The sequence below is a fragment of the Mus caroli genome, unplaced genomic scaffold, assembly GCF_978045245.1.
Source record: "Mus caroli unplaced genomic scaffold, Mus_caroli_1 scaffold_7, whole genome shotgun sequence".
NCBI lineage: Eukaryota > Metazoa > Chordata > Mammalia > Rodentia > Muridae > Mus > Mus caroli.
Window position 1 is genome coordinate 57,698,407 of NW_028227262.1, and position 142,451 is coordinate 57,840,857.

Below are 142,451 nucleotides of genomic sequence, written 5' to 3' on the forward strand. Positions count from 1 at the left end.
CTACTGATCTGACTCCAGCCTCTGTGCTTTGGCTTTCTGTGCATTCACACCAGTTCATATGATAATTGTCCCTTAAAGGATGCTTTCCTTCCCAGAGCACAGTGTTTTCAGTGATCACCCATGTTGTAGCATGTAGCAGAATTTCACTAAACTTTCTTTATAGGGAGGCATGGTGATGCATGCTCATAATCCCAGCACTTGGGAAGCTGAGGCAGGAGGATTGTGAGTTCAGTGTCATCCTGGACAACATAGCAAGACGCTGTACCAAAATAAGAATTTTTTAAAACCTCTTCACTATTATTTTTAACTTATTAAATATCTCACTTACTTAAATGTGTGTGTCAATATGAGCTATGTTTTGTTCTGGATTGTGTGAAAAGATTGGGACCTAAGTCTCCTAAGATATTTGGTCAAGGTGTGAATTACTAGAGTTTATTCATATTCATGTTCGTGATTATTTTATGTGGTCAGGATCCCTCTCCACAGTACTGAGACCAGCAAAGCTCTGAAGCCAGTGTCCTGCAAATGTGCAACACTATCCCTTGGGAGGGAGACATGGCCTGAAGCCAAGCACATTCACATTCTTTACTGAGTCCATCTAGTTTGAAGACTCAAGCTCTGAGGCAGAGAGACTGATACCCTCCAGGTACAGGAATGGATTCACTTTCTCAGTTGAATCAAAGAGTTTAAAGTCAGGCAGAGTTTGAAAGTCAAGCAAGGCTAAAACCTATTCAAAAGAAGATACTTTTATTAGAGTTTAAAAGTGAAATCCCAGGGAAGGCAAGCTATAATGCTTAGCATCTGTCCAGAGGAGGAGGATGGAGGAGGGTAGGAGTAAAGCTAGAGAACTTGAGTTAAGTCAGCATAGAAAGGCAGAGTGAGAAAGAACCCCAAAGACCCCGCCCCCGCCCCGGCAAAGCATACCTGAGCCCTGGGCTGGCATCCCAAAGAAATGTAGGCAGACAAACCCATTCTAATGTCATAGTGGCTGGTGAGACCATCCTCAGGGGCAGGAATTCTGGGAAGGAAAAATGCATTATATCACTAAAAGGATAATTATTCCTTTTCTTTCCTTTTTCTTTCTTTTTTTTTTTTTTCATTCATTTAAGTGAGCCCAAATTCCACATTCCTATTTGAAAGCAGTTTCAGGAAGGTTTTAGAGTAATGTAACAAGGAAGGCTGCAAGCCAAGACACTTTTACATTGGCAGAAAACATTAGGTAGGTGGTTCCAGTAGGATGAGGAGACCTCTGTTATAGGCTTCGGCAGCTAAAGCCTTTTGGAAACTGCGATTTTGTTAATATTTCCCTAAAGGAGATCTTTTTGTTTCTGTTTGTTACAGGAGGTTAGGTCTGGCAGAGGTGGGGAAACAAATGGCTACTTAAAGTACTAAAAATAGCCCAAGAGAAGTACTAAACAGCCTCTGGACCAGCAACATTGTAACCTCTCCACAATCATTGAACTTTTCAATGATTCATGAGCCTTACAGAAGATTTCAGTTTGAAGATGTAGCTTCTTTCTGGGGACTTGTGTTCATAAAACAAAGGAAGGGGAAGCTCTACTGACCTTGAAATTCGAATGTGCTCAGAATCAAGATCTTATCACTGACACTTCTGTGAGTAGGTCCTGGGTGCCAGCCACAGCCTGCAGAAAAAGAAAGTAAGAAAGAAAAAATCTCTTACATCTTGGTGCAACACTTCCTTCAAAATTCTACTAAGTCTTGACCTGCCAAAGAGCAAGAGATAGCCCAGGCTCTTGCCTGGACACACTGCCACAATGAGAAGAGAGCCTGAGTCTGCTGGCACACCCAGACAGATGTGTGTCACACACAATTGGCTTCTGGTTTGGCCTCTTGGCAGAGATTCTGTGAGCCACTGTCTGTCCCGCACACCAGGATTCTGTGTTAAGACACTGTGTGATCTCCAAGCCCACTGAGTTTCCTTAAAAATCCTTTGCTGTCCTCCTCGCCTCTGTTTTATAGATAGAAGGGTAAAGAGGGTCGAATCCCCTTAGGCTATGGGATTCACAACCTGGGCTGTGATTTCTTCCTGTACATAAAAACACCTTTTCTAATCTGCCTATTCCCTTTATCTGTCTACTGCTGTGTCTGTCCCTTCTAATCTTTCTTTTCCTTTTATCTCTACTACTGTTTATCTCCTTTCAAATCTGTCTGTTCACCAAAGGGAGCCTTGGGGGAGGGGGATGGTCCTGGAACCCTCCCGTTGCTCTAACACAGCAGACTCTGTACCCCCGCACCAGTTTTCATTTAATGTGTTGGACAACTTGAATTTATCTTCTAAAACACTTCCTTTTAGCCCTGAGATAAAAGTAGTGGCGGATAAACTAAGAAATTTCTAGTACAGATTCCTGCCTTGGGGCTGGAGAGAAGACTCAGTTGATTAAGAGTTTCTGCTGCCCTTCCAGAAGACCTGAGCTATTCCCCAAACCCACATAAGGCACTTCACAATTGAATCTAGTTCAAGGGGGATCCAACACCCTTTTCTGGTCTCCATGGGTACTGCACACGAACACATACACACACACACACACAAAACTAAAAAAAAAAATCCTGCTTTTTCTCAAAATTAGTGTAGAAATAGCAGGAAAAATGTCCTCCTCTAACTCACTGGAATTTCAGCTCATTAATGTTTCTGATAGATGGGAAATCCCCCAGGCTGTGCAAGTCAGTCATGCCAGATTATGTCTTAAAATACACTGTAACAAAGCAACCTGTGTGACACACACACACACACACACACACACACACACACACACACACACACTGTTGCTTTTAGTTGAAGCTCCCCTGGCTGGCTACTTAAATGTACTCAGGTAAGCTGCTTCTTGGGTCAGGAAAGAGACAGAAACATCTTAGAGGAAGTTGCCTGGACACTGACAGGAAATCTCAGGTAGAGAATGGAAAATTTGAGAACTGGGAGGCTGACAGAACAACTGGCTTCATCCCTCAGTGAACATAACAGAAAAGTATGGAAAAGAAACTGGAGTTTCTCGTTACTATTTATATACAGGGCTTTGCAGTTAAGAACAGCGGGTGTTGTTCTAGAGGATCCCTGGTTTAAGTCCCACCACCTACATGGCAGGTTACAACTATCTGTAATTCTAGTCTCAAGGAATCCAACACTCCTTGTCAGAGTGCGTTATCTCCTCAGGCACCAGGCATGCATGCAGTACACAAACATACATGCAGGAAAAATGTCCATGCACATTTTAAAAATTAAATAAAAATTTAAAAGTCATTATGTGTACGTGTGTGTATGTGTGTGTGTATGTGTGTATGTGTATAGGTGTACGTGTTCCCAAATGTTTAGGTGTATGTAAAGGTGGAGAGGAGGGTCAACATTGGGGGCCCTTTTCAAGCGCTCTCTACCTTATTCATTATTACCTCTGTGTGTATGTATTCCTATTCGTGAATGTGGGCATGCATGTGCCATGGTGCACTTCTGCAGGTCAGTAGACAGCCTTGGGTGGTTCCACCTCCCATCTTGCCACAGCTCACTGGGATTTTAGATATTGACTATTGAACCCATTCTCAGATGTATCTTGGGAATCCGAACACAGATCCTCATGCTTGTATGCTGGTAATATTATTATTATTATTACTATTACTATTATTTTGAGACAGGGTTTCTCATTGAACTTGTTTTGGTTGAACTGACTGGGCTGGGAGCTCCTAGAACCCACCCATCTCTACCTCCCCAAGGCTGGGAGCCAACATGACTAGCTTTTCTGATGGCTTTGGGAGATGAGCCCAAGTCTTCTTGCTTGTACAACTTTCCTGACAGCTGTCTCCCAGGCCCCTGAAATTTATCTTAATTATGTGTTTGCCACAGCTGTGTGTGAAGCCTTCCTGTCAGGCCTTTGCTGCCAGTGGGAACCTTTGCTTTGTGTAGGACATGGAAACATTCTTCCCTTTCCTTCTACCCAAGCCCGGGGAGGGGGGAGGGAAGGTGGGGAGTGGGGATGGATGAGACCAATCCCACACTGGTGCAGTACAGGAGGAGTCCACAGATTCCTGCACGAATCTCTTCCACTGACAGCCTCTCACAGGTACAGGAGCCATGTTTGCTCAGCCAGTGGAACAGCCTGTAGGTAGTCCAAATGCAAAATTAACTGTCATGGAAACAGAATGCACACTGCGAGGTTCTGAGGCAGTTCTAGAGAGCAAGGAGTAGAGGGACCTGGGGTTCATGAGTGTTGTGATGAGGCAGCTTGAGGCAGCTGAGACCCCACATTGCCTAAGACTTTTTTTTTTTTTCTTTTTTTGTTTTTTCGAGACAGGGTTTCTCTGTATAGCCCTGACTGTCCTGGAACTCACTTTGTAGACCAGGCTGGCCTTGAACTCAGAAATCTGCCTGCCTCTGCCTCCCAAGTGCTGGGATTAAAGGCGTGCGCCACCACGCCCGGCTGACTTTTTTTTTTTTTTTAAGGTACATAGCCCAGGCTGGCTTCTAACTCTCAGTCCTCCTCCTCAGACCCAACAGGTACAGGGATTACTGGTTCTCTCCCTCATGCCCTGCTGCCTGTCTGTACTTCTAGGGGGCTTAATGCTTTGACAAGCTGCCTACAATTTATTTTCTCCCTTGCTTCCTTTCCTAATGTGTGTGTTTTGCCTTCATATAGGCATGTGCACCATATGTGTGCAGTGCCTTTAGAGGCCAGAAGAGGGTGTCAGAATCCTAGGGCCTGGACTTACAGGTGGTTGTGAGTTGCCATGTGGGTGGTGGCTGGGAATCAGATATGGGTCCTGGACAGCACAGCCGGCACTCTGTTCTCAGAGGCCATTGCTCCAGCCCCACTACCTACAATTTCTTACTCTGCAGCCACTATCCTCACACAATGCCGTGGGAAGAAGGAAATGCATGAACGTGGAGAGAGGGCTGCCATTCTAAAGAAGCTGTTGCCAGAAACAAATGTGCATTCATCCTGGCAGGGGGTGATGGGGCCAATCAGCTAAACAACCATCAGTGACCGAGTACCAGTGGAACAGCCCGTAGCTAGTCCACATGCAAGATTAACTGTGAGAAGATGGACTCCAGCAGATCATGTCTGGGCAGCAATGATAGACAATGTCCTCCCTAAGTGCTGCCATTATCTTCAGCATGCAGAATTCTAGGCTCTTGGCCAAGTGAGGGATTTCCAGTCCCCTGGTGTTCTCCCAGTAGGTGGGACTGCCCTTGCTAAGTACCCTTGACTATTCTGGCACTTATTATGTAGCCCAGGCTGGCCTCAAACTTACAGCAATCCTTCTGTCTCAACTTCTCAAGTGCTGCTGGTATTATAGACATGTACTACCATACCTGGCACAATCCTAACTTCTAAAAATAAACCATACACACACACACACACACACTATATATATCTATATCTATATATGTATGTATGTATGTATGTATATATACATATATATATGAAAAGGGATTTATGAGATAGCTGAACAAATTTAAGTTCTATGTGTATATTTTAAATTTTTTTACATTTTATTTGTGTGTACATGTATGGGTCTGCATGTGCCACTACTCAGGTAAAGATCAGAAGATAACTTGGGGGAAGTGTGTTCTTGTTGTCACATGGGTCCTGGAGATTGAACTCAGGTTGTCAGGCTTCGCAGCAGCTATCTCCCTGATGAATCATCTCTCTGGCTCTCTATATGTATACTTATTTATTTAACACACAGTCCCTTATGAAGCACTGGTCTAGAACTCACTAGGTAGATCAGGTTGGCCTTGAACGCAGAGATCTGTCTCTGCCTTCCAAGTGCCAGGTTATGCACCACCATGCTCTACGTGTGTATTTTATGACCAATGTCATATGTGTGTATTTTATGACCAATGTATTGCTGTTAATATTTTAGATATGACAGTAGTGTTGTGGTTATATTCTACACAGAAGGAACCCTTGTCTGTTAGGTTCACAGTGAAATCCAGATGGAGTCACCACTGTCTTCATCCTCTGTATTAAAAACAGGGAAGTCGGGGGCTGGCGAGATGGCTCAGCGGTTAAGAGCACTGACTGCTCTTGGGAAAGTCAAGTTCAAATCCCAGCAACCACATGGTGGCTCACAACCACCCGTAATGAGATCTGATGCCCTCTTCTGGTACGTCTGAAGTCAGCTACAGTGTACTTATATATAATAATAAATAAATCTTAAAACAAACAAACAAACAAAAAACAAAACAAAACAGGGAAGTCAATGCAGGGGGAGTGAGATTGACCCAGGGTTGGAACAGGTGACACAGCACAGGACAGTCATAAGGCTTAAGGTCCTCAGGCCTTGTCAGACTATTTTGTCACTTGTTGTGACTCCACTATAAAATGATTTTAAAATTACTGAATTGTTACAAAAGGTGTTGTGTACCCTCCAATATGACAACACCCCGCAGGAAAATTTAGCTGTGTGAAACTTGTTCTCCCAAGTCCTTCAGTGGCCTAGACAAAGGCCCAGCTTGGCACTGTGGCTCCTGACCCTGGTTTGACATCCTCCACATGACGGCTGGAAGTGGGCCTTGGCTCTGAGATCCTCCAGGAATCACTGTCTGGATATCAGGGCATCCCTTTGTTTCCTTTATTTTGAGGCTGCTTCTATTCTGGCAGCTGGTCCTGGTTTCCTATTTAGAGAAGCAGCAAAGCCCACTTCTTAAACAAATAGATGTAAACACTTTGATCCAAAGACAAATGAGGAATAACAGTGCAGGTGGTACTCAGATAATTTTTTTTAGGGTGTTAAAGAAGTGACAGAAGTTTGAGAGGAAGTGGATGACAAGTTGCAGGAAATATTTTCTTAGTTTATTTATCAGGTTGACAAAGTGTCCTCACACAATCTGTTTCTCTCCTGTCCCCAGGGATCTATGCTGGGGCCACAGAGACTGCTCAGGATGCCTTCTAGGACCTTCTCAAATGAAGTATTAACACCCAGGAAAAAAAACTAATGGGAGGAGCTGAGATCTCTACCTAGGAGGCAAGGCTCTTTACCCATGGCACCAGACATCATTTCTTACCCTGCTAGTAAATGACCAAAACTCCGAGAAGGGAGTGTACAGTGTGAAAGATAAATTCTTAACTATTTACTGATAACCACTGATTGTTCTTGGGAAGGAGAATGCCCTGGTCGCACAAGGAACACAGTCAGCAAGTGTGTCCACTGGCTTCACTGCTTCCATAACAGGGTCTTTATATGTGGCCCACACTAGAAATCACAATCCTGGGATCACGGGTAGGCATTCGCAAGTCTATATTAAAGTACAACTCTCCCTCTCTTCCCTCTCTCTGTGTTTTCATGTAGAGAAGTCTCATACACCCTACCTGTTTCTCCAACTGTAAGAGCTTATGAAACTAGAGGGCTGTTCTAAGTGAGGCCAACTTACTTCCCCATCACCCTGAAAACAGTCTCTTTGCCTGTGACAGCCACACTCCACCCTACACCCTGGCAATCATCACCCCTCCATTAGACCTACCTGTACTTTATCATCTCAAGAATACTCTGTGAAGGGGCCAGCAAGATGGCTTGGTGGGTACTGGCGCTTGCTGCCAAGCCTGATATCATCAGTACCACTCCCAGGACCCTCACAGTGGCAGGAGAAACTTGCCTTTGCAAGTGGCTCTCCGACCTTCACACACTTACTGTGGCAGAAGAGAGTGCTAGGTTCCCTGGCACTGGAACTCACAGTTGTGAGTTGTCATGTGGGTGCTGGGAACTTAACTGCCAACCTATCTCTCCAGTCCCAGTCACCTTAAATATTTTTCCATCTAGTACAGTTCTCTGAAGATTCGACATCCCATTCTTTTTTATTGCTGAATAATATTTCATATTATGAGCATGCCACAGTGAACTCATCTATCAAAGGACTTCTGGGCTGCAGCCAGTTTAGGCTTAACCCATGAATCATCTTACCCACAGGGTTGTGAGAACATCAATTTTTATTTCTCTGGGATAAATGTATTTTAAAGAACATGTTACCATCATTTTCAGCCTTGATCTTCTCTTACATATCCATTACTGAGGCCACGTAGATGGCTTAGTGGGTAAGAGCCCTTGCCACAGTGGAGAGTGAGAACCAGCTCCCACAGGTTCTCCTCTGACCTCTGCATGCACTGCCCTGCTTGAGTGCCCAATTTGGCTTCCTTCAATGACCCAGTATGGTTGAGATAAGTAAGCCAAATAAACCTTGCCTTCCTAAGCTGCTTTGTCATGGGACAGTTGGATTGAAGGAGGGTCATTTGGAGGGCACCCTCAGGCTCTGAGGACAAACAGAAAGAAACAAATAAATAAATGTATATATATATATGTATATAATACATGTGTGTATATATATATATATATATATATATATATATATATATATATACATATACATACGTACATACATATGTTACTGACATCTGGATAACCAAAGAGCTGCAACCAAAGGGTCCTGTGATCATAATGGTCTAAAGACTACAGTCTCCTTGTGTCCTACCAGGTCTGTTTTATGTATCTTGGTTACCTGCCTGCCATGGGATCCAGGCACTCTCAAACTTACTAATGCATCCTGTGTGGAAGACACTGGCTGCCCACAGCAGGTCCTGGATGAAGAACGGATCTGTCACTGTGAATTCCTTTGAACCTCTTTAGTTTTAGCCACCTGATCCTAGCACCTGGTTAAAAGCAAGAAAGGCTCAGGGGTGAAGCCGGGTGTGTGATCTCCAGCGCTGGAAACTAAAAACAACAAAGCATCACCAAGAATGCCCAGGAAGAGTTTGCACAGACACCCTGGGGGAGAGTTGCTTTTATTTCCTGGAAGAGGATGGTGGAACTTTCCCTCCTCCTGTAGCATGTGGTACTCAGCCCGGAAGACATGTTCTCTTCTGGGTAGCTCCTCTCACCCCCATTCCTGGTCCAGGGACCTTAGAGCCTGAGGGTGCCCTCCAAATGTCCCTCCTTGTATCCAAATGTCCCAAGGCAAAAGCGAGTTAGGAAGGAAAGGGTTTATTCGGCTTACTTATCCCAGCCACACTGGATCATCGAGGGAAGCCAGGCACTCAACCAGGGCAGAACCTGAAGCCAGCGCCACGGAGGAAGACAACTTACTGGCTTGTTCCGTATGGGTTGCTCAGCTTGCTCTCTTAACACTTCAGAACCTCCTTTACAGAGGCGGCACAGCCCACAGTGAGCTGGGCCCTCCCTCATCAATCATCAGTTAAGAAAATGCTCCATAAACAGGTCTACAGGCCAATCTGATGGGGGTATTTTCCCAATTAAGGCTGCTCTCCCCAGAAGACACTAGTTGGTGTCAAACTGACAAACAAAAACTACATAGACTAGGAATGGTGGCCTCTCAGAAACCCAGCGAGAACTTAGTATCCATTCCAGAGAGTTTCTCCTCCAGGAGGCTTCCCCAGCCGGCCCGAAATTCAGCTTCATGTCCTTGTTCATGCATGGCATCAGCCTGTCACTTTTCTTTCAGATCCCGCTGGTCGATCCAGGTCCTAGTGCAGCTGAAGTCAGGTTGCACCGTCTACTTTCAGGGACGTGTTGTTCCCTCACTAACCTTTCGGATATTTCCCTTGGAGCATCCATGGGGCTGTTTAACAGGAAGTTCCCAGTGTTGTCCTGCTGATGGATTGATCCCGGAATATCTCAAGACCTTCTTGGCCCCTGGGGAAGTGTGGCTTTGGAAGTGGGTGGGGGGGGGATCAGTGAGCGCTCCACACTGTCCTAGGGCGCCTGTCTTAGTGCTATGTCCTGGCTCCACCGCCAGAGGCTCCAGACAAGGCGGAATGAACAAGAGCTAGCCGGCTGGAAGGCTGCCACCAGAGACGGGCGCGCGACGGAGGCCTTAGGCCACACGCTACAGGCTCCGGGGCTGAAAAAGCTCGCAGGATTCGGCGCGCTCTAGGGGCTCAGCACCCGGCGCGTGCTCTCCGCTTTCCCGCCAGCCCCGCCCCCACTGCGCTCGCCCTGCCCCACGCGGCCACCTGCTACCCAGCGCGCGCCGGTGGAGGGCGCGGGAGCGCGCGCCCGGGAGCTAGCGAGGCCGGGAGGATGGCGCGGGCCTCACTAGTGCAGCCGGCGCTCTGGGCGCTGCTGTTGCTGCAGGTAGTGGGCCCCGCCGCGGCCGCCAAGCTTAACATTCCCAAGGTGCTGCTGCCCTTCACGCGGGCCACGCGCGTGAACTTCACTCTGGAAGCTTCTGAGGGCTGCTACCGCTGGTGAGGCGCGCGGGCCCGGCGGGAGGCGGCAGGTGCGCGCGGGAGGGGGCTTGGGCCGCAGGTGCGCGGCGTGCTCGCTCCAGCCGGCCCCGCGTGACCCCGCGGCGCGCGCGCGCTCTCTCTCTCTGCGCATGGCGCCCGGGCCACTCGCGTCTGGGCTGCGCGGGAAGAGGAGGCTGTGATCGCGGCAATGGAGGGCAGCGCCGCATGTGCCCTCGGTCCCCTGCTGACAGGGCCCTGAGGTGCTCCAGCTTGAACAGCCACGGCTCTGGAGTCTGTGGGAGACGGGGGAGGTGGGACTCACCCCTGGCGCCTGACTGGTGTGAGAAGAGTGTCTGTAGAGACCTGGGCAAGGAGTCTGTGGGAGACACACCACACCCGTTAAGCCACTTTGGGAGGGTCATTAAATCTTGGATGAAAGGACCATTTTCCAGCTCAGAAGTGGGAGGCAAAGGAATTAGATGCTGGTGGAGTAGGGTCTGCTTTGATGACCTGGCTTCCAGCAGGGTGTTGTGGTCCAGCCTTTGGCTAGGCAGATGAAGGGAGAACTTCTCATTGCTGGGTGCAGGCTGAGTAGGGTGTGATCAGGTCACACCCTTGACCCACACCCTCACTAGTGCGACATAGTCCCTTCCTTCTCTCAGGCTACACTTTGCTGCCAACCTCCTTAAGAATGTGTTTAGGTCATTGGTTCTCAACCTGTGTGTTAAGACCCAGTTTGGGGCCTCCTGTCAGATATTTACATTACGATTCCTAACAGTAGCAACATTACAGTTATGAAGTAACAACAAAATAATTTTATGGTTTTAGTACAGTTCAACAACAGAGGAATTGTAGTAAGGGCTTACAGCATTAGGAAGGTTGAGAACCACTGATCTAGGCTAAGGCTTAACTAGCTAGGTATGTGTGTTAGTGTTCTATATGATACCCAGAGCTCAGACCCACATTCTGCTATATGTACTTCTCAAATTTAATTTGTTTTAAAAGTCTGCCTCATAGGGGGTGACACTGTACCCCTATAGTTACTTCACTAGGGAGGCTGAGGCAGTAGTGCCGCTTTGAGGTCAGTCTGGAGTGTCTTTAGGTTGGCCTCTGGAGTATGAAGAGGCAGAGTCTTTCTATTGCAGTTTGGAGTAAATGCTTTACCCAAGGGGAAGTGTTTATTCTTCTCTGGGGCCTTGTTTTGAGTGAGGAGATCAGCTGTTAATACTCTGGAGGGATACATGCTCACTCCATTGTTGCAGTTGTCTGCTTGATAGATGGGCCAGCGAGAGGAAGCTGACTATTTTAAACAGCTGGCTCCAAGGGAACCCATCTCCTGGCGCGTATTTGTGTGCTGCTTCCTAGGAAGTTCTGTATGTTTCTTCCTAGAATAACAGTTTCTGTCTTTACTTCCTCTCTAACTGCACTTTCCTGGGAGTTGCTGATGGGTCTTGGCAGATTTTTATATTCTCAGTAGGAGGACTGGGAAAGGTATTCAAAAGCTCAGATACCTCAGCGGCATGCCAAGTGCCCTCTGGATTGTTTAGTGTCTGGTGGCTTTCATCCTAAGGTGTGGTTGAAAAGTGTCTTCTTTGAAGGTGTTTGGTTGCAGTTTCCCCCTTACTTCGCCGGAAGATGGCCTGTCAGTCAAGCACAGTTCAGAAATGTTATTCTGAATACAGTCACTCGGTGCTTTAGTTTTGAGAATCCTGGAGGTTTTGAGAGTTGGCAGAGAGCTAAGACTCACACCTGCAGTCATCTCTCCCTGGAGGAGATGGCCTCTTTATCCAGGAGTACTTCAAGTCTCTGAGATGAAAAACAAAGACAATTTAACCCCTGCCAGGCCCTGGGGGTGTTGCTCATCCTTGGAATTCAGTGCTGAGCGCCAGGTTCTCTGAAGTTACTGCATGTCTGAGCCTGTAGCTTCAAGGTTACCTTTTCTAGTTCCTGAATTGTAGCATCCAGTAACTGGGAGGTCATCTGGTCCGTGTTGCTGCGTTTGAGGGAATGCAGAGAGGGAAGAGGTGGCAGCTCACTCACAGTGTGGTGATGGTGCTGAAGCTGAAGGCCTTCCAGCCCATCCAGGAAGCAGAAGCCTCTAGTCCATCATCCATCAGTGGGACCTGGGGCCACAGCCTTGGCAAACTTGCCAGGCTCATTTGTCTTTCCAGTTAAACCCAGACAGCTTTGCTGCAGACCAAGTTGTGATTTAGCGTAAGCTATTTTGCATGGAAAATTATTTTATTGGTTCCTTTAAAAGGTATCCTTGTATATACAAATGATATCCACAAAAAGCTTGAATTGAGAGGAAAAAAGAAATTTCACCCTTGTCTTTCAACTTTGCTCCAAACTCAGGCTCATTGTGGTCTCCTTTCAGTTCTGTGGTTCATTAAGAAGGTGCTCTGTTGGGAAGTGGAGTAGATAAGGCAGGAGAGAGAAGTGAGGATGAGGCCCAGGTAAAGTCTGGAGACCCTCTGGTGTTGGTCTATACTTGAGGCAAACCTTGTGCATCCATGCCTGTGCATGTGTGGTATAACTTCCCAGCTCATTGAATGAATGAGTCAGTCTTACCTGAGGTAGTAGAGAAACCTGCCCGATAGATTTGCCTAGTTTGGTCCTGAATCTTCTTAGCTAAGGGATAAGTGAGTTAGGACAGAAAGATGGGGAGAGTTGTCGGGAAGTGGCAAGTGAAGAAAGCACTTTACCCTGCTTGGCTGAGAGTAAGAATTCACTACAGTTGACATAGACTTAACATTTCTCTCGCTGTGCCCATCTGTCTACCCATCCAATGAACCAGGCTGACAGCCTGACTTTATATGTTACTGTCTGTCTGATTAACTAGGCGTAAGGCCTGAATGTAAATGACTTTGGGTAGGGCCTCATTACCACCCACCCCCATTCTCAAATTTCAAACAAAACTGTATTTTCAGTAAAGACTCCCATCATCCTTTGTTCCCTTGAGCTAGACATTTACCTTATCAATGGCAATTCTGTTGCATGACCTTCAGCAATCTTCTCTGATCTTGATGCCACCATTTGAAGATGGTGGCATCAAGACCCACTAAAATAGGAACATATGAACACACACACACACACACACACACACACACACGAAAGATTGTTTAGTTTTTTCTTTTTGTGTGTGTGTGTGTGTGTTTAAGATTTATTTATTTTATGTGTGTGTGCCTGGTGCCTGAGGAGGCCAGAATAGTGTTGGATCCCCTGGAACTGGGGTTACAGATGGTTATAAGTGATAAGCGGTCGAATTGGTGCTGGAAACCAAACCCTCATCCTCTGCAAGAGCAACAAGAGCAACACGTGTTCTATATCACTGAGCCATTTCTTCAGCCCCTTTATGGTTATTGTAAAGACAAAGAAAGGTGACTGTCTCTTGATGAGTTGGCACACACAGTTATTTGTGTCCACCATGCCTTATTTGTGACACTGTGTTTGTGTGTATATTTTGTTTTTCTCTTTAGGCATTTCTCACTTTACCCTTGTGCTCAAGCCTGTATTATAATATCTGGAGGCTGGAGGGATGGCCCTTTGGTTAAGAGAACTCACTCTTCCAGAGGACCTGGGTTTAACTCCTAGCACTGATGTGGAGGCTCACAGCTATGTAACTCTAGTTCTAGGGGATCTGATGCCTTCTTCTGGCCTTTGAGGGCATGGCACACACATAGGGCACACATATACATATGCAGACAAAACACCCATACCCATATAAAATAAATTAGAAAAGAAAAAAATTTTATTTTTATTTTATTTTATTTTATTTTATTTTATTTTATTTTATTTTATTTTTTGAGACAGGGTTTCTCTGTGTAGCTCTGGCTGTCCTGGAACTCACTCTGTAGACCAGGCTGGCTTCGAACTCAGAAATCCGCCTGCCTCGGCTTCCCAAGTGCTGGGATTAAAGTGCGACACCACTGCACGGCTAGAAAAAAATTTTAAAGATTTTTAAAAATCCATAATAAACCCTGAGCTGGCTAGTTTTTATGGGAACTTGACACAAACTAGAGTCATTTTGGAAGAGGGAACCTCAAGTAAGAAAATACCCCCACCAGATTGTGAGGAAGTCTGTGGTGCATTTTCTTAACTGACGTTTGATGTAGGGAGGACCCAGTTCACTGTTGGCTGTGGAGCCCGTGAACTGGTAGTACTTCAATAAGAAAGCAAGCTAAGCAAGCCATGAGGAGCAAGTCAGTAAGCAGCACCCCTCCATGGCCTCTGCATCAGCTCCTGCCTCCAAGTTCCTGCCCTGACTTCCGTCAGTGATGGGCTGTGACCTTAGAATTATAAGCTGAAAGAAACCTTTTCCTCCCCAAGTTAGCAATAGAAATCCGGAGATAAACCCCAACTCCTCTTCATAGACTGGCTGGTCCCGAAGTTCTTTTATGTGTTGAAGCCGTGAATCTCTATTTTTGCTAATTCAGGTCCCTAAAAGTCTAGGGGAACTCTTCAGGCTGCTGAGAGCAACAGTAGAGAGCTTTACCTCCTGCCTCTGTTCCCCAGACTGCTAGCAATAAGGATTCCCAGAGCAGTCAGAGTGTCACTTTAACAAAGAGTGGACAGGTAATGGTGACATCCCTATGCACTGGACTGTGCTCCAGAAGGAGCAACAGTGAAGGAGTGGGTGATGCCCTGCTTCCTGGAATTCAGGGTTGGACTTTGGGAGCATTTGCACATGGCCTGTGGAAGAAATGGACAACAATCCCAGACATGTATTCTGGGATACTTCTCCCTGGAGGCCAGCTGGGCCTTGAGTACAAACGGAGAGAACAGCTAGGGCTGGGGCTGAGCATGTTGGGAGAGGAGGTGCACTTGGTGAGGTGAGGGTGTTGGGGAAACACAAGAACAAAGTGAAAGTAATTCAACGTTCACTTGAATCCCAATGAAGCCTGGTAACACATTCACCAGAAATATCCCTGTCTCTTATCCCCAATGTAGGTGGTGACTGTCTCACCTCATCGGTGAGAGCTGACCTCATAATTTGGTTAACTGCCCAAAAGGGAAGGGGTGGGGAATGTTCAGGAATTTGGATCCTTGTCCGGCTGAGCATCTTTGATTAAAAAAACAAAAGCAAAACTGGTTGGTTCTCACCAGGGTATCAGAAGGTCCAGAGCTCAGCAGGCAGAGGTCACGTGGGCTTTGGTTAGGGGACAGGTCAAGCATTGAGATTTGTTTTCTGAGAATCATGCCTACTTGGCCTCCAGGGCTGCCTGCTGCAGAGGTTTCTGAGGGGTGGGACTCGAGAGGTGTCTCTGCTTGCTCACTTTACAGGACTGGTGTGAGAAAGGTTCTGGAAACTGTCAGCATGTTGGCTTGAGCCGACCTGGAGCCCTGGGTGGTTTTCTTCTACTTCCTTTGTGGGGTTCCTCTATTCTGCCTGACCCCGAGGTGGCTTCTACCCATAGACTCATGAGAGATGGGCCCTGCAGATAGGTGGAGGGTAAACTGGGTTGACCAGAAGTCCAGCCTTCCCATCCATCTCCTTTGATTCTCTTATCCCTCTCCCTCACCCCTTGTATTTTCCCGTTATTTTCTGACCTGACCTCCCTGAGTCTCTGTTCCTCTTACTCCTGCCCAGGTCCTGGCCTATATTCTGAAAAGGGGACAGCTCTCTTAAAGGCAGTGGCACCCAGAGAGTTGGAGCATTCTGTATGCCAGTGGGTCTCATGCAGCCATGGTGAGGAGAAAGTGTCACCCTTTCGAGCTCAGTCTCCCTATTATTTATTTACTGGTGCTGGAAGAGAACTCAGGACCTGGCACGATCTGGGGAAGCACTGTTCTACGAAAACTTAAACCCGTCATCTCAGAATTCACTCTTGATTGTTGAGACCTGTTTAAAGATTTTCCCGAGTCAGTATGTGGATAACAGTGTTTTACTTATTTACTTTATAATGTATGCCTATGAGTCTTTACCTGTGTGTATTTGCCTAGTGTCTGTAGAGGTCAGAAAAGGGTGTCGAGTCCCCTGGAGCTAGACCTAAGAGCAGTTGTGAGCCACCTTGTGGGTGCTCAGAACTGAACCTGGGTCCTCTGCAAGTGCTCAATGGCTGAGCCGTCTCTTCAGCCCCTCTCCTATTTTAAAACAAGAATTATGTAACCCAGAACGTTGCCTCCTAACCGTTTGCGCAGTTCAGGGCATCAGCGCACCCTGACATCCATCTCAGAACTCTGCCTTCTAAAACTGAAACCCTTAGCCGTTAAACACTAACTCCCCACTTCCTCCTACACTGCCCCTGACAACCCGCCCTCCTGCTTTCTTCTCTTTCTTTCTTTTTAAAAATATTAACCAAAAGTTTTACTTCCTAAGTGACTGTCCCCTTCATAGCCTCCTTCTTTCTAAGTGTTTGGCTGCTTCCGAGAGCTTCTGTGAGAAGCACTGACCCCAGGTTCAGAACTTTTTTTTGCGTCTGGTTTTCTGGCAAGCCCAACAGAGTGTCTGTTTACCCTGGTGTATAAGGTTTCCTTTCCAGTAAAGGTGAATTAATTTAAAGAAAAAAAAAATCGGAAGATAGTTCAGCAGTTAAGAGCACTGACTGCTCTTCCAGAGGACTAGGTGTTAATTTTAAGCACCCATTATGGTTGCTCACAGTCTCCCCCGCTTCCCCCCCCCCCTTTCCATGCTCACACATACAAGCAGTCAAGAAACGCACAGAAAATAAAGAATAGAAAGCTGCAAATGGTGTTGGATGTGACTGTGCTGAATCAGGTGGTGAGATCCCCAAGGTGGGTGTGTTGGGTGTCCAATGCTATTAGAAAGTGACTAAGATAAGGAATGTAATGGGGAAACCAGTCTACAATCGTTTGGACCTGTGGTGAGGCAGGACATCATGGTGGGAGTGGGTGGTGGGCCAAGGTCAGTTTACCTCTTGTAGAAGCAAAATGGGAGGGAGAAAGGGTCTGGGGCCCCAATATATCAGTCAATAGTGTGCTCTAATGCCCTGACTTCCAGAGGACTAGGGGTAACTTCTTCAGGGTTCTTGTATCTTTCAGTGACTAAGTGTTCAGGATAAGGCCTTCTGGAGACATTTAAGGGCCAAACCACAGCTGTGGGAAAGGTCATGAGAAAGCCCTGGAGTCCAGGCAGCTGCTCTTGGTGGTTAGAAACTGCAGGACCAGGAGACCAGTGTCCCTGCTAAAGCCCAGTAGGAACCAAAATGGTAAAGCTAGTTTGTCTTCTAACCCCTTTAAATATTATTCTTCACTTAATCCTAAGGAGCTATTTTTTTTCAATCCCTAAAACCTGCTCTATCTAGAGGGATGGTTATAGCCACTTAAGTTGAGGTGCCTGAGACCTGGAGCCTCCCAGCAGAGTGTCGCTGGGGTGTGAAGTGGAATTGGGCTCTTCAGCTGGTGCCTGGCTTGCTTGGCCCCTCCCTCAACAAGTTTGAAAAAATAAATCAGTCAACTTTAAGAAATATATTTAAAAGTACATTTAGAGGTGGGGCTGGTCAGCTGCTCACTGATGCCATCTTCTGCAGGTTCCGGGAAGTCCTTAGCATAGTTTTTTAATGTTGTACCCACTACAAAGTAGCAGGATTATGTCATTGCTTCCTGGTCTAAGCTGTGTTGAAGCCATTGTTTTCTAGGCATATGGTGACATGTGGCAGTTTCCTGATCTGTCACCTGGGGTTCTAATATGACTATTGGGGACACAGCTGTACACATCACACTTTACTATTTAACACAGAACAGAATTATCGTATAATAATGAACATTACTGTGGTGTGTTTATTACAGTACTGGGTCTGTAGGAAACATGACTGTGAACCATAAAGAGCTCAGCCTGGAGTATTCACCTCCCCAGCCTTGAGATGCTGTGTGTGACAGGAAATGCAAGCCAAAATGTTTGCAATACAATGAAGGGATGTATGTAATTTTGACTCCTGAAGGAGTCTCTTAGGCAAGATTTGTTTCCGGTTTCTATGTTGGAGTTAGAAATGAATGCATGGTCACTAGGATCTGCTCCTTGTTCTTAGGTTTTGGCTGTGGTGTCCCTTGGCTCACTCTTAGGGTAGCAAGATACTATGGCAACCAACCCCCACCCCCACCCCCATTCCAGTCTGTGTGGACATAAGCCACAACACCTGTTCTAATTGGATCTGCCTGAGGGACATATGACAGTCCAAGTCCATCTCTGTGACCTGGTGCACAAGGCTTTTGTTGGCCAGTAGTGTGTTTGTCAGTATCCTCAGTGTTCTCTGGAGTCTCCTAGACTGAGAGAGGATAAAGGCTCTGTCTCTTCCGGCTGCTGTTACAAACCCATAGATGAAAAAAAGTGCCTTGAAATAATGAGAATGTCTTCCCTTCATGCTGGAGGAAGTCACAGATGTCTGAGTGGCTGTGTTGTGAGGCTGTGTCCCACTTGCATACTACCAGTTTCGTGTTGTGTTCTTGGGTGTGTCTGTGGTGGTGGTGGTGAACCAGGCAGCTCTGAGAGGCCTCTTTAAGTGGCACTAAGCCCTTTCTCGAGGCTCTGTGCCCATAGCCTAATCACTCCCCAGTACTGCTGTCTGGGGAGCTAGGATTTCAATGTGGGAGCCGGAGGGACACGACATCATCCTAGGCAGGTCCACCCAGGGGAGTTAGGTGCTGTTACAGAAAGAGGTAGATGGAGGTCGAGGGCATCCCCTTCCTGAGTGACAAGTCAGATGTGAGTGTCTTTTCTATGCCTGTCTACTGGATTGTTGGTGGGGAGAGGATGCCTTTGAAGCTGTTGTCACCAGGAGACTTTGGAAGGAACATGGCAGGAGCCTGTGAGAAGGTGGCCTGGCTGTGTGACAGGCACTGAACCCAGTGTCTGCAGATGTGAGCTCTCACCTGACCAACGTTGGGACTGATTCTGAATACACTTGGAAAGCTGTGCAGCACCCAAGGCTTTCTGCTTTACTCCATAGAGTTGTTCCAGTTTGCTTTATACTTAAAAACTTTGGTGTTAAGAAAATTTCTCACTTGAATGTCCTGTGAATCCTTGGGGAGGCAGACAGATTGTAGTGCTTAGACCCCAAATAGGAAAGGGCAGCAGACATTCCCTAACTCAGTTCAGGAGTGTACAGTATACCAGCTGCCCACAGACCCCAACACAAAACCCCTCACCACAGTGTGTGAGAGAGTTAAATCCAGAGAAATGTCAGGGAGCAAGAGGGTGAAACCCAGGAATGCAAAGTTGGCTTGATACTAAAACAAAACAAAACCTCAGTGTAATGTTAGCAGCAAAAGGAAGGAGGGCACTAATTGTCACTGATGGCAGACCTAGCTTTTGTCAAGAGCACAGAATTCCTCAGCCACACCTCATCCATCCAGCTAGCCTACTGGAAGTTGCAGGCTTCCCCTTCCTGGCCCATGTTCCACCCAGCCCTGAGTCCTCCTTTCTCCCTTCTGCGTTCTCCTGCTTACCTCCTACGGAAGCAGAAGCTACACAAAGGCAGAGGCTCATGTGTGTGCTGAATTCTTCTCAACATCATAGGTGATCCAGCAAAACTCACATGGTTTGGATCTTCAGTATCCCTCAGGGCCCGTGTGCTTCAGGCGTGGGGTCAGCAGAACCTTTAGAAGGTGGGGCTTAGAGAAAAGAAGTTGTCTTTGGAAATGTGTTCTTGAAGGATTGCTGGGTCTCTAGTTACACTGTCTCCTCTTGTGAGCAGCATCTTGGTCTCCACACACTGATGCCAAGAGAAACAACTAACACTAGGCTGGAACTCCTGAAACCATAGGCCCAAGTAAGCCTCCCCTCCTTATATGTTGCTTTTTAAAATAGGGATTTGTCATTGTTTTAAAAGCTGACTACTCCTCATGGACTCAGAGAATGGCTGAGCATTAAAGATTCCAGGAGGACCAGTGGCACAGGGGGAACTGAGAGGAAGGAGGTGTTGCCCTCTGCCTTAGCTGTGAGAGTGGGAGGGATGGGCTACTAACAAGGACATGTGACGTGCAGGGAGGCATTTGCAAAGGGATAAAGATAGGGGAGTTGTGGGAGAGAGGGGCTTATAAGCTGAGATCTGACTTCAGATGGTTGAGGCTTCTGCCTGAACCTGCCTGTGGATCTGAGGGTGTCAGTGTCTGTGTCTGCTCTGTTGGGGAGGCCTGGAGGAGGAGGCAGAACCAGAATCAAGGTTCAGGGAAGCACACTGACCTGCAATTCCTTGCTCTTGTGGTTAAGAGTCCTATAAACATTGTAGTGAGGTAGTCTCTACTGACCTTGTCCTGTTCCCAGCCCCCAACTAGGTTCTTCCTCCCCCTCTAAGAATCAGTGGATAGATAGCTAGAGTGCAAACCAGAGGTACTGTATCATCAGTTCAGGATCGATAGCCTTAGACAGGGTAAAACAACTTAAAACATAGTGCCATAGGGGATTTGAATGAAATGTGTGTGCCTCAGTCAACGTTCCATTGCTCTGAAGAGACACCACCACCATGGTATTTCTTATAAGGAAAGCATTTAATTGGGTCTTGCTTATGGTTTCAGAGGTCTAGTCCATTACCACCACAGTGGATAGCACATAGGCAGATATGGAGCTGGACCTGGAGCTGAGAATTCTACATCCAAATCTACAGGCAGAAGGAAGAGAGAGCTACTGGTCCTGGCTTGCGCTTTTGAGACCTCAAAGCCCACCTCCAGTGACACACTTCCTCCAACAACACCACGTCTAATCCAACAAGACAACACCTCCTAATCCTAAATAGTGTCACTCCCTGATGGCCAAACATTTAAATATATGAGCCTCTGGGGGCCGTCTTATTCCAGCCACTACAGGGTATAAACATGTTAGCTTTGGGATGCCAGCCACTGGCTTTGAGAATTGCTGCAACTCAAAGCTCAAAGGTCTTTGGATGACAGTCAGTATTGGTCCCTAGCAGGGCAAGTCTGCAGGTCTGGTGTCACAGCTCTCACAGACTTTTAGAGTGGTAGAGAGTAGAGTCTTTGTAGAGGTGGGCAGTTTTGATGTCTACTGACTGGATGTAGAGTTCCTGTACCTGCAGTTGCCCTGTCAAAGCCCAGAACTTGGCTTGAGTGAGCCCCCTGCTGGAGGTAGGAATCTCAAGTGCTGGGGCTCCAGTCTCTATCAAGTTATCAAGTTCATCTCCAGCAGATCCTGAAGGTACTCAGCTCTTCCTGGGTTGAAGCTGTATATCTATAGAGGACATGCTGGACCAGGATGGTCTCTGATTGGCCGAATGTAGACACACAAATAGGGTGAGCATAGAGCTAATCACAGAAGAGCTGTCAGACCTGATGGGAGAGGGGAAGATCCTTGTGCCTCCAAAAGATGGTCGGAAAGCTCTGTGTTGGAGCTCCATGTACCCCAACAGCAGTAGGACTGCTGGCCTGTGTTCAGGATCCCCCCTCAGCTGGGTAAGAGCTTTGTGTCTTGTTCTGTCTGATATTCCCTAGTCCTTTCCAGCTAGACTTTGTTCCTATTAAATGAGGATATGGTGGTTCATACGGCAGGTGAGTGGCAGTTCCCTGTAGCACCTTTACCTTTCTGCAGATATCAACAGTGAGACAGGCCATACTGCCTGATCCTCAGCCCCGCTGTTTATTGTGCTGACCTAAGGTTCCCGGGAAACACAGGTGTGTCATTTTCAGACTATGAGACTTGCCATATGTTCCTTGAGGGTGAGTACACTGCTGTCTATTGGTTCTGTACAATTGGGGAGGTGCCCTGAGGATAGCAGTTGATTTAACCTGGGCATGGGGGTGCACTGAGCAGAAAGCCATGTAAACTGGTTTCCATTTCTTCTGTAGAACATGAAACATGACACCACCCACGTGGGCAGACCTGGTGGACTTTTTCTTTGCCTTCTCAAGTTTGACAGGTTTCTCCTGATTGGTTCTTTTCTACAACTCATTTGCATACACAGTCAATTAGAGTCCACTAGGCTTTCTGTAACTAGGAGACAAGCCATGTTTTCCCCAGTTTTGCTTCCAGCTTGGTCTTAGTTGTTTCTGCTATCTTTAGAGGAAGAAGCCTAAATACTTCACAGTCCAGTTCCCAGCCATAGTCAGGCTTCCAGCTGGATTAAGTCTTCTCTAGACAGTCAGTCAGTCAGTCAGACAGTCAGACTGTCAGACAGACAGACAGACAGACAGACAGACAGACAGACAGATGAACTTGTTCCCACTGTTTCAGCCTTAGCCTTTGAGACGTGCCTATAGATGCAAGCCAGGGAACCAACTCTAGCCTTCAGGACCTGCCAGAGATGGGAGAACTGTTGTTCCTGCCTCTCTTGTCAGTGACCCACTCTCTCTGCCAGGAACTTGGCACCCCAAAGCCTTACCCACCCAGTGGGAGCTTTTGAGCTACAGCACTTGCTAACGGGTACCCCAGAACACAGGGCTGCCATATTTCTAACTTGTTAGTTAGCATCCTGGGCCACCAAGGGTCTCAGTTTCTGATTTCCTGTTTGAGGATCTGTGTTCCCATTTCAACTTTTTACTCCTGTGTGACGAATGCTATCTTTGTCTGCCCTCCCTGTTATTTGTGAGGAGGCAAAAACCCAAGATAAGAGAATTGACTCTCAGTAACATCTTACATTATGATTAGAACTTTCAGTAGAGGAAATGCCCCTTCTTGATAGGAAATGAGGAAAGAGAGGCCCAAGTCTCAATACCCTTTTCAAGAGCTCACCCCAGCAACCTAATCCTCTCCCACTAGAGATTGTACATCCTCCCAGTAGCACTGAATGCCTATGACCAAGCCTGTAGCATATGGGCCTTTGGGGAACATCCAACACACAATCTATAGCTATCACATAGACAATGTCACTGCCCGGAAAAACCTGTACTCCTCACATTCACCCCTAATTTCCAGCCCTAATAAGTTTGTCCAGATATTTTAATTATAAGCCATATGCCTAGATTGGGCAGATCTAGTACTATACTAACTTATTCTCCAGCTATAAAACCCCTTGCTATTTGCAGTTTCTCCCAGCCACGTGGTTCTGGTCTATTAGGACTTCCTCCTCCTCTTCCTCCTCTTCTTCCTCCTTCATCCTCCTTCGATCTCTCCTTTTCCCTCTACCTGCTACCCCCTCTTGAGCCTCCAGTTTCACCTTTCCCCACCACTGCCCAATCACAGGCCTTTTACTGACCAATTAAAATGGGGAAAAGGTTCACATGGCATCGTCTGAGTAGTGAGGGTCTGCTCCTTGGGAACAGCCCCTCCTGAGGAACCAGTATTAACATTAGAATACAAACAGCACAGCCAGGTGCGTGGGACAGGGTGGCGCACTCCTTTAATCCCAGCACTCTGGAGGTAGAGGCAGGCGGATTTCTGAATTCGAGGCCAGCCTGGTCTACAAAGTGAGTTCCAGGACAACCAGGGCTATACAGAGAAACCCTGTCACAAAACAAAACAAAACAAAATACAAACAGCATCAGAGCAACCCACCACATCACTCTTTCCCTACACTGTCTCTTCTAGTGGTTCCTCAAGTCATACCTGCGTTACTAGGACATTCACAGCAGAACATGACTACCCATGACCTCCTAGACTGTTTGGGCTTTACCAGAGTTTCCAGGAAGGTCCTCTTCCAATTTACTGATCCAAGCTAGTGTCCTACAGGGCAGTTATTTGTCCTGTTTCCATAGTCTCCTTTGATGGATGTGAATTTTCTAGCCACACACTCTCTCTCTGTCGCTCTTTTTCTGTCTCTCTGTGTGTCTCGTGTGTGTGTGTGTGTGTGTGTGTGTGTGTGTGTGTGAAGCTTAACCTTGAAAAATATCTTCAACTACTACTGAATAAAGTCCATCTCTTGCATAAAGAGTGAGAGACTCTTCCTCAACTTTGTTCTTCCCCCTTGGCTTCTGAAGTGCTGTATCCTCAGAGGGATGCCTCAAGCTAACCACACATGCCTTTCCCTGAGAATTCCATCTCCCCTCACTGGTGGCTGAGGTTGGTTTAGTATTTCAGACTTCCTGCAGCAGCTTAGTTGGTACCTGTGTTGTGTCTCAGTGTACTCAGTTGTGATGGGAGTTGTTGCTTGTGACCACCTGGCTTCTAGCAAGACATTAGCTGGACATGAGGCTGGAAGTCTGGAGATGTCTGTTCAGGTGTGCTATGTGCCACTGTTTTGTGTCGAACAGCATATTATGTAACCGAGGTTGCCCTCAAACTTGCTATATAGCTGAGGAGGACCTTGAATTGCAGATGATCCTGAGTTTTGAGATTACTGGCAAGGGCCACCCACCATGGCTGGCTTTTAGCTGTGACTGACTCTAGCATGTCTGTGCTGTGTTGGAGACTGGGCTAGGTGAGGCTGAGGCACTTTGCTCAATGGCTGTCCTACCCTGGGCACTGGTCACTCTGCATAGATAGCTCTCAGTGTGTGTGACAGGCAGGACAAGTCTCTGCCATCACCCTGCCATCTTGGTGGCATTCATTCAGAGGCCACTTGGAACTTGCAGTAACAGTGAATACCCACTTAGCATCTGGTAGGTGCTGACATTTGTCCTCAGTTCTCCTTGACCTGGGACTGTTGCTGTGCTGTGTTATGGAGCTGAGGCAGTGACACCTGATGGCTTCCCCAGCATGTTTCCAGCTGTCCAGCTTACCTGTTGCTGGGCTTATCTGCCTCTCCCCTTCCTGTGGTTGTGAGACCAGTCTGAGTGCATAGGGACCGGTTATCACTATACTTTGTGGTCTCCAGGTGCTGTAGAAGCCATATGGGGATGAAGGATAACATCTGGGTGAGTGCTCTTGAGTCCAGCCTGGATCAGATCCAGTATTTGTACCTCATGCATAAATCCTCTTCCTGCTGATGAAAAATTGCATCAGTAACTCATAGGTTGAAAATATTGCATAGAAAATTCCAGAAATAAACTATTCAATCAATAGGTTTTTAAATAACTTTGATTACGGTCTTGTTATAACTTGTATTTTATTATATTACCACTCAATCTCTTTCTGGGCCTAATGAGTAAACTAAAATTCACCGTAGGTGTGTGTGGAGGCATAGAGAGAGGCTGCAATAGTTTCAGGGGTCCTCTGGAGTCCTGGGCTTGCTCCCTGAGGTGAGGAGGCCTTGTGTAGTCCCATGGAGAAATCTCGGAAGGTGACTGTTGAATACAGAGGCTGTGTCCAGGTGCTCAGTGTCTGGCTTGATTTGCCTAGCAGGGGCTGCGTACAGTGACTCAAGCCCTCGGGTTGCAGAGCTCTGGTGCTGGAAGGCTTGGTTTGGCTTCTTTCCTTCTTTTGTTTTCTTTTGGGTTGATGTATGAGGTGCCTCACCTCTGTTCTGTGTTTCAGTCCAACAGGATCCCAGGTAGAAGCCTCTTCTCTGGCTCCTGTGTCTTGCAGTATGGTTCCAGGGAATGATCTTTCCTCTCTTTCCACAGGTCATCCACCCGGCCAGAGGTAGCCAGCATAGAGCCATTGGGCTCCAGTGAACAGCAGTGCTCCCAGAAGGCAGTGGTGCAGGCCCGCTTGACCCAGCCAGCCCGCCTGACCAGCATCATCTTTGCAGAAGACATCAGTAAGGGTTTTATGGGGGATCCTTGGTGGGGTTGTGAGACAGGCTCCCTTGAGACATCTACCTGGGGTCTAGGAAGCGTCCTTTCAGGTTTTTCCTCACTGAGACTGACTTTCTAAACTCATAAATTAGCATTTGTTACCTTAGATACTCTTAACTGGTGTCAAATCAAAGTGAAAAAATTTGACCTACTATAGGAAACCATGTCTTTTTGTTCCCTGTATTTGGTTCATTATTTTGTAGATGTGGAGTACAGTTTTCCTCAGGATTCATGGTAGGTTGGTTCCAGGGTCTCCTGGGATGCTGTACTCCTGGGACCAGCCCCTCAAGTAATCTGGTGCAGTGCTTGCTTAGAACTGTTTCCTGTATTCCTCAATCATCTCAGACAACACGCAATGCTTCATGTGTTGCAAAGCGCTGCAGATCAGCAGACCGTGTGATCTAAGGGGTAATGGCAGGATGTGAGTGCCCAGTACAGAGGATGTTTCCTGAGTGTGTGCTTGCTAGAGTGTTGCCTTTGTGAATCCCCAGATGCAGGAGGCCGACTGAACCTGGAGAGCATGTGACCTTCAGTTAGGCTCCCTGCACTGTGATGTGGTGGTTTCCATTTTACTGTGTTTATTATTAGTATTTTCCAGCAGTGCAGAGGTTGAACCCAGGGCCTTATGTGTGTAAGGAAGTCCTGGATCACTGAGCTACATGCTCAGCCTCTGCTAGGAATTATTACTTTAAAAATACTTTATCTTATTTATGTGTACATGTCTGTTCTGTGTGTATGCCATGGAGGCCAGAAGAGGGCGTGTGATCCCAGGAGCTGGACTTAGAAGTAATTGTGAGACAGCTCATACCCAAGTCTTCTCTTCAACCCCATATTTTAAATGCTGAACACTATGCCTTTTCTTTTTTAAGATGGGGGGTCTTTCCGGGCGTGGTGGCGCATGCCTTTAATCCCAGCACTGGGGAGACAGAGACAGGCGGATTTCTGAGTTCGAGGCCAGCCTGGTCTACAAAGTGAGTTCCAGGACAGCCAGGGCTACACAGAGAAACCCTGTCTCAAAAAACCAAAAAAAAAAAAAAAAAAAAAAAAGATGGGGGTCTTACTGTAGTCCTGGCTGTCCTGGAATTCCTTGTGTAGACTAGTACACCAGGCTGGCTTTGAACTTATAGAGATCCCCCTGTCTCTGCTTCCCAAGTGCTAGGATCAAAGGCGTATGTCCAGCCTGCTGAGCACTATTTTTAACAGGAGGCGATCTCACAGATTCCCTCATGTTAAACATTTAGAGTGCTCGGTTTCAGTTCAGTGTTAGGAATGCTAGTTTTATGCACACACAGCTTGGGCTTATTTATTTCCTACCTACCATAGAAGCCCAGTTTTGCTGGGTCACAACATACACATTTTATTGTTTTTAAAATGGTATTTTAATTATATTTATGATGTGTGTTTGTGTGTGGGTGTATGCATGTGAGTGCTGGTACTCGTGGACATGAGAGGCTTCGGATCCCCCTGGAGCTGGAGTTGCAGGTGGTTGGGGGACATCTGATATGGTTGTGTCCTTAGGAAGAATAGGCTGTGCTACAAATGGCTCAGGCCTCTATCCAGCCCATAGTTTTTGTTTTGAGGTAGGTCCAGTCTGCCCCTGAACTACTAGACCCTAGCAGTTCTACCGCCTCAGTCCCCTGAGTAGCTGGGACTATAGGTATATACCCAATACCTTATTGAGCACAGCAATATAAGAATTTTTAAGGCTTTTGATACATGGGCTAATACAGATAGAACAAGTGTTTCTATCTGGTGCCTGAAGAACGGTCAGAATAACTAGTATTATACAATGGTTGTCCTCACTCTAGAGGGTTCTCCAGGAAATTTTGTTATCTGTCTTATTTGTGAGGAAGTAGAAAGTCTGTGTATAGGCTGGAGAGATTAAGCAGTTAAAAGCACTGGTGGCGCCGGGCGTGGTGGCGCACGCCTTTAATCCCAGCACTCGGGAGGCAGAGGCAGGCGGATTTCTGAGTTCGAGGCCAGCCTGGTCTACAAAGTGAGTTCCAGGACAGCCCGGGCTATACAGAGAAACCCTGTCTCGAAAAACCAAAAAAAAAAAAAAAAAAAAAAAGCACTGGTGGCTTGCTCTTCCAGAGGTCCTGAGTTCAATTCCCAGCAACCATATGGTGGCTCACAACCATCTGTAATGGTATCCGATACCCTTTTCTGGTGTGTCTGAAGACAGCTACAGTGTACTCATAAATGAAATAAATAGATCTTAAAAATGTGATATACTGGGTAGTCTTATAGAAGGTTGATGTAAGTAAAACAGGGAGGCCAGGGAATGGCTGCACAAACCTGGAGACTTGGGTTCCATCCCTAGAACTCAAGTAAAGGAGGACAGAGAGAACTGGCTCCACAGAACTGTCCCCTGTTGTCCCCTGTGTCCACATGTGTGCTGTGCTAAGCAGCCTCCCTACCTATCATCCACACAGTCATAAGTAAATAAAAATTTTCAGAGAAGCCGAACAAACACCAAAAGAACAAGTACGAGGGGCAAGCATTAGTGTGAGTCCTGATCTTGGTGCACAAGCAGAGAGAGAGAGGTACAGTCAGCTACTGTGTTTGCCACTTCCCTTCGTAGTTGCAACCTAAGCACTGCTACACTTTCCTGGAGGAATTTTTCCTCACACAGCTTTAAATGTGGGTTAAAAAGAAACGATGAGAAAGCCAGTCTTCCTGTCTGGGTAGCTATGCTAGCTACCAGAATATACTGCTTGCTCCTGGGGTAAATTAGGTTCCTGCTGTGGTGTGTTGGGTTCTCAGTTACTGTAGTCAATGCCACTGGAGGTGGGATGGTGACAGGGCACCATTCTCAGTGCTGTTCTTCTTTGTCCCTGCAGCTACAGGGCAGGTGCTGCGCTGTGATGCCATCGTTGATCTCATCCATGGCATTCAGATCGTCTCTACCACCCGTGAGCTCTATCTTGAGGACTCTCCGCTAGAGCTGAAGATCCAGGCTCTGGACTCAGAAGGTGACTGCACCCACTGCTCTTTGGCAGGCTACCATCTTGGCCATAGCTCGGTTGCTGTGTCTTCTTATGACTGGCTGCTGCTCCAGCCAGAAAGGGAGAGTCACTGTCAGGGGAGCAGTGGAGGGGGTAGAAGTTATCTCTGAGGTGACTGTGTCCCCTGGTGGCATAAAACCTCACCCCACCTCATGTTCACAGGCTTGACAGCCCGGCCGGTGTGTACAGGTCTTAGCTGCCTCTGGGAGTAGGTATAGTGCCCATGCAAAGTTAGATGTCTCCAGGAGCTGACATCTGGGCATTGGAATTGGAAGAGCTGCCCACAGAGGTAATGACCATACTGGGCAGTAGGAACCCTTCTCCCTGCTCTGTTTCTAGGCTGGTTTTGATTTCCTAAACACTCCAGACCTCTAACAGGTATATAGATGAGGGCAACTGTGGGCTGCTGGCTCAGTGCATTGGGAGTCACTTCTTGACTGGCACGGATAGTAACTGGCTTTGGGGTGGTGTTCTAGTGTGTGGCCTTGTCTGGTGGTAGGCAGACTATCTGGGATGGAGGCTGACTTCTTGGAAGCAGCAAGAGGAGCTTGTTGTTCAGCTTGTTATAGTTGTGACCAACACCTGAGATCAACAAGTTAAGAACGAGACATTCTTATTTCGATGTGTATTTTTAGAGGTTCCAGCCCAGGTCTTTAGGCCCATGGCCTGGCAGAGCATCATGGTGGGCACTTTTGTCATAGGAGACTGCTCACCTTCTAGCAGCCAGGAAACCAAGAGGTGGAAGCAGTGGGCTCCAGATGATCCCCTTCAATCCCTTGTCCCTGTTGATGTAACTTCTCCTGACTAAGCCAGCTCAGTCAGTTGACAGGTTCCCTAGGGAGGGAGGGAGGATTAGAAGGGAAAAGAGACAATTGGATAACACTGTAGCATGACCCCAGCCAGTTCTGAGGCTGAAGTAGGGGTTTTTTTTTTTCAGCCTGCTTTTATATCATTCTAGGTACATACAAAGGATACGGTCAGTTCTAAGTCATAAGCAAAGGAGTTAAGGAATACATAAAGCATAGATTACTGTATTCAGGGTATTAACAAGACCCATCAGGATACAGAGAACACACATTCCTCGGTTGTATTCATCTTGAGCCTACTTCTGAGTCCTAGCCCAAAGTCATATTCCTGCCTGAGGCCTACTTCTGTATACTGGCCCAGTGTCAAATACCTTCCAGGTTTCTAGAAGAGGCTCCAAAAGCCCTCCACATTCTCTCTACTAGGCCCCAACTGCTTAAAAGTATACCACTTCCCAGGAGCACAGCACCATGGCTGTTAACTAAGCCTTCAGTGCATAGTCATCTAATACATGCCCCAGAACCTTGGGGTGTAGAAATACATCCTGTGAATAAACAAGGTATGTGCATGGGATAAACGGCCCGAGTCAGAAAATGCAGAATCTGCAATGTGTTCAGTCTTAGGCTTTTTGAAACACTTGGAAGAGTCTATGTAAACACCCCCAGATCTGAAAACTACAAGAGCAGAACCACCTCCAGTCCCAAACGTCTTCAGGTCATGACTGTTTATAAAGCATGGGGGACAGTAGTGCTGGGGAGAAGACCCTGGGGACAGCTGAGTGAGTGCGTAGGGTGAGTAGTGAGGGTTTACCAGCCATGGGCATACACTGGGGTGGGTGGGGCAGGTGAGTAGTTGCCTTGTAGCTGAGCCAGAGTCTGAGCTGTAAACTGGCTCTGGGAGTCCTGCTTTGGGTCAGAAGTAGGCCATCTTGTTCTGTGATGGGCTGCATAGTGAATGTGACCAAGAGTCTCTGGGTGTATGTCTCTGTCATGTCTTTTCATTGGGGACCTTCTTGCTCCAAGAAGCCATGGGTGATGCAGCAATGAGTGGAAGCGTCCTGATAAACTTTATTTATAAAAGCAGGAGGACCACACTTACTCTAGGAATTATAGTTTGCTAACCCCCACTCTGTTTCTGCTTGTAGGTATTTAAAGATTTTTTTCTTCTGAGATTTATATGCTTTAATTCACCTTGGTTTTTGTTTTGTTTTGTTTTGTTTTTTTTAGATTTATTTACTTTATGTGCATATGAGTGTTTGCATGCATGTATGTACACCACATGTGTAGAGTACCCACAGAGTCCAGAAGTAGACTTCTGGTCACCTGAAACTGGAGTTACAGCCTCCATGTAGGGGATGGGGACAAAACTTGCTCCTCTGCAAGAGCAGCAAGTGCTCTTAACCACTCAGCCCTCCTTCCAGACCTAATTTACCTTTTTGAAAGTGGATTTTGGTTTAATTCACAAAATAGTGCCATCATGGTTGCCTCACTGTCTCATTTTAGAACCTTCTCACCAGTGTAGAAGGAAACCCACCTGTGGATGCTTACTGCACGCTGACTATCGCCCAGCCACAGCCAGCTTTCTGTCTGCCTTTCTTGCTCTGGACTTTTCCTGAAAGTGTGGCTGTACGGCACAGCCACAGTCTTCTGACTGTCACCTCTCACTCCCACTAAGCCTGGTGCCTCCAGTTCCTGTGTTTCAATACCATGTGACAGCAGGTTGTTGTTCTTATTATCAGCAGCACTCCACTCTGTGGACAAACATCTGTGTCTCCAGCCTTCAGCTGATGGAATTTTGGGTTTTCACTTTGCAGAATTTCTATGAAAATGTGTTTCAGGTTCTCTCGAGTAAGCACAGATGGAGAGATGGCTTAGTGGTTAGGAGCACTGGCTGCTTTTGCAGAGGACCTAGGTTTGATTCCCAAAACTCACATAGCAGCTTAAAACCACCTGTAATTCCAAGTCCAGAGAATCTAACACCCTTCTCAGGCCTCACCGGGACACTAGGTCCACATTCACACATATAAATGACTCTTTAAGGAGCAGCTGAGTGATGTGCTTTCTGGCGGGCTTTCCCCAGCCAGACATGCCGACCTTTGTTGTCTATTTCAGTCCAAGTCTCTTCAATGAGTGAACTTGACCCTTGTAAGCTTTGAGGACTTCACTGTCTGAGACGGGTTGTTGTGTCTTCGCTAGATTCCTGGCGTTACTTAACACTAGCTCTGCACCTTAACAGATGTCCTGTGGGAACCTGTGGGTGTCAGCCCCCATGCTAGGCCATGGGCAAGTTGGGTAATGCCCTTTGTACAGCCAAGGAAGCTGTGGTAACTTCCCTGGGGTGACACGGCCCATAGGTTGCAGAATATGCTGCTGCTGCTCTGACTGCAGTACTCTGACTGTTCCTGCTGCAGTACTTTTCCTGGCTGTTGGCAGCTCTCTGCACTCTGCCTGCTGTGTTCTCAATGTGATTTGCCTACCTGAAACTCTGTCCTCTGTGCACAAGAGTGATGGTGCCTGTAAGAGCTTGTTTAGCCATAAGAGGGACCAAAGCTGTTCTTGCTAGATCAGCCTGGTTACTATTGTTTTGTTTAATTTATTCCTGGGCAGGTCAGCCATTTGCCTGCCTATCCTTCTGTGTCTTAGTTAGGGTTTCCATTGCTGAGCAGAGACATCATGACCAGTTGGGGCTGGCTTACAGGTCTAGAGGTTCAGTCCATTATCATCATGGCAGGAAGCATGGCAGTATACAGGCAGACATGGCACTGGAGAAGGAGCTGAGTGTTCATCTTAATGAAGCTACATCCAGGAGAGGACTGACTTCCAGGAAGTTAGGAGGAGGGTCTCAAAGCCCACTATCATAGTGACATACTTCCTCCATCAAGGCCACACCTACTCCGAAAGACCACACATCCTAATAGTCTCACTCCCTTCCTTGGGCTAAGCATATTCAAACTGCCACATTCTGCATTCTGACCACATTTATAATGCGATTAAGCAAGTTGTTTGTTGTGACTCAGGCTCTGCCTTTATCTAACTCTCTATGTAGCTGAGGATGACCTTCAACTTCAGCCCTGCTTCCTTATGCCTTTTGCCTCTTGCCTACAGAGTGATAGAATTATAAGCATACCTGGTTTTCTGTGGTTCTGGGGTTTGAACCAAGAACTTCACACATACCAGTCAAGTACTGTATGAGCCAGATCTCTGCTCCCTCATGATGTATCTTGACATGAGGTCTTCACTAGATGTGACAACCTAATCTTGCACATCCATCCTCTTGGTGTCTTAGCATTCTACTATGAGTAATTACCTGAGGCAATCAGCTTTGAAAGAAGAAAGGTTTCCTTTGGCTTAGGGGTCTGAGGTTTCAATACATGCTTGTTTGACCTGATTGCTTTCCAGTATCCCATGGAGTAGCGTGCCTTCACTATCAGTGGTGCTATAGACTAGTGACCAAGTCTTTGTGGGAGCTCAAAATCTAAACTTTCACACTCTGTCTTAGATGTATTCTATTTTAGGAACTGGAAGTAGACTAGGACAGACTCCTTAAATGTCCTCCTCTTGCAGCCCTTTGTTCCCTGCAGATTTCATGTGGTTTCGGTGCCTAAGAACCTAAAGTAGGCATCAAGTCAGATTTTTCCTCAGAGTAAACCATGCATTTATTTTAAAACAATGCTTTTGTATTCATATAGTTTCACTATTTATTAGAGATGAAAGCACATGTGTGTACTGACAAGACGGGTGTGTCTGCTGTACTTTTCAGAGCTGATGAATATTTTGATTTTTGAAGTCTCTGTGCTGAGAACACTGCTTTTCATAAATATATAGTGCAAGATAGGAGAAATGCATTTTGGGATATTTCAGAATTCCCAAGTCAAAATTTACAAACCCATTTCCTAAGTTGTTGGCTGCAGCCGCTTTGGGCAAGGGAGAGATTGAGGCAGGTCTTATAACTTAGGCTGGTCTCAAACTCACTGTGGCTGAGGATGTCTTGTAACCCTGTTCTTCCTGCCTCTGCTGTACAGATGCTGGGGTTCTGGGCAGGTCCCACTGGGCCTACCCTCCTGGAGCAGCTTTCAAAATAAAAATTAATAACAATATAACCTCAAAGATAATTTGGTATGTGCTTGAGGAGTGGCAGGAAAATAAGGAAACTTCTTGTTTTTCTTAATTAAACGATTATGATACTTTTAAGAGCAGAAACCTTTGTGCATAAAGTAAACCCACTGCATTTATAACACATGGTGGTCTGAGGTCTGAGCATGATGGCATGCCCAATGCAAAATGCTCATGTTAGCCAGGTGTGGTTGCCCAATCTTTTAATCCCATCTTTGGGGAAGCAGAGGCAGGGGGATTTCTGTGAGTTCAACACTAGCTTGGTCTATACAGTGAGACCCTGTTTCAGTCAAAACAAACAAACAAAAAACCCCAAAAGCTCATCAAAGTCCACATGTTGCATGTTCAGAACCAAGACTGTAGTCAAGTTGTGTAGCTCAACATGTGGCGTTACACACTTGAGTTTTCACTATTTTCTGCTCGATGCCCCCAGGTAGAAATGTTTCACTGTTGTATCTTTTGTAGATCCTGCATTCAGCCAGAGCTGAGGATGTTGTTGGCAATTTGCTTTCAGGACTCTTTCCCATCCCTCATGCACCATGTGCATCAGTGAACTGTAACTGAGCACGCTCCAGGTGCTCAGAGACGCCCCTTCCCTGTGCTTGTGCTGGCCCAAGTCTCTGCTGTCAGAAGCCCTGCATCCTCCAGGCCTTCCTGTTCGGGTGTTCCTCCTCCCTGGCTTCCCAGGTGGAATTTTCTCTTTTCTGCCTATGTCTCTCAACCCTCACTGGCCTCAGTGTTCAGGACTAGTTTTATTTGTTGAGCTTAGCTCTTGGCTTTATTCTTCTGGCTACTTCTGGACTTTGGTGCTGTGTCCGGCCAGCAGATCACAGCCTGGGTTCTAGCCTGGAAAGGCATTTTGGAAACCTGGAAGAGAAGAGGGGCTAGGTGGCGAGAGAAAGAAATGCAGCTAAGACAGCATTCTGATCAAAGCTCAATTTTACTTTTTCAGATACTCAGTTATAAAGGAAGGGGGAGGGAACCCGATTTCCCGCCAAACAATCTCGGGATCAAGTAACAGGATGAACACGTGTGTGGCTCCAAGCAGCAAAGCAACACAGTCCAGCAGTAGGCGTGGCAGGACAAATGAGCAGGAAGCTCCACCCTTGAGCAAGCAGGTTCCAGGCTGGGGAAAGGGAGACCACACTTTGGAGCCTGTGAACATTGGACACGTATTTGTTCATTTGAGTTGCATGTTTTTCTGTGGCCCTCTTGGTATTAGGTACAGGAGTGGTTTGTCCCTTGGAGTCGGTGTTCCTGGGTCTCCTGGTTTGTATCTCTTGGTTGTGAGGCTTTGAGCAGGGCTCTGTGGGTTGTACACAGTGGGTGCTCATAGCTACTTCTCAAGTGGAAAAGCAAGGCTTCGTTCGGGCCTGGCCTGCTCCCCAGCCCAGCGTGTCACTCTTGGGTATGCTTACGTGGTATTGGTTTCCACACTGCCTTCTTGGAGGGCCCTGGGCCACAGCAGGGGAGCCGTAATATGGCTTCCTGTGGTTTATTTTGTCAGGAGTAATTAATCTCCACCCTGCCCATGGCATAGGTTTATACAGGGCAGTGTGCTCAGAAGGAGCCAGGCTTGGCTTCATGCTCAACTCCTGCTCCCTGGAAGACCAGAGACTCTGTTATGGACTCTGGTGGAACAGTGGTTTGTTTTCTGGTGACATGGAACCTTAGCGATTCAGGGTGCTGCATCCTTGCCACTTTCATGCATCCTGGAATGCCTTCTCTGCCACCCTCCCCTGGCTCCTGGTTTCCTGGGTCCTCCTGTTTCCTTTTCTCATTCTTAACCATTTCCTCCCTCTACCTGTGGGAGTCTAGGAAGGGAGAGTTGGTGCATATGCAGAGTAGGGCCATCCATTGAGGAAGGAGAGATGTGACTTGAGTTCTCTAGAGCTCAGCCCAGGTGGGATGCAGGATGGTACAGTGACCAGCCGAGAAGGCAGTAATTTGCCGTGTCTGGCCTGTTTGTGCCCCCAGGTGCAGGGCAGGGTTTTCATTTTCAGGCTCCTCTGAGCCTCTGTTGTCACCTTGGTTTAGCTCACACCCCGAGGGAGCATGTCCTCAGCTGGTTCCATGCTTGTCTGCATACACAGAGAGCCTAGAAAATTCCAGTTAGTTCCCCATGTACATCCTGAATACGTGAAACTTAGTTCTTCTGACTCTTGAGTCATCACATCTGTCACCTCTTCCTCTTGTGAGTGTCAGCAACCATGGGGCAAGCTGAGCCCAGAAGCCATACATGCAGACACAGACATTCTATGAGACAGACCCCTTGGATAGCATCTGTCTCCCCTGCCCTCCTTGTAAGGCCTTTCTGCTCACTGGGTACAGTGTCTTTCTTAAGATTTATTTTGTATTATGTTCATGTGTTTGTGTAGGTTTGTGCAGGAGAGTGCAGGTGCCCTTAAAGGTCAGGACCTGGAGTTGCAGGTGATTTTGAGCTACCTAGTGTGGGTGCTGCGACCCAAACTCAGCTCCTCAGTTCCTGTGTAAACACAGTATGCATGGCTTTAACCACTGAGCTGTCTCTGCAGCCTGCTAGAGACACTTTGTGAACTGATCCTGTAGATGCATGAGGTGAAGTTTTTGTTCCTATCATGTAGTAGAAAGAAGGGGTCTGCACTGAGCCAAGAGGAATCCTCAGAGTGTTCTCGGATATGTAAATAGCCACAGTCAGACATGGTGATGGAGAGGGGCTGAGAGGTAGGTCTACATCTGGATTGGCAAGCAACACGAGGAGAAGTGAGCTGCTCAGCCTGACATGAGCTTCTGAAACCTCAAACCCCACCCTTTGACACACTTTCTCCAGCAAGGCCGTACCTCCAGCAGCGCTGCTGTCCACGAGACTGGGAGGACATTTTCATTGAGACCAACACACTCCCCTTCCTCTAGTGTCCCCTGAGAAGTAAAGGCAAAGGCCACCTTTCTCTGGACTTTTTGCTAAGTGTGGTTTGATTTGGTCTTTGGTGATTCATTAGTGTAATCTTTATGTGTATTATGTGCCTGCATGGGTATACATGCTACATCACCTGCATGCAGATGCCCATAGAATTCAGGGGATGTCAGATACCCTGGAATCAGAGTTCCAGGCAGTTGTGAGCCACCTGACATGGATGCTGGGAATCAAACCCGGGTTTCCCGAAATAGCAGCCAGCATTCTTAACCTCTGAGGCATCTCTCTATCCTCTGATTTGGGCTTTGAGATCTTGGATGGAGAAGGTGAGATTTCAGTGTGGTCTGATTTTACAGATTCTACTGCTTTATGATTTGGGTCTAAAATGTCTGTCATAGGCTCATGTTGAAGATTGCAGTTGGAGCAGGAGCAGGAGTGTTCAGAGATGTGGTCTGGGGAAGGGCTTTTGAGAGGTAGTGCAAACTCAGGAGATGGACCTGGCTGAAGAGGCCCTTGGGAGCATGCTCTCATGGATCATACCTTGTCTCCATTTCCTCCCTGGGTCTTGATTCCAGTACGGTGAAAATCTTTGCCCTGCTTCCCTTTGTGGTCCCTGCTGCCAAGATGTACTTCCATCCTCCTGTACCTTGAAGGGAGGCATTCTCTGTTCAGGAGATATCAAGGAGGGGGATTAGTTCTCAGTGGCCTCCTAAGGTGTCTATAGCAACAGAGGATTCAAGGTTAAGTGGGGAGGGACAGGCCTATGGTCAAATCTTGGCTCAGCCTTTTATGGTAAGTTGCAAGTATCACTATTCCTTTGAGCCTTAGTTTCCCCTTTCTGAAATGGAGGTCGTGGTGTGCACCTTGCATGGGTGTGGCGCTGAGCACTGTCACTGTGTGTAGTAAAAGCTGCCATCTCCCTGTTCTAGGACCCTAGGGAACAAACTTACGTGTTTTTGCCTCTCTGAACTTTTTTTACAGGGAATACCTTCAGCACCTTGGCAGGACTGGTCTTTGATTGGACAATTGTGAAGGATACCGAGGCCAATGGATTCTCAGACTCCCACAATGCACTCCGGTAAGAGGCTCTGTGACAAGGCCTGGCTGTCTTTGAGTAGAAGCAGGAAATTGGAGGTCCTTAGGCTTCTTCTTGTCAGTAAAAAGGCCAGGGTGCCACCCAGGATGCCTAGTGCTTACAGTGACTGATTGGGGAAGAGAGTTTAGTGCCTCCCAAGCATGTGGACAACTGGCAGTCTCTGTGGCTCATGGTGGTAGATTCTGTGGGAGCTTGTTAGAGAAGTTAGGATGTTTGACTCTAGAAGCCTATCTTGGGGTATACAAAGGTCATGTGGGTGGCCAAACAGGGTGAGCAAGTTAAAGGGTGTGGTGGAGGGGCGGCAAGTCCTGGCTAAGAGGACAGGCCAGTAGTGAACACAGTTCTCAGGATAGGCTAGATCTTCAGCATAGTGTACAGACAGACTTATAGAGAAGGGACTTCATAGCAACTGGACTCATTACACCCCTTCCCGGCTGCCATCTGGCCTGCCCACCTCTGACATTCCCACTTTCCGGCTAGGGAAACTGAGGTCTGGAGAGAGTGGGCTTGTTGGTAAGTGGTAGAGTTGGCATTTGCATTCAGATCTCTATCGATCTGCTTTCTCCAGCATGGGAGCTGCTGAGCCCGTGCTGAGTCAGATGCATGTTTGACAGAATGAAAGTTCCTTCTGGGCTAGCAGGGAGGCTTAGTGGGCAAAGGAGCTTATCACCAAGATGACTTGAGTCCCCAGGCCATTCGCATGGTAGGAAAATTGACTCCTGCAAATTGTCCTTTGACTTCACTTGAGCAGTGACATGAAAACACACACACACACACACACACCCCACACCCGCTGGGGGTTGGGGTAAATAAATGCAAAAGATTTTTTTTTTTTAAATTTCTTTCCTGAGTCATGCTTCTTACATTGAAAGCCGTGGCTGAAGGCTGTCTGTTGGCTGGAGCGGCAGCAGAGGAATTCAATTAAAAACCTACAGAAAACACCAGTGTAATGCAGAAAATGTTTCCCTAGATTACTTGAGGGCCTGTTGCCAGCATGATGTCCTGTCACCTTTGATTATTTTACTGTGCTCTCACTACCATTAGGATATTTTCTTGAGTCTCTACAATAAAGTTATCAAGAACAGGAAATTGGGGCTGAAGAGATGGCTCAGCAGATAAGAGCATGGGCTGCTCTGTCAAAGAATCCAGGTTTGGTTCCCACCATCCGTGCATCTCACAGCTTTCTGTAGCTGCCCTGTAGTTCTCATGGATCCAGCACTTTCTTCTGACCTCCACAGGCACTGCATGCACATGGTGCAGATACACATGCAGGCAAGGCACACACACAAAATAAAAATAAATAAAACGCACATTTTTTAAAATCAGCAAATTTACTCGCATGCATGCTATCTTCAGACCTTACAATAGCAACCCAGGGTCACACATTGCATGCTGCCACTTGTCTTTTTTTGTCTGTCAGCCTGGGAAAGTCCCTTGGTCTTTCTTTGACTTTTGGAGACTTGACACTTATGAGCATGACAGTCCAGTTGGTATGTGTATGAATGCTAGGCATGAGGCCTAGGCATTGTGAATAATTGCTGCACCCTGTCACTGAGCTACTGGATGATAAACCACAGCTTAGGGCGGTGCTGGGGTATCCTGGGGCAACTGCAAGTGTGTCCTGCTGGCTGTTCTTCTTGTGCAGAGCAGGGGGCCTATTGTGAATTGCAGGTTGAAAGAGAGACGAAGCAGGAACCCCATAAGCTAACCTTACTTGTCAGCCACAGGAGGCATCACCATGTGTGATTTACTTGCTGTGCTGATCTGCATTACTGATGCTCTTGGAGCTGGGTCCTTGGGCTTGCCTTTTAATGTGCCTCTTCCCTGTGGACCCAGCTGATGGTCTCAGATTTCAGTGAATGTCATCATATATGGGTGTTGATAGAGTGCCCAGTCCCAAGATCAGGAAGACGTGTTTAAGTATTACCAAGCAGAATGATTCATGACGTCAACGTCCCTTATTCTGGGGTCCAGCCCTCAGTAGTAGACTCTAGAAATGGTAAATGCCACCCTGGGACCTGGAAAATTCTGTGTTTAGGTCTCGTGATGTGTTCCCCTTTCAGCATCCTCACCTTCTTGGAGTCTACGTATATCCCACCTTCCTACATCTCAGAGATGGAGAAGGCGGCCAAGCAGGGCGACACCATCCTAGTGTCTGGGATGAAGACTGGAAGCTCCAAGCTCAAGGCTCGAATTCAGGAGGCTGTCTACAAGGTGGGCCTGGGTTTCACAGTAGGATAAGGATGACAGTGGATTGCACATCTGGATTTAGGGTGTTGTGACTTCTATATCTTTCTGTTTATTTGATTTGTTGAACCATGGTGTAGGGGCAGGGCTAAGGCTCCAGAAGTCGGTGTCTCAGGGGTCACAGCATCTGCTCCTCAGTCTTGGAGGAGTTAGCTCATTTCCAGGAAGTCCTTCCTATCCTGAAGCAGGCACACACCTACCATCTGAGACTCAGCTGTCTCCCATGCTGTATCTCCCTGTGCTCTAGGGAGGCCTTGAGACTGCCTCAGTAGCCAATTACGGATGGTTGCATCTCCCAGCCTATCTCCAGTTAGTAAAAGGCTTTTCCTGTCAGCTTTGCTTGGCAGCACCAGCCCAGAGTCCAGATCTATTAGGCTATCGGGGTGCTGAGGCAAATTATGGAGATTGAAAATGGCCATAAATCCACCAAGAACAGTCTAGGTATATTGGCATTTCTGTCAACGAGGATCATGTCTGCCATTAGTTTTCTCCAACAGTGAAAGCCACAGGCACTGAGGAATCTGACGCCCTGGGCACACTGGACAGGAGGCCCTGCAATCCTGTCTCAGTCTCTTGAGTTGCTTCCTAGGAGGGGAAGAGACTAGGTAGGGAGTAGGGACTGAGGACACACAACACTCCACCTCTCAGGTCACCCTGGACCGTGAGCACTTGTGGAGTGAGAGCTTAAGCATCCGAAGACATTGCGCTGGGTCATCTGGTTTCCTTCTGTGTGGTTGCTGTCACTTTAAATCAAGCTAGAGCATGTGGAAGGTACGGCGAGTGGTCATATGCTTTTGGCAGTGACAGTTTTGAGAGCATCCTGGTGCCATACCTATGAGGTCCTCCTGGATTCTAGGGTGTGGGGTTGCAAACGATGTCCTGTTTCTCCATACCTTACTTATTTATTCCTGAAGGAATATACCTAGAAGCCAAAAACAAACAACCACAACAAAAACAAAATCAGGGTTCTGGGGCTTTAGCTGTCTCTGAGCTGTGGACCTAGCATGGCTAATCCTAGGGTCAGTCCCCAGCACTGCATAGAAATAGAACAAATGGGGCTGTAGAGATGGCTCAGTGGTCAAGAACACTCACTGCTCCTGCAGCGAACCCAAGTCCAATTCCCAGTACCTATATCATTTGGGTCAAAAAATCTGGATACAGGATATCTAGTTTCCTCTCAGGCTCCCATAGGCAGTCATACACATATGAAATATATACACAGAGATACAGACATGTACATGTAATTTAAAAGAAAAATATTAAAAATAACAACGAAACAAACCAATCGCTTAGCACTTAAGAGCACTTGCTGTTCTTCCATAGGACCTAGATTTAGTTCCCCAGCACATGCATGGCAGCTCATAACCATCTGTAACTCCAGTTCCAGAGGAGCTAACATCCTCTTCTGGCCTCATTGGAAATGAGGCATGTCTGTGGTGCACAGACATATGTGCAGGCTAAACACCCATACACATTAAAACACACACAGACACACACAGAGACAGACAGACAGACACACACACACAGACACTACCACTACAACCACCACCACCACTGTAAAAACAAAGAACTTTTTTTTTGTTTTTGTTTTTGTTTTTTCGAGACAGGGTTTCTCTGTGTAGCCCTAGCTGTCCTGGAACTCACTTTGTAGACCAGACTGGCCTTGAACTCAGAAATCCACCTGCCTCTGCCTCCTAAGTGCTGGGATTAAAGGCGTGCACCACCACTGCCTGGCACAACACTGCCTGAGAACCTTCCTTACCTACAATTTCTCTGCCCCCGTCCCCCACCCCACCTCAACCTCTTTCTTCTTTTCTCTGTGCTAAGAATGTTCGCCCTGCGGAAGTCAGGCTGCTGATCTTGGAGAACATCCTTCTGAATCCAGCCTATGATGTTTACCTGCTGGTGGGAACCTCCATTCACTACAAGGTTCAGAAGATCAGGCAGGGCAAGATTACAGGTACAGTTATGACTCAGAAGTCATGTTAGATGCTTTCTTCTTTCTTTAAAAAAAAATCTATTTTTTTTTATATGTATGGGTGTCTTGTCTGAATGTGGGGGTGGGGTGGGGTGGGCTCTGTGCATATGCAGTACCCGAGGAGGCCAGAAGAGGGCAGTGGATCCCACTGGAACTGGAGTTAGCTACTGGGAACTGAACCTGGGTCCTCTGTGAAGGGAGCCAGTGTTTTAACTACTGAGCTATCTTTTCAACTGGTTCCCTTCTTGTTACTGTGGTAAAATACATGGCACTATAAAGTTTTTATGTGTGCAGACCAGGAAGTAGCATTGCATTCCTTTGTAGCACTTTTTAACCACTGTTACATCCCATCTCCAGAGCGTATCCACCTTCCCCAGCAGAGCCAATGTCCTCATCACACACACCCCATCTCTCTCCCTTGCACCCACGGCTCACAAACATTGTCTCATGAAGTTAACTGCTTTGCTGAGCTCAGTTGCATGCAGGCCTGTGTGCTCGTCCTGTGATTGGGCTGCCATTGACTGTGCCCTCAAGATTAGTTACTATCTACAATGTGTCAGACCACATTGTCTGTCTGTCTGTCTGTCTGTCTGTCTTTGGACAGTTGGCATGGCTCCATCTTTTGTTTGTCATGAAGAATGCTGTGAACATGGATGTGCTTACAGCTTAGTCCCTGCCTTCAATTCTCTGCTTCACTTAGAGGAACTTCAGAGGTGTTGGCTCACATTGGATCAGGTTGTTCTGCTGGCCTGCCTCTGACTGCTGAGAGACGTTGAGCTTTGTCTCAGGTGGGCTATTCCTGCCCAGGCTGTGAGGAAGACATGATTGGCAGGAGTGGAGCTATTCTGGAAATTTTTTAAAATAAATACATTTTTCTTTTCTTTTTAAAAATATTTATTTAATGTATGTGAGTATACTGTTGCTGTCTTCAGACACACTAGAAGAGTGTGTCAGATCCCATTACAGATGGTTGTGAGCCACCATGTGGTTGCAAGGAATTGAACTCAGGACCTCTGGAAGAACAGTCAGTGCTCTTAACTGCTGAGCCATCTCTCCATCCCTATTCTGGAAATTCTATGGTTTGGGGTACATGTATTTTAGAAGGTGAGTATTGATGGAGCTGGCTCTCCTAGACATCCTGACTGTCTAGTTCATAGGTGTAGGTGTGTGGTGTCAAAACATAGTGGTCAGAAATCTCAAGACAACTGTGTTGCATTTAGAGTTGGTTCATCTAAAGGTTTCAGCCACATGGATCCACAGGTGACCACCAGAGTGGAAGGGCCACTCCCGGTGACACTGAAGAAGCAGAATAGATGCTATTACCTACAAGCAACTAAGTTGTCCAGTTTCCTACGTTGAGTTCTAGGTTAGGTGACAGTTCATGGATGGTGACCTGAGGGGTGTTGCCTCCATGAGCCACCAGCAGTGTAGCTGGTTGGTCAACCCCAGATGGGGGTTCCTTGATCTATTTGAAGGCCCCTACCTCCTGGTTCTGCACCCGCTTCTCTGACAACAAAGAGGGAGGGAAGCAGGCTTGTGTTTTGTTGGTGTTTGCTGAGTGCTGAGCAGGTGACATCAGCCTTCTCCTTGGCGTTCTGTCAGGGTGAGGGTACTGGACAGGAGGATGTGTAGGAAGCCCATCTCAGGCTTGACCCCACCCTTGTCTCTAGGGAAGAAGATTAGAAGGACAAGGATGGTTCCAAGACTGTGGTGAGGCAGTTAGAAGTGGAGTGCTGTGGTCACCGATGTGGCATCCCAAGGAGGGGGTATCTTGAAAGGCCAGAGAACACAAACAGGCTTGTATAAAATTCTGTGTGATGGGTGGTGGTAGTTCATGCCTTTAATCCCAGCACTGGGAGGCTGAGGCAGGTAGATGTCTGTGAGTCTGAGGCCAGCTTGGTATACAGTGCTAGTTCCAGGATAGCCAGGACTATGTAGGGAGACCCTGTCTCAGGAAAAAAAGTTCTGTGTGAACACAGATGTTGGCCAGAAATGGTGTTACCTTGAAGGGTGAGGGCCTGGAGAGGGTGGTATTTTGAGTGACTGTCCTCTGATATCTGGGGCCATTCACCTGTGCCCCTTACATAGATCACCCCAGCTGGGCTTGCAGTTCACAGCTGTACATATAGAGAGGAGGAGAGCTCAATGGGCTTCTCACCCTGCTGTCCATATGCTCCCTGCCACCTGACTGCCTTAGAACTGCATGGGCCTACAGGGAAAGCCCAGCCCTACTGGGTCAGGCTTTCCAAGTTCAGCTGGCTCGGGGAGGAGTGCCCACAGCCATTGTAGGCAATCCCTCACTGTCTTAGTCAGGGTTTCTATTCCTGTACAAACATCATGACCAAGAAGCAAGTTGGGGAGGAAAGGGTTTATTCAGCTTACTCTTCCACATTGCTGTTCATCACCAAAGGAAGTCAGGACTGGAACTCAAGCAGGTCAAGAAGCAGGAGCTGATGCAGAGGCCATGGAGGGATGTTCTTTACTGGCTTGCTTCCCCCGGCTTGCTCAGCCTGCTCTCTTATAGAACCCAAAGACTACCAGCCCAGAGATGGTCCCACCCACAAGGGGCCTTTCCTCTTCATCACTAATTGAGAAAATGCCCCACAGCTGCATCTCATGGAGGCACATCCCCAGCTGAAGCTCCTTTCTCTGTGATAACTCCAGCTTGTCTCAAGTTGACACACAAAACCAGCCTGTACACTCACCTATCATCTGTAAGGAAGTCCATAGACTCTTGCGAGGAGAGGTGGCTATTGGTAATGTTTCCCCCTGAGAAGGGATTTTAGCAACAGGTGGACATTGCCAACAGTGTCTCACTAGGATCTAGCACCTCTGAAGCTCTGATGACCAAGGTTCTTAGAATGCTTCCTTTTAGGACTCAAGAGCTCTGAGAGGTAAACTTCATGAAGACACTGAGTAGGCAGGGACACAGGAAAACCTGAAGGTCACGGAGCTATAGAGTTCAACTGAGTATGTTTTTACTGCTGTCCCCTCAAAAGAAAGTCAGAAAACCAGAAGGGTAGTGGCTGGACTTTCTCTCAGCAACAAGATGGAGATGGTCTACTACACAGGGTCCATGAGAGATGAAACTGCCCAGCTCAGGAGATGAGGGAGAGCTAGCATGGATAGGAGGTTCAGGGTTGGTATTTTAAGAAACTTATCCTAAATCAGCACCCACCTTGACCCTTCTCTGCTTCCTGACTGCTATGTGTGTGACCATATACCTTATACTTCCACTGTCATGCCTCTTATGTGAGCCCAAAAGTCTTCCCTTCCTCAAGGCCTTTTGCTAAGTAGCTAACATAGCAGTTTATGACCCATAGAATTACAAAGATCCGGAAACCTTGGAGGTTTGGTGACTTTGTTACCTTAGAAGTTAAGGAATGAGAGCCCATGAGAGATAATCAGACAGAGGAAAGTCCCCTGCTCTCATCAGCTTGGTCCATGCCTGGGTGATAGGTGATAGTGTTGCCCAGGCTTATAGAGACTTCCAGATGGGTGCTGGGGCAACAGCCTGCTGGCATTGTTTTACCAGGAGCAAAGCCCACAGCTGGAAACTCCATTTTCTTCGTGTGTGTGTATGTGTGTGTTTAATTCCAGCACTGTCTTTTTGGGTGTTATTCGTCATGTGCAGTCATAGGAACATCCTTTAACTTCCAAAGCTGGATTTAACTATTTTGTTTGAAAATTAATATCCAACTTACATTAACTGACATTTTCTTCCCCAAATTTATGAAGTCTACAAATTGGGAATTTCACGGAAACTTTCACATTAAAGAAATCTGTGGCTGAGCTTGGTAGTGAGTGTCTCTGATCAGGCCCTCAGGGATAGGGCAGGCAGGTCATGAATATAGATGAACCTGGGATAGAATACAGGTTCAAAGACAGCTGGGCTATAGATCAAGGCCTTTTCTCAAATAGAAAAGTGTGAAGATTTGTTGAAAGTGATCAAAGAGACACTGCTTCTGAGTCAGGAATTCTAGACTTACAGGCGTTTCCCTGGGTGAGGGCTTTGGCTTGAGTCTGTTGGCAGTTTGTTGACTGGATGACCCTTGCCTGCATCTGTGTGCTCCACGTGTGTTCCTGTTGCCTGCAGAGGGCAGAAGAGGACATTAGATCCTTTGGAACTGCCATTCTGTATAGTTGTAAGCCTCCCTGTAGATGCTGGGGAGAAATCCAACAAGTCTTCTTAACCATCGAGCCAGCTCTCTTGCCCCAGAACCTTCTAACTGGTGTGTGTGTGTGTGTGTGTGTGTGTGTGTGTGTGTTTAGTGTATGGGTGTTTCTGTGCATGTTTATGTACCACTCTGTGCCTGGTGCCTATAGAGGCCAGAAGAGGGTGTCACAACCCATGGAACTGGGGTTACAGACCATTGTGAGCTACCATATGGGTGCTGAGAATTGAAACTAGGTCCTTTGGAGGAGTGGCCAGTGTTCTTAGCCACTGAGCCATCTCTCCAGCCCTAATCTGTTTGAATCTTCTAATACAAAAACAAAATTTATCAAAAACAACAAAACCAGAAACACCGTCTTAGCCAGAAGAGCACCTCTGAGCTTCATCCCAGCTCAACTCATTCTTTAGATTTTAATGTACTCTTTCCACAAGGGCTGTGATGGTGGTCACTGGTGCTGGTGGTGCTGGTGGTGCTGGTGGTGGTGGTGGTGGTGGTGGTGGGTGCAGACTCCTGTGAGCCCTGTTTCCCTATGCCTGCCTCTGTCTGTGTTCAGCACATTTATGGGATTTCTGATACTAGAAGAGACTGAGGTTCTGTTGAACGTTCTGACATTCTTTTCTCATAGTTCCATGCTGGTGCTGGCTCCTGTCATGTCACTTACAATAGGAAGTTTTCTTGTATTTTAGGATCTGGTGTCTTGCTCTATTGCCCATGTTGGCCTTGATCCTGAGTCCCATTGAATGTCAGCCATCTCTTTGTTTGACGTATTACTATTAGTGACTGCAGTGTGTCAAAAATGTCTCTTCTCATCTTCCCTGCTGGTGTCCACTGGGCCACTCACTTAGGTTCTGGAGCCTTCTGCTGTACACTGTAACTCAAATCCATACACTAGCTTAGAGGTGTTCTCAGGTTTGTTCCTGCAGAGCCCAGGAACACCAGGCTGCTGCAGTTCTCCAGCATCACACCCTGTAGAGGGTCCTCAAAAAACAGTAGTCGTGGTCTGCCACTCCTCAGGGGACATCTATGGCTTTGTCATTGTCCTGGCTAGTGTTTTTGTCAACTTGACAGACGCTTAGAGCCATCTGGGAAGAGAGAACCTCAGTGGAGAAGACAATGTCACCAGACCGGTCTGTAGGCAAGTCTATAGAGCATTTTCTTGATTAATGATTATTTGGGAAGGCCCAGCCCTGTGGCCAGAGCTAGTCCTGAGCAGGTGGTCCTGGGTGGTATAAAAAGGCAGGCTGAGCAAGCCATGAGAAGCAAGCCAGCAGGCAGCATTTCTCCATGCTTTCTGCTCAGTTCCAGCCTCCAGGTTCCTGCCGTGACTTTCTTATAATGGACTATAAGCTATAAGTTAGCAGACTGGAGAAATGGCTTAGTAGTTAAGAGCACTGACTGCTTTTTCAAAGGACCCAGGTTTGATTTCCAGTTACCTATACGGTGGCTCACAACCATCTGTAACTCCATTTCCAGGCAATCTGACTACCTCTTCTGACCTTCATGGACACCAGGCACTGCACTAGTGCACTGATACACATGCAGACACAGTACCCAGACATGTAAATTAAAAGAAAAGTTTAAATCTGTAAGTTGAAATAAACCCTTTCCTCTCCTAGTTGCTTTTGGTCATGGTGTTTATCACAGCAATAGAAACCCTAGCTAAAACAGTCCTCAATTGACCTTTTCTATTCCAAAAGGCAGGAATGGGCACACAGAAAGGAAGTGGATCTGAAACAAGTCCAAACCCAATAGTGCCAACACTTAGTCCTGTAGTTTAGCTCCAGCATCCCATACATGTGGTGATGGTGTGGCTGAGCTCTAGTGGATTTGGGCAGCCTTGTGCCTGTGGCTTTCCCATTTGTATCCCACGTTGCCTGTCTCTAGGGCTGGCTCTACTTGTTAGGGTTAGGACATGCTTGGGGGCAGGGTGCTGGTCTGCTCCTAACTAGCTATAAAACCGTATATCGTAGTCTATGTTCTATGTTAGAGGAAATACTCAGGGCTGCTCCTTGATGTGGCACATTCTAGAGATCCAAGAGCACCAGCTGTGTCTCAGCTCTGCCTTTTGTTTGCAGCTCCCTTGGCTGCTTTTCCTCAGGGCAGGTGGATCCTGATGTGGCATCATGTGCAGCAGGAGGTAAGAGAGGAAGCCGAGAATTCACGAGCCAGGCCTGCTCTTTTATAACAACCCGCAGTTTCAGGAGCTTACTGGAGTTCTAGACCTGCCTTCATTCCTTTCAGGGCCGTGCCCTAGTGACCTAACCACTTTCCCCTAGGCCACATTGCTTTGTTTTTAATTTCTAAATCTTTTCAAAAATTACATTTTTAAAATTCTGTATCTCTTTGTGAGTATGTGCATGGGGGTGCAGGCGCCTGCAGTGGCTTAGGCATCAGTTCCCCTGAGCTGGAGTTGTGAGTTGCCTAAATGTGTGCTGAATATTGAACTCAGGTCCTCTGCACTCTTATTCCCTAAGCCACCTCTCCAGCCCCCAATCATCAGTCTTCCCCCGCTCTCTGTCTCGGTATGTGAGCATGGAGGTATGCCTGCCACTGGTCTGAGAGCAGCCTCAATGTTGGCCCCCACTGTTCATTTCCTTAAAACAAGGGCTCTTGTTTACTGCTGAGTACATCAGGCCAGCTGACATGGAAGCCTCTGGGGATTCTCCTGTCTTGCATCAGGCCATAGGAATGCTGGGATTGCAAACACGTGCTACTGCTCTGTGTTGGTGCTGGGTTTTGAACACTCTTTGGACACCTTTGAACATCCTCATCCTTACCCAGCAAGTGCTTTACACACTGAGGCATCCGTGACATGTTTTCTAGCATATGAAGTTTAGGTTCTTAAAGCAGTGGAAGTCATAGCAGACCATGAGCTAGCTTCTCACCTCACTTGCTCAGCCCTCTCTAAAGTGCGGATGCCAGTCGTCCTTGTTCCTAGGGTTGTTGAGAGATGAGATGAGGGAAATTGGTCATGAGATGCCTAAGCAAGACCAGAGCTTTTTCACCGCAGAGTCTGGTGTCGCTTTTCTTTTCTGGGAAATTGAACTCCCATCCAGCAGGTGTCATTCAAACAAAAGTGCTGTGTTCTCTGCCCAGAGAGTGAAGAGGGTGGGTTTCCCAGAACCTGTGATTTCCTGGGAATTGTTCTGTGACCTGGGCTCTTCTTGGGAAAGGCATTTTTATACAAATTTAGACCCAGGGGGGAGCACAGAGAGTGGTCAGGATTAGAATCATCCTTTGCATCCAAAAACCCATAGAAGACCATCAGGTCCAACTTTTTTGGTAATACAGTGAGAACCCCACTGGGCCCAGACGTAGAGAAGAGCTTGCTCACTTCAGGGGGATGGTCAGGTGTTTGCCACTGCTAGCATTCTTCAAGCTGCTGTCTTGACAGCAGGTCCCAAGAGTCAGGGCTGGAGACGGCTGTCTTGGTGTGCAGCATTTCACACCTTCATCTTACCTGCTTTTCTTGTCTCTTTCTCATACAGAACTCTCAATGCCTTCTGATCAATATGAGCTGCAGCTCCAGAACAGCATCCCAGATCCTCAGGGAGACCCTGCCCGTCCTGTGGCCATCCTGACACAGGACACATCAAGAGTCACTGCCATGCAGATGGGACAGAGCAACCTGGTCCTGGGCCACAGGAATATCCTCCGCTCTGGCACCGTGTCGTGCCGACTGCTTTGAAGCCAAGTTGTTTTTCTCCCTTAAAGCCAGCCAGGACTAAAAATAGCACTGTTTCCCCATCTGTCTGAAAATCAGAAAGAGCCTAAATAGCAACCCGCTGAGTGGAATTGCTCACCTCTGTAGATGACTCACAGAGACTCCCAGAGCCAGGAGTCTGGCGGAGGCATACGTCATTCCAGGCCTCTGGAAGCTTCCCAGGAACCACAGCCCCTCCCCTCAGAGGGGGCCTGGCAGAAGCTGTGTGAGTACTGTGCGAACACTGGCACATAGGTTGTTGAAAACCCAAGATGGATTGTGTGCCCTGGGGTCCCTTGCAGTGACTCGGCTTTGTAGGGCAGATGGTACAGTAAGGTTCTTGACCCACCAGCATCTTCGTTCTAATTGGCCTAAGCTAGGGGTTCCTATCTGTGTGATGCTCAAACCATGTGCATCAGGCAGAAAGCCCTGGCTGCTTTACCTTTTGTACCTTATGTTTAATACCTTAATTAAGAATTCAGGTATCCGTATGCAAGGAGCTTCTAGGCTCCCCAACAGCACCATCTATGTGGTTGAAGCCGGATACCTAGGTAAGTCTGGCCCCCTGGGGTTTCCTACACATTGATTGCCTGTGATTCCATCATTTGAGAGATCAAAGAGTAAAAGCAAGACCTGAGATTCAGCTCAGTGGTATATGTCTTAGCTAATATGAGAATAGTCAATCCCTTGGACCAGTCAGCAAAAGCAAACCCACCTAACTGCAGAGGTACAGTAGCTCTCACTCTGGCCATCAGTCCTCAGCCCTGGCAGCATGCAGACCTGAGTGCTGCTCTGGACCTGTCAAGGTTGGGGACCCTGTGCCTAGCTGATCATCTTTAGGTTGGTGTGAGAGTTGGCACTACCTTGGCAGGGAAGAAGGGGGCATCAGAGAGAGGAGGGAACCACCTGTAGCAGTAAAAGACCCTGAAGCCCAGGTGGATCTGGGAGCTGCAATGATAGCCAGCACAGAGACCTTTAGGGCATGTGTGTCATGGGAGTCACCATGGTAGTATTTTCTTTAGTCTGAGGCAGCTCACCTAAGGAGCTCACAGCCAGAGTTCAGTCTGGAGAGCAGTGGCCAGATGGACAGCAGTACCCTTAATTAAGATCCTCTTGTCAGGGAGCTTGTGAACCTCTGGTGGTGCAGCACCCAGCTAACAGGCACCAACCCCCCCGTATGCCTCAAGGACCCTTTGTGTCTTGGCAGCATGCTTTGCCTGATTGGCCTGGGGTGAGACTTAGCTCCACAGTAGAGGTTGGTACAAACAGGTGGCAACAGTGTGGTAGGAGCAAACACCAGGGCAGAGGAAAGACTTCGGGAGGTTCATTGGGAGGCAGGTGCTGTATCAGACTGATTTTCTGTGGTGGGAAGGGCACCTGGCAGAGTGAGCAGCTTACTTGGAGCTATGGAGATGAGAAAGCAAACAGCATTGTGGGAATAGAAGTAGCTAGTGTTGCATTGTGTGTGTGGGGTGCGGGGTGGAGGAGACACAGGGCTAGCTAGGTGCCCTCAGAGCCCAGACCCAGATACATCTTATCCAGAGCTCTCAGGAGCTTTAGCCTAGGATCCAAAACCTGTTCTAGCTTCAGACTTAGACCTGTCATCCCTGAGAGTTTAGACCTTCTGCGGATACAGGTGAGACACAGTATCACCACAGGTTACTTGTGTTTCAGCCTTAGAGTCTACACTGCCATGGTCTTGAGTGGACTTGTATGGCCTTGGGATAGACTCATATTGGCCAATGGGTAGACCAGCTGAGGACTCAGAGTCTAAATGAGCTATGGCCTCAGACTAGATCCACTGGAGCCTCAGACCTACTGGGAAGTCGGAATTCTGGTTGTCACAGCCTCAGAGCTTAAACCTGCTGAGGGTCAGATTCTGGGTATGTTCAGTGTTGGACCCAGGAATCAGGAAGACCAGCTGTGGTTTCTCTAGGTTGGGAATAATGGTAGCCATCAGGTTCTGGGCCCTTTACATGGGTGGGTGTGTAATTCTTAGCCTCAGGTTCTCTCTCAGCCCTGCTGCCCTTGTATCATGAGTGTTGAACCCTACCTCATGTTCTAGGTTTCACAGTCCACCCTGGTGACAGATGGGTGCTTGAGACTGGACATCTGTATGCAATTACCATCGAAGTATTTGATAGATCCAGCAACAAGGTCTACCCATCTGATGTGAGTGCCCTCTGGAATTCTGATGGGGAGGCCATGTGGGATCAAGAACAGCCAGAGCCATGGGGTTCCCACATAGGCAGACCAAAGCTTCCTGTGATACTCCTAGGGCTGTGGAGATAATGTCATCGGGTCCCTGGAGCACTTCAAGATGTTGATAGGCGATGAGTTGGCATTATCCCCTCATGCAAGGTTGGGCAGCAGGGCCTGTGGATAGTGTTGGTGGGGGTTGAGGGGAGGCTCTGCACATTGGCCTCCTGCTCCTTACATGGAGTCCCTGAGGCTAAGAGTCCATTTAGCTTTGGAGAGGGTTAGGTGTCCAGGTGCACTTGCCACCTCCCAAGAAGCTCTCAAGCAATCAAGGCTACTATGTTTAGCTTTTTGGCTCTAGAAAGGCATGGCAGATGAGTTGGAGAGTGGTGGCCATTCTTCTGTCCCTTGGGAGAATGTCCTAGCACCCTCACATAGATCACACAGTCACTTGCTGTGGTGTTAGAGATTTTAGAAGCAAGCCAGGTTCTTTTTTTCTTTTGTAGAGGTCTTTCTGTCCCCTGTTAAGCAGTGACTAAGCCAGTCACTATGTTTGAAGTCGGATTTCAGAGACTCAGTTTTCTTTTTATATTCTCTGGTTCCTTCTTGCAACTCCAGGACATGGGAGGGTAACCGTAGTCTGTCTGCTGCCCTGAGGGTCACACACTCAGCCAGGACCGTGGTGCTGGGTCTTGGGGGCCTGCCTGTGCTCCATGTGGAGGGGGTCAGAACACTGGGACTTCATTCCTTTTGCCTGCTTTGTTTGAAAGGCTTTCAGGCCACAGAGGCTGTCAGCCTGGCCTCCCTGCCACCTTAGAACTTTTCCAGTCTTTTGATATCACACTCATCTTTTTTTTTTTTTTTTTTTGGTTTTTCGAGACAGGGTTTCTCTGTGTAGTCCTGGCTGTCCTGGAACTCACTCTGTAGACCAGGCTGGCCTCGAACTCAGAAATCCGCCTGCCTCTGCCTCCCAAGTGCTGGGATTAAAGGCGTGAGCCACCACGCCCGGCTCACACTCATCTTTTAGAAGCTCCCATATCTACCTTGCTTGCCTTTCCAGAACATCCGAATTGAAGCTGTGCTTCCTGCTGAGTTTTTTGAAGTTCTGTCGTCTTCCCAGAATGGATCTTATCATCACATCAGGGCTATCCAGAGTGGCCAGACGGCCATCAGTGCAACCCTCACCTCTGTGGTGGACCAGGTGAGCTGATCTCAGCCCTTTTTCATGTCCTAGCTGGGCCCCCATGACCTAACTCTGAGGGCAGAAATGTCAATTGGCAGGTACTTTGCCCCACAACCCACCTGGTGCCACTGCTCTGATACCTGAGGAAACTGTCTTAGGGTTTTTATTGCTGTGAAGAGACACCATGACCACAGCAACTCTTATAAAGGAAAGAATTTAACTGTGCTGGCTCACATTTCAGAGATTTACTCCATTATTGTCATAGTGGGAATCATGGTGACATGTAGGCACACACAGTGATAGAGAAGGAGCTGTGAGTTCTACATCTGTTTCCTCAGGCAGCAGGAAGAGAGAGTGACAGTGGGCCTGGCTTCAGTATTTGAAACCTAATAACCCACCCCTAGTGACACACTTTCTCCAACAAAGCCACACCCACTCCAACAAGGCCACAGCTCCTAATAGTGCCACTCCCTATGAGCCTATGGGGGCCACTTTTATTCAAACCACCACAGAAACTTTCCCACCTGGGGCTTGAGCTCTGTCCAGGTGCCCTCTGGCTGTCCAGAGCCTGTGGGTGTGAGGAAGTCCTCCTGTTGCCACAGACTTCTTTTTCCACCACCCTGCACCTATTTCTATAAAAACGGTGTGTACCTTTCAAGATCACACACAGAATCTGTTTGGGGATAGCATGGCAGCAGGCCCACTGGCACTTAATCGGTTTTGTCTGCTCGAGTCCTCCAGCTTTGGTTTTGTCTTATACTGAAAAGCCTCATCAGCCCTAGTAGGGAGCAGTATTTTACCAGTTGGCACATTGTCAAGGGTGTTCCTCCTGCCTCATACAAGCCCTCCAGACCTGTGAGAGGCAGCATGTAGAGAGGAGACAGGAAGGATCTACGCCCTAGACAGTGGTTCCTCTAGCTAGACAGCAGGTGTCTCCATCACCAGCACTGCTGCTCTGGGTTTTGGATAAGATGTTCCTGGCCTCAGTTTCTTTATCTGTAAAGTAGGAACAGTGACATCCATCCTGTGAGGGATACCCAAGGAATCAAATAAGTAGAATTTACATGATGGGCCATTAAAGATCTAGAATAAGCCTCCCCACTAAGTCTGCTGTCTTCCATATTCTTAGGAACACAAAGCTACCTTTTATGGCCTGGTATGCCCTTCCTCAGCGAAGAAAAGTGTCTTAGTGACAGGAAAATACCTAGTGATAATGTGGTTGCCGTGGTGACAGCAGCAATCTCATCCTTGTAGGACGGAGGGGTCCATGTGCTTCAGGTACCTGTGTGGAACCAGCAAGAAGTAGACATTCATATCCCCATCACACTCTATCCCAGCATCCTGACATTTCCATGGCAACCAAAGACAGGAGCCTATCAGTATACCATAAAGGTAGGTGAGATGCTGCCTGTGGATGTTTTCTTTGGGGTGTTTCCTTGGGATGTTGGCGGTTTGTTGGTTTGTTTGTTTGTGTGAATTCTTTTTTATGTATTTATTGAGACAGGATCTAAACTATGTAGTTCTAACTAGGTTGCTTTAGAACAAACTCTCCTGCTAAGTAAGCCTTTGGCGGATTTTCTTGATTGATGATTGAGCCCCTGGGCAGGTGGTCCTGGGGTGCATAGGAAAACCACTGAGTGGGGCACAGTGATGAACCTTAAATACCAGCACTCAGGAGGCAGAGGCAGGCATATCTCTGAGAATTCATGGCCAGTCTGGACTATATAGGAAGTTCCAAGACAGCCAGGCCTACATAGATTCTGTCTCCAAACAAACAAACAAACACAGAAAGAAAGGGAGAGGGAGAGGGAAGGAGAAAGAAAAGAGAGCAAGGTGAGCACTTGAGTCAGCAGCAGTGTCATGACTTCCGCATCAGCTCCTGCCTCCAGAGCCCTGCTTGCCTGAGTTCCCCCGACTCCTCTCATCTTACGCTGTGCCTGGAAGCATAAGATGAAATAAATCCTTTCTTCCTCACGTTGCTTTTGGTCCTGGTGTTTTTCACATCCACAGAAAGTAAACAAAGACAGCTAAAACACAGAAATAGAAAATAGGTCTGAGTTCTGCTTAGCAGTCGTTCTTCTAAAAGATTATTATTTTTAAAAGTAATATGAATATAATCATAGGCAAACCTGAATTCAAGTGGAAATACCACCTTCCCTACTACATGCTTATCATTAGTGCCTCGTGACGCTTCCAATCCCTGGTCCTCAGGGACTGCACTCAGCTAGGGCTTAAGCTCCCACTAGTCAGCCTGGTCCCGTCACTCGCTCCTGTGGTCTGCCTGAAGACATGATGACAGCTGTCCTGTGTGCGCTGGCATGTGTACACTAAAATATGTCACCTTTCAGGATGTTCTTCACTGAGAGTTTCAGGTTGATCCCTGATCTAGATAGGGCCTGTCATTCACTTCTCCAAAGATGGTTAGGAGCAAGCAGAGCTGTGTGCTGGATGTGCTTGTGTGCCCAGAGCAGAATTCTGCTGTAGGATCCATGACTAGGGAGGTTTCTGCCCAGGTCTGAGCTCGGGTCATAGCTGCGAATTTGTATATCAGTTTCCAGGTCCCCAGAACAGATCTAGAATGGAGATGGACAGAGAAAGTGGGGAAATGTTGGCCTGTGCGACATTTTTCCATGGGCAGGACTTTGGCTGTGTGTGCAGGTATGATTTTGAATGTATGATATGTGTACATGGTATGCTAATGTGTATATTTAAGAGTGAGCCCATGAGTGCGTGTGGTGAATTTATGGTGTCAACATAGGTGAGTGTGAATGAATGTAGGGGTCAGATGTGACTGAGTGTAAGGAGACATGCGAATAGTGAGTGTGAACAAGTGTGTGAATATGTGAGTGAGAAAGAGTGCACACTTGCCCCAGCCCTGTATATCCCCAGGCAGGGAGTGGCAGGGGGCTGACAGATCCCATGGTCATTTCCTTCCTAGGCCCATGGAGGCAGTGGGAACTTCAGCTGGTCTTCGTCAAGCTCCATGGTTGCCACAGTCACCGTCAAGGGGGTCATGACCACAAGTGGTGACACTGGCCTCAGTGTGATCCGGGCTCATGATGTTCAGAATCCTCTCCATTTTGGCGAGATGAAGGTAAGATGGTGGCAGGACATCCTATGGAGAGGCTCAGGACAGGTTCCAGCTGCCCCTCTCACCTGCCCTCAGGCCGTGCTCAGGGGTTTTATTCCTCTGCCCAGTGGTTGTGCTATGTGGAGGGTTGATGGGCCCATCCCAGCTCTGATCTCCAGGAGTCAGGCCCCATAATAAGGATGGACAGAATACTGCACACCAAACAGTGACTGGCAGAGCCTGAAAAATCCACAGCAACAGCCAGGGGACATGAGTAACCACAGAACAACAGTGGGAAGTTTCCCACACAGAAGGCAGGACTCTGAATTAGAAGGGCCGCCAAGGCTGGACTGAGGGCTTCCTGGCTCCTCTTGCTCTGTTAAGGTGCAAGTTCAGGTGTCCTGTTGCTGGTATTTGATCCTGACTGACTAAGAGCCCAGGTGCTGTCAGGTAGGGTTGCTCACTACATCTGTGCTCCCCTTCTTACCCCGACTCTCATGCTGTGTCCAGTCCCAGCCTCCTCTTACATTAAAGGGGTGTGGGTTTTCAGTGGGATCCACACACGTATGTTAAACATAGGTTTATCCTCAGTTACAGGTGAACCTATCAGGCCTGACAGAGGAAGTGCAACTACCCACTGTTGGGATCAGTTATGAGTCCTTTGCCTCAATCCCTTCCTTCCCCTGTAACTGACACCAAAGGCAGTGCTCAGCAGGCCACACGTGCCACAGTTAAAACTGACTGCATGGCTACATGGAATATGATGGGTAGTTCTCTCCTTCTCTAGGTGTATGTGATTGAGCCCAGCAGCATGGAGTTTGCCCCGTGCCAGGTGGAGGCTCGAGTGGGTCACACCCTGGAGCTGCCCCTGACAATCAGTGGCTTCATGCCCGGTGGGGGCAGTGAGGTGGTCACCCTGAGCGACTGCTCCCATTTCGACCTGGTGGTGGAGGTGGAGAACCAGGGTGTGTTCCAGCCATTGCCAGGTAAACCAGTAGCAGAATTGGGGCCCAGATGCTGTGGGTTATCTCTGGACACCAGAGGGGCCACAACATGAAGAATGGCCTTTCCCTGCATTCTTGTCCTTCCTGAATCCTGCCCGATGTGTTGCCTTTGTCACTCCGTCTCTACGTTCTTTTTTCTTCAGTGTCTGCAAAGTGTCTCTTCCATGCCTGAGTGGAGTCTCCTGCACACATTTGTATTTCAGTTCATGAAATGCAACAGGTGCTCACACTATGATACACACATGGGGTTTTGATTAGTTCAATCATAATGCCGGTGACAGGCCCAGGCCACCCCTGAGTACATTTTTTTCTCAGCCTCCTGTCTTGGGGATAGTATTATTGGTAGTGACTGTGACAGTATCAGCTTGCATGTGTTGAGCAGGCAGTTTGCCTAGCTGACCTTATCTAGATCATGCACCTATAACAGGAGGAGCTGCTGGTGGACCAGGCATCCAGTGACGACACTGGGGCAGCTTAGTTGTTTATGGCCACATGTGGCCTGTACAGGGATGAAGCACAGACCTGCAGCTCCAGTTTCTATGAGTTGTGGCCTCCCAGAAGTGTGGCTCCAGGGAGGGTAAGGATTTTCAGCTTACAAAATCCACAAGACACTTGGGAGTAGGCTGTGGGCAAGAACAAAGATAGCATTCAGTGAGTGACTGTGCCCATGCCATGACCCAAGGTGTGCAGCTCAGGCAGGGATTGTCTCATGGTGAGCCTAGAATGCCAGGACCTATCCCATCATAGAGGTCTCAAGCCTAGAGGCTGGGAGCCATTGGAGGTGTTTGAGCAGAGAGGGATCTGAGTCTCTAGTGCCACAGATGCTTTCCAGGTAGCTGTGTGTACTCTGTGGTTGTAATGACATCCAGAGCTACACAGAAGAAGAGGATATCTCTAGAAAGTGCCCAACTAAAGCCACTAGCTGGTAGACTCAGAAAATGTAATGTTTCCACACGTTAGCTATTGTGGGTGGCAGAAGTGGCATTCTAAAGGAGAGGGACCACCAGCAGTCAGAGATGGACTGTCCCATGTACTGATCCCACTGTAGGGTGCTACTCAGTCTTTGAGGGAAACCCAGGGCCTGTAATTCAACATCCACAGTGCTGTTAGGCCTCTTCACTTACTGGTATGATGTTCGATCTCTCTGAGACTTGTTTTCTCCATGGGTCATGGGAAATGGGTGCAAGGGCACCTGCATCCTGAGAGGGCTACATGTGGACAGAACATACGGAGGGTTTTTCAAGGAGTCCAGGTTCTGAAGACAGCAGCCAAAACAAATCCTGTGTAGTCAAAATTTCCCTTAGAAAGTGCTGGGATCTCTCTCAGTGAGCAGGGTGTTGGATGGAAATCTCTGGGACTCAGCAGGCTTGGGCAATGGATGTCTTATATGTGAGAGAGCCACCTTAGGGCGCACATGACCTGTGGAACAGATATGGTTATCAGGATAAGTTAGGTGAGTCAGCTTCTCCAAGCCAGGGTACACAGCAGGACTCTGAGGAAGGGACTGTATCGGGTTCCCTATTGGGCAAAAATAACTATGGACTGGGGCAGATCATTTCTTAGAAAGGTTTAAGATCTAGAATACGTAGAGAACTTCTGTGTATCAAAAATAAAACAGAGAAATGACTCAGTGATGCATAAAGGACTTGAGCAGATATTTCTGAATGTTATATGTCATAGGCACATTGTAGGAAAAGATGCCCACCCTCATCTATCACCACAGAAATTCAGAGCAAAACCACCTGGAAAGGGCTGGAGAGGTGGCTCAGTGGTTAAGAGCCCATGTTGCTCGTCTATAGGACCAAGGTTAATTTCCCAGTACCCACGTTAGGCACCTCACAGCTGCCTGTGACTCCAGTTCTGGGAATCCAACACCCTCTTCTGGCCTCCACGGGCATCACATGCATGCACTCACATTACACACTCATAGTTAAAAATAAATTTCAAAGAAGAGTACACCCATTGGGGCAACTACCATTACAGCAACAGAAAGCATTAGGGTGTGTGGAAACTGGAATCCATGCTCCACTGGAGGATGTTAAAGATAGCCACTGTGGGAAACACTATGCTGGGTTCTCAGAACCCTAAACAGAAGCAGTATGACTCAGAAGGTCCCATTTCTAGGCATAGACCTAAGGTTATTGAAAGTGCGAATGTAAAGACGTCTTTGTCAGCCTATAGCAGCATTTTTCACATGTGCAGGGAGCTCAGTCGAGGACTGGGCAAGAGGCATGTTCATCTCTAGGAAGGAAGGTCTGTTGTGGTGCCTCACTGAGAAGCCTTGAGGACTTTGTGCAGAGTGAACTAAGCCAGTCACATGTGGATACGTGCTATGTGGTTCTACTTAGGTGAGCTGCCTATAGGAAGCAAGCTCTTAGAGACAGGGAATAATGTGGATAAAGGCTGCCCGACCATGAAGACTCTAGGACTTTGGGGAGGCAGGCAGACCAGCACAGCTCCCCACCCCTCTTTATTTAAGGCTGTTCTGATGGAAATGGGGAGGGCCTCTAGGGAAACCTGGGCTGCTGGTAAGCTCGCTCTTGACCTGGATATGGTGTGTTGAGCACATGGGGGAGATGGGAAGCCATTGCCAGTTGTATTTGTACCAGATCTGTGTGTAATATACATGAATCAGGTTTTGCTTTTGTTTAATTGTGTTTTGTGGTGCTGGGGATAGAACCCAGAGCTCTCTTTGTGCTAGGCAACCATTTTACCACTGAGTTACAACTCTAGCCTCAAGTTGTATATGAAGACCAGAATGAAAAGGGGCCCTTAGCTTACCATGTCTTCCTCTTGAAGAACAAGTTCATGTTAACATATGATTTTCTTTGTGCAGGGAGACTGCCGCCAGGACCTGAGCACTGCAGTGGGGTCAAAGTGAAAGCCGATGCCCAGGGGTCTACCACCCTCCTCGTGAGCTACACACACGGCCATGTACACTTGGATGCAAAGATCACTCTTGCTGCCTACCTGCCCCTCAAGGTGAGTTGTCCCTGTCCTTTGTCATCTGCTCTGTCTGTCCCCCACCTTCTCTTTAGTGTTCCTGGAGGTTAGATGATGGTCTGTCTCCACAGATCCTGTGGTTTTTTTTTTTTCTTTCTTTTTTTTTTCCTAAATTGACAATAAGCTAGGGTCATATGGAAGAAGGAACCCAGTTGAGAATATGTCCCCATCAGATTGATTTGTATACAAGTCAATGGAGTGTTTTGAGTAATGATTACTGTGGATAGTCCTGGGTTGTATAAAAAGCAGGGTGAACAAACCAAAGAAAGTTGCTCCCTGGTCTCTGTTTCAGCTCCTGACTCCAGGCTACTGCCTTGAGCTCCTACCCTGACTCCCCTTCCTCATGGACTGTGATTGGGATGTGTAAACCAAATAAATCCATTCCTCCCCACGTTGCTTTTGGTCATGGTGTTTATCACAGCCATAGGAAGCAAACTAGAATAGTCACCAAGTGCTGTTAATGGTACCTGTGGGCAGGCTATGAGTTCCTTAACACCACAACCACCCTAGTCCATAAGAAGCTTCCTGCCAAAAGCTCTGTGAGTTCTCCCTTTGCTTAGTGGAGACTCTGAGGGCTGTGTGATCTCACTGGCTAATTCACAGTTTGCTTCAGTTAGTGTTGAGAATCTGTAGAGCGCTGGGCACTGTTCTCTGCCAAATATAACACGGGCCTAGAGACTTGTGCTGGGTGCCTCTGCACACAGGTGAGGAAGATAAAGCCAGGTGTGGTCGTGTACAGCTGTAAGCCCAGCACTGAGGTGCCTGAGGCAGGAGGATCTTACATTCCCGGCCAGTCTAGGCCTGGGCTCAGTGATGAGACCTGTCTCAAAAAAGAAAACAAAACAACCCAAATAACCTGGAGCACAAAAGGAAATCGAGGAGAGCTTGGGAGCAAGACACTGAGCTGGCCCCGAGCAAGCTGGCCAGGGGCACCCGAACCCTGTGCATGGCCTGTCTGCCACGACACACACATACACGCATACACACAGAGCATTCCACACCAGAGAGCAAGCCTTGAGCATGCTGGGCAAGCACTTGACCACATCTCAAACCTTTTCATTTTTATTTTGAGATAGTTTTGCTATGTAACCCAGGCAGGCCTTAAACTGCTTCCTAAGTAGTGGGAATTACAGACCTATGCCTTCACATTGGCTAGTTTTTGTTTTTTAAAGCACAGTGTGTAAGTATGTGTTGGGGTGGGGGCTGGAGAGACGGTTCAGCGGCTAAAGCAGGAGCTGGAGAAATGCCCAGCCATTAAAGCACTGGATGCTCTTTCCATTCAACTCCCAGCATCCACGTAGTGGCTCACAACTACCTGGAACTCCAGTCGCAGGGAATCAGAGCCCTCTTTGTCCTCTGTGGATGCATGTGGTACATAGCTATATACCCAGATAAACTATTCATAGAATATAATAATAAGAAGGAGGAGAAAGAAGGAGAAGAAGGAGAAGAAGTAAACTACTCATAGAATATAATAATAATCATAAGTAGTAGTAGTAGTGGCAGTGTGGTAGGATTAATGTATATGTTCAGTCTTATGCCCTACATTCAGCACTTGGTAAGTAAGTACTGTGTTGGGACCTGTGCGAAGTGCATCATGCCTTCCCAGAACCTTCTTTGTGAATATTAATGTGTTGCTGGCTCTTACCTCTGAGAAATGAGCATGAAAAGCATGTTTTTGTTCATGAAGTCCTTTCTCTCCCATGTAGTCTGTGTTAGGATAGATCCTAGGTAGGAATTTCTAGGGTTTTATTTTATTTTATTTTGAAACAAGGTCTCTATGTGACCCCAGCTGGCTTAGAATTTGCTATGTAGCCCAAGCTGGGCTTGAACTTGTAGAAACCCACCCCTGCCCCTGCCTCTTGAATGCTGGAATTAAACTGGGCACCAGCATGCCCTGCACTCTAGTGTACCCCCCGCTCCCGTGAGGACTTCATTCTTAGCCCCTAACTCATGGCCACTCTGTGCCTGATACCCATGTGACGACTGAATTTCAAAGAGGACACAGGCTTTGCCTGGCAGTCCCCCAAGCAGGGTGGGAACCTTACTTCTATATGCCTAGCATTGCCTGGCCACCTCCTCCCAGAGCAATGCTAAGCTTTCCCCTTCTTTCTTCAGGCTGTGGATCCCTCTTCTGTTGCTGTGGTGACCCTGGGCTCCTCAAAGGAAATGCTATTTGAAGGAGGCCCCAGGCCATGGGTCCTGGAACCTTCCAAATTCTTTCGGAATGTCACTTCTGAAGACACAGGCAGCATCAGCCTGTCTCTCTTGGGTCCTCCAGCCTCCCGGAATTACCAGCAGCACCGGGTCCTCATGATCTGCCAGGCCTTGGGTGAGCAGGTGAGTAGACAGTCACCCTCAGTGCCACCTTGCCTACTGGGAGAGACAGAAAATCTACTCAGTCCTCGGAGAGCTATGAGAATGTTGTTCCTCTTGTATCCAAGAACATGGGAGTCCAAGGCTCAGTGAGGTGGCCTGCTAACTGAGTAGAATGTGGCTGTTGGAGTCCCCAGTACACATCAGCTTTCTTAAAGCCACCTGTCGGAGTGGCCTCCTCTTTCCCAGGGCTATAGTATCCCCCATCTACTGCTAAAAAGTAGGGGTAGACGTTTGAGATTAGGAGTCACAAAACCCCATGTTTCAGAGTTGGGCAGCTGTCAAAAAGATTGTGACCCTGAACCTGGGTTTAGCACACATACTTCTTCTTTCAGGATTTGGGGGGATGTGGCAATGCCTGATGTGTGAACTTTTGGTTGTTTTGAGATAGGGTTTCCCTATGCAGCTGAGGGTGGCTTGAGTGGAACGTACTTTATTATTATGTAGCATAGGTTGACCTTGAACTCACTTTGCCTCAGCTTTCCAAGTGCTGAGATTACAGGCATAAGTTATTATGCCCAGTTTCAGAATTTGGTTTGGTTTTAGTTTTGTGCTGAAAACCAAACAATATTGGAAGATTAAGAGAACTGAACCAAGCGTGTCATATCCTGAGTTCCCGCAGAGCCTGCATGGCTGGGCATAGTACCCTATTCCTCAGACTAGGCCATGTCTGTGTGTGGGCCTTGCACTCTTCTGGCTTCTGATGGATCTGTTTCTGAGAGTCCCCAGACGGGAACAGAGAGCAGGCAGAACCATGAACTGAAAAGTGAGAGTGAAAAGAATGCAGAGTCCGTTGAAGATGCACATGTACACCTTGACAGAGCCCCCTGACATCAGCAATCCACAGCAGGCTGCTGTGTCAAAGGAGTGCATGGAGAAAGGCCTCCCTAGAGGTGCTAGTAGAAGTATAGGGCAGTATTAAGAACAAGAAAAGCTGAGGCTGAAGAAATGGCTCAGCGGTTAAGGGCACTGACTGCTCCTCTAGAGGACCCAGGTTCAGTTCCCAGCACCCACATGGCTGCTCACAACTGTCTGCAACTCCAGTTCCAGGAGATCCATGGATGTGGTACACACACACACACACAAACACACACACGGTGCACATACATGTAGGCAAAATACCCATATACATAAAATAAAACAAATAAATCTTTTTTTAAAAAGGGAACAAGAAATGCATAATACCAAATATTATTTAAGACTAAGAGTAGCAACGAATTATCTTGGCTTGTCTGAGTCATTGGAGTTCCTGCCTTGGCCTGTAGAAGTTATAGGTCAGGTCTCCTCTAAGGCCTACACTCTGGGCTTCCTCACTTGTGGTATCATGGGCAGAAAGTCAGGAGGTGCCTTCCTCCTCCTGCCTCAAAGCAGACTGTTCTGTCCTCAAGTTGTGTGTCACGGAGGAGGCTGGGGATGCTAGCTCCCTCAGGTGCAGCTGTTAGCTGTATTGCATATAAAACCAGAGGCTGCACTTGACTTCAGTGGCCCCCGTCTAACCACAAGCAGGCCTTTCTGACAGCTCCTGCCCTGTCCTGTGAACTGTTGCATAGTTGGCCTCTCTCCTCTAGCTCGGAGGAGCAAGTGGGCCTGGAGTCAGGTGGTTCCACCTGTGGGTCTGGCCTCTCCACTGGGCTTTGTCCTGTACATCCCCTTTTCTGACCCATTCCTTCACAGTTAAGGTCTCTTAACCTTCATGGTGCAGATTCCTCCATCTGTGTCTCGCCTTGATGGGTGTGAAGTTAACACAGATTCCTCTTTCAAATGTCCAGGACCAGATTCAGCTATGGAGTTTTCCTGATGTCCTGGGGAACCATGAGGCATCTCCTAATCTGCCTCTTCTCTGAGATGTTTGTAGATGGTACCTGGGGTATAGGCATCGTCACTGTCCTACGGACGTTAAGTCTCAGTTCAGAGAGGAGGGACTACGCTCAGGTGTCTGACTGCTCCTCTTGTTCCTTTAGGTCATTGCTTTGTCCGTGGGGAATCGGCCCAGCCTCTCTAACCCCTTCCCTGCTGTGGAGCCCACTGTGGTGAAGTCAATCTGTGCTCCACCATCCAGGCTCACTCTCATGCCTGTCTATGCCCTCCCGCAGCTGGACCTATCCTGTCCATTGCTGCAGCAGAATAAGCAGGTGGTGAGTATGGCCACTCTTGGGGAGGGAGGAAACGTTGCTTGGGGAGGGAGGAGACATTGCCTGGTGGATCGACAAGAGAACCCTAGCTCCCTGCACCCATGCATGGTCTTGACTGTTCTGAGAGCTGGGACTCCATATGCAGGCACCTGAATCTTAACAGCCAGAGCTGTGTGGGGTGTTTCCATTTGCACCTTGCATGAGGGAATCCAGGGCCTGCAAAGGTGGGAGACATTCCAAAGTCCAGTTGCATAGCTGCTCCCAGCTTACAGCGAGACATACTTAGCTTCTGGTTTTCTATGTTATAGGGGCAGGAAGGTGACAGGCACTTGTTAGAAGCCAATTTGGAGTTTTGGTCTTTTCCCAGGCTAGTACTAAACAGTTCATCTTCACTTAATTGTGTGCCCAGTGGAGCCAGTCACAGCCTCAGTCAGCTTCAACACCATAGGGGAAACTGATGCTCTGTGGAGCTCTGCAGTCCATAGCTCATGGGCATTCACTCAGTCCCATGTCTTTGTGTACTGTCAGCTGATGTCAGTGGCTGTCATGTCAGAGCACATGTGGGTCAGGCTGGCTGAGGGGGTGGGGCACAACAGTTCATGGTGTGTTAACTCAAGATGGGTTCATTGGGTTGTGACCTCATCCTAAGTCCAGGAGCTTCTGTAGTAGCCAAGCAAGACACAACCCCTCAGGCCCCACAGCTTCTGATTCCAGACTCGCTGTTGCCCTCTGCTGGGCACCTGAGGAGCTGTAGAGCCCTTGTGGAGTGCCCTGTGGTTTCAGCTGTTCATGTGGGGTGTTGTCTTTGTGTGTGGTCAGAATGGGATTGGGAGCTGTGAGGAGAGAGGACATCAGCATTGTATTGTCACAGGGCAGGGCATTCCAAAGTAAGTGTCAGGAGGGGAAGAAAGTGCCTGGGACCTTCAACCAGCAGCTGTGCAGGTAACACCTACAGGTTGGCTTTCCCAGAAGCTGGGACAGATCCAGTCCTCAGCTCTGGAGTCTCATAGCCCAGGGCCCTGAGTGCATCCAGCTCAGGGATGTGGAAAGTAGCCTCGGCCCTGCATGGAGGAAGGAAGTCATGGTTTCCTCGTCCCTCCAGCACATACTCTGGTGTCCCTCCTGTGCACGTGGTGGCTAAGGCCAGTTCTGTGGGCTTGGAACCTTCACCTCGTAGCCTCATCTCCCCCATCACCGTGACTATCTCTGAGGTGGGCAGAGTTGAAAATGTAGAGCCAGCTTTATCCATCTCCAAACCCAGAAGCTCCTCCTAGGGTCTGTGTTTTCCCAAAGTCATCTCAGAGTAGGGGAGCCAGGCCTCCCACACATCTGAATGAACCTTCTGATGCTGAGTGTATGTGTCCATAGCCTTTCCAGCTGTGGGGCGGGTGCTGTGAGCTGGGTCCCTGATGGGTGAAAGACAGCTTTGCCTTTGATCCTCACCCGTCTGTTCAAAGCTTGGTTAGGAGAGCTGTACAACTGTAATGCCTGGGGCTTGAGGACCAGCCTTCATCTCTCCTGTTGGGGGTCAAGCACAGCTGTTTCCCCTACTGCTCTGGTGTGGATCTGTGAGGCGGTTCTGCCTTCTCTGGCCCTTGTTCACCCTGGAGCTGAGAATAAACACTCCACAGACCCCCACTTATCTCCTTCACTTGCTTCACTTGTGCCAGTAAGGATGGTTTACAGTAAGAGGTACATCAAGGAGTGGGAAGTGTCGTAGGGGGGGTTACAGACTCAGAATCTGCAGGTGGCTTAGCCCCAGTGTCTGCTGCAGAATCAATGACTGCCTCTTTTTTTGTTTTTTGTTTTTGGCCTTGGATTGGGGTGCTCAGAGAAAGACTTCTATATCTCAACTTGGAGACTTGTTGAGATGAAATCCTCAAGCCTTTTTAGCTTTTTGTTAAACCATATTATTGCATAGTTACAGCATATACGGTGTGTGTGTGTGTGTATACATACATAAAATCTGTGAGCTATCAAATCAGTCTGGGCAACCCTTCCTCTCAAATGATATTTCCATTGTGTTGGGAAGCTTTAGACTGCTCCCTTTGGCATTCTTCGTGTAATCGATTATTCTGGTATTTAGTTGCCCCCCTGTGCTGCAGAACCCCAGAGCATACTGCTCCCCATGTTCAGCGCTACATCCGATCCTTCTCCCCCCCCCCCCGCCGCGCCCCCACCAAGCCTCCAGTGACTCCCGCCTGCTCTACTCTGCTTCTGTGAGATCATTTTAGCTACCACACATGTGTGAGGGCCCACATCACCTGTCTGTGTGTGCATCCCTCTCTCTGCCTGGTTTGTCTGCAAGCTTTACCTTTTAGTTCACATCTGTTTTGTGTAATTGTCCTTGGTAGAGGGAACAGCATTGTGCTAAGTTTGGATTCTCAGGAAACATCTGTCTGCTGGGCTCCCAGCCAGAAGCAGGGAGCAAAAGTCAGTGAAGAAGTTTCACCATGATTCCAACATGAGAGATAGTTGGCCTGTGTTCAAGCCCTACCTGCTGTGGGAACCAATGATTGATGGTGACAGAGTGATGGGTTATGTGACTGGATGTAGAGTCCAGAGAGTAACCATGATACATTCTGTGTTTTCTGCTTAAACCTGCTTGTGGCTTACAGTTGGGCTCAGTGGCAACACCAAGTCCCTTCTGTGGCCTGTGGAATCTTGGGACCCTGGTCCCTAGCTGTTCTTACCTCTGACTCTATGCCTTTCATGCTTGAATACGTTGTCATTCCCCCTACCTGGTGTCAGTCCTAGGGACTTGGATAGGCTGAGCCCTGGGGCTTGTAGCTCCCCCTTTCCTGGCCCCATGCCTTCTTTACTGTACCTGCCCCTGCCCCTTATTTCTTTATCCAGATTCTTCTGTGCCTTTGGCTTCAATTAAAGGCGTACCTGCCTCTGCATACCTGACCCCTCCTCCCAGTCCTCTCACTCCCTGGTTCCTAGAGTGACCTATTACTGTAGAATTTGCTTGCCTAGTTCAGTCTCTGCCAGTCACCAGAACAGAGCCTGGCTCCTGCCAAAAGCTCAGCAAGCAATCGTGGGTAAGTGAGAGCCAAACCAGGAGCACACTGCCCCTGAGTCCCTCTGAGAGGCACCCTCGTGTAGACTTAGGGACACTAAGAGAGCAAGAGCATGGGGAGTGGGTGCTAGCCGGGAGAGCATCGACCTTCATGTTGAGCAGTCTGCGCTGCTGAGCTGCAGCAGGACAAAAACCAGATCACATACAGATGTGCCTTCCCTGAGTTTAAGCATGGGTGAGGAGCCCAGCAAGGGGTTTCTGGTCTGTCTGCAGCCAGACTGGGTTAGTCCAGGGCTACCTTGGACTGAAAGGTGATGGCGTGACTCTGGAGCTTGACTCAGAATGGACTGCATGTTGTTGGTGTCAGCAAGAAGTAATGGGCCTTGGACACAGAACTGCCGTGCGATCCATCAGTCCCTATGTTCCCAAGCCATGGCCAGCCATTCAGGCGTGGCCCCTGCGATTTATGGTCCCATTAGGGGACCTTGAAGAAGATATATCCCCAAGGTGCATCTAGGTGCAGTATCAATTTAGTTTTATAGCTCTCCAAATCCAGAGGCCACCTAGGACATGTTTGCAGAGTAAATTATTGGCAAGGTGAAACACCAGTATGGAGTCAACCAGCGGGAATGATTGACTGTAGTCAGACCAGGGCAGGTCCAGGTCTTGCAGGCAGGTCATCCAGTGTTCCTTTTACAATCTTGGGTGCTGCTGTGTACCTGGGGACTGATTAGTCTGGGATTGGGTTGAGCCGGTGCCTAAGGAGCAAACAGTGTCACAGAAGTCCTTGGAGCATCTGGCCTGCTGTGTTCTGCTCTAAGCCTGTGAGAGTGTGAGCAAGTTCTGGAAAGAGTCTGAGCCACAGCATTTCATTTTGTAAAGTGGGAAAGTTCTAGTCAGCCTGCGGGCATGCTTGCATAGAGCTGATGCCTTTCCCAGAAAAGCACTGATTTTCTACCAGAAGCTGGGAGGAAGGGTGAGATGTCTGGGGAAAGAGCTCTGCAGTCCCTGCCCACACTCACAGCTCTCCAGTTTGTGTCCTGCCCAGTTAAAACCCTTGATGTACCCAGTTGGAGAGCCAAGTTGCTGATATGAAAGAGTGGTTCTTAAATTGCAGCATGCTTAGTCATGTCTGGAACCAGGAGAAATACAAGAAATTGGAGAGGGATCCTAGAGGTAGAGGCAGGAAGCTTGGTGCAACATCAACCAGGATGGCCATGTCACATTAACAGCTCCCAACCCCACAGCTGCATATCTCAACTGTGCAATGTAAGCTCAGCTCTTGCCTGCATAGTGCAAAAGTCTCAAGATGTCCATCAGTAAGAGCCATTGTACAGCAAGTTTGTGCTTAGGCCTCAGAGGGTCCCCTGGAATTACCACAAATCACTTGTCACATCTCACTAGACTTAGTGAGTTACCCTAGGGTGACAGGATAGTCCTTCCTTCTGGGCTGTGCCTGAATGGATTATATCAGCTGTAAGCTATGTTAGAGCCCACCCCCATCACAGTGTGAATTGTGAATTTGTCTCTCCAAAACCACAGTACAGGATTCATATTTAAAATAAAGTCCTGGGTCAGTAGTTATGAGTGCTGGGTTCAGTTCTCAGCACCCACATGATGGCTCATAACCATCCTGCCCTCTTCTGTCCTCTACAGGCATGAGGCTTACATATGTGTATGTAGGGAAAACATTCAAACACATAAATCAATCAATCTAAAAAAATTATATGAAAAAAAAAAGTCCCAGCCGATAGGTTTTGCTTCCTACCCTGACCGAAGCAGCCAAAGATGGAGGCCTTTCTGCCTTCCTGAGCAGGAAGAGCTGGAGCCAAGGGTCAGTCCAGATTTAGGGAGATACTCCTGCCTCTCCTTGGCTGCCTCTCCTTGGCATGTACCCTGTGTCCGTTTGTTAGGGAAAAGGGGAGTCCTTATCACCCCTGGAGAAAAAGGAGCCAATCTGGGCAGAACTTTGGGCGCCTGAATGATGGCATTCCTGAATGTTGGTTATAGCTCATCTCTGCCCCTTCACCAGGACTGTCTGAGCCACAGGGAAACTCCCAGCTTCATGGCATGCCTGTGGCAGGCAGTAGTGCCAGAGTCTTGGGTGTGGCCCTAGCATCTGATCATTGTTTCTTTTAGGTTCCAGTATCCAGTCACCGTAATCCCCTGTTAGACCTGGGTGCCTACGACCAACAGGGCCGGCGATTCGATAACTTCAGCTCTCTGAGCATCCAGTGGGAGTCCTCCCGGCCATTGCTGGCCAGCATTGAGCTTGACCAGCCCATGCAGCTGGTATCCCAGGATGATGGGAATGGCCAAAAGAAACTACATGGTGAGCCAGGTCTTTAGCTAGAGGGCCTGGAGCTGGAAGAGATGTGGGAAGGATCCTACACTAAGTTCATGCCTCGGACCTCAGGCGTCATTCAGAACTGAATCATGGAACAGAGAGAGAGTTCGGATCCCCATCCCTCCCTTTTTGAGACAGAGTCTCACTGTAGCACTGGCTGGCCCAGAACTCACTATGTAGACCAGACTAGCCTCAAGACATTGAGATCCACCTGCTTCTGTCTCTTGAGTGCTGAGATTAAAGACATGCCATGACAGTTGGCTGCTGATTTTTTTTTTTTTTTTTTTTTTTGAGATAAGGTCTCCTTTCTATGCAATCAAGCTAGCCTCAAACAGATCTTCTTGTCTCTTGAGTGCTGAGATCTCACACCTGGGTCAGTATACCCAGCTTCACTATTTCTTTAATCCCATTTAGGCATGTGGGGTAGGAACCAGGGGCTCAGGACCCAGAGCAGCCAGATCTCCTGTCTCAGACTCCCTGGCCAAGCCGTGACACTAACAAACTTCCTCAGCTGCCCAATGTTGAGCTTGTCCTTTCAACTTATCTCAGCAACTGTTCTGGACCTGTTAATCCTTACAGGACTAAAAGCCTCAGCAAACTCAGTTACCTGTTTCAAAACTTGAAACTGAATCAGCAGCAGGATGAGGTAGCCCCAAGGTAACCAAGGGGCCTGTGACTGATAATTGTTTCCTGTCTGTGCCCTCAGGTTTGCAGACAGTCTCGGTTCACGAGGCATCAGGAACCACAGCCATCTCTGCCACAGCGACTGGCTACCAGCAGTCCCACCTGAGTGCAGCCAGAGTGAAGCAAGCGGTATCTTCCAGAGGACACAGTGGGTGGGACCATGGGCAAGGCCAGGACGGCTCCTGGTTTTGTGTAACTTCTGTCTGGATTCCGAGGGCCTGGACCTCCCTTACTGGAGATCACTACCTGCTTGATTTTTCCTTGTTTCCCAGCATCTCTTGAGGGCTTCAGGCTAAGGTGCTGCTTGGAAGGGGTTGGGGGAGAGGGATCCAGTGGGTACATTTGAGGAATTAGAAGGGTTCTCCAAGGATGGACCTGTGTGGATGATACCCACCCTGTCAGACTACCCCATAAGCTGCTACTGAAATGGTGTGGAGACAGTAGGTACTTGTGGACAGGGAAAGTGGGGGGCTTGTGTCCTTGAGAGCCAGGATGCTAAGACAAGGAAGCTTCCTCTGGGAGAAATCAGTTACCCTTTGGATGTTCTGATGTTCACTTATCCCTGTCCCAAATGTCCATTCTTTTGTAGAACTTGTTAGCTTTTGAGTGGCCTCACTGGGGCTCCTCTCTGGAGCCTCACACCCCACAGATGACCTTTTAAGAACTTCACTTATGCTTCCAACCTCTCTGGGGGCCAGGGGTTCTCTCTGCCTCCCTGGCATCCCCTGGGTACTAACACCACTTGAAGCTTCCATTCCTGGAATGAGGTTTCTACCTGGAGCATCTAGCTTGACTCTTTTCAGAGGGAACTGGTAGTGTCCATGGTCTTACGGATCTGACAGTGTTGGCCTTTCTCTTTCAGCATGACCCTCTAGTGCCTGTGTCAGCCTCCATCGAGCTTATTCTCGTAGAGGATGTGAGGGTCAGTCCGGAAGAAATGACCGTCTATAACCATCCTGGTGTCCAGGTGTGACCCTTTGCCCACCACCTCTCAAGTGAGGAACTGTGCACTCCTTGCCACCCAGCCTGACCCCTCTCACTCCCACATCTCCCTCCAGGTGGAACTCCACATCACAGAAGGCTCTGGATACTTCTTCCTCAACACAAGTACCCAGGACATCATCAAGGTGGCCTACCAGGACACCCGGGGCGTAGCTCTGGTAAGCCTAGGCATGGGGATCCCAGCTGTCTGCTCAGGCTCACATTATTCCAGGCCTCCCTGGTACTGAGCAGAGCCTTGAGCTTCTGAGTAGCCCTGAAGTTCTGTGGTTCCCGTGCTACCTCTGTGCTTTCTCTTCTGCATCTGCAATTACCCGCACTGTTAATTACCTAATTCTTCCCTTTCAATCAATCTTACGATTCATCTTTTAATTATTCTTTTATTACATAAGTGGCTTTGTGGTAACCCTAAGACGCTTGCATTTCAAAGCTTCTCCTGTGCTCTCTTCACTCCACCACCTCTCCACAGTTCCCACTTCACCCTCTCCTACTCAAGGACCTGATTGGACCTCTGGCATGGAGGAGGAATGGAGCGCCCTGTCTCCTCATGCCCTGAGCTGCTCTTTCTTTCACATCGTCATGTAGTCCAAAGTTACCTTACTTGTACTTTTGGCCCTTTTGTTAACACAGGATTAGAGCTCTCTAGATCCTCTTTTCTTTTCAATGGTTTCGTTTTGTTTTATGTGTGTGAGTACTGCATGCTTGTATGTGTACCAATGTATCAAGTACATTGCAGTGCCCTCAGAGGCCAGAAGAGGGAGACAGATCACCTAGACCTGGAGTTATAGCTGGTTATGAAAGGACATGTGGGTGTTGGGAACCAAACCCAGCTCCTCTGGAATGGCTGCCAGCCAATGCTTTTAGTCACTGAGCTATCTCTCCAACCCCTAAATGTTCTTTCATTAATAGAGCCAAAGAAAGAAAACAAAGAACTGTCCTAAATGTCTACGCATGTGTCTTATGGGGTATTTATGTAGCCGTTAAATGAAAAGTTACTCTTGAAAGGAAGTCCAGAATGATACCTGCACACAGTGGCAACACTTGCCTAATCGGGCATCGCCACTGGGCAGCTCTGAGCTCAAACTCTGCTTCCTCTGTTGAAAGTGTACTTGCCTCATTCCTAGAATCAGGGCTCCCCCTCACTCTGAGGAGGTCCAAGATGACAGGGTAGTGGAGTGGAGGGTGTGTGGCTTCAATCCATGAAGTCTGGTTGGCAGGCTGGCTGTGACTCCCCTTTTGACCTTGCCTTGTTCCTGCGGCTGAGCCCTGAAAGGCTAGCCACAGCAAGGAGGTACTTGTGTTCCAGGGAGGGCTCTGACCCAGGCAGTGACCGAGGCCTAGCACCTCCTTTCAGAAACGCTGGAGTGTGTTGTCCACCCCTACTCCGGCTGTCATGTGCTGGTGTTGGTGGCTTCAACTCCCCACATTTCTGTTGCTCCTGATTTTTCCCTCCACTAGCTCTCTTAGCCTATAGATCACAGAGTTAATGACCCTAAGCTGGACAGAGGAACCAACTGGGTGTGAGGAATGTGACTGGAAGTATTGGACTTGAGGGTTAACTGTGGTGCTGGGTATCAGGAGCTGGTGGGGACAGAGGTAAACCGGAGGGTATGGGATTTAGGGGTTGGGGGACGAGTGGCAGTGTGTGCCTCTGTTGATGCCTTTGATGCTGGCTCTTGTCTGCTCAGCTTCATGTGTCATGTGGAGGTTCTTAGTACGTTACAGATGCGGACAGCCGCCCTCCACCATCATGCTTAGAGTGTTTTCCTGCCTGGGAAGGAAACCAGATAGATAGCTACCTGTTACCTTTGAGCTCTTCCAGACTCATCCCCTGTCCCAGCTTTTACCTAATTTACTACTTATCTCTATAGATTTTCCCATTCTGCACAGTTCCTTGTGAAGCAGATTTGTGTCCCCTGAGGAGTAAAGCCATCCACCGTCTTTGTGGCTTTTTCTGTCCTCTTCAAATTCTTGTGTCTTTTGGATAAATGTCTATTTAGAACCTTTGATGGTTATTCTTTTTTATTAAGTTGTAGAACCAATTATATTCTAGATATAATTCATTCATGAGATGCGATATGCACATATTTTTCATTTAAGGCTTATCTTTTTTACTTTCTTTGTAGCATACTTTCAAGCTTATGTTTTTAATTTTTGGTTAAAATAAAAACTAAGATAAAAAATTATATTTTTGATTTTTTTTAATTCTTGATTTTCTTTTAAAGTAACATTTATTTACACATCTACTGTGTTGGAGGTGAGGGGAACATGCAAGCCACAGCATGTGTGTGGATGTCAGAGGGCAGCATTGGCAGTTGGTTCTCTCTTTCCACCTTGTGGGTTCTGGGGACTGAACTCTGGGTAGGAGCCTTGGCGATGAGCAGCCCTGCTGGTCTGTGCTTCTGCCTTTCCTGACCCCCTGAGGGTCTATGGCCAATGGCACTCCTGATGGTTTGCTCTGTTTGCTTTTAAGTTTTGTCTACACTGAGTTAACTGTGGTGTTTGGTGGGAATCCGGGTCTTCTGTGGCTATTCAGCAGTCCTGGCAGCCTTTGTTCTTTTTCTTCTGCACTGGATGATTCTGGCATCCTTGTCAAAATCCAGCAGAGATATGAGCTCAGTTCTGAGGCCACCAGCTCTGCGTGAGTTCTGTGCGACCCACATGTCTTTGCTTCTGTCCCACCACCGTGTATACATTGCTGCTTCATAGCAAGTTTAACATCGTGTGAGTCTTCTGGCTCTTTCTTCAAGTCTGCTTTGACTGTTTTGCATCCCTTACAATTCGATATACATTCTCAAGTCAGCTTGTCAACTTATATATGAAGCCAGCTAGCATTCTGCCAGGACTTAGGTCGGCCCTTTAACAGTAAACAACCTCTGTCCATGAGTGAGGTATTACCCTGTCACCTCAGCCTCCTTTGATATCTTTTGGTGGTGGGTCTAGTTGGGAGTGTTAAGTTTTATACTAGCTTTGTTAACTTTATTTCTAAGTATTTGTTATTTTTCATGTTAATAATTCTAAGTAGAATTGTGTCTTAAATTTTATTTTTCTCACATCTGGCTTTCTGCATATTAGTCTCATATTCTGTAACCTTGCTGAACTCTTAGGAAGTTTTAGTGGATTCCCTAGGGTGTGTGTGTGTGTGTGTGTGTGTGTGTGTGTGTACGATCATGTCATGTGTGAATATAGGTAATTTGACTCCTTCCCTTTGAATTTGGAAGTTTTGATCTCTTTTTCTTGCCTTATTGTCCTGGCTGCAGTCTCAAGTACAGTGTTGAATAAAAGTATGAGAATAGCCATCACTGTCTTGCTCTAGGTTGTGGGGAGAAAGCTTGCATCCTTCCATCACTAAACATGATGTGGTCATTTTACAGATGCCTGAGATGGGATAGTAGTGTCCACGGGGCTTTTAGGCAAGGCTGAAAGTATTTTTAAATATGTTTGTGAAGATAAAGACAGCTAGCATTCCTCACCCCACCCTCATCCTACCTTGCCTCTGTTAGCTTAGATGCAGATGGGGCCTCTGGGTATTCACAGACTCAGTACCTCCACGGTTTCTTCCGATTCCCAGAGCTTCCAGCAGAAAATGAATGGGTATCTCCATGATGCTGCTTGCTCTACTTCTGCTCAGAACTTTTATCTTACCTGTGAGAGAAGGGTGAGGGTATTGGGCAATAATACTGTTCCCTTGACCAGATCGTAAATCTCTGCTTCCGCCCTGTAAAGGAGTGTGGTCATGCTGTAGGGCTCTGGTCACAAACATGTGAGGTTGTCATGGGTCTTTCCGCTGTCAGACTGGTTGACACTGGACTTAGAGCAGATGCCCACTACATCCCCTTTCTCGCCCATGATTGGTGAGTCAGAGATCAGCTCATATACACAGGTGCCCATAGGCACATAGGCAGTGGTAGTGTAGACCTAAGAGAATTCTGGCTTTTCAGTGACCAACAAGCTGAGGAACCCAAGGATGTGCTTATGAGCAAGCTATGTGTGGTGCTGCCTTATTCCAGTTAATAAATGGCCATCTCTACATCTTGTTTAGATTTAATGAAGAGGCAGTATCAGAAAAGCCAGGTGAGAGGAGACAAGTGGCTCAGGGGAATACTATGGTTGCACCTCACTCCATATTCCTAGCTGTGTTCTAACTGGGCTCTGTGCGAGGTTGACTTACATATGATACTGATAAGGTCAGCACACTCTGTGTCCACCTGCGGGGAGCATCCAGTGCAGCTGATTTAGAGCCTGTGGGAGTCAGTCATAGCAGCTGTGAGAGGGGCGTGTATATACATGCTGCTGGTTGGTCCCAAGGATGCTCCTCTCCCCAGGCTCTCTAATGTGACTATGCACTGGCTCTGCTTATGGCCTGGGGACCTTTCGTTTTTCTGTCCCTCTTTCCTATATGCTTATGTGTTAGGCCTTTGTTTTGAAATCTTTTATTTTGTTTCCCTTTTTAAAAGATTATTTTTAAATTTAGCATTTGAGTGTTTTGCCTGCATGTATGTGTGCAGCAAATGCATTCAGTGCCTGCAAAAGTCAGAGGAGCACATCGGAGCCCCTGGAGGTAGAGTGTCGGATGGTTTAAGCCACCATATGACTGGTGAGACTAGAACCCAGGTCCTCAGGAAGAGCAGCCAGTGCTCCTAGCCACTGATCCATCTCTAACTTTTTAAATTTTTTTCAAAGATTTATTTATTTTATGCATGTGAATATACTATCTTCAGACACACCAGAAGAGGGCATCAGATCCCATACAGATGGTTGTGAGCCACCATGTGGTTGCTGGGAATTGAACTCAGGACCTCTGGAAGAACAGTCAGTGCTCTTAACCACTGCGTCATCTCTCCAGCCCCTGACTTTTTCATTTTTATGATCCTGGGGTCTCCCTAAATTTTCTGGTTGACCTTGAACTCCTTGGCTCCAATGCTCCTCCTACCTCAGCCTCCTGAGCAGCAGGAACTGTGGCTGTGATACTCATACTTTTGCCAAGCGTTTTCATTTGTTCTTCTCTATAAAAGAAGGAATAATTGTACACCCCTCTGTGTGAGTGTGCCTTGTCAAAGCTTGACACTAGGAGGAAAAGCTTTAGTTGAAATTCATCCGCACATCTGGAAACATACCTTATCTTTGTGTCCTAGAGATTAAAAATAACTTCCTGCTATCAAGAAGAAGGGAATTTGAAATCAGGAGATGTGTGTCAGTTGCCGTAGCAACCAACAACAGTTCCTCTTAGATTACCCTTCTTGAGTAAGCTGAGGGTGAACCTATGGCCAGAAGAAAGACCTTTCATCCTGGAGCAAGTGCTCTTCCGAGACTGGTTTTGGCTTGGCTCTGTGTATAGGCAGTGAACCTTTGTTTGTTTGTTAGAAGCTGGAACCTTTGTTTGAAAGACTCAGCCCTACAGTTTCCCCTAGAATCTTCTTCAGACACTGCCATTCTGGGGTTACCTCTGTGTGGGTATCTGTACCCATCTTCACAGGGTCACAGTGGGCTACAGCCATTCTGTCCTATGGCCAGTCTGGCTCCCTGGGAAGCAGCACCTTGGAGGCATGCCTTCTGAGTGTGGCTTCCATCCCAGCAGGTTCTGTGGAAGAAACACTGACCTTGGGTCTCTGCTTTCTCCTCCAACTACTTCAAGGGGAAATCGGGTCCTGTTTCCTTCTTCTCTGGAACCTGCAGGATCTTTCAGGGTGTTGATGGGCTGTGACGGGTGCTCCCAGCTTCCTTCAGAGGGCTGTCTCTGAAGGACACATTTGCACATTTCTTTGGCATTTTGCAGCTGCTAATTAGCAGCATCCTCATTTCTCTTCTTCACAGACAAGAAAGCCCACAGCCGTTCTCACGTAGCTCCTAGACAATGCTTCGTTCTTCTCTATTGATAGGCAGTGGAGACGCCACAGTGGCTCCTGTATGTATGGAGTTGGATTTTCAGTGTCTTTGGAAGAGATGTGAGTGTGTAATTCACACAGCAGGCTATGGTGGAAGTTTTCATGCCCACACAATGAACCCCAGGCTGAGCAGGACTGATTAGTTTTGCTCACACAGCCCCCAGAACCCTCTGCAAGGGACCTGTATTTTATTTTTGGCAGGTTTGCACAAAAGAGTGTTTACCTGATTTAAACTTAAAGCTTCTTCCGTCTCAACCATTCCTCATATTTCATGAGTCCTCTGAGCACAGCCTGTCACTGAGAACTTGGTGTGCCCTGAGTACTTGACACTTCTTTGTGCTGTGTTCATTTGAGAAAGCTTTAGTGCATAATATGATGGTAACAAGGAATAAGGCTCGCAGGCTCTGCTCTGGAGAGCCATATTTATCGCAGGCTCTGCTCTGGAGAGCCATTTCTTTATCTCCTTAGTACTGCAGGATGTGGTCAGCCACGATGCCCTGGGACATATGCAGAAGCATACTGGTGATGAATTGGTAGGAGGCGATGGCTGTAGGGCTTGAACTCAGGTGTCCACATCTTCTGTGAGGCTGGTTGTAGATGGTATGGTGCCTACTCCATACTCTCACCTTTGGGAAGCTTGCAGAGCTGAGCACAGCATGATGTTTTATCCAGGCTGATTCCTGGATACCTGTGGTCTTCATGTGAGCACTGATCATCTCTGTAGACTGCTGGGTGAGAGAGACTGAAGGTACAGGTCCTAGTCCTCTTGTGTGGTCACTTGGCCTACTTCACAGCATCAGAAGAGAGAGAAGCCAATGGTCCAGTGACGGTCAGAAATCTTGCTGAGGTCTTTATTCATCTGAAAATGTCACCTGCCACAATAACTTTGAAGTGTGAACGGGCCCCAGGAAGGCGGGGCTGGTGAGCTCATGGGCCATGCAGCGTCTTAATGAGCAATAATGCATTCATCATCTCCAGATTGATGACAGGACTTCCCCTTGGGCTCAGTACTTGATGACATACTCAGTGGCATTGTCAACACTTAGAAATGAGAACTCTTCCCAGACACCCCCACTGCCTCTTCTCAGTGTTCTTGAATGTCCATCAGGAAGCATGTGGTGACAGACTTGAGAAGTATGAACCACCTACAGTTTAGTGAGGAGTGGTCCAGGGTCCCTGTGTGGCCACCAGCTGTTGGTTGGCTCTCTGTGTCCCTCTGTGCTATTTCTTTGTCTTCGGTGTGACCTCATGTGCCAGTTTCAAAGCTTTGTTACCAGGCAAAGCTGTGAAGTGAGTCCGGGAGCTGAGCAGGCTAGACCCCACCGCCTCCCCACAGTCAGCCTGGCACTGTCCTCTCCGTCTGTCATCCGGAAGGTGACAGAACGTCCATTCTCTGGGAAGCCAAGTGGAAGAGGAATTGATTTCCCCACTGCCATTTTATGCCTTTGTTTAAAATGTGCAAAGTGATTTTTTTTTCTTTTTTGAAGGACATAGGGAAAAACAAAAATGAAAAAGCCCACCCACGTCTGCGTTGCCCACGTGGGTCTGTCGGCAGCGTGTGCACCATGTAATTTCCTCAGGTTGTAAAGGACACACCAGCTCCTGACAGCAGCAGCTCCTGCATGAGCAGCAGCCCAGGGCTCAGGTCATGTTCTCAGAGGTGCTCCTTCCTCCATGCCGGTTTGCATGAGCTTTCTTTAGGGGAAATGTAATAACAGCAAAGCCAGATGACTGGTAGCTTCTCCACCCATACTTAATGTGGCTAGCAGCAACAGCTCAAATCCCACAGCCATCATTTTGGAATGTAAGTATGATTCCCACCCTGGGAATCTTTGTTAATCTACTTTAAGCCATCATATTAAATCAGCCAGGCATACCTCATCTGCTTAGATGTGCCCTGGAGCGCAGTTACACCTGCATGTAGCAGCTTGGCCCAGCTTTCCAATTTTGTCTACACCTGGTTACCTGTGGGCTTAGGCCTTTCTTAGCTTAGCCTTTCCTTACTGGCCTCTCTCCTCTGTTCCTGTTCTGGAAGCTGCTGGCCTTGCTTCTCTGTGAAGGAGGCAGTGCCCCTGAATGGGGCACGAAGCTACTTGGGTCAGATCTCTAGCTTCCCTTCAGGCTGTTTCCACCCATCTTTGAGGCATGGTTTGTTCTTCTGTGTCTTGAAGTTGCAGGACCAGAATCCATAGGGTCTGTGTTCTTTGCAGAGGTCTCCAGAACTTCCCGTTGCTAACCAAGCTGGTTCACGCAAAGCTGCGAATCCATGTCTAATCAAGGTGTAGAGGTTTTGTGCAGGCTGCTAGCCAGACACCAGGCTCTGTGTGAAGTCTTCTGGAAGATACAGGTCAGCATAGAGGGGAAAGGCAAGATGAAAAATTCCACAGTGATGAGAGGATGTCAGCCCAGTGGAGGGAAGATCATACCTATCCAGTGAGGAAAGTGAGGCTTGAAATTAGAGCCAACAATTGAGAGCTGGGGTAAGAGGCAGAAAGTTGGTTGTTTCCCTTTGGTAGAGAACCTATCTGCCACCCCCCCCCCACACACACACACACACAAATTCTTGGTATTGGAACTTGTGATGAGCTTCTTACTGAATGCATTTATACCCTGAGCTCCTCTGTGACAGAATGTAATTGGCAGTCAGTCACTGCCCCCACCCCCTCTCCCTGCCCCTGCCTGCTCAGCTGAAACACATGCCTAGGGGACATGTGACAGGTTCCTGTTTGATGTCAGATGTCTCCTTGAGGAGCCACTGCAGCTGAACCAGTGCTTGGAGCTGCAGTTGCTTCTGAAAAATCTCCACAGCATGGGGCTGCATGATGAGGAAGGATGAAGGGGGCTAGTAGAACTGAGGGAGTGAGAAGACTAGGAAGTCCAAGCTTGTGTTTGTTATTCACCTAGAACTTCTTAGTTGCTTATGACTCCAAGCAGAGCTGGGTTGCAGAGATGGGTAGGTCACCCAGCAGTGGGCAACCTGGGTGGTCTGTTCTCGGGTCCATTGTGCTGTGAGTTCAGAGATGAATTCCCTTTGGCAGCAGCTGCCCCCAGCTCTACCAGCTCCTGACATGCATCTTCATCTGGGGGCGGGCATGCTGCTGTTATTAGAGCTGACCAGGCCATCCTGGGGTTGAAGCTTCCGCTTCCAGGTTACCATGTGTGTGTTCTCATCCATCACACTTCGGTCAAGTCCCCCTCGCCCCTATTTGTATAAAATGCATAAAGTTGAGGTGAATGCTACATGGAGTCCCCCCAGGGGTAATACCCTCTGCAGTTCATGCCCCGGCTGCTGGGGTGCCTGAGGAAAGGTGCCAGAAGGCCTTCTGTGTTCACTTCTTTGAAGCACTGACCCTTTGAACAGAGATGGGACCTGCAGCCTTGTGACCCTGTCGGCCTCTGCTTTGCAGGTGCACCCTCTGCTCCCAGGCTCATCGACTGTCATGGTCCATGACTTGTGCCTGGCCTTCCCAGCCCCCGCAAAGGCCATCATTCACGTCTCTGACATCCAGGAGCTCTATGTTCGAGTGGTGGACAAGGTCAGTAGCCACTCTGCATGCCACCCTCTCTGCTGATGCACATAAAGCAGAGACAGTGTATCCTGGGAGGTGCTTCGCTTTTCTTCCTGAGTCCTGCCCACCTCTGACCACTCCAGGGTGGCTGAACTTACGCTGCCACCTCTGACTCCTGTGCTTCTTACGGACAGTGTGAGCTGACATCCCTACTATATTTCTTCATTCCATTTGTCATCAGTAAAGCTTGACAGTAAATCCTGCAGGGTTGACTGAATTAGCCTTGACTTGGGAATGCATGTCCTCTGCCTCACATAGGTTATCCACCAGCCTGCCACACACCTTGCTGAGCTTGGAGTTTTGACCCGGGTTGGGGAGCGGGGGAAAGATTCTTGGGAATTTCAGAGACAAATGAGTAAAACTCAGTACTGCCAAGTGCTCCTGTGTTGTGAATAAGCAACAGACAGACCTAGGTTTTCCTTTTGTGTGAATGGGAATCTCATTTAGAGCTGAGGTGGCTAAAGCTAGGTTTCCAGAGCTTACTACCCAGTCCCTGTTTTCCTGTGCTGGTGAAAAGGGTAGTGGTTGAGAGTGGCATATTCAGGCAGCTTAGACTTCATAGCTAAAAGCATTATTAGCTCAAAAGCTAAGAGTATTACCCAGCCTCAAATATTCCTGAGTGTTTTCTTATAGAGACAGGCTGGCTGTGTATCTCAAGCTGATCTTTAACCCACTCTCCTACCTCAGCCCCTCCTGATGCTACTACAGCCAGCTTCCCTCTAGCATCCCTCTAGTTTCCTGATGGATGCATTAGGAAATGTGCCTACTGATACATTGTATAGGTTCAGACACTGAGCTCCTCTGTTCCCCTGTGATTCTAAACTGTGTCCTGTTTCCCTAATTCAATTGATTGCCCACTGGTAGTGAGTAGAGTCCATGCCTCATGTTATGGCCAAGCCTTCCACCCCCTGGGCCCTGTAAACTCGTCATTTTTCACTCACTGATTAGCCAAACCCAGACATCATTCTGGGTGCCTTGTACCCAGTTCCTAAGTTCTGATTCAGAGGTTGGTGATGCTGTCTCTGAAAGCCTTGGGTGCTACGTGGTGGAGGAATGATCACTGGGAGACTACCTGAGCCTGTGCCTTAGGTGGAGATCGGGAAGGCCGTCAAAGCCTATGTCCGTGTGTTGGACTTCTACAAGAAGCCTTTCCTGGCCAAGTACTTCACCTTTATGGACCTGAAGCTTCGAGCAGCCTCCCAGATAATCACGCTGGTGTGAGTACTCACAGGAGTCAGGGGGAAGGGTGTCTTGGGGGTGGAGCTGATTTCCGTTGTAGTCTCTCAACAGCTCTTCCTTGGAGGAGATATCTAATGAGTCTTTTTGTCTCAGGACTCTGGATGAAGCTCTAGACAACTACACAGCCACATTCCTCGTGCATGGTGTGGCCATTGGCCAGACTAGCCTGTCTGCAAGCGTGACGGACAAATCTGGGCAGAGAGTCAGCTCTACCCCACAACAAATCGAGGTAGTTCTGCTCCTTTTGCCCTGTGTGGGCTGCATCTTGGTTGAACATGTCTTTCTGGTGACAGGCTAGGATTTCAACTACAAGGAGAAGCCACATTGAAATCTGTGACTTCCTATGTTCTCTGAGCAAAAGGCATAGTCACCAGCTCTCAAGTATGTAGATTGCAGCAGTTAGATGCAGAACCAGAAGGAGCTTGAGATGTTGGCTTCCTTCTGTGGCACAGGGGTCCAGGCAGTTCAGAGAAATGCTTGTGCTTTGTCCCATGGCAAAGGGACAAACAGAAATTCTTTCAGAAGCCATAGACTGCTTTTAACTTGTGTAGTACTAACTAACTCCTACAGTCCTGAGCCTTAGCCTAGGTCCAGAAGGGCCATGAGCACCTACCAGGGCTGTGCAGACAGAAGAGGTCAGAAAGGAGCTTCCTGGGGCAGGTCTTTCAGGAGCTCCAGGGTCCCTACACCATCTCGGTGTGATGCAGTCTATCCTGCATCTAGGTTTTCACGGGCACCCCACTGTAGGAAGAAGTCAGGGCAGCCTGGGTCAGGCCACCTTACCCAAGAATCCCCAGATATCCACTAGCAGCAGCAACAGTACCATCTCCAGCAGGTTTCCGCCACACAGGGGTGGCAGGCTTCATTGATCTGCCTTTAGAATCGGGCAGAGGCGGTTTGTGCCTCCAGATGGAAGTGTGCCTTCCTCCTACTGGTGGTGAGGAATTCGTTTCTGCCTATAAATAGCTCAACCCAACCAAGACTAATTCTCAGCACAGAGCAGTCTCCATGCTCTCCTCGGAGCACTTCTTACATGCTTGACAAGTAGGAACTTGTGGGGGCTGTGGGGCAAGGATGGTACAGAAATGGGGTGTCCACCTTGGGTACTGACTGTTCCTGAGCCCTTCCTCTTACAGGAAAATGGTACAGCTCTTGAAGTAGAGCCCTGTTCCAAGATAGTTTGCTTTCAGTAGTGCTAGAGGCAGCTCTCCAAAGAGGGAGTAGTCAGGACTCTGGAGATGAGAGCCAGTCACAACTTCAAAAGTCACCCTCAATTACCAGAGAGCTTGTCAGGCCTCAAATCACAGAAATCCACCTCTGGCTCCCATAGGTCTCAGGTAGATCAGACCAGAGAATCCCTGACAAGTCCCCAGCTGCTAACTGGGGCCCACATCGAGTCCTGCACTGAGAGATTCATGGGTTTCTCAAGCACTGTGTGGTGCCCCGGCCCCTACTGGTTACCCTCAGCTGAGGGATGTTCATACCCCATGTTCAGTGCATGTCATGTACAGCCAGTGCCAACTTGCAGATGCCAGTGCCTTCTCTCTTCTGTCTCCACATCCAGGTCTTCCCCCCATTCAGATTGATACCCAGGAAGGTGACACTGATCATTGGAGCCATGATGCAGGTGGGAGCCACTGTGGGTCTACACAGGCCTTCACTGTCAGCATCTCACCCTTGAGGGATGGTGAGGACTCTCCAGCATGGCAGGTGCTGATGAGAGCCACTGTTTCTCACTTCTCAGATCACCTCTGAGGGGGGCCCCCAGCCTCAGTCCAACATCCTCTTCTCCATCAACAATGAGAGTGTGGCAGCAGTGAGCAGCTCTGGGCTGGTGCGTGGGCTCATGGTCGGCAATGGCTCTGTGCTGGGAGTCGTGCAGGCAGTGGATGCAGAGACTGGCAAGGTCATCATCGTCTCCCAGGTATCTCACATGCCACTGATGAGTGGCTCTTGGTGTGGTCAGTTTTCTGCTCGGTTTGGTCTCTGCCTTTTTGAGGACATCCAGACCTAAGATGGCTCTTCTACAGACTAAGTCTCTTAGGTTCTTCCAGCTTCTCTCTGGGATAAGATCTCTACTATCCCTAGACCTACAGGTTCTCTGGTACATGCTGCAGAACACTGATCTCAGAACTTGGCATTCCTCGGTTTATGTTTTGCTACCTTCTGCCTTTGCAGATGAATTGTGTGACAAACCTGCTAGTGGCCTGTGGCTGTTGTGATTCTGAGCCTTGGCCCAGGACTCACTGAGGTCAGAGCTCTGAGTCCTTTTGTGCACTGTCTGCAGTGGCTCCTGAGCATGTGGTGACAGGATGGAAAAGGCCAGTCCTGATGAGATGCTCTGTGTGTGACCCTATATGCCTGGATTCACAGCTGGGTGCTAAAAGCATGCTGTACGGTTGCCAATAATTCTAGACCTGGATTTATCGTTCAGTGTTCTGCTCGTCTCTTCCTTAACCACTGGCCCAATGGCTCTGGCTGTCTAGGTTCTTTGGTGGACTTTTTATTTTTTTGACCAGCAGAGAAGCTAGAAGCCCCAGTGGAAGCAGTTGTCTTCCCCTGGAGGCTCTCCCTGACCCACACCAGTGATATTGTTGACAAGAGGTGACAGTTTTCAAAGGCTGACAGCGTCCCTTTCAGGAATGCAGTGGGGGGATCATTTCTGCTCCCAAGAAAGCCTGATGATAAAATCAGAAGAGCATCTGGATTCCCTGCCACCTCCACCTCCTTTGCCACAGTGGCTTACACACAGGCATCCTGGAAGACTCCTGTGATTCCGCTCATAGAAGAGCTCATGTGTGCAATGACAGGTAGTTCATTCAACCCTCAGTCACCCCATCCCTCCAGGAGGCCCCTTGTGGGCAACCTGTGCCACTCTCTACACTGGAAGCAACTAAGCACATGCCTGGAGGCCTGATGAATGGCCATCCCCATGGGCCTGGTAGTCCTGGTTCCCTGAGGCTGACTTTGATCCGACATTGAGTTCATTGATTGGCTCCCTTTTCTTGCCGTTTCAGTATCTGCCTCCAAGAATCCAAGTTAAACCACAAAGTCTTTCTGAATGGCAGAGGCAGCCGTCCCAATTCTGTGTATCGATTTTTGTGGAGATGGCAAGGAAGCACTAAGCATATAAAACCGTCCCAGTGGTGCCCAGGGTTCACACGGGCATCCCAGAGAGTGAAATGAAAGACTCCAGCATGCCCTGCTCTGTTTCCTCTGTACAGAAGACTGGCTTCTGAAGCTGGCTCTTTTAATCTCCTCTGGTCAGGCAGAAGGCACAGCCCTGGCCCTCCCCATGCCCTTCTCTCTACTCTTGCCCTGGATCTCCCAGATGTACCTTCTCTCTGGTCTCACCTTGCTAGGCCCTCTCCTTCACCTGTCTCCCATCATGGTCCTTGGCAGGATGTGGGGGTTGTGTCCCCAGCTATTCTGAGAAGGCTCAGCCTGTAGTTTTCACATCCACACTGGGCATATGATTCTATCAAATGCTGCTGGCTCCATCTGTCCAATCCTGAACACAGCAGCATCTTAAGGCCAACGGGTGATTCAGAAACAGCTGGAACTGAGCAGTGAGAAAGATCAGGGACAAGAAGGACTTACTGGACCCTTCCTATGAAGCAAGCACTTACTTGCCTAAATAATGGCACTAGGCAATGTCTTTTCTATTGCTATGACAAAAATACCTTAACCAAGGCAACCTTTAAAAGAAAACATTTAATTGGGGGCTTGCTTAGTTTCCAAGTATGTGTCCATGTCCATCATGACAGGGAGCATGGCAGCAGGCAGACAGGTATGGGGCTAGAATAGCTGAGAGCTTACAGCTTAGCCATAACCACGAGGCCACGAGGAAGAGACTAGAAATGTCATGGGCCTTTGAAACTTCAAAGTCCACCTGTAGTGACAACAAGGTCATACCTATTAGTGCTTCCCAAACAGTTTCTCCAACTGGGGACCAAACCCTGAAATATGGGAGTTTATGGAAGCCATTCTCATTTAAACCACCACAGCAGAGAAGGAATATGGGCTCTACACATGCAGTGTCTAAAGGGCTATACACCTTATTAGTCCAAGGTTCCCATTAGTTAGCAGCATCTGAAGAAGCCAGTGCAGGAGGAGTTAGTCTTTGGTCGAATTAGTTGATACATGGAATTAAGGATAAAGGAAGGGTAAGGCCTGTTGCTATCAGATGTCCTGGTTCCTCTATTCATCCCTGTATCCTGGTGAGTCAGAGAGGCAGATAGGCTAGGTACTGGAGTTGGGAACATCTGAGGCCTGTCCTGAGAGGTCCACACAGCCTAGAGAAGAGCAAATCGGGTTCTTGCTGCCAGCCTGTGGTGCTGATTGCAGCATCTGGATTAAACAGGATAGAGCTGCAGGGCCAGGACCAGACTGGGACTCCCAGGGTGTAGGGAGAGAAAAGGCCGGTCCCATGGAGTGAGCCATCCCCAAAGCAAGACCTCCTCAGGCAGATACTCATTCAGCAGCTAGGCTGACACCTGGCCATGACACCAGATCATGGGTCTGTGGTACCTGTTCTGTCATGTATGTTCCATACACTTATCCCATTGGGTGATTGCAGTAGTACTCGAGGTGGGGTTGGCTCACATCACAAATTAGCAGAAGGGTCATTCTGTCCAAGGTCACACAGCTGGATGTGGTTCTGGTGCCTTGTAGCTAGGCAGGTGCCTCCTTCCCCTGGAGGGTTCTTAACACTTGAGATGGCCTGAACCTCTGCTCTCTTCTAGGATCTTGTCGAAGTGGAGGTGCTACAGCTCCAGGCAGTGAGGATCCGTGCTCCGATCACACGAATGAGAACCGGGACCCAGGTGAGGTGGGAGCCTGATAGTTCAGGAGGCCTTATACTCTGGGCCCAGGCTCTTAACAGGCCACTGCTGGAGCATCATGTCGTGTGAGGGAACCACCTCTACCCTTCATGCATGGAGCGTGTTGATGTGTGGGGAGGTGCTCAGACACATACAGCACGGGTGTTACACTCACCGCCGGACTCTAAGTTTGTGATTTCTTCACTGATCCCTACGAGTTTCTGAGTTACTGCCTTTCTGTGGCTAGGCTGACACCTGGTCTGACACACTAGGTCATGAGTCTGTGGTACTAGCTCTGCCATGTATGCTCCACACACTTGTCCCATTGGGTGATTGCAGTAGTACTTGAAGCGGAGTTGGCTCGCCTCACAGATGAGTAGAATGGTGCTATTCTGCCCAAGGTCACACAGCTGGATGTGGTTCTGTGGTCTCTTAGGGAATGCGAGTCTCCTGAACAGTGGAGTGACATTCTCTTCCATCCTCTGTGCTTACAGTTATGCCTGGGTGACTTACAACACCTACTATGCTGTAAGTGCTTCTGTGTGGCTGTCAGACCGCATTGCATAGGGAATAAAGATGAGACAAAGTCCAAGAGTGTCTCTGACTGACACAGTCTTTTCTGCACTGTTTTGGTGCATGACTGAGGAACCTGGGGTCATAGAGGTCCAGTGGTAAGTGATGGGCTAGCCTGGCTTGGCGTCCTTTCCTTACTGTTAGCCACATCACCCTCGTCAGCAGCAGGCGCTCAGCAGGTGGTAGTGTTCACCTCACTGTATCCATTCCCAAGAACAGTCTCCCTGCTGAAGCAGGAGAGAAGCCCGAAGGCATGGGGCAGCTGTGTGGTATTGTAAGGTAAATTTGGGCATCTTAGAGCTCTAGGGCCCATTTCAGAAAGGAACCTTACATACACAGCCTTTTCCCACAGTAGCAGGGAGTGAGAATTAATCTGGACTATGTGTGTTGTTTGCATTGTGTCAAACTTCCTGATCCTCTGCCCTGGCCTTGTCGGGTTAAGAAAAAGGAGAGCACAGTTTCCACTGCACAAGGGAGGCAGGAAAGCTTTGGGGCCAGTGGGGATGGAGATGTCAGGGAGTGGGGTACCCAGTGCTGCTGGAACCAGCAATTACAGGGCCTGGCTTCCCACAGATGCCTGTCTTTGTCACCGGAATCACCAGCAACCAGAGCCCTTTCTCCTTTGGCAATGCTGTGCCAGGCCTGACCTTCCACTGGTCTGTCACCAAAAGGGATGTCCTGGACCTTCGAGGGCGGCACCATGAGGTAACCTCCCAGAAATCCCAACCCCTGTCTGAATCAGCATCCTTGCTGGGTGAGGGTCCTACCACATTGCTGCACAGGAGTCTACACATTGCTGTTTGGAGATGTATCTGTCCCTGTTCTGTTTCCACAACAAAATACCACAAGTGGGATACTTTATGGAGAAAAGGAGTTTATTTAGTTGTCAGCTTGGGGAGTTTCACAGCATGGTACCAGTGCTAACAGTGTCCTGATGAGGGGCTGTGGGTCACATCACAGCAAGGCAGTCATGGCACATGGCAGTTGGTATGAGAAGTGTAGAGAGAGATGGAATGATGAACCAGAAAGCCAGGGCTTGAAAAGAGAAGAGTCTGCCTCGTGTGTGTGTGTGTGTGTGTGTGTGTACTTACCTACATCTGAACACACTGTTAGGGATTAACAGGAATCCCTCAAAGTCTATGACGACCCCTTTTGAGGACAGTGCCCCAACAGCAGTCACCTTGTTCCCTTCCACATGGTCTCCATCACTTCTTGTGCCCAAATTTACAATAGAAGAACCCTAGGGGACAAACCATAGTCAGGTGGCTGCTAACAGAAGGCAACACGATGAACAACCTTGCAGGAAAGTCACTGGACTTCCAGAAGGCTCTGGGACAGAACATGTAATTTTGCTCTAGCTTTTTGTCATGATGCCAGAAAGTCCCGGGTCTTTGCTCTGATATAGCTCAGGGCAAACTCCTGTCTATCAGCCCTCCTTCAGGATCCCAGTCACCCCTAAGACCTTGGAGCTGGACAGGAAAAGACTTGGAATTAAAGCCCATGGACAGCAAAGGATTTGCTTAAGGCTTGCCCAGCTAGGGAGAAGTGAATAGAGTACCAGCTCCTATGGCTGTAGGCTCTAGGCACAGGATCCTTGGTTACAGTGTCCTGAGGGAGGTTGCCATAGAAGGCCATTCTGGTCTTTGCCACAATGGTGGAGCTGACAGCAGGAGAAGGCCAAAGCCATGGAAGAATTCCCTAATTCCCCAGGTTTACACACCATAGGGCCCATGCTTGTTAGGGCCTTGGCCCCAGTTCCAAGATATTGCCCAGATTGTTTGCATAAGACACCAGCAATGTGATTATTCAGGTACTATGTATCAGTGGCTCTGCAAGAAACCCTGCATGGCCCAGCATGCTTTGGAGTGACTACTGACACACCCGTGCACACAGAGTGCTTGGGGACATGCTGCTCTAAAGACAGTGGCTCGTGTGTGAACACAGAGCTTTCTAAACACCGCCCCCTCATGCTGAAATGTGGCTGGTGGTGCTGGAAGGACGTTGTTTCACTCTGGGTTTGCCCTCTGACCCTGGCAGCAAGACAGTGGCTTTGAAAAATGTCAGATTCCATTCTGGGATCAGTGTGTCTATCTATCACCTTCTGAGGATGCTGGGGCCCCCAGGCCTCTGTCCTGGAAACACATTTGATGTCTTTCCCAGGTATCTATCCGGCTCCCACCTCAGTATAATTTTGCCATGAATGTGTATGGCCGAGTGAAAGGTCGGACTGGACTTCGGGTTGTAGTCAAAGCTCTGGACCCCACAGCTGGGCAGCTGCATGGTCTCGGCAAGGAGCTCTCAGATGAGATCCAAATTCAGGTAAGGGGCTGGGGTCAAGAGCCACATGAAAGGGAGAGAGCGCTGGTGACCTGAGTCCTAGGATGGGGGCTTTGTGCCACCGCAGCCATGAGGGCCTCCTAGACTGCTGAGGAATTTGAGGCATACATCCTCAGTCTCCATTATTCATCAGGGCAGGAGGCAGGTGGAGAGAGGAGAGGAGAGTGTACAGAAGGTGCCAGGGAAGGCAGAGATAAGCCTGACTACAGCTCCAAAGGGGAGAGGGCTTGGCTGGTAAATAACCTGTGCAGTGGCCTAGAGATGCCAGAAATGCAGTTCACTCTTAGGTCTGGGAGCATCCTGATATTGGGACAGGAGCCCATCACGTCTGAAATTTAATCCTGTGCATTTATTTAACAATCACTTCTAGACTTCCTAATAGAGGCAGGCTTGCTTTTCTCTGCTTCTGAAATTGACACCTCCAACGAGGAGTCCAACAAACAGGCAGCCCACTTGTGGATGAACCAGAGGCCCAAGGAACAAAGGATCAAGGCCACACAGGGCTGGAGGAATTGTGTTCTGTCCTGTAGCAAGGGAGGGCCTATGGCCCCACCGAGAACAACTCAGTCTGGCTTCGAGATTCCCCTGTTAGAGCCTGTTGTCTTCGTGTTCGTTCTCTCTGTCTCTCTCTCTGTCTCTGTCTCTGTCTCTCTCTCTGTTTCTGTCTCTCTCTCTCTCTCTCTCTCTCTCTCTCTCTCTCTCTCTCTCTCTCTCTCTCGCTCGCTCGCTTTCTCTCTCTCTCTCTCTCTCTCTCTCTCGCTCGCTCGCTTTCTCTCTCTCTCTCTCTCTCTCTCTCTCTCACACACACACACACACACACACACACACACACACACACACCCTTTCCTCCTTCTGGATGAGTCTTTGTATCTCTAGGTCCTGTAAAACATGGAGTTAGGCTAGAGAAGTAGCTGTTAGTAAAGTTCTTCCTGTGCATGAGGATCAGAGTCCGGTCCTTAGAATCCATAAAAAAGCCAGGTGTGGGCCTAGAGAGGTGGCTCCGAGATTAAGAGCACTTGTTGCTTTTACAGAAGACCCAGGTTCAGGTCCCAGTACCCACATGGTGATTTATAACCATTGCAAGGGATCTGATGCCCTCTTCTGACCTTTGTGGGTACCAGGTACACATTTAGCCAGTGTCATCTCATCTGCAAGCCCCAGGCCAGTAAGAGTCTGTCGTTAAAAATAAGATTGACAGTACATAAGACATAACACCTGAGGATAACCTCTAACCTCTGCACCAACACATGCATGAGCCTACACACAGAAGCATCCTCATAGGCCCGTGTACACACATGTGCACGTGCACACACCCCCCTCTGATAGAGCAGTTGATAACTTGCCTCTGGAGAGGGTGTTTCGATTCAAGGGCATCTTGCTGCTGATCTGGGATTCTGTAACCCCTGACACCTTGTAAGCTACAAAGAAAAACTGAAGGTATCCCCTGAGTACCAGGAGAAAGAACAAAAGGTTCACACCCCCTCCTGGAGAAGAAATGAGCTTTTCTCCGTCCTCTCTTTCCCTCCCCCTCACGCATGCTAAGCTCCGGGACAAAGAAGCTGATTTTCAAAGAAATAACTATTCTCTTCTATTGCCTCTTCTCTCACATGTGCATGCGCTAACGGAAGCAGAGACCTGCGCTCACACTCACACAGGGACACATAGACAGTGTCTACACAAAGGCACATGCAAGTAACAGACAAGTGAGTTTAGAGGTTTCCCCACTCAGATACAGACAGACACAGTTACAAAGAACACATGACTTACACGCAGGACTTAACAGTTTTGAGTCTGAGTGGGTCTGTGTCCATTTTCCCTCCTTAACAGCCACTGGGGCTATAGTAAGCCAGACCAGGAGATTGGGGACCAGCCCACAAGTGTGTTTTGTTGTTGTTGTTGCCAGTATGGTTTTGCCACATGGCAGAAACAGCAGATAAATGAAGCCCAGCTTCCCTGTACTTGAAGCCCCACTCTCTAGTTCACCACAGTGCCCCACCACTCCCTGGTGCCTGCCCCACAGATGCTGTTTCCCAAGGTGCTGGTCTGTTGGCCTTCTCACAGCTGATGGTAAAGTGAGTTTACCTCCATCTAAAAAGAAGATGCAAAAGATGGCCTAGTAGGCCATCACTGGAAAGAGAGGCCCATTGGACTTGCCAACTTTATATGCCCCTGTACAGGGGAATGCCAGGGCCAAGGGGTGGGGGTGGGTGGGTGGGGAACTGGGGGGGGGAGTGTATTGGGGACTTTTTGGATAGCATTGGAAATGTAATTGAGGAAATTACCTAATTAAAAAAAAATAAAGGAAAAAAAATTAAAAAAAAATAAAAAGAAGATGCGCTTTAAGGGAATAGGAGTAAGTCTGCTTGTGGGTGAACCCACTGTGCAGCGAGGGCCTCAAGTCAGTCAGTGGGGCCATTCCATGCTCAGGAGCACCTGTCTGTGTAGAGATAGCCTCTGATTCTGCCCCAAGTGCTCCTGACACCAAAGCCCTCTGGGTCTTTCTGAGGCTGTTTTTCAACTCTCCCTTTGGGATGAGGCCTTTTGCCTCAGGTCCAGTCTCTAGAGACAGGTGGTTCCAGAACCCACAGGGATCTGCTGTAGAGATCACAGAGGTGCCAGAGGAACAACTTGAACTGTTTCCTCCTCAGAGAGCTGCCCATCTGCTCAGGATCTGGACTGTCTAGATGTTTATACCCCTTGGGAGGCCCATCTGATCCCGTCAGAAGCTGAGAGTTGAGCGCAGTGTCAGAATGTGTGGGCCCTTGAACCAGACTGGAAGCAATCTAAAATCTAGCAGCTCTAGGAGACTTTAAACAGCAGGACTGGGGTGGTAATGGGCTATATGGAGAAAGGATCAAATTCTCCTCAAGGCCTCAGAATATCTCTTGAGTGAAGGGATCATATTTGGCCTGGCCTTGTCATACCCTAAAGGCCTGCCCTCTCTATCACTCCCCAGGCCACCTGGAAGGTACTAAGAGCAACTTCACGTCTCTTCTCAGCCCTCACTGAGGGAGAGCAGATGCTCAGATTGGATGTGGGTCTGGTTGGGGTAGGAAATATGGCTCACTCTTTTCCAGGTATTTGAAAAACTGCGGCTGCTGAACCCTGAAATAGAAGCAGAACAAATACTAATGTCACCCAACTCATTTATAAAGCTGCAGACAAACAGGTTTGTGACTCAGCTCCTGTTTTCTGCGAGGACACTCTCGTCCCATCCGACAAGCCATTTGTCACAGTTGTCAGGTGCCCTGGGTGCATGCAGGGGATCTTTCAGGGTGGTGTGCTTGAATTAGGGTGGCTTCTGCATCCCCCTCCTCTGTTCTTCCCAGGGATATGCTTGATTCTACCATAGCCTTTCAGGATCCCTCTTCTGTTCCCTGTAGCCAAAAACCATTTTATGAGCACTGTCGAATTCAGTCTTTAAAAGGGACCAAAGTACCAACTTAGAAGTGTTAAATTTTTCAAATGCCCCTGTGTTTGCAAGACTCGCCACTTGAAGTACAGCCCATGAATTAGCAATAGCAGTGGCACTGGGGAACAGGATAGAATGCAGAGCTTCGGCCCCATCACAGCCTACCAAAGGAAAAGCTGCACTTAAGTTCCCAGGAGGTGAGGGCACATGCCCGTGCTGGTGACTTGTTTTAAAGGCTGGCTACAAGCAGGGCTCATCCTTAGATTCACCACGGACACCTTTCATAACATGACTTACACTTCAGTAGCAGTTGGTGAGTGGGGGACTCTGGGCCACACAACCATGTTGCCTGAGGCACTCAGGGTTCATTCAGCCAGAAATAACTCAGGAGCAGATGCGGTGCTAGGCTGTATGACCACAGAGGTGAAGGACACACAGTGCCTTCAGGGGCAGCAGAAGGATGGAAAGAAAGTGATGTGTGACTTTCAGGTGGAGCCCAGAGAAGGATTTCTCTGTAGAGATTTAGAGGAGGGGTCACAGGTGGAGATGCCTGACTTAAGGGCATCTTAAAGGATGAATAAGACTTCTTTAGAGTACAAGGAGGGAGCTGGTAGAAGAATGTTCAGGCAGAGGCTGTACCACTTGCTTAAACTTATCTAGAGCACAGCTGCAGAGTTTGCAGGGAGTGGAAACTAGAGGTCTCTCGTTGGTTGCCATGTTGAGGAGTGCATGAAATGCTGTGAGCCTTTCCTTTAGCAGTCCTTGCAAATAGAGGTCCATACAGCTCAAAGCCCCCACACTGTTCCGCACCCAAGCTGCCTCATTTCAATAAGAGAAAATGACTTGCCATAGAAACGATCTGTTTTACAAAGTGTGATTGATGAAACTCTGGTCTCATGGTTTCCCATCCTGATGACTGACCCTTGGCTATATACTGTTCCCAAAGTTGTGAGTTTTCCACGTTAGGCTTCTGTGGGTGATTGATAGGACCACAAGGTCCTGGTAAGTCACAGATGTGAAATCTTCATATTAACTTGCTGGGTCTCCCTGTGCCATAGCTTCTCCATGCATCATAAAAACAGATCACCTTTCTTTCCAAAGGGATGGTGCAGCCATTCTGAGCTACCGTGTCCTTGATGGGCCTGAGAAGGCTCCCATTGTTCACACTGATGAGAAAGGGTTTCTGGTGTCGGGCTCTGGAATTGGAGTGTCCACCCTGGAAGTGATTGCACAGGAGCCTTTCGGCACCAACCAGACTATCCTTGTCGCTGTAAAGGTAAGATTGCCTTTCACACTGTCTGTAAAAGCTCAGACGTGACACTCTCTCAGGTGTAAAAGTGATTCACCCTCCAGCTGAGGAATTCTACTTAGGAATTTATCCAAGAACACTTGCAGGCAAAAGCCCTGGCTAGATTGTGAGCCACTGGGTCCAAATGTCCTGGAGAGTTATTGATTCTGCCTAGATTGTTTCATAGAAGGGGAAACTGAGGCACTGTGACATCCACAAAAGGCCCAGAGTCCTAGAGAACAAGCATGCTGATGGTCTCTTCTTCCTGATCACAGGCATTCCCACCACCCACTGCTGCTCAGGTCAGCACAGAGCCTGGACATAGTCAGTTCTTTCTGGTATAAAGTATACTCAGTACCAGACATGCAGATAATTGTATCAACTCTGAGGACATAGTGGCTCATTTTGAATCAGAGAAACTGACTCAGGTGTCACTCAAGGCTACACAGTGTTCGGTGCCTACTGGGGACAGAGACCTCCTCGGGCACCCTGTCACATTGTCACCACCTTCTGGATCCTAGAGGACAAAGCTCACTCAGTCACAGGACGCTTTGATTCAGGCCTGGACTGTAGCTTGTTTTATTTAGTGGGCCAAGCAAATGCAGCCCACCTACTTTTTGAGTGACAGAAAGTACGAGGTGTTCATCATATCCCAGCCCTGCAACAGTTAATCTGGCTTGTGGGCTTTGGATTTTGATGGCCTTGTGGAGGCTTCTTGTCTAGAGTCAGGATGATTGTTTACCTGCCTTTTATCAGAGGTGGCTCTAAGTGTCCCACTGTTGACTTCCATCAGCACCCCTGATGTAGGGGTGTAGGCACATGGCACCTCTTCTCCATCCAGTGGGCATTGCTTCTACTTCACGTGCCCTGAGAACCTTCTCCCACAACTCTGAACATGGCAGCCATGGCACAGAGGGCATTCTGGCCCTGTGAACCATTACCTAAGTTTTCAGTCCTGGATCCTGTCTCACCGAGTCTCTTAGAGGCTGACTAGCTGTATGGGGTGATAGAAACCGTGTTGTTAGGTGGGAACTCTAAAAAGCAAAGTCTTTCTTCCTCACACTCTGAAGTCAGCCCACCTACTAAGTGTCCCTGAAATAGGGACCCACTCGGGCAGGTATCACCAACACCCGAATGCTGTCCTCCAGGTCTCTCCTGTTTCATACCTGAGGATCTCCATGAGCCCAGTCCTGCACACTCAGCACAAGGAGGTGCTGACAGCTCTGCCTCTGGGGATGACTGTGACCTTCATTGTCCACTTCCACGACAGCTCTGGAGACATCTTCCATGCTCATAATTCAGTCCTCAATTTTGCCACTAACAGGTAGGACATAGGCATTTCTTGTTTCCCAAGAAGCTGGGCTTGTGGTATCTGGGTTTCATATATAGGTCCAGATGGGTGATGAAAGAAAGGCAAATGCTATGGAAGGACGACGGAAGGGATGACATGCCACACCACACAGGCCAGGCCTGGAGGCAGCAAGTCCAGTCAAGAGGCAGAGGGAGTGAGGGGGAAGAAAGGCCCAGGCCTTTGTTTGTATGTGACAGGAACTTGTTACTTGATGTCGCTCCCTAATGGGCAGGAAGCAGAGCACACCTACAGAGAGCTGAGACTAGAGGTTTTGTGGAAGGCTCTCCTGTGACCAGGAAAGGAACGTGCAGGGAGATGTAGCATCTGTAGGCACTGTCATCAGTGGATGGAGAACAAGGAACATGCCCCACACTGCATGGACACATGAGAGAGAAGCCACACACTGAACATCTGTGTTACATCTTTCTGGTTCCTCCCCTTGCCCTGTTACATAGGCCCAGAGTAGTCAAGCCATTTGCCCTGAGCTACCAGCTAGAAAGTATGGTTTGAATTTAGCCAGCTCCAAGCATGATTTTCTTAGGCTGACTTAATCCCTGATGCAGCCTCGATCCTGGTGTGAGAAGGAAGAGGGTGACAGGAGGGCCCAGGCTTCAATGTAGCCTGCCAAATGTTTGAGTCTGCTGGATGGCAGTGACTCTCTGTGCACATCTCCCCTCTGACATCAGCATCCTCTGGGTAGTTAGAGATACATTTCTATAGAGGTCAGCACTCCATGATTTTAAAGGTCGGTGGCCACTGTCCTAGGGCATTGTAGAGGTATGAGGGAGACACTTTGGCTGAGGCTGGGGCTTCTTGAACTATCCAGATGTTGGTTACCATTCCAACTTGGCTCAGAACCCTGAAGGACAGGGATAAGGACATTGCATGGCAGGAGCCTGAGCAGGAAACCTAATCCTGTGATTTTGACAAGGTAGCTCATCTCCCCAAGGCACTCCCACCTCTCACACAAAGAATATACCTAACCCATCCATGGAGAGTTCTCACGAGGGTCTCTGTATAACTGCAGGGCACTACTCATAGTACCATCTGTCTATCTGCCTTGGGGGAAGTAGAGCCCAGGTATGGCCACCGTTAGCCATACCATAGAAGTCACTCAGGCCTAGTATGGCCAGAAGTACCTGCTCATAGCAACCATTTTGGAGTCAGCATGGAGGAGGCCTGGATGGAGTCAGACAACATGACCCTCACTCCTACCTGCTCTACGCTCTCCTCTGGCATCCCTCACAATGAGGGTCTCGCAGTTGTGTTAGGAGTGCCTTCCCACTACCAGCCTTGTTTGATCCCGACAACAGATGCACCATATCCGTCCTTGCTCCTGCTTGACAGGACCAGACATACAGCACAGCAGTGCTTGGGCCAGCCACATGGTGAAAGGCAGCCTGCACCTTTTTAGCATGTCCTGTGTGGATCATTTTCTTCCTTGGGCCTCTGCTTCCCTCTTGAGTGTGAGCAAGATGATGTTGGATGATCCGTGCTGAGGGTTGTGTCTCAAGAATGACAAGGAAGGAAGTGTCAAGTCTGTGTCCCTAGAGTAGAGCCACATCTGGGACCACAGTTAGCCCCAGTGTTGCTCAGTAGGTGATAGGGCTGCATACTTTTTCTGTTTTCCCTCTGCCTTCTCTTCTGAGCTTCAGCCCGCCTTTCCCCTGTCCCTAGAGATGACTTCGTGCAGATCGGCAAGGGTGCCACCAACAACACCTGCATCATCCGCACAGTCAGTGTGGGCTTGACGCTGCTCCATGTGTGGGATGTGGAGCACCTCGGCCTCTCCGACTTCGTGCCACTACCTGTCCTACAGGCCATCACCCCAGAGTTGTCTGGAGCCGTGGTGGTGGGTGACATCCTCTGTCTGGCTAGTGTTCTCACTAGCCTGGGAGGTAAGAGGGAAGTGACTGGTTCATGCTAGGGTATGGCACTGCCGAAGATGCTTGGTGCCACATCGTAGGAGTTGTACAGGTGGCTCGGAGGATACTGCCCAAGGGCCACATTCACTCTGCCACTTGGCAATGCCTGTTCATTTGTAGTTAGGTAGCAGTGGAGATGGTATTGGCAGTGCAGCCGTCTGCGTTCACTCTCTAGTGGTTTGCAGCAAAAGTCTGTCCTCCCCTACCTTGGAATTGTACTGCCCAGTAGAATTGTCTAGTCTTGTGGAAGAGTCCTATGCATATACTTTATCACCCAGTTGCCTCTGCAAGCGCATGCTTACCATGTGGCTGATGCAGCGAGGGAACGAATCTGTAATCAGATAGATTGTGGGCTAGTGGAACATACATACATGTCTCTGGGACACCTGAGCAGAAAATGAGTTCCCACATCCCTGTAAGTTATACACAGATACTTGCTTTTTTTTTCCTGATTGGTCCCCTTGCTTTAGTCTCTTTAATTTACTTTCAAAGGAAATTAAGTAGTAGCCAGGTGTGGTACTTACACCTGCAATCCCAACACTGAGGAGGCTGAGACTGGGCGCTTGACATGAGTCTGAGACCAGTCTGATCAGTACAGTGAGTTCCGGGGTAGTCTAGCATGCAGTGAGACCTTGTCTTGAAAAGAGGAAAGAAAGAGGAGATAGGGCAAGGGAGGAAGATAGAAATAAAACTGTTATCTGCTACAGGTAGAAGGATGTTTTTGAATTATATTATTTATTGGGAACAAAGTGGCTGTGTGAAACTGAGCCTTTTTAAAGAGGCATTTAAAGTATGTTATATATATATATATATATATATATATATATATATATATATATATATATATATAAATTATAAAAATGTTACTAAGTCAAGTATTTACAGAGTAAATTTTATCTGTTTAATCCAGATAGCAATTTTATGAATAATCAGTTCATCTGGGCTGGATGATTGTTGTTGTTGTTATGGTTTATTTATTTTTATTTTATGTGTATGAATGTCTTGCCTGTTGCTGGGAATTGAACTTGGGTCCTCTGCAAAGCAGAGCAGAAAGCACTCTTAACCACTAAACAGTCTCTCCAGCCTATGATTTCTTATTTTTATTATCAACACATCGCCAGGTGGTCTGCTCTCTGTTTTTAAAGAGGAAGTGACAGTGCTGGGCAGTGAGATGGGCCCAGAGATACGGCCCCAGCTCACCCGGGACAAAGAATTGGGAAAGGGTCTTGTGAAAACAGATTCCAGATGGGAAGGTACAGGGGGAGCTGGCGCCTCCTGAACAGGTGCAGAGGAAGAGTCGCAGGCGGCCAGAGCTGGGAAGGTGGGAGGACCACTTTATAGGTCTATGTGGATTCCTCCCTGAAGATGAGGAATCCCTCACAGACAGAGGGGAGTGGGGAGCTAGGTTTGGGCTATGCGTCCAAACACAATGGATGATATCTGGGTTTATTCTCTCAGGTGTCTCAGGGACCTGGAGCTCCTCAGCCAGCCATGTCCTCTACATTGACCCTAAGACAGGCGTGGCTATAGCCCGAGATGCAGGGTCTGTGACTGTTTACTACGAGATCGCTGGGCAGCTGAAGACCTTCAAGGAGGTAGGTCTTCGACTGAGAGCAGCCAGGAGCAGTTATGGCCAGCGAACCCTGTTAGAGGCAGTGAGAGCATCAGCGTGTGTCTGTAACTGGACTTGGAGATCCATGTTTGCACTTGGGAGGCTGAGGCAGAAGATTACTTTGAGTTTGAGACCATCCTGGCTTACATAGTAAGACTGACTCAAAACTCAAGCAAGCAAACACACACATACAGCCCACCATTGTATCCCCAGCACATACATCGTCGTATGTATGCCTCCAGATACCAGAACCTGATCATGACCAGATCTCTTTACACGAAGGCATAAGACCTCAGCACCTCCTGCCTATTTTTATTTTGTTTAGTTTCATGGTCTTTTGTTTATGTGTCTGTTTAGAGACAGGATCTTACTGTGTAGCCTAGGCTGGCCTTGAACTGAATCTCCCATGCATCCCTGGTGTTTGTCACCCCCTGTATGTTTGAAATCACCTCTGACTTACAGTAGCTAATTGATGCTATGTCGTGTGAGTGGTTGTTAGCCTGTGCTGTTTAGGAAGTGCCTGTCTCTGCTCAGAACAAATGCACTTTCCCTCTGACTATTTTTGATCTGTTGTTGGTTGAATCCAAAGCTGCCAAAGCAGCAGGTACAAAAGCCTGGCTGTACCTCTGATTCCTCTTTCTTTAAGAAACAAATAACCAGGCCTCCTGCCAGAGCTTATCTGCAGCTGTCAAGATCTAGGAGAATCAGCCACCCACTAAGTGTGAGATGGGAACCAGTTCCCTGTCCATCCCAAGCATCCCTCTCACGTCCAAACCAGCATCGGGGGAGAGATCTGGTCGATTGATTCTACCCATCCACCGACATCCACACTTGTCTGGCAGCCAGCATGATCCTGCAGCCATTGGGGTGGGCATTTCCCCCAGGGAGTTCAGGCATGGGATGGGCAACCCAGTGATTTGGCATCACCTGGCAAAGTATAACTTCCCCCCAGCAAGTCACCTTTGAGTCTTTATGAAAGCGAACAAAACCCTTTCTCTCCAGCCGAGAACAAGTCAATGACCCTAGTCTGGCTGAGTTCCAAACCTGTCTCATTTTTAGAGCCAGCGTGTGCTTTATCGAATCCAGCAGTTTAACCTAATAGTTTACATATTTAGTGCTGTGGTTCAGGCGAGTGGCTGCAGATAGAGGCACTCTGATTAATAAAGCTCTGCTTCACAGAAGAGGTCCCTAAGAATGGTCATGAGAGGAACCAGCAGTCACCAAGGTATATGGGGTTTGAGAGAGAACCCTGGGTGAGCTGGATCATAGGATATGTGTGGGAGGAACCTATGGTCTGGCTTTATAGGCAGATCATGAGGTTCCGGGCTAGGCCAGGAAGCTGGGTGCAGTGGTTTAAGGGTGGCTTTAACTGGGCATACCCACGCAGTGTCACTTCCTGAGAGTCTGAGATTGTAGCAGCATAAGGATTTTAGGGCAACCTAGACTTTCAAGTTATTCTGTCAGTCTGGGTTCAAATCCAAGGTTAACCTGGGCAAGTTCCCTCTGTGCCCAAGGGATACACCACACTGTGATGTAGCATACTTAGCTAACAGGGAGGGAGAAGGTTGGGTGGCACTTAGTATCTGTTCTGGCTGATTTGTGTGTCAACTTAATACATCAGAGAGAAAGGAACCTCACTTGAGGAAATACCTCCATGAGATCCAGCTGTAAGGCATTTTCTCAATTAGTGATCAATGGGAGGGTCCAGCCCACTTTGGGTGGTGCCATCCCTGGGCTGGTGGTCCTGGGTTCTATAAGAAAGCAGGCTGAGTAAGCCATGTTAAGCAAGCCAGTAAGGAGCACCCCTCCATAGCTTCTGCATCGGCTCCTACCTCCAGGTTCCAGCCCTGCTTGAGTTCATGTCCTGACTTCCTCCAATGATGGATTGTGATCTGGAAGTGTAAGCCAAATAAATCCTTTCCTCCCCGACTTGCTTTTTGGTCATGGTGTTTCATCTCAGTAATAGAAACCCTGACTAAGACAGTCTCACAAATGTTTGCTCCTCTGTGTTTGCTGCTAATGTTCCAGTTGGAGAGCAGGGTGTTAGCTTGTTTATGTCAGACTACATAGACTTTGGTTTTAAATCAGAATGATGCAGATCAGAGGCACATAGTGGTGGAGTTGCTGCAGGATGACCTGCTGGTAGACTGGATGGGGTGGTGTGGAGGAGGGCGTGGGGTAACTCTCCCGGATCTGTCCCCACTGACCTGGCATGTGATGGTTCTTTATTCTGAGTGGGGAATAGAAGTAAGGGTGTATGCTGGAGGAAGACAGCGAGTGGATCTGGGAGTGTTTGAAATGGGTGTCACTTCTCTGGCTGAGGTGGGAAGGGCACAGTTGGGTGCTGAGTTTGCAGTCCCTGTGCCCCTTCCTGAAGACTGGGGCTGCACTAGGCTGTCTAGCACAGGGATGGTGCTATACCTTAATGTGGGATATACCTGGATATGGGATGATCATTCAGGAGTAGGCCAGACAGAGAAGGAGAAACTGTGAGAAGACCCATCATGGACAGAAAAAAAAAAAAAAAGAAAAGTGGAAGTGGTGGGCACTTCTGTTGGTCCCTTGGGCAGCAGCTACTCCTGGAAGGAAGCAGTACAGTGACTGGAAGTATTGGTAAGGCCAGAGGTACCGTGGCCCCCCATATGGTGGGGCTGTGAGCTGTCCCACCAGGAAAGGGAGCCTTTCCTGCTGCCATGACTTTACTGCACAAAAGGGACCCACAAGAAGAGCCTCCAAAGCACTTGCCCCTACCAGAAAGGGTGATCAACATGCTAGCCAAAGAGGGGCATAGGCCTGTGGTTCTTACAGAGAAACATAGAGGGGCATCCCAGTAGAAGAAAGTCTGCACAGGGGATAGAGTATGCACAAGAGGTACCAGGTGGGGTACAATACCAGGTGGAGTACGTCCTGGCAGGCTGGCCTCTGGGGGAGCCTTATTCTGTACACATTTGGGTCTGATTGATCCATTCTGAATAAGGATCTTCTGTCCTTGTGACAGATTAGTTAACCAGATCTGTGAGCAGAGGAAAGATGATGGCAGGAGTATGTGGCCTGCCTTGGACCACTAAGTGGGTTCAGCCTGCTGTTAGCCCTGGCCTTGCTGCTGATCCAGTTCTGCCAGGTGCCCTGGCTCTACCTCCTGCCTTGGCTTTGATATCAGATCTAGCTTTGCTCTCATAGGGTGGGAGAGTTGGGATGACCTGTTAGGGCTCTGACAGGTAACCCTGCCACACTCCGACCAGGATGTAAGCTGTGAGCTCATTAGATTGTGTTGCCTGGGGTGTAGGTGATACAAGCTACAAGTAAGGTCATGAAAAATGCCCAGCACAAGCCAGCATGCACTCGTCGCTCAGCACAACTGACTTGTTTCCCTAGATAGTGGTCGGCACCCCTCAGAAGATTGTGGCCCGTCGCCTCCACTCTGCCCAGACCAGTATCCAGGAAGCCACAGCCTCCAAAGTGACTGTCAGCGTGGGAGACAGGAGCTCTAACCTACTTGGTACAGGATGAGCAGGCCATGGGCATTTGGGGAGACTTGGGGAGCGGGGAGTAGCCTCTGTGCCCTTTATCTGTTTGGGTTTTGTTGTTGTTTTGTGGTGTTGGGGATTGAGCTCAGGGCCATAACACACCACAAGCACATGCTATACCACCAAGCAATACCCCCAGCCCTCTTTTTCTTATTCAGACTCACCTCTAACTCCAGAGAGAGCCTTCAGCCCCCGCTCATCCACTCCTTGCAGCTCTAAGAAACACGAGGCCTCCATAAGCCAAAGCGTGAAAGGTGCCTTCATAAGAGCACAGCTCCAAGAAACTGCCTGGGCTGAGTCAGAGCTGTGATTGCAGCCCTAGGGCATGAGCAGAGCAAGCCACAGTCCACTGCAGCTGATGGTAGAAACTAATGACATCGCAGGCTGGTGGCTGGTTTTGATTTTTATAATTACCTCTCCCTAGTCATGCATAGAACATTCCATCTCACTCTTCGCCTGTGACAGCCCTGGACAGCAAGTGCCAGAAATAAATATGTCGATACAGATTGTTTTTAACCACTTAACGGATGAATTAAGTTCCACTATTCTCATTGTGATTAATGGGGTACATTTACTACATCATGGAAATGCTGTTTTCCTCCTTTAGTGCAAGTGGGAAAATAGTCTACTGTTGCCAGAACTATGTGCAGCGTGTTTATAGAGAGCCTCTGTCCTCCCAGTGTGCAGAAGCAAATGGCCAATGGCCATTTCTCCTTGCTGATTACAGGTCATCAGTAGATTTCCTGTCACCATGCCCTCTGTGCAGGCTCAGCGCTCATGCTGGAATCCCCATCTCCAGTCGCTCATCCTCTGGGTCAGGATCCTTATGTTTAATGAAAGACATAGTACCTTCAGCGAGCCTCATTGACTGCTGAGCTCCCTGAATGGGAACAGGATTGGATGGATACTGGTGCTGTGCACCCCTGTCCCGCTCTGTAGGGCCTGCTCCCTCATTTTAGTTGGTGATGGCTGTGGTAGCCTTGTGCTTGGCCCAAGCCCTTCTCATCTCATCACTGCCCCTGTGCCTTTAGGTGAGTGCTCCCCTGCCCAGCGAGAGGCCATTGAAGCCTTGCACCCTGAGTCCCTCATCAGCTGCCAACTCCAGTTCAAGCAAGATGTCTTTGACTTCCCTGCTTGTGATGTCTTCACCGTGGAACCAGGATTTGATGCTGCTCTGGGTAAATTTGCAAAGAATTTAAAATGCAGTGAATGCCAGCTGGATATCTGGGTCCTAAGTGTATACTACACAATGGCCATATGTCCAGATAGGCAGAGGTTGTTGGGAGTCCAGCCTGGCGTTGTTAGGCTATAATCTCTGTTACTACTCTATGCCTGCCAAGGAGGAGTCGCCTTTGACATCACCTCTACTCTGCAGAGCTCAGCTCCAAACCCAGACTGGAGTCTTTTTCTATAATCCCATCACTCAGCTTTGAATAGAGGCTTATACCCTTCTAAACCCTCCTCTCTAGACTGAGGATGCCCTGTCCTCCACTGCCTGCATAGAGCAAGTGAGAGGTGACTGGCATCATATGAAATAGTTGTGAGCAATATTTGAGCATGCTAAGACACAGCCACTCCAAAGCTCAGGACACCAGAGTGGTTGGGCTGACGACCAGCACTTTAGGCTGGCAAGCCTGCCTGGCCCCACTGCATGGCATGGAATGCTTCTGGCTGACAGGGTGCAGGTGTATGGCAGATGGATGATTGGTATCCTGGCCTCACCAGCATCTAGCACAGAGGAGGTCCTTGTTGAACAAGGAAGTTTACTCATCTAGACACTTCTAGTTGTGTGTCGTTGATGGAGTCTAGCCCATGTGTCCAGATTCCAGGTTGCCCAACTGCCTGAGGCCCTGCTCATTAATACCGGGCTCATCTGCCCTGGGCCAGGCACTAAGGACAGGACAGGACAGGACAGGACAGGACAGGACAGGACTAGACAGTGGTTGTCAACACAACCTTCTGCTGCACCTGGAACAGGGGCATCTTGAAGTCAGCTCTAGCTTGACCTGTAGCCCAGGGTTGGATCATGTGTACCATTATCTGCCCTTGCTCTGGACCAGGTTGCCTGGGGCTTGTGCTACAGAGCTGGCCCAAACATGATGCCTGTCCCAAGAGTACTATTCAGTGCAAACCTCATCATCAGAGAATTCTGAGAAAGTGAGAGGACCACTGGTTACAGAGAAGGTGTCCAGGCTGGCCCGGGGCTCTGAAGGGGTATTCCTAGGAGGACTCCTGGAGGAAGTAGCTTATTAGCTGTCTCTCAAGTGTGTCTTGGAGTTCCCTTGTCATAGAGTAGGGCCAAGGTGGGGGATCTGTGCACACATATAAGAACAAGACTTCTCTCCACAGGCCAGTACCTCTGCTCGGTTACTATGCACAGGCTGACAGATAAGCAACTGAAGCACTTGAACATGAAGAAGACATCACTGGCAGTCACCGCCTCCATCCCCAGCAGCTATACCTCTGTAGAGAAGGTGGGAGCTGAGGTCCCCTTCAGTCCAGGGCTCTATGCCAACCAGGCAGAAATCCTTTTGAGCAACCACTATACCAGCGCCGAGGTCAAAGTCTTTGGTGCTGTGGAGATTCTGGAAAACTTGGAGGTAAGCTGCTGTGGGGGCTTTGGGTCAGGCCAGAGCTGGTTCAGGTTAGGATTTAGAGTTGTGAGGCTAGGGTTAGGGCTCAGACGAGGGTTGGCTTCAGGCTTAAAGGTAGAAATATTTTTAGTTGCCTGGTTTACAGACTAGGCTTAGTGTTAAAGGTTGGGCTTAACAGTGTAAGATATTAGAGGCTAGGATTAGCGGCTGTGGTTAGTGATTAGGGTTAGAATGTGCTTTGTACAGTTAGTGCAGGAGTTAGTGCATTCTGATTCAGGGTACCCTGTTCCATGTTGGGATAGGCCACTGCTGTACACGTTTTACAGTTACTGTCACTTCCTCCTCCTCCCCTCCTCTGCCTCCTCCTCTTCCTTCTCTTCCTCCTCTTCTTCCTTCTCTTCCTCCTCCTCCTCTTCCTCCTCTTCTTCCTTCTCTTCCTCCTCCTCCTCCTCTTCCTCCTCTTCTTCCTTCTCTTCCTCCTCCTCCTCTTCCTCCTCTTCTTCCTTCTCTTCCTCCTCCTCCTCCTCCTCTTCCTCCTCTTCTTCCTTCTCTTCCTCCTCCTCCTCTTCCTCCTCTTCTTCCTTCTCTTTCTCCTCCTCCCCTCTCCCTCCTCTTCCTCCTCTTCTTCCTCCTCCTCCCCTTCTTCCTCTTCCTCCCCTCTTTCTCTTCTCCCTCCCCCTTCCTCCTCTTCATCTTCTTCCTCTTCCTCCTCTTTGTCTCCTTCTTCCCCTTTTCTTCTGGCTGATATATGACTGGCCTCTGAGGCTTCAGTCCAACAAGCCTACAGGGAGAGCTCTGATGTGTGGTTGGAGGAACCCTGTAGCCTGCTTCTCTTGTCTTGCTGTGGTTAACTGCTCACAAGAGAAGAAGACGAGGTATATAGTTGCTGTGGCAGCCTGATGGGCTAGAGATGCTGCTTTGTGGGGACTTGGTTTTAGGTGCTACTTTGGGTTGGCTAACATTTTTATGCTCAACTAGAATTCAGTAATATTGATCATGCCCTCTTTAGCAGATTCTGAATGTGGGTCATGCTTCAGGGTATCAGGGCCCACCTGGTCCTGGGAGAGAAGTCCAGCATATGTGGTTAGAAGGGTGTGTCCAGAGATGAGCTGGACACCTGCGGTCCCACCTGTGGGACACTACAGTGTGCACTCCCTGCAGAGCATGCCTCCTCAGCACTGCCTTCTTCCCAGGTGAAATCCGGATCCCCGGCAGTGCTAGCCTTCGTGAAAGAGAAGTCATTTGGGCTGCCCAGCTTCATCACGTACACAGTTGGTATCTTGGATCCCACAGCTGGCAGCCAGGGCCCTCTGTCCACTGCCCTGACCTTCTCCAGCCCTGCCACTAACCAGGCCATCACCATTCCAGTCACTGTGGCCTTTGTGTTGGATCGTCGTGGGCCTGGTCCCTGTGAGTTATAGATGAGACATCAACTGACCCAGATCTGGACAGGGAAAGCTGGGGCAGGGGGCCTTGGGTATTGGTGGGCACCTACAGCGTGAAAGTTGAACAAGTCAGAAACAAAAAATGTCTCTCAAAGTGGCAGTCTCTTTCTGTCACCAGTGCCACAATACTTCCCTTGTCACCACATCCTCAGCAAAGCCCTGTGCTCAAAATCCTGCCATGGCTCCATCTCTCAAGTGTAAAGCCCACATCCCTGCAGTGACCCCTGAGACCCATATGGTCTCTCCTGCCCATTCATAACTCGCCTCCCCCTACGCTTCCTGATCCAGCACCAACCTGTTTCTTGCCTGTTTCTGGAACACGAGACCCCAGTCAGAGTCATTGGCATCACTGTTTACTCTGCATACAATGTCATTTCCCATTGACCTATGTCCTCAACTGTCTCAGACTGCCCGTCAAGCATCACCTCTTGGTTAACACAGGATTAGACTCTCCTCCCTCCAACCTACTCTCCAGACATGTGTTGGCCTATGGAGAAGTAACATTATTCATGACTGGGACTCCTGCCCGACTGCCCCAGGAAGTCCAGTGTGAGGACAGTTCTTTGCTCAGGGCCCTCCTGATGCCAGGAGCTACTCACTTCCTACCCAGCTGTGTACAGACTTGTCCTGCTTCAGCTGCCTGTGGGCATGCAGAGGATGCAGGGCATGGAGTGAGGGCCTTGCAGTCTGGTGTCTCTCTACCAGGAAGTACTTGGGGACAAGTAGAGAGTGTAATAACACTGTGACATAGGCAGCAGGGATCTGGGATTCAGGCCACTCCACAGAGGTGGATAGCTTTGGGGCAGAAGTGCTGCCCACCTGCACCCTGGGGCTCTTAGGAAGGAGTCAGAGCAGGAGCTCCTATTCTGTGAGCCTCTGGCCCACCAATTGCTCAAGCTTTAAAGCTCACAGGGCATCTTCCAGAACTGCCTCTCTTTCTTTGGAACAACCTGGCTGCCTCCTTGACAGAAAGGACACCAAAACCTGATGTGCCAAGCTGGTACCTAAGGATACTTTCTGGAAAGGACAGAGATGGCCAGGGGAGACAGAAGGAGATGCTGCCCTTGTCTAGACACCTCACATCTAAGACAGACTCGCCCCTGCATCCCAGGCAGTAGGACATGGTGAACCATGCAGATGTCTAGTGGCACAGGCCCTCAGGGGACCCAGCTATGGCTCTGGCATTTTGATGTCTGTCTTTGTCCTGTTGCAGATGGAGCCAGCCTCCTGTCACACTTCCTGGACTCCTATCAAGTCATGTTCTTCACCTTTTTTGCTCTGCTGGCTGGGACAGCAGTCACCATTATAGGTGAGGCCAACCTCATACCCCTTTCTCCACCCCACACCCTCTCACCCTACTCACTCTCACCAGCCTCTACTCTTGCAGCCTACCATACAGTCTGTGCACCCCGGGAACTTACTTCACCCCTGGCCCTCACGCCCCGTGCCAGCCCTCAGCACAGCCCCCACTGTGAGTACCTCAGCCACAGGCATAGCCTAGAACGCCTCCACTAGAGTCATCTCCTGGGAAAGGGTGGGATCCAGGCCCTGAACCCTAGATTTCACAGCCTGTGTCAGAGCAAAGGAGACAGAGCTGAGCCCCAGGGACAAATGTGCCAGGGGACAAGGGTGTCACGCGGACTCAGAGGCATCCATCCCCAGCAGGCTGTGGGATGGGAGGAGTTGGTAGAGACAGTGTTGTCTACGCAGGGGAATTCCAGAACAGACAGGCAGGGCTACCACTGAGAGGTCAGGTTGGGATGGGAGGATGGAGACTCTACGCTGTCCTCATGAGAGATACTCCCACAGAGAAAGATCGGAAAGCCCACTGCTTTCAGTAATCTATTGGTCTGTGATGACCTAAGGTCTTGGTCACCCTCTACAGTTCCTGGGGTTCCTTTCTCTAAGAGTCCTCTGGAACTGGGCAGTGCCCAGTAGCCCTTTGTCTCCTGACTCCCATTTGGCCTGTGTAAGAGGCCCTGGAGCTAGTGTCTGCTCATCTTAGTGTTAGAGGACAGTTTTATGGCCAGAAGTGCACACACACGCACGCATGCACACCCTGTTATCAGAGCCTCTTCCTGTTGTCTCTGGTCTTGAAGTCAGGACTCCTGAGTATCCTAGCATGCTGGGTGGTTAGCTGTCCTCATGGCTTTGGCTTGGTGCACAGCTGTTCTGCTGCAGTCCTTTCTGACTCTTCCTCCTAGTGTTTGTTGAAGTTACCATAGGGAGGGTCTTAGTGACTAAGTTCCTTTCACTTGCCTCCAGGTCCTTGTTACAATAGCATTGTGCTCAAGAGTCTGGTTCTTCCATTCTCTGGGCTCCGTGGAGAGATAGCAGGATGTGTCATGTGACCCACCCCAGACTACTCTGACTGAGCTCAGGAAGGTCAGAGGTCATGTTCCAGGCTAAGTGGATATAAATACTTATGAACCCTACACATCCCAGTAAATCTCATCCACACCCTCCACAGGATTAGCCCACGCTAGCTCATAAGGTATTCATTGGAGACAGAAGGCTGCTGGGTACAGAAGCACAGGTTGGGCAGTGGACTTTCCCGTGCCTCCCCTGCCCCTGTCAGTTTCTGCTGCCCTACGTATAAGCCCCTGGCATGCCATGGGCACACACTGAGGAGTATAGTGGGGATATTGGCTATTTATTCCTTCATGCTCACGTCCCTTTCCTCCCCAGATCTTGCCTCATCTCCGGCTGCTTTCAACACACTGCCTTCTGGTCGCAAAGCCAGCCCTCCCTCAGGGCTCTGGAGCCCAGCCTATGCCTCTCACTAGGCAATGTGCAGGGCTGGTATTACTACACGGCTGAACTGACACCTGGATAGAAGGGTCACTGTCATTTTCACACCGGGGTGAGACCACGCCTGGGCCCGAGGCCATCCTCACTGCCCTGGCCGTGCTGAATCACTGCCTGATTCACACAAGCAAGGGATTTTAATTTGTTTGCTTTTAAATCTCTTTCCCAGTCTTGAGGGCCAGGGCTTCCTGGTTCCCTCCTTCTCATGTGGTGTGCAGGGTTTGGGGGTGCTGCTTAATCTTGTGTTTGTTCTGCTCGAGGAAGCTCGCTTCCCTGTTCATGGCTTTTGAGTACTGGGAGCTGTTTCTACATCATCTACAGATAATGTCACTGTAGTGATCTCAGGGAAAGGATTTTCTCATTACTCCTGGGGTTTTTGTGGTGTTTGGAATAGAACCCAGGGTTTCATACCTGCTTGGCAATTGCTTGTCCATTGGCACATGCGCACACCAGCCCTTTTTTGTGGGTTTTTGTTGTTGGTTTTTTTGTTTTTTTTTTTTTTTTCATGAAAACTCACTCTTCTCCTTATCCTACTGCTGCTAGGAAATGTGGGGGGCAAGCAGATGTGGATGTCCCCTAGGGGACACCATGCCCAGAGCCCTGTGCTGACTGAGCCTTCTTACTGTGATAGTTACTGAGCCTCAGCAGAGTGGCCCTCCCTTCAGAGCCCCGGGAGGTCTTGTTTCAGCAGAAGGGCTTCTGTCACCAGTATTGGAATACCTCTCGCTCTCCCTGAGGCGGCTTGGAAATAGCCACAGCATCATCGGCCCTGCCCTGTACCTGGCAGGGATCTTCTGATCTCTGGGTTTGTTCTGAGATGCTGCTGTGACTTGTGGAGCAGAGAGACCCAATGTCATCTGCTCATCTGCCTTGGAAGACAGAATGCAGTACCTCAGCGGATCTGAGCCACCCGATTGGCCCTCCTCTCCTCCTCCTCTGCCACCAGCACTCACCTCCCTAGCCCAGGAACAGAAGAGGATGCCTTGGGAATACGATGCGTCTTCATGTCCAAGCTCAGGGACATGGCCTCTGCTTCAGGTCCAGGTGCTGTGGTGCTGTCAGAACGAGCCAGAGACTCACCTCCAAGTGGACGTGTATGGGCACCACGTCACCAAGAGTTGTTTGCCTTTGAAGGTCATGTGTGATCCTTTGAGGCTGAGCCACAGGATAGACTTTCTGGAGGTGGGGATAGAGTCTTTGTGCCCAGCCGGCCGCTCAATCTCCCCCCAGAGCTGTTAATGGAGTCTTCCCTGCATTTGTTTAATAAAGTTCTGTGTAGTTTCTTAAGGATGCGGTGGTTCTTGTACTGACTCTGCCTGGGTGTTTACTATGATGGCCTGTTTCCAGTGGTGCCCTTACCTCCTCTCTGGCCATGGGGTCTCTCTACCCTGGAGACAGGGTCAGTAGCAGGACCTTGTCTGCAGTAGTACCGCACAGTCTCCCTTCCCTCCACTTCCTGCCAGTCCTCTCAGGCACCTGTCATTCTTCCTTCTCCTTCCTTCATTGTCATCTATAATGTCTGTCTTTCCCCTTAAAATGGCCTTTCTCTGTCCTCCCCCTCCCCCCCACCCAGCTATACTCCCAAGATCTTGAACACCTCAAAGGACCAGTTCTCTGCCCCCCTCCCCCACCACACGCCCTTGGTCTGGCCTGCCTTCTCGGAGCCCTCATGGGCCCCACCCTAGCCAGCACTAGCCCTGTCACATTCCTCATGGGACCTGCCCTGTCACACCAAAACAGGATTCCGCTAGGCCCTGCTCTGTGCCCTTGTCTCCCTGTGCTTTTTTCTCTCCCTCTTTCCCTGCCTCATGCCACATTGGAAGTGGGAGGAGAGGGGAGTAGGGGCTCCTCAGACTCAGGGACCTGCTTCCACAGCACTGCCCATGCTGAGAGCACCAAATGGCCACCACTTCACTTCCCAAATCGGACCTCCGTGTGAGTGAGTGGTGACGGGTGTCATTCTCATAGCTCCTCAGGACACTGTACACGAGAAGATCTAGACAGCATTATCAGATTGCTGAGTGTGATTGGTATTGTACCTACTGTACGCATGCCTGCCTGGTTCACGGTGTTGGTGTTGCCCTCAGGTAAGACCCCTCTGAAACAAAAGATAGCTACCAGGATCCAAGGAGCAAGGACATCACATCCAGACATGGCAGGGTCTAGAACAGAACGAAACTCCTGTCTCCTAATGACTGAAGGCGCTCTTCTCAGGGCTCAACAGGCAAATTCACCATCTCCATCACTAAGGTCGGAGCCACTTCTGTCCTGTGGCTAGTGAGTGCAATGAATGGTCATATCTTGGGTGCCTCTAGATGCCATGAAGCTGATCACTGGCTCCTCCCAGATGAAGCAAAAGGATTGTAGTGTCCACCAGCCACCTTTGTTCTGGGGCACTGGGCTTCCTCCTTCTCTCCACCTGGAACACTGGGGTCCTGATAAGTGCTGGCCATTAAGCTCCCTTTCTCCAGGGGCCAGCAGCCTTTCAAAGCACGTTGGGGGAACACAGCCAGATCTCTGTACTAGCAAACCTGACTGGGCATGCTGACAGCCCGGAGGGACCCACACAGCTCCACTGGATTCCGAAGCCAGCAGAGCAGCTCTCACTGCCTGAAGGTGCTAGGAGATGCTTTTAGCACCAAGAGTACAGAATTGCAAAGAGGTATTTTTCTCTCAAATTCTTGTTTGAACAAAAATTAACCCTCCAAGTGTTTGTTGCTCTTTGTCTGCATGCTCACCTGTTTGGCACATTGGGGGTCAGTCTGCTTCCTATTGCTGTGTTAAAACTCCATGAAGACTGTCTTGACGAGGAAAAGGTTTGTTTATTTATTTTATAACCTATTTTATAGGTTATAGTCCATCACGGAGGGGCATCAGGGCAGGAACTCAAGGCCATGTAGGAACAATGCTTACTGGCTTGTTTTCCAGAGCTTTCGCAGCTCAGCCTTTTTTATTTTATTTTATTTTACATTCCAAGACCGCACGCCCAGGTAGCAAACCCTACTGTGGGCTGGGCCCTCCCACATCAATCAGGAAAATGGCCCCACCATACTTGCCTACAGGCAATCTGATGGAGGCATTTTCTCAAGGTTTCCCTCTTCCCACATGACTAACTTGTATCATATTGACAAAAAAAAAAACAAAAACAAAAACAAACAAAACAAACCAAAAAAACTGTGCAGCACACTGCTGGCTAAAAACCCTTCATCTTGAGTCTGAAATGGGGACAGGGTTGAGCAGTAGTATCTAAGTTGATGAGGACACCTGGGACCTGGAGATGGGGCAGGAATGCAGGTCTGTCTCACTGCAGTGCTCACTTGACCAGCAAAGTGGCCTTTAGCAGATGGCTTCACCAAGAAGACGCAAGTGGCAGAATGCATCTCTCTTTCCAGCCTCTTGGGCTTCCCATGTGGCTGCCTCTCCAGAGAATGTTTGTAGGTCTTCCTACCCGGAAGAGGTGCATGTTGGCCTATGTGATAGGTAGATGTGGTAAAGTTCTGTCCCAAGGTTCTGCCATGGACAGAAAACCCCATGGTGGTAGAATGGACAGATGAGTCTCAGGTGTTCTGTCCCCATCATACCTGAGAAAGCAAAGCGACTGCTCAGGAAGACCATGTGGCCAGAAGGAAATTATTCACCAAATGAGAAAGAAGAATATCTTGTTATTACATCTATCTATTTGAGGGAGTCAGAGGACAACTTAGAAGGCAGTGGTTCTGTCCTTACATCATGTGAGGTCTAGGGAGTCACCCAGGTCACCAAGGGTTGGCAGCAAGTACCTTTGCTCTCTGAACCATCTTCCTGGCCTGAGAAAATAAGGGGAAAATGTTTGTTTCACAAAAAATTCATAAATAATTAAAATTTTTTGATAAAATTCCACATTAAGATTTCCTTTGGCTTGATGATTTGATTATTTTATTGAGGCAGGGTCTCACTGAGTGGCCTTGGATAGCTGGGAACTCATTCTGTAGACTAGGCTGGCCTCAAACTCACAGAGATCCGCTTGCCTCCTGAGTGCTGGATAAAGGTGTGCACCACTTTTCTTGGCAATTTCTTTTCATAAACGAAAGCAGTGGGAGAACACGGAGCGTGTGACAGACTTGATGGCCACCATGCTTTGGGCGCCCGCCTCACTCTGTACACACTTACTTGCTGCTACAGTCGAGGGCTTCTGAAGTTGGTGAGGTTTGGTTTTGTTTTGGTACTTTTTTGCTTTTTTTTTTTTTCCATAAAAGCAGACTGGAAACTATGACTTAAATCTCATTTAGCATCTGCCTTCTGTCTCATTTTTCTTATTAACTAATAAATTTGGACCAAATTTTTCAAGCAACTTTTATTATTTTTTTCAAAGATTCATTTTTATTGTTATTATTTTTTATGTATTCGGCTGTTTTGCTTGCATGTATGCCAGTGTGCCATGGATGTGCCTGGTGCCTACAGAGGCCAGAAGAGGGCATTGAGTCCCCTGGAAGTGAAGTTGGCATGGTTGTCAGCAGCCATGTGGGTGCTGAGAATTGAACCCAGTCCCTCTGGAAAAGCAACCAGTGTTCTTAATGACTGAGCCATCTTTCAGCATCTGCTTTTTTTTTTTTTTTAATTGTATGTGGGGTGATGTACTATAACTGCAGGTGCCTGTGGTGGTCAGAGGTCAGCAGATTCTCTGGAGCTGGAGCTATAGGCGGTTGTGAGTCCCCTGATAGGCGATGTATAGAACATAATTCAAGGCCTCTGCAAGAGCAGTGCTCACTCTAACTGCCGAGCTGAACTCCATGTGGCCCCTGTCAATTCTTGCTTGGTACTGGTTTGTGGTCTGTTCTAGACCCTGAGCAAGAAAAGGGAAGGAAAGCTCACATTGCACACCAAATACTGAGAATCTTCAACAGTGGCACACAGTGAGTTCACAGAGCAAGCTGGAGCTTTGCATGTTGATATTTTCATAAAGTAGTCTGTCTCCAAAAGAATTTAATTAATTAATTAATTAATTAATTAATTAATTAATGCATTAATGTATTAATGTATTTGGGTGCTAGGGCTGCCACAGACATGAGGTGTGAGGCAGGGGCATAGACACCATCGCATGTTCCTCAAGACATCATCAGTTCCCCCAAGGAACTGATGAAGAGCTGAGTTCTATTTTTTCCATTTATTAATTTCGCGTCCCACTATCAGCCCCCTCCTCCCAGAACTCCCTCACACAGATCCTCCTTCCATCTCCCTTCCCCTTCTCTGAGAAGGGAGAGCCTCCCCTTGGGTCATCCCAAATCTCCTCTCACCCACTTGTGTTGCCTCCCCACACGTAAACAAATGGAGTCACTGCAGGACTAGGCATAGCCTCTCTCAGACAAAGTAGCCCAGATTGGGGAATGGTATCCACAGGCAGGCAACAGATTCAAGGTCAGCCCCTGCTCCAGTTGTTGGGAACCCATATGAAGACCAAGTAGCACATGTGCTACATATGTGCAGGGGACACCTGTCTAGCCCATGCTCACTGTTTGGTTCAGTCTCTGGGAGCCCCCAAGGGTCCAGGTTAGTTGACTCTGTTGGTCTTTCTGTGGAGTCCCTGTCTTCTTTGGGTCCCTTAGTACTTCTCTCAACTCTTCCACAAGACTTCCTGAGCTCTGTCTAAGGTTTGGCTGTGGATCTCTGTATCTGTTTTCATTGGTTTCTAGGTGGAGTCTCTCAGAGGACAGCCTCTAGACTCCTATCTGCAAGCATAACAAACAATATCGCTAATAGTGTCAGGGATTGGTTCTTGCCCATGGGGTGGGTCTCAATTTTGGCCAGTCATTGGTTGGCCATTCCTTCTGTCTCTGCTGTATCTTTTTCCTGGCATATCTTGTAGGCAGGACACATTTTGGGTAGAAGGTTTTGTGGGTGGGTAGCTGTCTTTATCCACTTCATATCCATATCCATATCCCCCACTGTTAGGAGTCTCAGCTAGAGTTGCCCCCATAGCATCCTGGGGCCTCCCCAGTCCAGGTCTCTGGCACACCCTAGAGATGACCCCCGCCCTGAGCTGAGTTCTTAACATGGAGCCAGCATCACAGAGCGAGGAGGAAGGAACCTAAGCCTGATGGTGGCTTGGGACTGGCTATTACTTTGTTAAGTTTTATGTTGTATGTAATTAGCAAATAAAAGTTTGTGGAAGATTTCAGCAGCCGCCTCATCAGGTGACCACCTTCATTTACTGAAATGAGCATCTTAGTGTTCACTGAAAGCAAATAAAAGCAAATTATAAAATCCAGGAAACTGAAAACCAAAGACCGATCACTTAGCCATTTCCCAACACAGGGGCTTTGTTGAGTTCTCAGTGGAGGCCAGGTGAGCTGGGGGGCCAGACAGCAAGGTGTGGGGAGCAGTCTGCACATTTCCAACTGAGCCTTAGTTTCCCTCCTTCCTAAGTTTTCTGTGTAGGTCTCATGGTTTGAATCTTAAATATCCCATCAGAAACCACATAGTAAAGACTTAGTTACCAGCCTGTGGCACTCACTGCTGGGAGGTAGTACAATCTACAAGAGGAGGGCCCAAAGGAAGCAAGTTAGGTCCCTAGGGGCATACTCTGAATGGGTTGTAGGGGCCCTGTTTCTATCCCTCTCCACCTTCTCTCTCTCCTCACTCCCTCCTCCTTCCCTCAGTGTGAGATGAGCTGCTTTGCTCTACCATGAGTTACCACTGTCTCCTTCATCCCTGACCTACCACAGTGAGTCATGTGTCATGAACTATAGCCACGAGCCCACATGATCCTGTCTACCTTGTAAGCTGCTGTCATGTGGTGATAGAAGAGCCTGTATTGAAGATGCATTTTCCTTCTTCCTCCTCTTTGGGGGCTCAAGATAGCCACCCCAGTTTCTGAAGCCCCAGTACTCTCTTCAGGAGAACACTCTTGTTCTTTGAGTGGTTCCCTGAGCCACTTATCAGACAAACAAAAGTAAGTCAGTAACCAACCCACCAGTCCTGACTTGTACAAGGCTAGACAGGTGGGCTAGATAGATGTACCCACAGGGGCAGCTGGAGAGGGAGCCAGTGCAGTTCTCAGAATGCACTGCAGATAAGACCCACTCCATAAAATTCCACATGATTTCAGGCCGAGTGGGTTATTTAATTTGATAATTAAAACCTATTTTATCAAGTCATGTCATAAAATAATCTAATCACAGTTAATCCTTATTGTGTTTTGTTGTGTCAGTTGCTTAATGGTTTCTATTTCCTATTAATAAAAATATACCACTAAACACAGGAAGAGAGATTACACACGCCACGGAGAGAAGCTGTGGGGGACACAGTTTCATCAAAGTTCTTAGGGAACAAACAAAAGGTTATTAAACCACTGCTATACGCAATAGGGAACCAAGGATGATGTTAAAGCAGGGACATAGAGTGTTTGGTGACAGACAAGGAAGGTTGTTCTGGGGGAGGTGTTCGTGAATGGACTTCCTCAGTGTGCTCCACGGAGGGTCAGTCATGTGAAGAGGGACAGGGCTGTATTGCAGGAAGTCTACGTTGTATCCTCTTTGCCCTTTTGTCCTTTTTAAAATTTTTATTTTTATTATTCTGTGTGTATAGCTGTCTGCAGTATGTCTTGCATGCCTGCTGCCGTGAGGGCAGAAGAGAGCTGCTGGTCCCCTGGACCTGGAGTATACGGTTGTGAGCAGCCATGTAGGTGCTGGGAATTGAACTCTGATTCTCTACCAAAGCAGCCAATGCTCTTAACCACTGAAGTGTCTGCAGCCACTGCCTGCCCTGCCAGACCCTCCACCTTGGCCCTGAACTTCTGTGCTCAGGGTCTAACAGGGGACCTCGTGGCCTCTGCAGCCACACCCTCAGGGAGCAAATATGTCACCCTCAGATGGGTGCTGTCCTGTGGCCTCGGGGGGATCCAGACCTCAGAGCCTGGTAAAGTTGGTGGCTGACTCCTCTCCAATCTCCAAAGTGACTGATGACTCTATTAGTCAGGAGGATTGCTGGCGAAGCCTGAGTGACAGAGGCAACAGTTGTACCTTCCCAGCCTGATTCAGAGAGAAATGAGGGAGACAGCACCAGAGATGATGGTCGCTGGGGAAGGGGGGGCTCCTTCCCGGAATTATTTTCCACACTCCAGCCTAGATATGCTGACCCTTCTATTGTTCAAATCTGGGTACGCCCTCCTTACCATCCCACCTCCCACTGTGGCCATGGTCTGTGTGTCCCTCCCTTCTCTCTTGGCCCAGTTCATCTGTCAGGAGAGGCGGCAGAGATTGCTACTTTTTTTCTCCTTCTTGTCTCCCCTCCCTTCTTCATGCAGTGCCTGTACCCTCCCCGTTCTACCTGGGTGCTTCAATCATCAGCTCACATCATTCAGATAGTAATCACATTGACTGGAATAGAAAACAGATAAGCAAGGCGAGAATCCAGTGTCCACTGCCTGATACAGGCTACTCTATTACTTGGCATGATTGCATTTTTAACTGACATATTATACAATTTCATGGGGTTTGATGTTTCATGACATGTATATGTTGAATAGTGGTCAGATTGTGGTAATTACGACACCTGTCACCTCCAACACTCATTATTTCTATGAGATGACAACACATAAGATCCCCTCTTCTGGCCACTTTGGCTACAGTACATTACTGTCAGCTATGGTTTATCCAAGCAGAGAATACCATACAATACTCTTCTGACACACTGGGGCTTGTCCTATTTGTTTGGTTTAGATTTATTGACACAGGGTTACTTACTGTAGTGTGGCTGGCCCAGATCTCACTATGTAGCTCAAGCTGGCCTTAAATTTCACAATGTGAGGCTGGCAAGATGGCTCAGTGGGTAAGAGCACTGACTGCTCTTACAAAGGTCCTGAGTTCAAATCCCAGCAACCACATGGTAGCTCAAAACCACCCGTAATGAGATCTGATGCCCTTTTCTGGTACATCAGAAGTCAGCTATAGTGTACTTATGTATAATAATAAATAAATCTTTGGATCGGAGCAAGCAGGGACTGAGTGAGAGGGAACTAAGTGAGCGGGGCCAACTGGAGCGAGCAAGGGTCCTAAAAAACTCAATTCCCAACAACCACATGAAGGCTCACAACCATCTATACAGCTACAGTGTACTCATAGACATAAAATAAATAAATCTTTAAAAAATTTTCACAATGCAGGATTATAGATGTGAGAGACCATACCTGGGTTGTACCTTGTTCCTATTCAACAACCCTGTCCTCTGGTGACCCCTTTACCATCCTCTGGTGACCCCTCTACTCTCAATCTCTGCTCATCAGCTTCACATGAGGTGGTTCACATGGTGCCTATGTTTGGCTCATGTCACTTAGCACGATGATCTGTAGCTTCTTCCACTTTGTCACAGACGTCAGAATTTCATCTTTTTTTTTTTTTCCGGCTGAGTTGTGTTCCTGCACAAATAGGCCACATTTTCTTTTTCTGTACATTTACTGGTGGGTGTGTAGGTTACCTCCATATCCTGACTGTTGTGACCAGGGCTGCCAAGCGCCTGGCATGCAGGTAGCTCTTCTACATGCTGGCTTCACTTCCTTGGATGAATACCCAGGAGTAGGATTGCTGGGTCATGTGGCATTTCTATTTTTAATTTTTTGAGGAACTTCCACACTGTTTTCCATAATGGCTGTACTAATTTACATTTGTTCTTCCAAGGTTTTTTCCTGTGTGAAGACATATATATATATATATATATATATATATATATATATATATATGTGCACACACACACACAGAGACACACACACAGAAGGAGAGAGCGGGGAAAGGGGAGGGGGGGAGGGGGAGGGAGAGGGAGAGGGAGAGGGAGAGGGAGAGAGATATGATACACCACACAGAAATGTCAGCAAACTGTATTCTTCATGCAAATAGCCCGTGGACATTTTGTATGTCATTAAGAGTGGGTCCATATCCCTCAGCCATTCTTTATGTTTATTTAACACTTACTGTGTACATTATGTTTATTTAATACCTACTGTGTGCATTATGTTTATTTAATACCTACTGTGTGCATTATGTTTATTTAATACCTACTGTGTGCATTATGTTTGGCTCTAGGTTTGCACTAGAGAGCAAAGGAGCTGTTCGTGCCTTAAGAAAGCCAACAATCTAAGTGGAGAGAAAGCTAAACCAAGAATCACAGCAATACCAGGATCCTTCAAGTAGGATATGCTCCCAGAAGATCATGTGATTAGGGACTAGGCCTGACCAGGGAGAGCTCTCCAGGGAAGCAATGGCGAGTCTGGGATTTAACTGACAGGCCAGTGTTAAGCATGGAAGGGGTGAGGGTAGGGTACAGCTAGTAGGAAGAGCTTGGGCAGAGGTTCCTGGCTAGAGGGAGTTTGTTCACTGTGCCTAACCACAGAGTGAGGGAGGACACGAGAGATGAAGCTGGAGCTGAGGTGTCAGCAGGCACCAGCTATAGAGCACAGGTGCAGCTGCAGGCAATCCCCTGCCCATGAACACCTACCCCCACAGAGGTGTCTGCACTGCCATGCACGCTTCTCATTGACAACTCTCAGATAGGGCCAATGGTCTCCTGTGTACAGGTCCTGGCTCAAGCCCATGCTTGCAGGGCCCTCCCTCCTGAGCCAGCCATATGACCTCCGGGGCTGACTCTGCTCCAGTCTACAGCACAGCAAAGACTCTTGTTAGCCAGGCCTTACCTGGAGAGGACCAAAGCTGCTTTGAGGCCTAGGGGAGCAGAAAGCAATTGAGCATCCCTGGGTGGGAGGGAAGCACTCCCTGGGCAGGCCCTGGGCCGTCTCTGCCCCTCCCCCACCTTCTGGAGCTCAGGGAGGATAGAGGACACTCACCTCTAGGGAGAGGAAGGGCTGCCTTGGGAGATCCCCAGAAGAGATGCTGAAACCAGGAGCTAGGTTGGCATGGCTGCAGGAAGAGCTGAGGGGCTAAGTGATTAGGTGGGCCAGGACTTCTGCTGGTCTCTTGGAAACAGTAAAAGAGAGTGATAAGGAGAAGGCTGGGCCAGGCCTTTGCTTCTTGTCTGCAGGTTCTAATCCTGGTTCCATTTCTTGCAAGCTGTGTGACTCTGAGCAAGTCACCTAACCTCTTGGTGCCTGTTTCTTCATCCAGGAAATAGTGCCTTCATTAGATGCATAAATGTGAGCAATGTGTGAGTGAATTAATAGAAGGGTGTCAGATGTGTAGAAAATCCTTTAGAAAGAAGGGTTGCTGTGGTTTTGGATCTTAAGGGTTCCCTGGAGGTGGATGGGCTAAAAACTTGGTCACCAGTCTTAGTGTTGTGGGAATGTACAGAAACTTTTAAGAGGTAGGACCTAACGGGGAAAACTGAGGCTATTGGGGTTGGCTTTGATGGCAAGTATCCTGACTCTAGTCTCTTTCTCTCTTTGCTTCCCAGTTTCCATGGAGCAACCAGACCCCCTCTTCCATTCTCTCCTTTCACCATGTGCTGTGCAACCGCAGGGCTGAGCATCCACAGACTGATCCTGCTGAGATCAGGAGCCAAAATAAACTCTTCCTTCTTTAAGTTGTCTTGGGTGTTTGGTCACAGCAATGGAAAGCTGACTTGAGGGTTGTCTTGGTCAGGGTTTCTATTCCTGCACAAACATCATGACCAAGAAGCAAGTTGGGGAGGAAAGGGTTTATTCAGCTTACATTTCCACACTGCTGTTATCACCAAAGAAAGTCAGGACTGGAACTCAAGCAGATAAGGAAACAGGAGCTGATACAGAGGCCATTGAGGGGTGTTACTTACTGGCTTGCTTCCCTTGGCTTGCTCAGCTTGCTTTCTTATAGAACCAAGACTACCAGCCCAGAGATGGCACCACCCAAAAGGGGACCTCTCCCCTTGATCACTAATTGAGAAAATGCCTTACAGCTGGATCTAGTGGAGGCATTTCCCCAACTGAAGCTCTTTTCTCTTTGATAACTCCAGCCTGTGTCAAGTTGACACAAAACTAGCCAGTACAAGGGTTAACATATTCTTACCCTTGGCACAGATGTCAAAGGCACATCTTTTTATGGGGTTCACCGCTTCATGGATACTCTGTACTTTTTGGAATATTTTTCTTTTCAGTTGGCTTAGTTTGAGCTTGGCCTTGTCATAAGAAAAAGTATCCATGAATTCACACATTTTGTGACTTGTCACATTTTGAAACATAACTGTAATCATTAAAGTGATAGAAGTGACATTCAGGACCATCCGTGATATTGTCCCAGTGCCAAGGTGTGTAGTTGCATGGATGGAACCCTGTCTCTTCCCCACCATCTTTGCTTTCTCCCTGGCTTCCTACCCTTAGAGGCCTCCCCTACCCTGCTTGCCTGAACCAATTCCCCACAGGTCAAAGAACAACTGCTCAAACGAATGTGGGGCTGGGTTTGAAGGGTCAGATAGAGACCTCGGGCCAGCAGCTCACTTGTGTCTAAGCCCTCGTTCCCTTGGCTGCAGAGTGGGACGATGGGACATCCCATGCAGAGGTACTTAGAAATATTAAATGCTACCACTCACATGTGCTGAGTACCTTGTAATTACCCACCCACTGCTAGGTCAACTTCTACTCCAGACTAACATTGTGGTTGAAGTGAGGGCCCAGAAGAGGTATGATAGAAAGACTGAGTGGCTATACTCTGTACCACAAGGTCTAAGCAAAGACCCTGGATGCTTATGGAATATGCTGTGCAACCGCAGGGCTGAGCGTGGAGGGGTGGAGTGGCTGGAGGAGGGTAGCTAGCTTGAGGAAATAAAGACAGGGAATCCATTTACACTGAAATTGCAGGTGGAAACCAAAGCCCCTTAAAAAAAAAAGTGTGCAAATAAATTCCATGTCTCCGGTATACCCCTGGACCTAAAAAGAAATCAGTTGTTGTTGTTTCGTTTTGTTTTGTTTTTGACATTCCCATTTAGCTGGGCACACCGTATCTCATCTGACAACTCTAGGCTGGAAGGGGGGAGGGGAGGGACGAGGCTGAATCAACTCAGCGGCAGGCAGAGCCAGGCAGGGCCAGGCAGCTGGGGATGCAGCTAGCTGTCCTTCTAAAGGTCTTGCTTACCAGGAACAGAGCCTGCAGGCTCCAGCAGGGACAGGAGCTTCAGAAGAGGCTCAATGGGGGACCCCACAATAAGCAGTTCCTGTCACCCACGATACAAATAGCCCCACCGAGGATGAGTCATGCAGAGCAACAGGCAGGAGAGCGCCGCATCCTGCTCCCAGAGGCGGAACAGCCCTTCTATAAAGGAAGGCAGGGAGCGGACTGAGGTAGTAGGAGAATGGCGTTAAAATTAGAATAACTGTTCTCTTAATTAAAAATGCAGGAGATGCTGGTGAGTGGTAATGGGTTTCTTCCTGGACTGCGAAGGGGAGCCAGGTTAGCTGCTTGAATATTCATGGAGAGTTAGGAAAGGTCCCCTGGGACTCTTTCGCCCGCCCACCCACCCGCCTGCTTCTAGGAGGGCAATGCAGATCCCCCAGCTGCTAGTGGCAAACCTCAGGCCTAAGCTAACCTCCCTGGGCCTTAGTTTCCCAGGTAAATGGAAAGGATCTCTGTCTTGGGGAAGGTGGAAGAGAGATCAAGCCCAGACCAGGACCTGGAGAGATGAGGGCTAGGGCAGGGTGGCTGAGCTGTCCCTCCCAGAATCTGGGGCCTGTCCGAAGGCAGGTAGACTCATGGGTGCCTGTCCAGTGAATGGACACACAAAGGAGAGATTTTTGCAAACCTCTTGCTTTTTGAGGGCACAGCTATTTTAAGACCTGTCCCTGGCCCCGCTTGGCATTTCCATACCTCGTCACATCAAACATATTAAAAGGCACCCACTTGCCTCATTAAATAAAATTTATGTAGAGCTACCGAAGAGTTGAGTTGAAATGCAATTGACTAGTTGACTAATGTTACATTCTGTGGCTATTTAATTAAACATTTATTCATTCTGACATGTCACAGTGGTATTTTTCTCCCTCCTTCCCCTAGACCCCAACTCTGATGCGTCTGTGGACTCCTGACAAGCTCCTGGTAGAGATGCAAGTTCCCAGGGCCCAATGGAGGGGGGCACTTCTGTGGCCTTGTTGTCCCCAGCTGTGCCTTAGTTGTGAGACCTGCAGCTAACACCTATCTGCAGGGTGGGCTCCTAGAAGCAGAGCTCTGCTAGAAGCTGCCAGAGAGGTGGGGAGGCTTCTATAGCTCAGGACAGTGGTTGGAATGTGTGTGTGTTCCCCCAGTGTTATATACTGGCCCTAGAACCCAAGCCGACAGGACTATGAGACTTTGGGGAGGTGAGTGGGCCATGAGGTTACTCCTCCTTAGAAATTTGTCCCTTGGGCTGGTGAGATGGCTCAGTGGGTAAGAGCACCCGACTGCTCTTCCGAAGGTCCAGAGTTCAAATCCCAGCAACCACATGGTGGCTCACAACCATCCGTAATGAGATCTGGCGTCCTCTTCTGGAGTGTCTGAAGACAGCTACAGTGTACTTACATATAATAAATAAATAAATCTAAAAAAAAAAAAAAAAAAAAGAAAGAAATTTGTCCCTTATCAGGAGCTAAAATCAGGGTGGTTCTGATCTTTTACCCAAGTTAGGACATATAATTCATCCCTCCCACCGTCTAGCATGGAGAATGAAGCCCTGATGTCCTGATATATAGAGGGAGCTCTTATCAGACGCTGGCCAAACCAGTACTTGAATCTTGACCTCTCAGCCTTGAGCTGTGAGTAGTGCATTTGGTTTAACCTGTGGTCTTAGGTATTAGCATACGCAGGTGTCTGGCAGAAGTTAGTGGCCTGGCCTGAGAGCCAGGAAAGGCAGCTGCAAGTCTGTCCACATGGTTTGATGGGAGCCAGGATACAAAGGAATCACTGGGGGTAGGGGGGAGTCCCTTTACCTGCCTGAGTAGCCAGGCCCATAGGCAGAGAGAGATATATGATGACTGTACAAGACACACACAGCAGGACTTTACAGTGGGAGGCTGTATTGCATCCCCTTTAATTTTATGGCTTCTAGTGTGTCCCTGGCAGTAGATCTAATCATGCCCAATTTATAGGTGTGGCAGCAGAGAACTGGTATGTAAGGGGGTGGGTGACACAGTCAGGAGCTTCTCTGTGGAAATCCTAGGACATACCAAAGTCCCTGAAATTATATGACAGAAACACCTTGAATAGCTTGGAGGGACAGGGAGGGAGGGACGTTTATCTTGAGTCTCTGGCAATCCTGTTACTATGTGAAGAATGCATCAGCAGGTCCCACCCTCTAACATCTCTCCAGGGCCTGAGTAGCTGACTGGTTTTGTTTGCTTGAGACAGTGTCTATATATGTAGCCCTGGCTGAATTTAGACCAGGCTGGCCTTGAACTCTTGGTGACTGCCTTGCCTCTAAACTCTTGAGTATTGGGATTATGGATGTGTGTCACCACATTTACTTTCACGTGTCACTACGGTGTTGGATGCAGGGCTTTGTGCATGCTAAGCAAATATTCTACCACATTCAGCTACATTGCTGGCCCTTGAATCTCTCTTTCAATTGTGAAGGATCAGGTCTCAAACCCAAAGTCTAAACTGATGGTGTTGTCTAACAGAAAACATTTCCCCCATCCTAATTCACAGAATACCTTCGGTTTATGGCAAGTGACTTTTAACTGTCATTATATACTAAGTACCTATTGATAAAAAGTTTGATTATTAGTTAATTAGTTTTATGTGTGTGTAGGTACCACATTTGCAGATGCGTGGAGACCAGAAAACAGCCTACGGCATTATTCTTTAGGAGCTGAATTCCAATCCCAGGGGCATCTCCTAAACCACCTTTCCTCTGTTCCACAAGTGTAGCTGGACTTTATCCAAATTCTCTGAGTTTTAATTAATTAAATAATGTCTTTTAGACAAGGTCTTACTATGTTCTGGCTGGCCTAGAACTCCCCGTGTGAACTAGGCTGGCCTCAAGCTCACAGAGATCCTCCTGCATTCGCCTCCCAAGTGCTAGAACTAAAAGCACATGCTACTACACCTGGCTACCTTTTTATTTTTTAATACAAGGTCTTATTATGTTGACAGGCTGGCCTGGAACTCTGATCCTCCCACCTCAGCCTCCAAAATAGTTGGAATGACAAATGTGTACCACCACATTCAGCTATTAGTCTTTGCTTTTTTATAGGTGAGGTAGAGACATTTATATTTATTGTAGTTGATCTGTTAGGGCTTACTCATCTATCTTTCTTTTATTTTCAACTAATTAAAATTTATTTTTTTCCTTGTTTTTAAATTGATTAAACTGTCCCTGTATCATCTTGGAAGTACTGCCTTCTATCTCTGTTCTATTAGTGGTTACTATAATAGTTTTCAATACAGATGTACAATTTTCTACTTGACTCTAAAAGAATTTAAATCTACTTGTTGATGGTACAGCAGTGTTTTTTGTTTTGTTTTGTTTTATTTTTTGTGGTTTTTCAAGACAGGGTTTCTCTGTATAGCTCTGGCTGTCCTGGAACTCACTTTGTAGACCAGGCTAGCCTTGAACTCAGAAATCTGCCTGCCTCTGCCTCCCAAGTGCTGGGATTAAAGGCATGTGTCACCACGTCCGGCCAGCAGTGTTTATATTCTGATTTGGTCATGATGGATGAGTCACAGGCCAGCAAGAACAATGTGGTGTGTGCTTGTCCTGTGCTAGCACTGCCTTTATGTGTCCAGATGTGGTCATACTTTACCCTCAGATCAGCCTTGTGAGTAGGATTCAAGGTCTCATCTATAAAGGAAGAATACTGGGGCTCAAAGAACTGAATCATATAAGGGCTCTTCAGCTGCTGTGACAAGGCCAGACATTCCTGTGCTGCTCTTTTGAGTGGCTTATCCATTCTCTGCCATGAATATTTTTAGTATTCCTTAGGGATAGTTAAGCACACTATAGAGCAGAACAGAGTGTGAGGGGAAGGGAACATTCCTGTCATGTTGTGTCCTCTCATGCCTTTGCCTTCAACCTCTGCCCATGTGTGTGCATGCATGCATATTTGTATATATGTATTGCATGTGCATATGTGTGCATATACATGTATGTGTGTACATGTTTGTGTGGGATATATGCTTTTTTTTTTTTTTTTTTTTTTTTTGGTTTTTCGAGACAGGGTTTCTCTGTATAGCCCTGGCTGTCCTGGAATTCACTTTGTAAACCAGGCTGGCCTCGAACTCAGAAGTCTGCCTGCCTCTGCCTCCCGGGTGCTGGGATTAAAGGCGTGCTCCGCCACACCCTGCGATATATGCATTTATATGTGTAGGTGTGTGTGTGTATATGCATGTGTGTGGAGGGCATGTGTATGTGAATGTTCCAGGTGACTTGTAACTCCAGGAGCCTTGCATGCTGCCTTCTTGCCCAGAACTCAACCAGGAATTCAGAGGTGCCTGGTGATCTCACAGGCTTCCCAATCATTCCTTCCCTGCTCTGTTCAGTCTTTTGTCTGCTGTTGAGCAGCTCTTGGCAGCAGTGGGTGGGAGCTATGAGTGCAAGATTAGTCAGCATGGCCTTTGCGCAGGAATCCAGTGCAGGGAGTGGGAGACAAGCACAAAGTATCTGCCCAGGAGCAGGTCTTAGTTTGAAAAAGTGACCTGTGGACATGGAAAACAACGTCGGCACTGCCTAAGCTGAAGGTCTAGTCTATTTTTATTTTGTTAAAAATGTGAAGTAGTCAGGAAGAACGTAGACTATATTTCCTCAGGGTTGGACATGGACCTTGGCCGTCTTGAGTCAGAGGTGCTGTGATCACCCAATGAGATCCTTGGGAAAATGTTAGCACGCCCTCCTGGGGGGCTCATGGGTCTTCAGGAGATTCTCACAAAGGCTTCTCTCCCTCCGGACATTATATGAATGGTCAACAGTTGACTAGGGTGACAACACTTCGCAGAAGTTGTCCTTGGGTCTTCCTGGTGACAGAGCTGCATTCTGGTTCCCATGCTTCTGTAAGAAACCACAGAAAATCCATTGCTTCGCCAACTGGACTTGGACAGAGTCCGTCCTTTGGTTTTGTTGGTGCCCCGGTGGTAAAGGTCACAGTCTTCCGTACCCTCATCAACGTACTAGGTGCATGGTTATCTTATGACTTGGTTTGTACCATCAACAGCCAGCTATACCAGGCATTCTTTTCCCAGGCCACTGTCTCTTCCTTTACAAATATCTCTTCAGATATTTTGCTCATTTTAAATTGGGTTGTCTTTGTGAATTTCACATCATGCACCCCAATCCCACTCATCTCCCTGTCCCTTTATATCCATCCTCCCATCTTGTGACAAACCCCCCCCAGATGAAAAAAAAAATCTCATCGTGGAAATTGCAGTGTGTCACCATGTATCACACAGTATTTTTGTCCACACATCTTTACTTGCAAATGTTCATTACAGTGAGTCATTGGTCTGGTTCGAGGCCTCTGACTTCTGCTACATTCTCAACACTGGATCCTCACCAGGACTCCTCTTGGATATTCTGTTGTCCTGTGTCATGGAAGATCCTGAAGCTGTGGGTCTGCAGGACAGGCCCTCTTCATGTGTTCCAGCAAGTCATAGATGGGCTGGACCAACTCAAAGCCCTGGATCTGGGTCTGGGTGGTAGCTGAGTTTGTCAGTCCCACAATTCTCCTGCATCCATACCACCCAAGCAAGCTCTTTAATATTTCCCCCATCCCCAGCCCCCAGCTCATCCAATGCTATTGACAGCAAGGGGTAAGGCCAGCTTTCCTATGCTCATGTGTTTCCTGGGGCAACTTGTGGGCCAGCTCTCCAAAGTGCTACAGCCAGTGGGGGGTGGGGCCAGCTCTGTTCAGCCCTTGGTTATCAACATGGTCCCAGGCAACAGTCCAGACCAGGGATATCCCAATGACCTTTGTTGGTAATATGGGTCACAGACTCCCACTGCTGCATGGCCACAGACGCAGACATGGCCCTCAGTGGCAGCATGGGCTGCGACTTCACCATGGCCCAGTGGCATGGCAGGCTCCTCACATCAAGCTGTTTCTCTCCATCCTCAAGTCTCCAGTTCCATCTCTCTTCATAGTGCTCAAACCATTCTCTTTCTCTCCCATCTCTCCACCACACACTTGCACATTGTAGTAGCTCCCATTGAGGGTGGGCCATGTGTTGAGTGGGTCTCTTGGATTGTCTGTTTTTGTTTTTTTAAAAGATCTATTAGCCAGACCTAGTGGCATATACCTGTAATTGTAGCACTCAAGAGACAGAGGCAGGCAGATCTCTGTGAGTTCAAGGCCAACCTGGTCTACATAGTAAGTTTCATGTTAGCCAGACCTACATAGTGTGATCTTGTCTTGGAAAAAAATTATTGCCCGCATGTATGTATGTATGTATGTATGTATGCATACCATGATGCCTGGTATTCAGGAGGCCAGAAGAGGACCTCAGATTCCATAAAGCTGGAGTTACAGGACATGGGTGCTAGGAACTGAATTTGGGTCATCTGGAAAAGCAGCAAGTATTCTTAACCTCTGAGCTGTCTCTCCAGTTCCCATTCTTTACTCATTCTTTTTTTTTTTTTTTTTTTTTTTTTTTTTTTGGTTTTTTGAGACAGGGTTTCTCTGTATAGCCCTGGCTGTCCTGGAACTCACTCTGTAGACCAGGCTGGCCTCGAACTCAGAAATCCACCTGCCTCTGCCTCCCGAGTGCTGGGATTAAAGGCGTGCGCCACCACGCCCGGCTCTTTACTCATTCTTTAATTAAGTTGTTTGTATTACTCTACACCGTGCACTATGGTTTGCCATTTTCTTCTTTTCTGTCTGTCTGTCTGTCCGTCTGTCTGCTCTCTCTTTCTCTCTCTCTCTCTCTCTCTCTCTCTCTCTCTCTCTCTCTCTCTCTCTCTCTCTCTATCTCCTGGGCTTTCATTGAGTTGACCTGGCTGGCCTTGGACCTTAGCTTCTCTAACATCAGTCTCCTAAGTAGCTGGGATTCTAAATATGTGCCACAAGACCTGGTTGCCTTTTCCTTTCCTTTAATTTTTCTTTCTTTTTAAAGAATGTTTAATTGTGTGTGTGTGTGTGTGTGTGTGTGTGTGTGTGTGTGTGGTGGTGGTGGTGGTGGTGGTGGGTGAGTTTGCGTATGTGAGTATAGGTCCCTGAGGAGGTCAGAACAGTTATCAGATGCCCTGGAGTTGAATTTATAAGCAGTTGTGATCTGCCTGATTCAGGCGGTGGGAACTGAACTGTTGCTGCAAGAGCAGGTTATGCTCTTAACTGCTGAGCTGTCTCTCCAGCCCCCAGTCCTGCCTCCTTGCCCTCCCACCCACCTTTAGCAGCATCCCCCCCGGCGCCCCCCCCCCCCGAGACAGGGTTTCTCTGTATAGCCCTGGCTGTCCTGGCACTCACTTTGTAGACCAGGCTGGCCTCGAACTCAGAAATCCACCTGCCTCTGCCTCCCAAGTGCTGGGATTAAAGGCATATGTCACCATCACCCGGCAGCAGCATCTTTTAAAGAACAAAGTTCACGTTGTGAGTTTAACTTACTGTGGGTTTTTTTTTCCCTTTAGAAATGTGTTTTTGGTGGTTCATGCTTTTGATGCTATGTTCGTCATTGCCAAACTCAAGGCCGTTATGATTTTCTTTTATTTTTGTCTAGAAGTTTTATATGCTTGCTGTTCAGATCTATGATGTAATCCAAGTTGAGCTTTATAGAATGTGAGATGCCTGGGCCATTCTTTGGCATGTGGATATCCAATCTTAGTATCTGCTGAAAGAATCCCTTTTCCCCTGCTTAGTTGACTTAGCCTCTTTGTTAGAGATTGGTCAAATATACATAGATCTACTTTTGGATGGACTTCTGTGTTCTTAATTTATAGTCTATCTTCATACTCTTTATGATTATCCTTGTCTATTGTAAGTCTTAAAGTCAAGTAGTGTGAGTTCTCTAACTTTGTTTTTTACTTTTGGCAATTTGAGTGGCAGTTTTTATTAGATGGGACTCTTCTGCATGTCATTATCCATCAACAGATTCATGGTCATTGGGATGACCAGGAATGATTCCTACCAGGTTTCCAGATGTCCTGTTTAGGGACCACAGTATCCCTCCATTCAAAAAGAATCTCCTATTTAAGGGAAGGCTAGCGTCAGCAATATTAAATGATACAAAAACAGAGCCAGCCTTTCCAGGTTCCAAGGAAATAGATTTTAATCTCAAATTCCATACCCAGCCAAACTATCAATCAAATGTAAATGCAAAAATAAATACTTTAAGACACATAAGGACTCAAAGACCTTCTCACAGGCTGTCTCTGGAAGAACTACTTGAGGATGTACACTGCAAAATAGAAAATGTATTCAAGAAAGAGTGCACAAGATCCAAGAAACAGTGGACCCAATCCAGAAGCATAATGCCAAGAAATCCCCAATGAACCATGTAGCAGGCCCAGAAAGCAGCCAGCTCAAGTTCTAGCTGTGAGCCAGAGAGCTCCAAAGAAGATTTTTAAGGAGAAAGATGTGTTTTCCACAACAAAGATGATATTGAAAAAATGGCTGCTCTCATTGCATGTGTATAGAAATTAATAAATGATCGTAAACAATCCTTTCCCATTGTCATCTCCTAAGTCTTGTTTCCTTTATTTTCTCTGGCATGCTTTCTCTGCTCCTTTTTATTCCCCTCTTCAGTTCAATATGCACTACTTGGCCTTTAATTTACCCAATTATAATACTGAGAAAGGAAGTTATTGGTGTCTCAGATTTTATGCTCAAAGCATAACTTGGATCTTAACTTGAATCATAGTGTGGAATACACACCCTATAAATCTGAACAAGGAAAAAGTGAAGGTGTGAAGACAAGGATGGGAGAGTGGGTAAAGATGGCTGTCCCCAGGAGACTCCCTGGAGAGACATTCAGAGGTAGAGCTGGCTGTTCTGGCTCTTTCCAGAGTGCTTTTGGGTGTGGCAACTGCTAAGGGTGCAGGGAGTTGTGCTCAATGTGCTGAGCTGGTGCACAGACCCTGAAGAGGTCCCTGGTGGTCATCCAAGAAGCTTTGGAGCTGGTATGACCCTGTGGTATGGCCTATTGAAGCACGAGGGCCTGGCTGTGGAAATTTGTATGAACTAGTTCTGGGATGATAGTCACTTATGAATGGGAGATAGAAACCTGCCAATTCCAAGTTAGACCAGTCATCATAGGGCAACTTCCAAAGGGAATCTGAGTTTGGAGACATTAGCTGTCATGTATCATGACAAGGGCTTTGTCCTAAAGTGAAATCTACCATGGGCAGTCACAGCAACCAGTACAGTGTGCTCACTGGACGCTGAGCTCTATCTGTACAGTGTGCTCATTGGACGCTAAAGGCTCTGCTTCTCCTTTTTTTTTTTTTTTTTTCCTGGTGCTGGTATTTTATTTCTTTGTGTACAATTAGGCCATGAATTCATATGGAATGGGCTCCAACAGCTCAGGCTCTTTTCCATTAGTCCTCACAAAGTGTGCTTCTCTGGGTGGCGCAGGCTGGCGCTTCAGCTGCACCCAGGTGCCCTTCTCTTTGGCTTCCTTTTTCTTCTGGTCGTTCTCCTTCACCCGCTTCAGGAAGCTGTCCCTGCTCTTTGAGTGCTTGATGTGCTCAATCCGCACATTGATCCTCTTGGCCAGAATTTTGCCCTTAACCTGCTTGTTGACAATAATGCCCACAGCATGCTGGGTGACATTGTAGACTCTTCCGGTTTTGCCGTGGTAGCACTTATGGGGCATTCCTTTTTGAACAGTGCCCATTCCCTTGATGTCTACAATATCACCCTTCTTGTAGATTCGCATGTATGTGGCCAAAGGAACAACGCCATGTTTCCTAAAAGGCCTAGAGAACATATACCGGGTGCCTCTCCTCTTTCCCTTTGTGTTCGTCATTTTGGCGAGTTACTACTACACATATTTAGAACCAGATCGTGTATTCCCACAAACCAACAAGGTTTGGATTACTCCAGTCATCCAGGGCAGAAATACCCACCGTTCCTAACCACAAGGGAAGTCCCAAAGCATGGTGTACTAGACGTAACCCCTTGCCCTTGTAGTCTTAAGCATTGGAACAGCAGCCTTAATGTTACCTTCCTTCCCCACGCTCCTCTTCTAGGGCCAAAATTTGCAAATTCCTAAGTGTTTCATGTTTCCAGAGGAGGGGTCCCCATTACATCATTACCAGGCTGACCCGGCAGGCACCCTCCTCGCCCGAGCCAACTGCAGGCTTCGGCACCCCGGCATTGTTAAGACCCAAGCAGAATCCTAAGTCCCAACTCGACAGCACATGCTCAAGTCTGGGATTGGGCGGACGCCCGGCAACCAAGACTGAGCCAGGCCCGGCTTCCCCGGATAGAAGCTCCCTAGCACACACCGCCCAGGTCAGTGACCTCCAGACGGTCTCCCCACGCCCCTAACACGCAGTCTCTGCGGTGTGGGCGCCACACGCAGCGTGTGCGGAAAGCAAGGCGAGAGAAGGCTCTGCTTCTTTCTTGTGCACGGTGGAATATAAACAAGGGATGAAGTCTTATTGGACAGTTCTAACTATTTTATTTGGTTCATTATATTAGAATGCTTTTGCTTTATCCTCACCTGCGTGACCTACTATTCTGTTCATCTATGTGGCTAGGTCAAGGGCAGGGGCATTAGGGAAATTCATATAGATAGCTGGTAGCTGAGTCCAGAAACAGGTCTCTGAACTCAGCATATTTGGTGTCCAGCAATGAAGATCAAAGCCAGGGAGAATAGAGGATGTGGTAACAGACAGGATAACCAGTGGGTTATCCTGGATAGGATAACCATCTTGCCAAGTTAGGCATACATGGCAGGGTGTAGACGTCTTAAGTCTCTTGATTTGAGAGGTGCTGGCAGAGAACTGTCCAGCTTAGAACAGAGCAGAAGTAGGAGTGGAGAGTTCTACAGACTCAGCCTTAGTTCAGTCTTCCTTCGCCCCCCCCCCCCCCACACACACACAGAGGGAAGCTCTTTGCTCATATCCTGTTGTTATGACCAGGTTAGTGTTGAAGCTCATGATGGTACATTGTGTAGTGCTGGCAAAACACCCTGTACATAACCTCTACTATAAACAGCTGGGTGTGCTGAAGTTGGCTCATGCTTGATCTGAATGTTACCTGTGCCCTTATCCCAAATGCTCCCATAGTCCTTGAACTTAACCCATAGCTTGAAATCCACCTTAATGGGAACATTTACTCAACAGAGACACGCAAATGCCCCAAGGAATTTTGTTTGGCTATTAAATGCTCACTAGAATGTCATTGCTTCCCTCAACCCCCAAGATGCTTTTGTGATTTGGAAGCCCAGACCATTATGAAAATTCTGTGCCCCTAATTAAAAAAGAATTAAGATATCTAGACGGCAACAGTAGGACACTAACCCATCCAAGGCTCTTCTGAGAACAGGTCCTATGTAACCACTCCCTCACATGCTGCTTGGCTTACTCACTCTCTGTCTTCACTGGAAAACACCAAGAAAGCCAGGGCCATGTCTGTCCTGCTCTGTACCTCCAGTTTCTAGCCAGAGTTGATACCCAAAAACATTTGCTAGGTAAATGGCTGGTTGACGCTCTTTGAGGAACAGAACTCCCCTCCCTCTGTGGTAGGATAGACTTTCCCTGAGAGTTTGCTTCTGTGTTGCTGGGACAGTGGAATGTGTGCCCCTTTGAAGATGTCAGGCTCTTCTTTCATATCCCTGTGTACTTCTTGCCTTAGCACTTAGAGAACTGGTTATGTGACTGGCACCTCCTGTGCTTCACCATGCCCAAGCTGTTAACAACTTCAGGTCCTGACCATGCCTGAAGGCTCCCGATTCATCATTCTGTGGCATAGCAAGGGTGGCAAGTCTCAGAGAGTAAGGAGGTAGTGTGGAGATTGAAATGTGAGGTCAGCTCCAAGCAGAACTTACTAGGGCATACAGATGTGGGGAAAACACATGGGCACTGAGCATGTGGGCACTGCTCCTTTCTTCACTAGTCTCACTGATCTGTACCAGGGTTCAGAGTTTGATTTCCCTTCAGTCCCAAACACTACAAGAGATACAAGCATGACTCCAAGGTCAGGTCTCCCTTAAGATGGAGTGAAGCCTGCACCATCTTTTGGAGACACTTGATATATTAGAACATAATCACAAAATTATGAGTATTTTAAATGTAAAAAAATCAAAACATTAAACACTTTACATATACAAATGGGATATGGCATGACTCTGCTTTTCACAGGACAGTTACAAGATTTATAAAGATAACATGATTTTTTTGAAGCATGTCAAGTAGCCTAGTAACAAGGGATAACATTAAAAATTTCATTTAGAGTGACGTGTATGTATTATCAGCTTGAGAGAAAAGACCTTGGTGATTTTGAGAACCCCAGGGAGGGCCCTACTGTCATTCTCCCCCTCTCTGTAAGCATGCCCAGGGAATTCCCCAGGAGGGTTCAGGGGAATATTAACAAATATGATTTAGTGAAGCCAGTGTAGTGCCAGAGTAACGTCAGCCTTAACAATAGCCATGCTCTCAAAATGTACATGGTACAGTTTTAGAAATGTCAGAGATGTAGTTAAGGCTTTACCCAGAGGCAAATTAATAGCCTTAAAAGCATTTGCTAGAAAACAAGAAACAAAGGAAATAACCCTTAAGACCAAGAAGACAAAACATAAATAAATTTTGTTCAAAGAAATCTGGCATATGAAAATTATGAAGATTCTAGCAATCAAGAAATAGTATTATGCCTGAGCAAGCTGAGACTAGGAGGAAAGGTAAATTGCTGTAGGTCACAGTGCTTTCTGGCTATCTTTTGATTGCACAAGGAAGGGGCAGTGCTTCAGCAGATGTAGACCTGTAAAATATGCCAAACTGCACACGAGTTACTTGTTTTTCTGTTCGCATGACCTAAAATCATGGATCAGTAGCACTAACATAGAATTCTCCTCATTTAAGTAAACCTTTATACATCAGTGTGGCTGGCAAGAGTGGACAGGAAGTGCTGGGGTAGTGGTGTGCTGGCTGAAGAGCTGAGGATCAAGGGTTGAGGGTCTTGGGGTTGAGTGATGAGGATCTGGGCGACCAGAAAGAAGGAGCTGGAGTGCTTAAGAGCTCGGGGCTAAGGTGCTCAAGCACACTGAAAGAAACAGACTTGAGAAGCTCTGAAAACACACCCGCCTGGCTCGCTAAAGGACGGGGTTGAAATGCTTGAAGTGCTAAGAGACTGAGGCATGAGGAAGGACAACGGACTGAGGGAAACTGAGGAAAAGGCTGAGGCTAAGAGGAGGAGTCTAAGGAGGAGGGTCTAAGGGTGGGGGAGCTGAAGGGCTGAGGCTATGAAGGGGGCGATACTGAGGGACCGGGCGAGGCGTGTTGGAGGAGCAGTGCTTAGAGTGAAGGGCAGAGGAGCCGAGGGGGCGTGGCTGAGCCCCGAAGGGGTGGGACTTGGAGGCTTAGATAGCGGGACTGAGACGAAGGAGCGGGGCGGTACCTAGAGATGAGGGGGCGGGGCTGAAGGGCAAAAAGCCAAAGAAGTATTGACTTGAGAGAGGTTGAGGCGCCGAGCGGGCGGGGCTGAGGAGAATGGGGGCGGGGCTGAAGGACTCACTGGACCGAGCTGAGGCGCGGAGGGAACAGGGCTGAGGCTAAAGAACTAAGCTGAGGAGCTGAAGGAAACCTGGCTGAGGGACTAGAGGATGAGGGGGCGGGACTGAAGGATTTAGGGGATTGGGTTGAGGAGCCAAAGGGGCGGGGCTGAAGTTAAGCGCTGGGATAGGAGCGGAGGGACCTGAGGCTGAGGGGGCGGGGCTCTAAGGACAAGAGCTTAGGGGGCGGGGCTGGGTCTAGGCTGAGGGGCTCAGCAGTGGTGGCTCTGAGTTGCTGAGGCACTGAGGAGCTGGGCACGCCGCGCGGGTGGAGAGGCGGGCCCGGCAGGCGGCGCCCTCTCTCACAGGCACCTCCTCCCTCTACGATCTTAGGGCTCCCGTTCCCTCTCGCGTCGCAGCCGGCACTTTGCAAACTCCTCGTCTGCCCGCGGCGGCCGCAGCTCCGTGCCCTACCGGCCCCTGCGCGTCGGTGGGGCAGCGGGCAGCGGGGTGGCGGCGGCGCGGGGAAGCGGGAGGCGCCGAGGCACTGGGCGTCCGCCGCCAGAGGCGGGAGCCGAGGCGGAGCCGCGCCAGCCCCGCGCCGCCGCGCCCCCCGGGCCGAGCCCCGTTGCCGCGCCGCGCCGTGCCGCGCCTCCGTCCCCACCGCGCAGCCATGGCTGCGCCGCCGCCGCCCCGCTGTCCGCTCGCCTGAGGCGCGGCCATCCGCCGTGGAGACCATGGCGAGCGCCGCCGAGCCCCCCGGCACGGCAGCCGAGTACCTGCAGGAGCTGACCCGGATCGTCGCGGCGCAGCAGGAGCTGCTGGCGCAACGGCGGCGGCGCATCGAGGAGCTGGAGCGCCAAGTGGCGCGGCTGAGCCGTGAGAACGCCGGCCTGCTGGAGCGACACCGGCGACACCTGGCCGCGTGCGCTCGGCGCCCGGACCCGGGCCCTTCGCCACTGGGCGCCATCCCGGAGCTCGGCTGCCGCCGCGACAAGTAAGTGCAGAGCGGCGGAGCGGGCGTGCCGGGGGCGCGCGAACTTCTCAGGGGGCTGTGGAGTGAGTCCCTCGGCCGGACCCTGCCGCACCCGGGACCTCCCGGAACTGCCATCCGGCCTGACCTCGCCGCGCGGCTGTCGCGTGCAGCGCCCGCTCGCCGGTGGCCGCCTGGGCCACTCATGCTTAGTGCTCTCCACACCGACCCTGCGCCGTCCAGCCCCGGGGCCTCGTCCTCCTCCCCCAAGACACTAATTCCCCTGTCTCGACCCGAGATTACCCCGGCTATTTCGGACCGAGGATTAAGGAGACGCCGGGGAGGCACAGCCCCACCGCCCTGGCCCCTGGCGTCCCGGGAGCTCCAGCCTGCAGCAGCTTCGCCTCTTCTGGGTGCTGGTGCCGAAGCCCTGCTGGCAGTCTTCTGTGCCCATCTGGGTGGGGCTCGGTCTCTAGGCTGGGGGCTTAGGTGATGCTGGGATGGAGTTGTCTGGTTTGCAGCAAGCTTTCTGCCTACTCCTTTGGTTGCCTTTGGGACCGTCAGGGGTCAACTAGAAAAAGTGTTTGATGTGGTCAGTAGCTCTAGAATAGGCGACCTGAGAGCCTTTGGGCATGCGATGCTGGAGGAGGGAGTTACACTCACTCCAGATAGGGAATCTGATTCCTTGGAGTAGGAAGCCAAGCACTTAAGTCCCCTGCATCCTGCTATGGCCATGGGACAGAGGGCCTGCTTGGAACATTTATGCTAGGGCTGGTCCATTCTTTAGAAGAGAAGAATTGTGTGTACGAGTGGAGGGTCTGGAACACCAGAATGTGGCTGAGTTCTGTGGCTCTGTAGAGGGCAGGTTGAGGTGTTATATTCACCCCTATGTTCTGTTCATTTGGGAGGTAGGGGATTGTGGCTAGCTCCAAACTGAGGTCCCTGATTCAGAGCTTCTTCCACTTGAGAGCATAGAGAGGGAGCTTTTAGTTCTGAGGCTCTTCATTAGTCCCCTTCACAGAAGCTGTGGGTCAGCCCATGCTAGATGCAAGAATGGAGAGGAACGTCTAGGCTGCTGAAATGAAGTCTCTCAAAGCTTAGGGAGGGGGCACCAGGACAGGGACACATATTCCTGTTTTGATAGGGAACAGTGACACACGTTGGTCGGCTGATGTCTCACAACATTATCCCAGGAGATATACATATATTCTTTCAAAGTCACCCCTACTGACCAACTGGAGGATGTGGACAGGAGAACTCTGAGGGGCAGAGGTTTCTTTCCCTACCTTGGGGGAGTCTCCATTGTCCATCCAGACAGTGGTCTTGGCTGAGGAGGTCAGGGGTGCAAATGCTGAAATTTTATTTCATAAGATTCCACCTTGGAGACCATCTGGCTTTGCTTTCTCCCCTACTAGAGGCACAGCCAAAGCATGTGTCACCTTAAAAAAGTATAGTGTCACCTTTAAGGAATGCAAGAGGCAGCACAGTTTTTTTGTTTTTTTTTTTTTCTCTACAGTCTAGCTCCAAGGCAGTTTGCAAACTTGAATATTCACACTAGGAGCTTGGGCTTCTTTGCTTAATGTGGATTCTGACCTAGCAGATTTGGAGCAGGGTAGAGAATCTACTGCTTTCACAGACTGGGACATTCTATGTTGTTGGAATGTAGACCCCATCATAAGGCGCTGTGAGGAATGCAGTTAGGATAAGGAACAGGAGGGTCCCTTCAAGACAGAGCATACCAGCCCCATTTTCCTGTCTGCAACTAATTTCCTAGCCCTTTAGGAAAAGGAATACTAATTCCTTCCTCTCGTGGCAGGAGATACCTCATATCCTTCCTCTAGTTCTGCGAGATGAGATAGTATTTAACTGTTGTATGTTTAGGGCCCTGGGGCACTAGGGGCTGCTTTTCCAAACATAGATTGGTTGTGTCAGAGGTTATGTAAATAAAGTAACTGATATGAAAGATGTGAAAGAGTGTGTGGTGAGTAATGCCCCTTGAGAGCTTTTATTAAATACCTGTTGTATGTAGAACCATCAGAGATAATATTTGGTGATTCAGGAAGAACCACAGAACAGAAGAGATAAATAATGCCACATAAAGAAAAGAATGTGGGTAGATGAACTTGGGACTAAGGCCCAGCTCTGCACATCCCAGCTGGTGACTGTGGGACAGGTCACAGGACCTTTCCCCATCCCAGCTTTCCTTTAAATGCACACGAAGCAGGAATCAGCCTAGCTGTTTCCCATTCTTTTCCCCTAAGGTAACACACACACACACACACACACACACACACACACACACACAGAGGTGGTGGTGGTGGGGCGCAATAGGCACCTGGTAGGTAATTCATGCAGGCTAGATTCTTCCCATGTCTGTCAGTTTCTCAATTCTTTAGATCAGCTGAGCCAAAGCAGGAGGTGGAAACTTAAAGGCTAGGTGCAAGAGATGTGCAATGGGGGATATGGAGCTGTGGCAAAGGGTTGCTGGAGCTGACAGCTGTTATTAAGCTGAGTTTCCAGAGGTGACAGAGCAGTATAGGGCCACAGTTTGGGGGAAATGGAGCTAGGGGATTGGCCTCTACTTTCTACCTTTGGGCAGTGGATGACAACATTTTCAGGCATCCCTATTTGCATACAGTGGCCCTGAGAAGAGCCAGTCTGACAAGCATGCTGGTTGAGCAAGACCTGACTGACCTTTTTCTAAGTAGCTGGTAGCCACTGCAGCCTGAGTTAGGAGCTCCCTTCTCACTCTATAGATGAGCTTCAGGGGTCCATTGCTTTCTCTGAGACAAGAGTGAGCTTGAGAATTACCTCACTAGGCACAGATGCCTAGACATGCTAGAAGCTTTCAATCCCAGAAACCTTTAAGCTCTTCCTCAGAGGGCTTTCTTGAATGTCTTGACCTCTAGTACCAAGAGTCATTATTTATTCCCAGCACTGGGGGAGAAGATTAAAACAGGGAAGAAATCCATTCATTCATGGTGCCTTTGCTATCTGGGAGTTATTTGCTTCTGTTATTATTGATGTTGATTTGATTTTCCCCTGACATCAGCACTCATTTATGCAGTGTGCAGTCAGCTACATTCTAATGATCCATTTCTAGAACCACTTTTCCCTCACTAGAGCTTGGGTACCTCGTGGGTGCTCAGAGTATATTGTCTGAATGGGTAAACCACGGAAGACAAGAAGTATTGGAATCATCAAATCGCAGGTACGAATGAATATATTGAACCAAGTTTAAGAGAGCATGGTAATATCCCCTAAGGGTTTGCTGTGTGCTCATACCTTATGCGTCATCACTCCTATCAGGCAAAGACAGGCTCCCATTATACAGATGTGAAACCTAGGCTTAGAGCGATCACATGCCTTGTTTAAGCTCTGTCTGGTCGTAAGCCAGTGTTGGATCTCACACTGTTTGGCTCCTGATCTTGCTCACCTCCTGCCTGCCTTTCACACTGTGGAATGATCAGACCACTTCTCAGGATTCTTTTTGGCTCCTGGCCAGTGCTTGAAGGCGCACAGCATGTTTGGATCCCTTCTGCCCCATTGAATCTTGTCACCAGTGCAGTGCTTTTGGTGGTGATTGTGTAAAGGGGAAAAGGTAGAAGAAGGTGACCCTCTTTTAGCCTTTGATCTCCTGAAGTTTCTTGGCTGAAGTAAACATCAGCCTCAAGTGGCTGGGGAGAGGCCCAGTGGAACAGCCTCTTCCGCCTTCTCATCTGCTCCAGCCCTCAAGGGCTGTCACATCACACATCACTCTGAGAGGACTGAAGCTCTGAGTTGGTGACTCACTCTGGGGGAGGTTTTCAGTGGCATTCAGTGTCTGTTGACTTACCAAACAAAGTGCTTTTCTGGGTTTGTGGTGACATTAACCATGATGGTGGTGCTTCATTTCAGGGGCATGCTCAAGGGTGCGGTAGAAGAGGGGTTGGCAAGAGGAAACTGGACTGTCCTAATTGGCAGCAGGCAGATAACACAGAAAGCACTATGATGGTCCTGGCAAGGAGCCTTTGAGTTGTGTTCCTCAAAGTGGTTAGAAAGTACCAAAACTGGGGTATAGGGGCTAGGAAGCAGAGTGCTCTTATGTGCAGATTCCTTTCTCCCTAGGAGCAAAGACTAGGGGCCTGGAAGAGGATAGGAGGGCCTTTTTTCTCCTCACCTGTAACTGTGGCTGAGAAACTGGTAGCAGGAGACCCTGTGGTTATGTTTCCACTAAATAATATTCTCCTTCTCCCAGCTGAGATAAAGGCTGAATCCAGTGCTGGGAAGATGTCCCTTTGTCAGGAACAAGCTGCACCACACTTTGGGACACTTGTCCTAGTTGGACAAAATGTATTAAACTGTAAGGGATCAGGGTGAGCCATTCTTATTTTTCCAGCAGATGGTAGAGTCCACAGAAAGATGAGGGAGTGTTTTTCTGAAGCTCTCTCCCAGCCGTCTGACAAGCTAAGCAAATTATTATTTTACAACCCAGAAAGTAAATCAGGGAATGCTTCTTTATCTAGCTGGCGCTGAGAGAAACAGTGAGTGGTGCAGTGTGTGAATTGCAGTTGAGAGCTGCTGGTGCTTTTGACGTGAGTGTTCACACCAGATACAGGCCACAGTGCCTGCAGAAACCTCAGACCTAAGGGCTTCGCCATGGGGAGGGAGGTGTGAGCGCTTGGCCACAGGAGGCAGGCATTTGGGGACATCCATATGTTGTGTCATCAGGATGACTATCTGTCAGTTATTTTGTCTATGATATTGCTTTGACAGCTGATTGGATTGTTTGTGCTACTTTATTTTTTTATAGAAGAGCAACACTTGGCTTAACTTGGGAAGTACACTGTTCTGTGCTTGTCTTGGTGTCAACAG

At 48.4% G+C, this 142,451-nt stretch overlaps 3 protein-coding genes across 6 annotated transcripts in view; 2 read left to right on the top strand and 1 right to left on the bottom strand.

Moving 5' to 3' along the window:
• The first annotated feature begins 9,740 nt into the window (after positions 1-9,740).
• On the top strand, positions 9,741-111,416 carry Nup210 (nucleoporin 210). Its single transcript, XM_085840295.1, has 40 exons — positions 9,741-10,205; positions 25,533-25,669; positions 28,550-28,681; positions 37,505-37,601; positions 39,683-39,833; positions 41,694-41,826; positions 49,508-49,666; positions 50,205-50,273; positions 51,788-51,894; positions 52,982-53,122; positions 54,359-54,496; positions 56,043-56,198; positions 56,962-57,160; positions 60,015-60,160; positions 62,300-62,521; positions 64,519-64,692; positions 69,851-70,043; positions 70,765-70,871; positions 71,605-71,709; positions 71,801-71,902; positions 81,034-81,162; positions 82,285-82,412; positions 82,528-82,663; positions 83,999-84,061; positions 84,179-84,358; positions 87,180-87,260; positions 88,404-88,535; positions 89,991-90,149; positions 93,245-93,336; positions 94,681-94,855; positions 96,016-96,191; positions 97,896-98,116; positions 99,602-99,738; positions 103,131-103,254; positions 104,314-104,460; positions 105,632-105,882; positions 107,070-107,286; positions 108,535-108,630; positions 108,709-108,792; positions 110,010-111,416. Exons 1-40 carry the CDS (start codon positions 10,039-10,041, stop codon positions 110,105-110,107), a joined length of 5,661 nt encoding a protein of 1,886 aa, XP_085696421.1. The 5' UTR covers positions 9,741-10,038; the 3' UTR covers positions 110,108-111,416.
• Positions 111,417-132,411: 20,995 nt separating this feature from the next.
• LOC147003888 (large ribosomal subunit protein eL21) lies at positions 132,412-133,009 on the bottom strand. The gene has a single exon (XM_085839617.1). It carries the CDS (start codon positions 132,935-132,937, stop codon positions 132,455-132,457), a length of 483 nt encoding a protein of 160 aa, XP_085695743.1. The 5' UTR covers positions 132,938-133,009; the 3' UTR covers positions 132,412-132,454.
• Positions 133,010-137,289: 4,280 nt separating this feature from the next.
• Positions 137,290-142,451, top strand: part of Iqsec1 (IQ motif and Sec7 domain ArfGEF 1) — a 322,487-nt gene continuing 317,325 nt past the window's right edge. For 2 of the 4 annotated variants that reach the window (XM_085840296.1, XM_085840297.1), the window contains exon 1: positions 137,290-137,621. In XM_085840296.1, the coding sequence (XP_085696422.1) occupies positions 137,362-137,621 (260 nt within the window). In that variant the 5' untranslated portion in view covers positions 137,290-137,361. The remainder of the gene's footprint in view (positions 137,622-142,451) is intronic. The other 2 variants (XM_085840299.1, XM_085840300.1) reach the window with 2 other exon arrangements.

Coding starts and splice junctions, on each gene's coding strand:
- Nup210 (XM_085840295.1), top strand. CDS start 10,039: ATGGCGCGGGCCTCACTAGTGCAGCCGGCGCTCTGGGCGCTGCTGTTG. Junction 53,123..54,358: donor TCACCTCTGTGGTGGACCAG/GTGAGCTGATCT, acceptor TCATCCTTGTAG/GACGGAGGGGTCCATGTGCT. Junction 103,255..104,313: donor CAGGAGCTCTAACCTACTTG/GTACAGGATGAG, acceptor CTGTGCCTTTAG/GTGAGTGCTCCCCTGCCCAG.
- LOC147003888 (XM_085839617.1), bottom strand. CDS start 132,937: ATGACGAACACAAAGGGAAAGAGGAGAGGCACCCGGTATATGTTCTCT.